The sequence below is a fragment of the Lithobates pipiens genome, unplaced genomic scaffold (assembly GCF_037356315.1).
Source record: "Lithobates pipiens isolate NorthernLeopardFrog02 unplaced genomic scaffold, aLitPip1_a1.2 Scaffold_16, whole genome shotgun sequence".
NCBI classification, from domain to species: domain Eukaryota; kingdom Metazoa; phylum Chordata; class Amphibia; order Anura; family Ranidae; genus Lithobates; species Lithobates pipiens.
In genome coordinates, this window is record NW_027507748.1 from 429,719,443 (window position 1) to 429,838,514 (window position 119,072).

The following is a 119,072-nucleotide window of genomic DNA, read 5'->3' on the forward strand; positions in this document are numbered from 1 at the left end:
CTGCCTTTTTTAAAACTTTTTTTTTTGCATTGATACATGTACCCTAGGGCAGGACCCAGGTCCCCAAACACTTTTTATGACAATACCATGCATATAAGCCTTTAAAATTATCACTTTTGATTTCTCCCATAGATTTTTATAGGGTGTTGTTAGCTGTTCGGCGAACTGGCAAACGGCCAATATTCGAGTCAAACTCACGTTCGACTTGAACATAAAGCCCATCCCTTTTCTGGAATAGCTTGAATACTTCTGGCCAACTCCTGTGTGTAATGTCTGGCTTCCAGTAAGCTTGTGAGTGTTTTGCCCGTTCTCAAGAATAATATTGTATGTAACGTTTTCCAAAATCAGTAGAGCATACATATGTACAGGGCAGAGTGTGTAAAACCTATATACAGTTTTGCTCATAAGTTTACATACCCTGGCAGAATTTATGATTTATTGGCCATTTTTCAGAGAATATGAATAACACAAAAGCATTTCTTTCACTTATGGTTAGTGATTGGCTGAAGTCATTTATTATCATTCAACAGTTTTTACTCTTTTTAAATCATAAGAAAGGAAGAAAATCCTAAAGTTCTGCTTTAAATACATTTGTGAGAACAAGATCTAAAGCTTAGGAACCTCTGTTGTGCATTGATATTAGAAGGCTGGAAGGCTAAAATGATTCCACTGCAATAGAAAGTAGAAGGAAAAGATCTAGCATTCAATCCTTCTGTTATGAATGTCGAAGATATATTTTCCACAATGCTTATAGCTACAGAGGTAAAGGGGGCCTAAATTGCCTAACCCACCCTGCACCTATGCATGATTTGGTTGGTTGTCTGCCATATACACTGAGATCATTTCTCTTTGTCTTTTATCCCAGTCACCGCCCCATAGAAGTCTGTGTGATGCTACTACAACATTGTGTAAAAAAACAAACAATGGATCCACAGTAGTTGAGATGAGGCAAGTATGCATCTGTTCTAGGAGGAGGGTGGATTAACTTAGAACAGGGGGCAAAAAGAATAAGTATACTTTATCCTTTAAAATATTTTTATTTGCATATTTAGACCATGTAAAAACTTTAATGTACATAGCCTGGGCACAAGTTCACTCTAAAATGAATAAAAACCATGCAGCAATGTGCATGTTAGTAAAATAAAGCTTTTCTGGTCCATAACTGGATATCAAGTAAACACAGGAGACTTTCATTAAACTACCACTGTTCACACTGAGTAAATCAGGCCTTCTGTGCAGTTTGTTTAATAGACCCTATATTGTACTGTAGACCTTATTGGGCAAGTCTCAAAGATGAAGTTTTGATAGTCAAAGGCTTTAATTTTTCAGAAAGACTTGTTTGGAGTAGTAATACATACAGTTATGCAGTTGCTCAAAATCCATCTAATTGTTTAATATAAGCCAAAAACATGTCCCCAGCTGCTCCAACTGTAAGATTATAATAAACATTTGTTTGAGCAAAGTTAAACAGAAAATATATATACATGAAATAAAATCTACCTCCTGCTGTAGAAAGTAAATGCACCTAGGTAAAGATATTAAATATCTCCTTGTTTTATCAAAATGCCTGGACAAGAAAAAAATCCTTATAACTGTACAAGTATTGTGGCTTGGCTGTAAAATGTTGTCAGAATAAATCATCCACTACGCATTACTCATGAAGTTGACAAGTTTTAGCGTTAGATTAAAAAATTGCAGTTCTTCACTTGTATCTAGCTGCTTCAACTTTTCTCTTTTGAAGTGTCCACAGCGCAAGGCATTTAACTCCATGCCATGATGATTTTGCTGAAGTTTACAAAAGCACCTTTGTTTGGTTTGCTGTTGGAGGAAAATACAAATAGGTTTAGATGGTGTTCTCTACCAATGACATCATACTTTCTATAAGGCTAACTGTCCGAGAGTAGAAATGCAGGTCCAGATCTGAATTGCGCTTCGCTATTTATTGATGCCTGTTCTATTGTGTGCTAAGTGTAAATAGTAGGAAAAAGTAGGGTAAGTGTTTTTTTTTTTCACCACTAAAAATTCTTATACGTATTAACCACTTGCCGACCGCCCATAGCACATTTACTGCTATATGGTGGCCACACTGCACAGGGTTGCATAAAACCTACGTGATTCTGCACTTCCGGGTTTCAGCCGCATGTGCGTGACGCCAACAGCTCTCTCCCACTGTGATTTTACACAGCAGGAGCTGATCAGCAAGTCGCCCGGACCCGATGCCGGCACCCACTAATTGTTCACTAAAGGACATCATTGGTTTCAGGAGAGAGCACCACGACAGTGTCCAGAGTCACCTCCAATGCCACAGCAGGAGGTAGCTTCACAAAAGACTGCATAGTGCTGATAGACCGCTGGCTACAACCTCTCTAATCTCTTTAAAAGGACAGTGCCGCCCTAACTTGGGTCATAATTTGGCTGAACACCCTTTACTGACTGCTCCAACACAGGACTCTGGGGCCCAACATACAATATCACCCTGGCTAGCAAGAGGGATTTTGGAGAGACTCAAGGACCTTTTTGCTTTTAATAACACATTTAGTTAAGACCACCAAATTTAAAGCTCAGGTACAGAAGTACTGTGTCCTCTCATTTGTTGCATTGTACAGATTTGTGTATTTCCTTAATTTGTTGTTGCTGTATGTTATTGTTGTGCTTGTTGGGTGTATAGCCCAAATAAATCCTCCTTTTACAGCCTTGATTTGTGGGAGGGTGTGGTGTTGCCAGAAGCATCGTTGTCATCTGGAATCAGAGAACCTATGCATGAGTGCTTCTCCTTTGGGGGTAATCGCTACATTTTATTGACTGACATTTCTCAGCTGTGTGCTGACTTGGAACTGCATATGGCTGAATCAGTGCTTGGAAACTCGGGTAAGAGTGAGAATACCAATCTGTATCAGCCATTTTCATCCAGGGTTTCATGTAACCTTAGAGTTACTCTAGAAGTTGCTAGGACTTCCTGGGCTGGGGCTAACTTATGTCTTATTTGATGGTACCTGAATAGTTTAGGGTCAGCATCACTTGGCAGCACCAACAGTAAAGAGCCAATGGTCTTTTGAGCCTCCTGTAAGAGTGCCATTCTGATCACCACTGTAAGGGGAACATTCTCCACACTAGCCACCAATGTAAGGGGCCAATTGACCACCAATTAATTGGTTTTAGGTGGGTTTCCCTGATATCTGAAAATTATTTCAATGGTTCTTATGGGATAAAAAGTTTGAAAAAGCTTGATCTATACAGTGGTTATGAAAGCCTGCTATCAATAAAATTTCTGGAAGTAATGTTTATTCATGGTTTAGAATTAGAATCAATTACTGTCCAACAAGTATACCAATAGATTGCTTGGTCTGTGCTTATTAGCAGTGTCCCCTACTCTGTACCAATAACCTGCACTGGACTGTGTCTGCAAACTACAGATAGGTGTATGAGAGTCCTTTATTGGTTGGCAACCAACGGCAGACCCTGTCCAAAATAGTAAAATGGCCAGATGCAGAATTTTTTTTTTTTTTTTACAGTCCCCTAGAAACTAGATGCAACCAGGACTTTTCCTGCTGTCTGTGCCACCTGCCCCTTTCTGCTCTCTCCCCCCCCCCCCCCCTCTATTGGCTGCATATATTTTGCAAATAGCATGCACACTTTGTGTGTCGGTGGTTTAGGTGACCGTTTCACTGTGAAGTGAATTGCAATATAGAAAATGTAATGCATGCAGACTTGGACAGTCTGGGAATAATCCTACATGGGTCATAATCATGGATTTCTGAAGTTGCATGAATCTATGCAGATTCAGTCATCACTAATTATGTATATTAAAATAATTTGTCACAGATTATAATAATTAGCATAGCACTTTGGAGCCTAATGTACAGTTGTAAAGTATAGAATAAAGCTGAAGTTTAGTATGGGATACAACACCATTAGTTCTCTGTGATGGGTACAGGTGCCTGCTTTTTCTAAAAGTCTCCACTCTGTGCTCCCTCATAGTCACTAGCTAAGATCCTTGGCAGACTCGGCCACACAGAAAAGTTTTATCATCCGCCCACCCCCTCTGCTCTCTCTACCCCACCATTCACAGAACTCCTCTTACTACAATCCCATAATGCAACACATTCTGTGAATGGGCACAGGAGCAGTTGAATGGCCAGGAGGTGACTTGTAATTCATAGAATGCAAGGCATTGTGGGATTGAAGTAAGAGGAGTTCTGTGAAAAGTGGAGAGAGCAAAAGGAGACAGATTGCTCAACTTTTCTGTGTAGACGAGTCTTTAGTTGGCTCTTACAGTGCCGGAAGGTAGCTACTGAGGACAATATCTGGCAACTGTGGAAGAGCGTTTTTTTTTTATTTTTTTTTAGCAAACACATGTACCTTCAGTAATGGGATACACACCATCACACAACTTATTTGTTTAATACTAAACTTCAGATTTAACGTCCATTGTCTTGAGAAAAATAAAAAGGAGGGCAATTGATGGCTGCTTTTTGAATGTGCTTTTGCCTATTTTGCTGAACCACAGGCTTATTATTTTCTGAGTCACAGACCCGAAGGCAGTATGGGGATCTGGAAAGTAAAGGAGTAATGTCAAATCTCATCTGCACCCCCTTCTGGATGGTAACGCAATACAAAAGGGTCATGACAGCCAGATCATTAGCATTTTTACAAGCAGAAACCATTAGTGGCAGCCAACATGTTTATTTGCTTGTAGGTTTTGATTAAGAAATGTGAACATATTTAAGCTTCTCTTACCACAAGAAGTATCGAGTTCCTTGGAACACACCATCATGCTTCCCAAGATCTCCTCCTTCCAGTTCCACTCCAAGGTACACTTCTTCTCTGCCAGGCAGGGGACCCTTGTACTGCACTGTTCCCTTACTTATTTTGCCACCTGGATGCGAGAATTTCACTAAATCACCAAGTTTCAGATCTGCAGCACTTTTCGGAGCAAATGGGCGTCTTGGCAAAACAGACAAATGTTGCCTAAATATCAATTAACACTAGGTCAGATAAAGAACACTGAAGTATACAGTGATAAATGTAATATTATGTTATCAGAAGTGCTCCAATTTAGCTGAATATGTAATCCTAATTCACACGAGAAACATCAAACATTTAGTTGGCCATTCCCAAAATAAGTTGTGGAAAATGCAAATACATTTAAATATAGTAAGGGGTTTTGTATATATTTATATGGTCTGGAGTAAAAAATATAAGTTGTTTGTAGTCAGAAAAATGACATATTCAATTTTAAAAATGTTTTTGCCTCCGTTCGAGGTTTCACAGAGAGACATTGAGGTTCACTTTGCAAGAGCGTGAATATAATAAAATAAATGCAGTTACATAGGTTGAAAAAAGACACAAGGCCATCTAGTTCAACCAAAAAAAATTACAATCCCATGGACGCAGTCCTATACCCAAAGTTGATGCAGAGGAAGGCGAAAAACCCCAGCAAAGCATAATTCAATTTGCTATAGCAGGGAAAAAATGTGGCTGCCCCATTATGTGAAATAAACACTTCTAACCTATTGAGAACACAAAAGTAAGGTACTACACCCAAAACCAAGTAAATGAATAACTCAAAACCACTATATAGATAAATATATAAATCCAACGCATCAAAACTTCCAAAAAAGTCCATAGAGTTAGTGAATAAATAGTCCCAACAATGTGAACAATGATAATATAACTTGTGACTCTTCTTTATTCCTCCTATTCAGGTGCATGTGCCACCAAGTGTGGTAAGAATGCAAACCCAACGCATTAAATTGACTTCTTGTTGAATTCCAGCAACACATAAATGAATAAAACTCCCGGGAGCTCTCAGTTGGGAATCTTTTTTTTCACTAAGTCTATGGGCTTCCCTGCCATTTAGGGGGCATGCGCCCACCGCGTCACTTGGGAGCCGGTGTGCGTGCCCAGCGGCCACGATGTCCACCGGCACCCGCGATTGCCGGTAACATAGCCTAAACATGGATCTGTGTGTGTAAACACACAGATCCACATCCTGTCAGGGGAGAGGAGACCAATTGTTTGTTCCCAGTACAGAAGAACACTGATCGGTCTCCTCCTCTTGTGAGTCCCCTCCCCCTACAGTTAGAATCACTCCCTAGGTAGCACATTTAACCCCTTGATCGTCCCCTAGTGTTATACCCTTCCCTACATTTATACAGTAATATGCATATTTATAGCACTGATCACTGTATAAATGTGAATTTAAATTAAATTGACTTCTTATAATTGTTTAATTATTTTTATTAAGATATTTTTCACATAAAAGCATTCCATGACATTTCACGACAAAATCTTATTAAACATGCTTATCATACATATAAATAAAACAAGACACATAGTCACCACAATCGGCACAGTTCTTGGCTCAATCTCATAGTACCAAAAATATAAAATACAATTTTCTAAAAATATAATATAAGAGGAAAAAAATATATACAAATCCCCTTTTTTCCCTTTTACTTTTCTTCTCTATAAATAATCCTTTACTTTAGTGACCCCTGCTCACTTATTATTTATTCCCAAACATATTCCTCCCTTACTATAATCCTATTATTCAGTCCCAAACCTATATTATTTTGAAGAGGAGAAAGTCGCAACTCTCTACCAACATTCTTTTATTCCTTAATGAGAGAAAAAAAAAAGTGACAACCATCCAGACTTTATAGTGTTAAATACCACATGTCCTTTTCATTAGTTTTTGTGACCCTCTTACCAATCTTAATTATCATTAATCCCGTGTTATAGCCCAACTGTATGTGTATATGTGCTATATCTTCTCAAAACTATTTTGTAAAAAAAACTATCTATATATATATATATATATATATATATATATATATATATATATACATACACATACATACACACACACACACACACACACACACACACACACACACACACATTTTCCCTCCCCATTTCAAAAAATTAAAAAAGGAGGGAGTAAATAAATTATAAACGGAGGGGGGAGGGAGAGACAAGGAACATTATAATTCCTAATGGCCATCCATATAGTTCACATAAACCAAAGTTTGCTTAAATCCTAGCCAACAGAAATTGCGTTTAGCAAGTAGTATTGCGTCATCAGGAATGGCGCAATGCTACTTGCGAAACGCATAGAGGCTGCTGTGAAAATTATTGCGTCACTTCCTGCAGAGTGGGACGCTCGCCAACACAGAAGATCATAGGGGAACACATGCCGATACTTTCTACCCTATACACACCGCTGGATAAGCTTGGTGCCGGCTTGTGGGCACATAAAATTGTGAGTTTGACAGCTTTTATACCTTTTTAATAATAAACAGTAAAGACATACTGCATAATGATCACTGTTTATTTTTATGAGAACTGATAGAACAGGATAAATCAATTATACTGACACGCTGTTTGGGAAAAGTGCAAACTGATGCTCTTTTTGGAGTGGTTATCCCATTGATGAACCAATCTACAAGGTGGTGGTGTTGTCACACATTGGTGAAATCAGTGGCACGGAGAAACAGATTAGGGATGAACACACAGGAATTAGTTGATTTTCACTGAAGCAATTCACTGGGACTATTTATTTTAATTTTTTTTCCACATATATTTTTTTCGCTTTATTTGTGAATTCACTTTGCTGTTTTATTTTAGCACTGTATATCTGATATACACGTATTCATTTACTCATTTTATATATATATATATATATATATATATATATATATATAAAAAATATAATTAGGGGTGCTGAAAATAATCGATGCATCGGGATTCGGGATCGATACATACGGACCCGATAATCGATTGCGGGTGACGTCATAGAAACTTGCCCCACCCCTCCCAGGAAAGCACTCCAAGCATAGTTTTATAATGACTTTTTTTAATAAATGGCGACTTACAGTTATTGATGTGCCCCGCTGTATATGCTTTTAAAAAAAATGTGTCACTTGATTCCCGAAATTCACAGTAAATACATCCCGATAATGTGCCATGCCGAGCCCGGCCTGCCTCTCGCCTCCCTCCTCTCTCCTCTCACGTCTCTCGAGTCCTAACGTCAGCGGGGAATTATTAGTCCCGCCCGCCTCTCTTCTGATATGATAACTATAGTCAGTGGGCGGGGCTGAGAATTCCCCGCTGACGTCAGGACTCGAGAGACGTGAGAGGAGAGAGGCGGGAGGCAAGAGGCGGGCCGGTGTTGTGCAGAGAATGGTTTCCACGTCGAAGTATGTTCCCCCTGGCTCTCGGCTCATATCGGAACTCCGCCTGTCCAGCCCTCTGCACTGCGGCTCCTCCCACTCTACCTTTGAATGCAAATCACATTTCCACCATCCCCTGTACAATATTATTAGTCTATTCTATACACACATACATTATATATATATATATATATATATATATATATTACTCCATCCACACATAGTATAATATATATATATATATATATATATATATATATATATATTATACTATTATACTATGTGTGGATGGAGTAATACATGCGGTATAGTGACACATTTTTTTTAAAAAGCACATACCTTTTTTAATAAATACAGCGGGGCACATCATGCAATGTAACAGTAAGTAGAGTACAAATGGGTTTGTACTCTACTTACACCTCACGCTGGCTGCATTTGACGGGCACAGGTGGTTGCATTTGACGGGCACAGGTGGCTGCGTTTGAAGGGCACAGGTGGCTGCGTTTGAAGGGCACAGGTGGCTGCGTTTGACGGGCACAAGTGGCTGCGTTTGATGTGGGAGGTTCAGTATTTTCCAGTTTGTTTAACCACTTCAATACAGGGCACTTAAACACCTTCCTGCCCAGACCAATTTTGAGCTTTCAGCGCTGTCGCACTTTGAATGACAATTGCGCGGTCATGCTACACTGTACCCAAATGAAATTTTTATCATTTTTTTCCCACAAATAGAGCTTTCTTTTGGTGGTATTTGATCACCTCTACGGTTTTTATTTTTTGCGCTACAAATAAAAAAATACCGAAAATTTTGAAAAAAAAATGTTTTTTTTTGTTTCAGTTTCAAAACTTTGTAAATAAGTACGTTTTCTCCTTCACTGATGGGCACTGATGGGGCTAGACTGATGGGCACTGATAAGGTGGCACTGATGGGCACCAATGTGGCACCAATGAAGTGGCACTGATAGGCGGCACTGATGGGCGACACGGATGGGCGACACGGATGGGCGACACGGATGGGCGACACGGACGGACACTGATAGGTGGCACAAATTGGCACTGATAGCTGGCACGGATGGGCGGCATGGATGGGCATGGATAGGCGGCACAGGTGGGCATGGATAGGCGGCACAGGTGGGCATAGATAGGTGGCACAGGTGGGCATGGATAGGCGGCACAGGTGGGCACGGATAGGCGGCACAGGTGGGCACTCAGGCGGCACAGGTGGGCACTCAGGAGGCACAGGTGGGCACTCATAGGCGGCACAGGTGGGCACTCATAGGCGGCATCGGTGTTATTGTAATGGATGCCAATCAGTGCCAAACAATAATGCATGCCAATCAGTGATGCCCATTGTGGCCACTGATTGGCATCCATTATGGGCACTGATTGGCACCCATTGTGCTGACTGGCACCCTGGTGGTCTAGGGAGGATTATGGATTTTTATTACCTTTTCCCTGGTGGTCTAGTGGTGTCCCTGGTGGTCCAGTGTGGGCATCCTCGGGGGGGCTGTGCTGATAATCGATCAGCACAGACCCCCCCTGTCAGAGGAGCAGCCGATCGGCTCTCCTCTACTCGCGTCTGACAGACGTGAGTGAGGGAAAGCCGATCACCGGCTCTTCCCATTTACACTGTGATCAGCCGTGATTGGACACGGCTGATCACATGGTAAAGAGTCTCCCTCGGAGACTCTTTACCGAGATCGTAGTTGCACCCCGCAACAACGACACCCCGCAACAACGATCGCCGCGATGCGCGCCCCCGGGGGCGCGCAGCGGCTCATAATCCTAATCACGTCATATGACGTCCGGTTAGGATTATGAAACCACTTTGCCGCCGTCAATTTGTAATAGGGCGGGCGGCAAGTGGTTAAAAAGACACTAGGCGGCCCAAGCGGAAGTGGGAGCTCGTCGGTAATCGTGATGCATCGCGGAATCGAATCGTTGACCAGATAATCGTAATCGAATCGTGAGCCCAGTGAAGATGCACACCCCTAATATATATATATATATGGAGTGCAGAATATATTTTAGGTTTTTTTTTGTGTACCATTTGGTGTTTAAAATTCAGGCACATATTAACTTATCACTGGATAGGATATATAGAGGGTATTTTGTAAGAATCCTTCACAGTAATAGTTAAGATATATATTTTTCCCCCAGTCCTCTTCCAGGTCAGCCCTTGAGAGATGGAGCTCCTCCTCACACACAGGAAACACATTGCCATTGATTTTTTTTCCTCTTTAAGAGGCGGTCCCTCAGGTCCATGGTCAGTCTTTGTTTCCTCCGTCCGGAGGATACATGTTGCCACAGGACCTGAGGGACTCCATCTCTCAAGTGCTGAGCTGGGCTGGGGTCTCAGGCTGGAGCAGAGAGGATTTTGTGGGAGCCTCTGGGCTGAGGGGTTGAGGTACTTGCCAGGATTTTTGGTGGAGGAGTCCTTCTTTGTGCAGCGGCGGAGGTGTGGAAAGATGCGGCGTCCCCTTGGCAAACTACGCTGGGGGGGACTGTACTCATGCCGGAGGCTAGCTTGACCCGGAAGATATGGTGCATCTTTTCCCGACTTCATTGACACGTGCTGGGGACCTGGTTCGACCCCTTAAAGGCCGTGCTGGTGCTATCTCACGTGGACACGGCTGCAGACAGTATCGGATGCCACAGTGTTCCAGGATGGAGGAGGATGAGATGCCATCGACCCAGGCTCCGGGAGGCAAAAGCACCAGCAGGATGCAGGTAGACACCAGTGGGTGACCTTTCTATCCATTGAAATGGGAAAGCAGCTAGCTGGTGGTCGTTCACTAGCAAGCTGGGGCTTACCAGGGGTGTTACTAGTGTCACTGGGTGTGCACTTTAGTAATGTGTGCAGTGTGTGTTTTTTTTTTTTCTCATCACCATGGGTCTTCCTGTGTTTTTATCTTTTGGCAGGTGAAACCACCTAAAGAGCCAAAGCCGCTCCCAGAAAGTGGTGTGCAAAGTGTTCTACCAAAATGCCTTTGGAATACACAGAACCGCTATGCCAAATTTGCATTGACAGACTGGTTAAAACAGATGCAGTTTATGTGAAAATTTTTGGATCCGTGAGGGATGATATGGCTACCACCTTTAGGGATCTCAAAAAATTTATCGCAGAGGTTAAACCTCCAGCAGTTCCTTCTGGAAGTTCCTATCCCATAGCCTCACCTAGATCAGAAGTCATCTTTGGGTCACAGGGAACGATCGGGCAACAGCACTGTTAACGTTATAGCCACAGACAGCTTGGATTCAGAGCAAGATGATGGGAGAGAAGAAAGAAAGGGACCCAAGTACAAATTGTCTCTAGAACAGGGATCTCAAACTGGTGGCCCTCCAGCTTTTGCAAAACTACAAGTCCCATAAGGCATTGCAAGGCTGCCAATTACAAGCTTGACTCCCACAGACAGAGGCATGATGGAACTTGTAGTTTCACAACAGCTGGAGGGCCACCAGTTTGAGACCCCTGCTCTAGAAGATGTGGAGGATTAGCTTGGGGCCATATACAAGACTTTGAAAATTGAAGATGAAAAAGAACTGCCTTCCAAACATAACCTGATGTACCAAGGTCTAAGGAAGAGGAAATCCAAAGTGTTCACAGTTCATCTGGTGATGTCAGACACTGTGAAGAGTGAATGGGCAGACCCAGAAAAGAAACCCTTTTTTGCGGCCTGTCACCAGACCATTCAGTGACGATCCACAGGAGGTGTGGAACAAAAATCCTAAATTGGATGCGCCACTTTCCAAGGTTTCTAAAAAAAATCTTCATTAGCCTTCAAATATATGGGACACCTTAAAGATAGCATGGATAAGAGGGGTGACATCATCTTAAGGAGCTTGAGAAACAAGTGTGGCCAACCTAAAGGCAGCGTCTGCCACCACTTGCGTGGCAAGAAACCTTGAATTCTAGCTCTCCCAACTGCAAGACCATATTAAAAATGGAACGCCTAGGGAGGAGATTCTGAAGAATCTGCCAGTTCTCTCCAAGGCAGTCGGGTACATTGCAAATGCATCCGCAGAGTCCATCAAGCTGGCAGCAAGGTCAGGAGGACTAGCTGTGGCAGTCAGACATGCGATTTGGATGAAAACCTGGTCAGGGGATCCAAAATGAGGTTATGCAATCTCCCATTTACTGGGTATTTTCTGTTCAGATCAGGCCTAGACAAAGCCTTAGAAAGAACGGCGGACAGGAAGAAAACCTTTCCTACGTAAAAACGAAAGCCTCCACAAAAGTTTTCTTTCGTGGACGTCGAACGTCCACAAGAAGAGAAGGAAGATTACCCTAAGAAAAACTGGACGGGTCACAAAGGGGAACAAGAGTAATGCCCTCTTTTGGCTCTTCTAACCAAACTACCAAACAATGACAAGAGAGTGCCAGTAGGTGGAAGACTGGCTACCTTCCTACCTCAATGGCAGAAGACAGCAGCCAATCAATTTATTTTAGACACCATCGTAAGGGGCTACTCCCTAGAATTCAATTGTCATCCTCCAGAGAGATTTGCTTTAAGGAAGCTTCCCATGGATCCAGAAAAAGCCAAGGCTCTTTCACTGTTGCTGGGGGAGATGGTGGACCAGAAGGTCCTTACTCCAGTCCCAGAGAAGGAAAAAAAAGGGTTTTTACCCGTGTTCATGATCAAAAAACTTTCCAGGAAGCTTTGATTGATACAAAATCTAAAGCCCTTGAACCAATCGATACAATACAAAAAATCTTGCATGGAATCCATATTCTCGGTCAAAAACATCCTGCAACCAGAAATGTTCATGGTGACCATGGATCTCAGGGATGCAATTCTCCACATTCCCATCTGAGAAGAGTCCCAAAGATACCCAAGTTTAGCGGTGGTAATAAAGGGAAAGGGAATACCACTTCCAGAGCAGAGCTCTTCCTTTTCGGGTTATCCCCGTCACCAAGGATCTTCACCAAAGTATTAGTGGAAGCTCTGGCCCCTCTAAGGGTGAAAAAGATGACCGTTGTACCATACCTAGATGACCTACTGTTCGCAGCTCCATCAGAAGCACAGCTGGTAAAAGACCTTGCAGAAGCTCAACTATGGCTGAAGTCTCTGGGCTGGATTTTAAACATAGAAAAGTCCAACCTGTGTCCCACTCAGACCATCCGGTTCCTGGGATATCTGCTCAATTTCATAGAACAGAAGACTTCCCTACCAGAGGAGAAGATCCAAGGCCTCATCAAGAGGGTGACTTCTGTACAGAACAACCTCCCGATATCCATGCAGGGCAGCAACCTGGTCAAGATTATAGACCTTTGTTCAGCATTACAGGCTGGATCTGATTTCCAGCCAGGACCAGGCTTTTGGAACAAAAGTCCTCCAAGCCATTGTCCCACTCTAAATCTGGCGAGTTCTTGGTTATCCTCTCAAGGGCTGACCTGGAAGATGACTAGGGGGAAAAGCAGAGTTAATTTCTTACCGGTATCTCTGTTTCCAGTAGTCTTCCAGGGCAGCACGACCCCACCCTAAAATGTCTAACCTTTTGGGGTTGTGTTGTGTATTTTGTCGTTTCAGATTCTGGTTGATTCTTGTGGATGACTGACCAGGGACCCGAGGGACCGCCTCTTAAGGGGGAAAAAATGAATGGCAATGGGTTTCCTGTGTGTGAGGAGGAGCTCCATCTCTCAAGGGCTTCCCTGAAAGATTACTGGAAACAGAGTTACCGTTAAGAAACTAACTCTGCTTTTTCACTGCTTTAGGAGTGGTAGAACACAAATTTGATTAGGAGTTAGCGCAGTCAACACTTTCCTTTTATTTCTTTACATTGAACATCCCACTTTAGGGTGGCATGCACCTTTTGACTGCAGAACAAAATTATTGACACAATGTTGGTTATTGTGCGCCGGTGGCTCATATATTTTTTACATAGCATTTTAATTATATAACAAATATATAAAAAAAAATACAAAAGATTTTTATTTATACAGGAGACATAATCAATTACAAATGAAATCATGATAACAGTTCATATATATCACCAAAATAATTTAACCCCAGAAGTGGAAAATCACGGTGGGACAATTAATCACAGATGGCATCTCTCTCAGCTAGTTTTGCGGACAATACTTTGTCAGGAAGGTATCTGTAATTTAATTAGCAAATTGATCAGAGAACAATTTAATTGCCCGAAGGCATGAATGAACTATAAACAGTATGATTGAACAAAATATTTATGTAGATAGAGGGGGGAGGAGCAAGGCTGCTTACCCATGTCCCAGCAAGCACAAGGCGCCACCACCACAGGGGGTCCCCCGTGGCAACTCAGAGGAACTACAAAATAGTGGACCAATGAAAAATTGTGAATGAAGTGGTGGAGAGGAATATGGGACTGGGAGCGGAGGTGATAATTGTGTAAAGAGTGAAATGAATTGTGGTGAAAAAGTAGACAATGTAAACATAAAGAAAGGTGTGAATGAAACCATCAAATAATGAATCATCAAAAAATGAATGCAAAAAAGGAGTGAAAGTGGAGTGAGAAGGATATTGAGAGTGTAGTGAATGTGGGCACCTGGTGCCAGCCGGGACATGTGTAAGCAGCCTTGTCCCCCCCCCCCCCCACCTCTCTATCAACAAATATTTTGTTCAATCATCCTGTTTATCGCTTATGCCTTTGGGCAATTACATTGTTCTCTGATCAATTTGCTAATTAAATTAGTGATACCTTCCTGACGAAGTGGCTATTGTCCACGAAACTAGTTGAGAGAGATGCCATCTGTGATCAATTGGCTAGAATCAAAAGGCGGAAAAGGTAGAGGATGGGAACTATATGTGCCCTGCTAAGCCCCACGGCAGTAATGATTTTTGAGCACTTAAAAAAGGTAACCAACATTTTTTTTTTCTATGTTTATGGGATATAGAAAATAGATATTTTCCAGGCTGCAAAGGTATAAAATACACTTAAGCCCCATACACACAGATTTCCTGCTGATTTTTTCCTTCAGATTTACCAAAACCATCTAATATGAGGTCAAACCTTAGGAGTTTCAATGTGTATGCAACCAGGCAGGCCCTTGCACTACATGGTTTTGGTAAATCCGAAGACAAAAATCAGCAGAAAATATTATAGTGTGATTTGGCGGTAAGGGGGTCTGTAGCACTGAAATCTGGTATTCATATGTGACGTAAAACCTGATTATCTGGATTGTATGAGTACATCATGATGCTTGAGTATGAGAAACTTAAAATAAAGGTCTGTCCATTGCGAATAGTGAACACTGAGGTTGTAAGAATATATCCCATAACAAATGGTTATTAGTAATGGGAGCATGAGATAATCATGTCAATTGAAATGTGGGTTGTCTATAGAATGTATTGGGAAGTTGGTGAGACTATTGGAATAGAGGGAGAGGAAAGATTGAAGGGGAAGAGTGGAGACCGTTCCTGGACATATGTGTACATCTGATCACCCCTTGAATTGGGGAACGCGCACTCCCAGACCTATGCTATAAGTCTAGCACACAGGTACAGGTCCACTCTTTCAGTGTCTGGTGGAGCACTGGAGAAGCTTAATTTCTATTGCAGCACTGGGAGTTGGGTTTCAAATCACTGGCATTTCTTCCTCTTCTTTTTTTTTTTTTTTTTTTTTTAAGACACACACAAACGGAATATTGTAAATTACTAGCATTAATATTCTTTTGGACCCACATCACTGGATTCCATTTGGTGCAATATTTATCACGCCTCTTTCTGAGAGAGGATTATATGTTATTTTACTTGTTATAGTAATAGTGAGTTTATTTATTTTCACATTTTTGGTATATCACATTTGCATGTATATACAGTTGTGCTCAAAAGTTTGCATACCCTGGCAGAAATATGACTGATCATACCAAAAAAGTATTTTATTTAAGGATAGCAATCACGACACCATTTATTATAACATCGTTTTTTGGATCCTTTATAAATTATAACAGAAATCACCCAAATGGCCCTGATAAAAAAAAAGTTTACATACCTTGGAATATTTGGTCTTGGTACAGACGCAGAAGGTGGCAAGCACAGGTTAAAATGGCAATTAAAGGTTTATTTCCCACAATTGTGGCTTTTTAAATCACAATTAGTGTCTGTGTATAACTAGCGAATGAGTTTGTTAGCTCTCACATGAATGAACTAAGCAGGCTAGACACTGAGCCATGAGGAAAAGAACAGTCAAAAGACCTGCGTTACAAGGTAATTAAACTTTACAAAGATGGAAAAGGATATAAAAATATATCAAATGCCTTGAATATGCCAGTCAGTACTGTTCAATCAATTAAGAAGTGGAAAATTAGGGGCTCTTTTGAGAACAAGCCAAGGTCAGGTAGATCAAGAAAGATTTCAGCCATAACTGCCAATGAAACTGTTCGGGATACAAAGAAAAACCCACAGGTAACCTCAGGAAAAATACAGAGGCTGCTGTGGAAAATGATGGTGTGGTTTTTAAGGAGCACAATATGATACTTGAACAAAAAAGGGTTGCATGGTCAAGTTTCCAGAAGAAATAATTTACTGTGCAAGTTCCACAAAAAAGCCTGGTTACAATATGCCCAGCAACACCTTGACATGCCTCATTGGCTTTTTTGTGGCCTTGGCACAGTACAGGCTTCTTTCTGGCAGCTCACCATGCAGCTCTTTTTTGTTCAAGTATCGTTGAATTGTGCGCCTTAAAAACAACCATGCCGTCTTTTTGGAGAGCAGCCTGTATTTCTCTTAAGGTTACCTGTGGGTTTTTCTTTGTATCCTGAGCAATTCTTCCACCAGTTGTGGCTGCAATTAAAAGAGCCCCTAATTTTCCACTTCTTAATAAGTGATTAAACAGTACTGGCTAGCATATTCAAGGCTTTGTATATCTTTTTTTTTATCCTTTTCCATATTTGTAAAGTTTCATTACCTTGTTACGCAGGTCTTTTGACTTTTCTTTTCTACCTCCTCATGGCTAACAAACTCATTGACTATTTATATACAGACACTAATTGTGATTTAAAAAGCCACAAATGTGGGAAATTAACCTTTTAATTGCCATTTTAACCTGTGTGTGCCACCTTCCATGTCTGTACCAAGGCCAAATATTCCAGGGTATGTAAACTTTTTATCTGGGCCATTTGGATATTTCTGTTGTCATTATTTAAAAAAGGATCCAAAAAACAACTGTGATAAAAAATGGCTTACGGTAATGTGATTGCTATCCTTAAACAAAAGTTTTTTTTTTTGGCATGATCAGTCATATTTTCAATAATAGCACCAAAATTTCACAATTTCTCCCAGGGTATGCAAACTTTTTTGCACGACTTTATACCAGCAGCCCAGCACATATTTCATTCCTGTGAGGAACACACAGGTGATTGCAGCAGCTGGCCTTTTAACAATTGTTTGCAATTCTATTACATTGCCAGTGCATGTTTTTTTTTTTCTGTATGCACACTGTGGGTTGATAAACTGTGTAACCCCTTAATAATTTGAGGTATGCAAAATTTTACCTAATCCACTACTGTGTATCACAAGATGGACAGCCTATGTTTGTGTTACCTCTTATTTACTGTTTTGCTGAATGGAGAATAGTCATTATTTCCATACTGCTGAGAATGGGAAATTACATTGTCTGGTAAGTGACTAGCAGAGCACAAGCCATCTTCTCTCAGCTCCTGTATTTCTTCATGTCCACCTCCTGTAAAATAACCCATGTTATAAATATTACCTTGTTCAAGGTCAAAGACACATATAACATATGTAGAGACACAAATTAGAAAAGTATTGTCTGAATACGAATGGTGGGCACTTTCTGTATATTAGTAATAACTTTTTATAAGCACAAGAGGTTCAGCATAGTTTTTCTGGTCACTGCACTTTAGGTGAATATACACATTTTAGTTCACATTGTGTCACGCGGTGTTCCTCTCATCCCATGGACTCTAATGTGTCAATGGTGTCTTCTCACCTGAAGCTGTAGATATGTAGCAATTTGATGTGAGTGTGCAATGTACAGGGATAGGGACAATTGTGGACACTCACTCAGGTTGAACTGGATGGACTGGTGTCTTTATTCAACCTTACTAACTATGTAGCACCCTGGGATTTAGTCAGGGAGCTCCTCACAAATTTACTTGCCAGGAGTCGTTATCTTGGTTGATTGATAGAGATCTATTGATTTCTCCCTAAGTTTGGCCTTGTTGCACTTTTCTCTTCTACCACTATGTGGCCGGGTACTTGTTGGTACTAGATACGAGAAGGGCAACCCAAGGTCAAGTTATGGGTATATGGGGTATCTCGGCCAAAGGGCAGGGGTTTTCTTGAATCTCTTGGCCTGCTGGGAGAACCTATATATTCGGGTGAGGTCATGAGATCTATGTTCTGTGCAACATGGACGACTAGGTGGACGTGTGTTGTATGCCCCAGGCTGCTATGCCAGACATTGGGCCTATCCCAGGGCCATCTGGCTCCTAGGCTGTCTGAGGGCCTGTCCAGGAGTAAAGAGCAGTGCAGGGTTGGGGTTTTGGCTTGCAATCCAACCAAAAGTTAAGGTTCTGTTGGCCAGAGAACCTGTCAGTTGTCAGAGGTAGAAGGGGAGCTGTCACCACAAAGGGACCAACAACCTTTACCAGGGATCACAGTGAGTAACTGACGCAAGTACCAGAACCACATTCTCACTGAACGTGCACGGTGGAGAATCAGGAAACTTCAGGCGGTGATCAAGTCAGGGACCTCACCTGTGGAGGAGCCGTTTGCAGAGCAGCCTTGTGTGTCAAGCCAGGGACCTCGCCGGTTAGCAGGGGTGAAGCTTGAGAATTATCTGGAGTACCAAGCTAGGGATCCAACAGGGACGTGTGGGTGATGCTTTAGGGAGATACCACTGCAAACCTTGGAGGAGCTCAAGGGATTCAGAGTCAATGAATCAGTTGGTCTAGTGAGAGACCAGGAGCTCAGTGTTGAAGAGCTACAAGAGGCAGGTGTAGTGGAGCTGAAAGGACTGTTACATTTGAGTTAGAAACTGTTAAAGACTTATCATAGGAGACAGCATTCCTGTATGTGCAGATGTGGTGCCTTGCTGGGGCCTTTCCTCCTATTGAAGTCTCAGCGTCTGCCAATTAAATCTATAAATACTTAAGGGTATGCTGGCCCTAACCCCTTTCCCCCAAAAATACCAAAAGGACTGTCAAAAGAAAGAAAACCTTTTACATCCAAGAAGTGTCTGGCACCCAATGACTTTCACCATCTTTGCAGCCACTATGCCTCACATCCCACTACATATTGAAGGATGTTGGCTATCTTTGGCCTTGGAGGTCCTCATTAGACTGGACCAGGCCAGAGACCTTGCTACATTTGCCGTCCAACGTGGGGCTAAGGCGTTGTCCTTGCAGCAGTCGCCCATAGCAACTGGCTTCAGTTCCATCAGGTTTTTTCTTGGCTCTGTGGGAAGGTGGCAAGTAACATTTACCCTTCTTATAGACTGTGTTGTCGTGCGTACTATCAATGTGGGAAAGAACCTAATTTCTCGGGGAGAGGATCAGCTTGGTCTTTTGAGACTTCCCGCCAGCGCTGTGAGGGTTAACATGGACTCCATTATGGTTTTGGCACCGCAGTAAGAAGACGACAGACGCCACAGTTCCCAAAGAACAGTTGCACCAATCCGTTGGCAGGGGGAGGAATTCCCACTCTGCAGAGGAGGATAAGGAAGTGCTGCCACGTGTCTGATTGTGGTTTATTGAAGGAGATGGCGCAGTTCGTGAGTGAAATGGTGGATTGGGGAAAGTACGCTTCTTCTTTGGCCCGAGCTGTGGAAAACCTGTCCTGACTGATATTGGGGTCCGGTACGCATTGAATTACCAGCTGTCCTTGTATACAGCTGGGAGATATGAGTCCCTAGGATTGATTTGTGAAAAGTGCACTGGCCTGACCATGCAGTTAAGGCCTTGGATCGTTTGTAGACGTTGTGGGGAGCATCTGTTCAAGGTTGTCCCTCCAACCCCACGGATCCTACAAGTGGATTGGAACAAGAATGTCACTGTCCCTTCAAAGAATGATGCCCCAAACCCGCCTGTCGTGCAGGAAGCCGTTACCCCGTCTCAGCGACTACCACAAGATCCAGTGCACTGACCGTTACTAAAGGCTGAGATCAAGCCCAATTACTCGCACTGATGTCTGAGCCACCTGAGAGGAAAATACCAGGGTTGGATAAGCCAGTGAGAAATGAATGGTGTGCTTGTGGGGGAAGTGATGCCGATGGCCGTGAAAGGGGATGTCGAGAGGGTGCCAGTCAAGGCAAAGGCCAAGCACAATTACCTGCCGATTTGGACATTCCATCTGATGGTCTGTCAGAACTCTTCTCTGACACTCTGTCCTGTTCAAATGGGGAGAAAATGATGACTAGTAGTGTGCAGGTTATGAAGCACCTGCCTGACACTACTGGAAGTGTATAGATTATGCTGTCAGCCAGTGCAGCACCGCTGATTAGCATTACTAGGTCCTGTGAGGAGGATCAAGGGAATTAATGGGTTCCCACAGCCCGGCCTATCACGTCCATGCCAAGTTTCAAATCGGATCGTAAGCCAGAGAGGAATGCTGGGTGTTCAGTCTCTACGACCCTGCATCAGCTGTCCAAAATACAGCGCATTATAATAAAGAAGGTAGCGTCTGAATACGGATACTTGTATCCATAGATACCAGCTCATTTGGAAGATGAGATCTTCGACAAAGAGGCTCAGTGGGTGGATGAGGCTGTGCAAAGTTTTCTATAAATTCCTCTCCACCTGGACTTTCCTAAGTTGTCACCTAAGATGGCTGCAAAATACCATTCTGTAGTAAATACCTGGGGCTACGGCCAGAAGATCAACTTGGATAGTGTGGTTATTCGCAGACTGGATAAAAGACATTCAACGTTTTGCAACAATGGTGAACGCCAAGGGAGAAAGCTTGATCCTACCCAATCCCAGTTATTACGATCTAAGATTACTATCAGTGGATTACAAATGTGCAGTTGTGGAGTCGAAGGATACTTTACTGAACCTCAGCTGTATCGCCGGGACTGTGCGGAACTGAATGTTGCCAGCAGATACAGTGAGTAATACCTTAAGCCATGTTGGCTAGAACTGAAGTTGTTGGGGTGATCCACCCTGAAGAGTGATCTGTGACTTTCAGCAGACTGTGTTTGCAAATGATCAGGAGAATCTTTGTCTTTGGCTGTCATGTTTACATACTGGTGATGTCTTTGCAAGGGGACCTGTGTCCCGAAGTGTGGTCTCTTGCATCATACTTTGGCTGCTTGTTGCCTTAGATGCAGCAATGCCCTTTGCCTGGAGTTGCCTTTTCGAAGAAGAAAATAAACTGTTGGGAATTGTAGTCCATTTGACGTAGAGTTAATGGATGGTAACCTGTCATGGACACTGAGCATGTAGCTAGTTAGAGTAGGCTGTGATAAGGATATGATTGCCTATTTCTTCAAATAATGGACTCCTACAACTACGTCAGACCTGTTACTGATTAATGTTTTATCGTTCTATACTGATTACGGAAGGGGGTGGTATTCTCAATGAGAATGGGTCCTGCTTTCCTGATGTTGATAATATAGATGTGTATAGGATGTTTTACATTTTCATGCTGCCCTCGGCTTAGTATCAGCTCAAATCACGGTGTATATATTGCACATGTTTTTATAGGATAGGATGCCTTTGCATTGTTTGATTTCTCTTTCAGGTGTTGCTGTCGGTGCATCTTCCTTGGCTAACAAGAGAAAGGGGTCTAGCCGTATCACAACACTAACCCTCTATATATTGTTACGACTGTACATATTAGATAGTAGGATTATTCCTTACTTGCTTTCAAAATGTACATAACTATATTTGATACTTGAATGTCATACGTGACTACATTTTATACATAGTTTCATAGTTAAATAAAGACACCAGTCCATCCAGTTCAACCTGAGTGAGTGTCTACAATTGCCCCTATCCCTGTACATTGCACACTCACATTGGTTCCTACCCTCAAGGAGCCCACAATCCAAGGTCCCCATTCGTATACTAAGGCCAATTTTGGACAGAAGCCAATTAACCTACCTGCATGTCTTTGGAGTGTGGGAGGAAACCGGAGTATACGGAGGAAACCCACGCAGGCACAGGGAGAGCATGCAAACTCCAGGCAGGTAGTGTCGTGGTTGGGATTTTAACCAGCGACCCTTTTTACTGCTAGGTGAGAGTGCTAACCACTACACCACTGTGCCACACTAGGCAGGGGGAGGATGTAGCACCCTGGGGTTTAGTCAGGGGGCGCCTCACAAATTTACTTGCCAGAAGTCGTTATCTTGGTTGATAGAGATCTATTGAGTTCTCCCTAAGTTTGGCCCTGTTACCTGTTTCACTTCTACCACTAGGTGGGGAGGGTACTTGGTGATACTAGATATGAGAAGGGCAACCCAAGATCAGGTTATGGGTATATGGGGTATCTCAGCCAACAGGCAGGGGTTTTCTTGAATCCCTTGGCCTGCTAGGAAAACCTATATATTCGGGTGAGGTCAGGTGATCTATGTTCTGTGCCACCTGGATGACTGTCTGGGTGGACATGTGTTGTACGCCCCAGGCTGCTAGACCGGAGATTGGGCCTATCCTGGGGGCATCTGACTGCTATATACAAGTATTATGGCGCTCATAAAAACACCCACCCGCCTATCACTATTTTTTAAGTAATGAAAAACACTTAATAAACACAATATTTAAAAAACAATATTTAAAAAAAATATTTAAAAGGCATAATAATAATGCTGCAAGTAATAATGCTGTAGGTGCAATCAGCACAAGAGGGGGAATGGAAAGGGACGGGGGGAATGGGAGTGAAAGGGGCGGAAGGAGAGGACCCCTTCCTTAACTAAGTCTAAAATCCGACAGGGAAGGGGTTAATCACTCTCAGGGGGGTAAAAGTACAGTCCAAACATGGCAGCCATCCAGTGGAAACTGAAACAGGTTCCCAATTAGTACTGTAAAGATAAGAGAGAGAGAGAGAGGCACCTCTGAGTGTAGACTGTAAAATTCTTATTTAATGCACAGGTGGTTAAAAACACTCACTCTTAAGTGGTACATTAACAGGCAATGTAAAGATTCCAAACCAGAGGGAGACCCTCGATGTGTCATCTGTATCCCTTGCGCTAGGGGAGTCCTGTCGGCGTGTGTCCGCTCCTGGGGGCTGTATTAGATGTGCACAGCCGGCCGATGTAGAGCGTTAGTCCGAGGCATGGAACGCACGAGGAACTCTGGGCGATGGAAGATGACATCACAGGGGATGCAACGCGTTTCCTGAGCTGGCAAGACCATGTATGACAGGATGGCTGCGCTCCTTTATCAAGCTGGGCACTTGGAAACTCCCATCGCCCGGAGTTCCTCGTGCGTTCCATGCCTCGGACTAACGCTCACTGCTCTACATCGGCCGGCTCTGCACATCTAATACAGCCCCCAGGAGCGGACACACACCCACAGGACTCCCCCAGCGCAAGGGATACAGATGACACATCGAGGGTCTCCCTCTGGTTTGGAATCTTTACATTGCCTGTTAATATACTACCTAATGTGAGTGTTTTAACCACCTGTGCATTAAATAAGAATTTTACAGTCTACACTCAGAGGCGCCTCTCTCTCTTATCTTTGCATCTGACTGCTAGGCTGTGTGAGGTCCTGTCCCTGCAGGGCAGGGTGTAGGGATTGTGGCTTGCAATCTGACCAAAAGTGATGGTTCTGTCGGCCAGAGAACCTGTCATTGGTCAGAGAAGAGGGGAGCTGTCGCTACAAAGGGACCAGCCGCCTTTACCAGGGACCACAGTGAGTAACTGAGACAAGTACCAGAACCACATTCTCACAGTTGAGAATTGGGAAACTTCAGGTGGTGATCATTTCAGGGACCAGATTCGCAGAGGAGTCGCTTTCAGAGCAGCCTTGTGAGTCAAGCCAGGGACCTCGCCAGTTAGCAGGAGTGAAGCTTGCGAAGTATCTGGAGTGCCAAGCTATGGACCCAGCAGGGATGTGTGGGTGACGCTTGAGGGGATACCACTGCAAACCTTGGAGGAGCTCAAGGAATTCAGAGTCAGTGAATTAGTGGGTCTAGTGAGAGATCGGAAGTTCAGTGTTGAAGAACTACAAAAGGCAGTTGTAGTGGAGCTGAAAGGACTGGCACGTTTCAGGTAGGAGCTGTTAGACTGTTAAAATAGGAGACGGAATTCTTACATGTACAGATGTGGCGCCTTGCTGGGGCCTTTCCCTTAGTGAGTAAGTGAGTTGGTCCTCCCCCTCCCGTCCTCCTGTGACGCTATTTGCATCACAAACTCAGGGACCTGGCGTATGCGCATTGTGGTTAACTACGCGTGCGATTTGCAGAGACGGACCCAGTGACATTGGCACCTGACGTAGGTCACGGTGTCTTTACGGACTTCTGGGTTGGGGGTTTATAAAGCGGTTGATCGCCTGTGTGGGATGGCATCCACACCCGGGACTTGCTATGCTATACACTTTAAGGGTAAGCTCACGTAACCTTAATAGTCTCCACTAATGTCCTAGCTATTTCTTAGCCATAGTAATTATTTTGATTGCTCTCAATAATCTGATCTTTTTGGTCGGCATGAGAAGACTTTTGTTACTGTTATTAATACAACCTCTATGATTGTCCATATATATATATATATATATATATATAATATATAATATATATAGTTCAGGTTTTTTTTTGCCATGTCACCAGGCACTATGTGAGATGCATTGCTCTCCTTTTGTGTATTAGCTCTCCACTGTTCATCACTTATCAACATCATAATTCGTTCCCGGGTGTTCTATATCTAATTGTACTGTTATTGGGTGGGTAATTTTCAGTGTACCAATCTCACATTTGGTGTCCTTTTGGGGTGAAGGTCCATCTCCTTTTCCACATTATTCACTATCCCTTCTTTTTCCTCACTGTATCCCTTCCCATCTCCCCCCCCCCCAATCTATCTTTCCTTCTTCCCCAATTCCCTATCCACCCCCATACCAACCCTCCTCCCCCTTTTCCTCTTTGCTAACCTTTCCCTCCCCTTCTCACTTTTTCCCCTTTCTTCTCCTTTTTTTGCCCTCAATTTTCTCTCACTTTTCCCTTTTTCCCCTCCCCATTGCCCACGTCTCTCCTTTTCCCCTTCCCTCCCTTGATTTCCCTTTATTACTTTCCCACTTCTTCTACCCTTCTACCCCTCCCTCTCCTTCTCCTTGCCCCTCCCCTCCCTCTCCTTCCCCCTCTCCTTCCCCCTCCCTCTCCTTCTCCTTCCCCCTCCTTCTCCCCCCTTCTCCCCCCTCTCTCCTTCCCCCTCCTTCTCCCCCCCTCTCTCCTTCCCCCTCCTTCCCCCTCTCTCCTTCCCCCTCCTTCCCCCTCTCTCCTTCCCCCTCCTTCCCCCTCCCCTTTTCCTTTTTTTTCCTCTCCCCCCCTTTTTCTTTTCTTGGTAATTCTTTAAATGTAACCCCCCATGATATTAATATTTATTTTATTTACAAAATTCTTCTAGTTTTCTCCTACACACACCCCCCGTGTCCGCCCCAGGGGGGACACCCATATTTGGGTGTCTCAGCTATGCCGCCTGTTACTGGTGAGGCGCACTGGTTTAACTCAATACTCCACATATCATCGACGATCATACAATTTTGTCGTGCCATAAAACTGTAAAATGGCTGGCAACTAACAAATGTTTTTAATGTTTCATTTTTTCTAAATAAAATTGTTGTAAATTTTTATCTAAATCTGTTCTATCTTTGGTATCAAGATAGTCCGCAATTCTACTGGTATTACATGGCAACACATTAGGAGCAATCCATGTCAATCCCGTTCTCTTTTTCTTTTCAATACTCCAATATTTTGTTACATTCAGCAGCATTACTGTCTCTTCGATTTTTTTGTTATTATATTTTTGTATTGTATCTCTTTTAGATGTTTGGGTTGACGCCTCCTGAGGAAGCGGCACTGGCCACGTTTATACCAACATCGTTTGTACCCCGTCATACCCCTGTGGGGGCTACTACCTTATACCTTGGTATATGTAACAATTATTTTGATGTTGTTCCTGTAATTTATGAATGCTTTAGAAATATTTTCTAATAAATATTATTTTTATTAATGCTTTTCTGCTTTACTGGGAACTGTAATAGTCCAATCTACTTTGGGTGATTAAGGGCAAATATGTCCGTTGGAGTAGCCCTTGCTCAATCCCCCTCTCCCTTGTCATACTTTAAGGGTGTCCTGGCCCTAACCCTCTTTACCCCCAAAAATGCAAAAAGGACCGTCAAAATAAATAAAACCTCTTTTACATCCAAGAAGTGTCTGGCGCCTAATAACTTTCATCATCTTTGCACCCACTATGCCTCACAACCCACTACATACTGAAGGATGTTCGCTATCTTTGACCTTGGAGGTCCTCGTTAAACTGGACAAGGCCGGAGACCTTGCTACAGATGATCTTACTATCACTGACTATGCTGACATCCATCCAGACTGAGAGGTTCCATACATCATTGTTAACCAGTTGCCGACCGCCGCACGCCGATGTACGTCGGTACAATGGCACGGGCAGGCATAAGGACATACATGTACGTCCCTTGCCTCCCGTGGGTCGGGGGCCCGATCGGGCCCCCGCCCGGTGCCTGCGGCGGTCGGTATTCGTTCGGGAGCGATCCCGGACGAGGGGACGGCCATTCATTCATGGCCACCCCCTCGCGATCGCTCCCGACGAATAGAAATCCCCGGTGACATCACTTCCTCTCCTGTAATGTAAACACAGGAGAGGAAGTGATGTATTCTCTCCTCCGTGTCGGTATTTTTCGTTCCGACACGGAGGAGAGCGGATCAGTAAGTTGCACCAACACTCACACACACAGTAGAACATGCCAGGCACACTCACACCCCCCCTTTACCCCCCGATCACCCCCCCAATTACCCCTGCCCCCCAGTCACAGTGACACCAATGTCATTTTTTTTTTTTTTTTTTTTGCATTGGTGTCATTTGTGACTGTAATAACTGTTAGGGCAGTTAGAGTTAGCCCCCTTTAGTTCTAATGTACCCCCCTAACCCCCCCCAATAAAGGTTTAACCCCGTGATCACCCCCCGTCGCCAGTGTCACTAAGGCTGGGTTCACATTGCAGCGGTTTATGAGAACGAATGTGATTCGCACCGCACTGCAGTGCAAATCACATCCGATCTCTGTGCGATTCGAGTTCAGCCATTCGCCGCACCCGCCGCACCCGCCGCACCCGCCGCAAATTCGCACGGGACCCTTTTTTTGGCCCGCAGCAGAATCGGATCGCATGGGTGTTCACACCATGCGATCCGAGTTTGCAGATCGCACTGCGATATGCGAACTGATCTGGGGGTGTCAGTAACATTTCACTGACACTCCCAGCAGTTCGCATAGGGCAGTGTGAACTGCCGCCGGGAGGCATGCGATGCGGGAACCCGCCGCGGATTCGCGGCGTTTCCGCATCGCTCCAGTGTGAACCCAGCCTAATAAGCGATCATTTTTCTGATCGCCGTATTAGTGTCACAGGTGACGCTAGTTAGGCAGGTAGGTATTTAGGTTCGCCGCAGCTTTTTATAGCGCCAGGGACCCCCATATACTACCGCATAAAGCCCCCTGATTGCCCCCTAGTTAACCCTTTCACCAGTGATCACCATATAACTGTTACAGGTGACGCTGGTTGGTTAGTTATTTTTTTATAGTTTCAGGGCACCCGCCATTTATTACCTAATAAAGGTTTAACCCCCTGATCACCCGGCGGGTGTCATTTGTGACTAATAACTGTTAGGGCAGTTAGGGTTAGCCCCCTTTAGTTCTAAGGTACCCCCCTAACCCCCCCAATAAAGGTTTAACCCCGTGATCACCCCCCGTCGCCAGTGTCACTAAGGCTGGGTTCACATTGCAGCGGTTTATGAGAACGGATGTGATTCGCACCGCACTGCAGTGCAAATCACATCCGATCTCTGTGCGATTCGAGTTCAGCCATTCGCCGCACCCGCCGCACCCGCCGCAAATTCGCACGGGACCCTTTTTTTGGCCCGCAGCAGAATCGGATCGCATGGGTGTTCACACCATGCGATCCGAGTTTGCAGATCGCACTGCGATATGCGAACTGATCTGGGGGTGTCAGTAACATTTCACTGACACTCCCAGCAGTTCGCATAGGGCAGTGTGAACTGCCGCCGGGAGGCATGCGATGCGGGAACCCGCCGCGCATTCGTGGCGTTCCCGCATCGCTCCAGTGTGAACCCAGCCTAATAAGCGATCGTTTTTCTGATCGCTGTATCAGTGTCACAGGTGACGCTAGTTAGGCAGGTAGGTATTTAGGTTCGCTGCAGCTTTTTATAGCGCCAGGGACCCCCATATACTACCGCATAAAGCCCCCTAATTGCCCCCTAGTTAACCCTTTCACCAGTGATCACCATATAACTGTTACAGGTGACGCTGGTTGGTTAGTTATTTTTTTATAGTTTCAGGGCACCCGCCATTTATTACCTAGTCTCACTAGTGTACCCCTAAATTTAGGGGTGTCTACTTTCCAAAATGGGGTCATTTGGGGGGGGTTTGTGCCATCTTGGCATTTTATGGCCTTCAAAACTGTAACGCCCTTAGAAAGCCTGAAGGCGGTGCTTGGTTTTCGGGGCCCCGTACGTACGCGGCTAGGCTCCCAAAAAGTCCCACATATGTGGTATCCCCATACTCAGGAGAAGCAGCAGAATTTATTTTGGGGTGTCATTTCACATATGCCCATGGCATGCGTGAGCAATATATCATTTAGTGACAACTTTGTTAAAAAAAAAAAAAAAAAAAAAAAGTTTGTAATTTTCCCGCAACTTGTGGCAAAATATAAAATATTCCATGAACTCAACATGCCTCTCAGCAAATAGCTTGGGGTGTCTACTTTCTAAAATGGGGTCATTTGTGGGGGTTTTGTGCCATCTTGGCATTTTATGGCCTTCAAAACTGTAATAGGTAGTGAGAAGTGAACTCAAAAATTTACGCCCTTAGAAAGCCTGAAGGCGGTGCTTGGTTTTCGGGGCCCCGTACGCGGCTAGGCTCCCAAAAAGTCCCACATATGTGGTATCCCCATACTCAGGAGAAGCAGCAGAATTTATTTTGGGGTGTCATTTCACATACGCCCATAGCATGTGTGAGCAATATATCATTTAGTGACAACTTTGTGTAAAAAAAAAAAAAAATTTTTTTTTTTGTCATTATTCAATCGCTTGAGGCAAAAAAATTAAATATTCAATGGGCTCAACATGCCTCTTATCAATTTCCTTAGGGGGTCTACTTTCCAAAATGGGGTCATTTGGGGGGGTTTTGTACTGCCCTGCCATTTTAGCACCTCAAGAAATGAGATAGGCAGTCGTAAACTAAAAGCTGCGTAAATTCCAGAAAACGTACCTTAGTTTGTAGATGTGACAACTTTTGCGCAAACCAATAAATATACAATTATTGACTTTTTTTTTACCAAAGACATGTGGCTGAATACATTTTGGCCTAAATGTATGACTAAAATTGAGTTTATTGGATTTTTCTAATAACAAAAAGTAGAAAATATCATTTTTTTTCAAAATTTGCGGTCTTTTTACGTTTATATCGCAAAAAATAAAAATCGCAGAGGCAATCAAATACCATCAAAAGAAAGCTCTATTTGTGGGAAGAAAAGGACGCAAATTTTGTTTGGGTACAACATTGCATGACCGCGCAATTACCAGTTAAAGCAGCGCAGTGCCAAAGTGTAAAAAGACCTCTGGTCATTTACCAGCAAAATGGTCCGGTCTGAAAGTGGTTAAATAGCGAAGTCGAATACTTCCCACTCAGGGGTCAAGTCCTGGGGAAAAAAGTGTGGGAACTCCCACCCAGGATCCACTCCCCCACAAAAAAAATAAAATGATACGCTCATATGCATATATATTTCACAGAAAATACAGTGCAACACGTATTGTAAAGTGGCAGTTTACAAAAACAAAATAAGTTAACTTGTCAAACTAACAGAATAATCACCACAATGGGTGATGATCTTTCCCTCACAGGGAATTTCTAACACAAATACACCCTGTTCCCTCCAACCGACATCAATGACTGGGCACTATTCCTCCCTATGACACCAATGATGGGGCACTATTCCTCCCTATGACACCAATGATGATGGGGCATGATTCCTCCCACTGACACCAATGATGGGGGACTATTCCTTCCACCAGAGAGCAGGTGTTCCCATCAGAGAGCCCCCCCATCAGAATGTCCCCAGAGTTGTGACTGAGCCATTACAAAGTAGAAAAACGTGTACCTGGATAAGTCCTTGTAGAAAGAGCATGCTGCAGGGGGGCAAAAGCTGTGTGGAAGAACTTGCTGATGAGGGCAGGGTGCACAGGTGATGTCATTGGTTGTTAGGACAATGGCGGTTCTATCAGCCACTGACAGTATTGCAGCAGGGATCTAGCTCTGCAGATTAGCAGGTACGGTCCTGTATAGTATAGCCCCGGCTGCTAGAGGAGGAGGACAGAGGAAGGGGAGGACGCCGTCCTTCACTATGCGGCGATGCTGGGCATCTCCGCTTAGTGAAGGATCTGCTCGGGCGGCTCTAGTCCTACAAAGGGAACGGCGTTCCTGCTGTGAAAAAAGTGCAGGGACATCGTTCCCGTGGGACTCAAGCCCTGCTCCCACTCCTGCTGCAGTTAGAGGGTGGGGTTATAAATTGCTTTTTGGGACATGCCTCCCAGTCTGCCTGCTTAAACAAGACACCCCACAATAGTGTTAGCAGGGAAATACTGACGGATAATTCACAAAATATGCTTATTTTATTGGATGCTAATATGTGTTAACACATGCACATTTACAAACTGGGAAATGTCAGCTCAGTGACTCACGTTTAGCCGTGTTTCGTTTACAGGCGTTTTTCCATTTTTGCCTATTTTTAAAAAACGCTTCTAAACACAGCATGTAAACGTGGCAAAGCGGACGTTTTAAATGTGGGTTACTATCTTCAAGTTAAATAGCTCAGGAGAGGTTGTAAAAACGTCCCGTGTACATGAAGTCTAACAGCAGGTCCCAGATTGCTGTGCGTCACATAAACACAAACCTTAGTTGATGGTGGAACGTGTGGCTGCAATCTGTTACGTGTATACATACTCATGTTGAGTGAGTGGTGTTCTTGAGGGGAATGGCCACACACGTCTGATGCCAACTTATTTGTTCTCGTGAGAGTGATCATTTAGATACTGTATGTACTGTATTTTGGTATTCCAATTTATAATAGCTGTCGAAATTAACTAGAGTGGGAAGCAATCATCTCACATCTATAAGAACAATACGTTTTATATACACAGATGAACAGCGAATTAAGTAAAAGTTTGTGTTAATGAATAATTTTTTTACAATCTCACCATTGGTGTTGGCATGCAAAGTTATACCCTGGCCATCTTGGTATCCCTGGACCAAAATATCTGTATTTTCACTGTACACTGAATATGGAGAGGTGTTGCGTGTAAAATGTTCTTCCAGATTCCCTAGAACAACAATACAATTATAAAATCGTTTATAACAAATTCCTCCTTGGCTTGCTTTGAATAAGTTGGTGTGGCACCTTTCAGAGTGGATATATCCTGATAATTTACTGTAAAGTTCCATGAATGACTGAGTTTAAATATTCAAATTTACACATGTATTATATTGTATGCAGAGGTTAACAATTCTTAGGTCAGTTCGGTAATGAGTTTACTCTACACAGTTAGAGTAAAAATAATTAGAACAGGCAGCAGGCTGAGACCCGAGCCCCATCTTTAATCATTGTTGCATGCAAAAGAAAATTGCTCTTTGTACTTACTTTCCCATGGTTCTTTTATGATCCCAGATCCTGAGGCTGCTTTGCATTTTGAAAATGTTCCATCAACTTTAAAAGCTTCATTCCTGTAAAGACTAAAAGTTGAAATGGTAGAGTCAAAATGGCACTTTGTTATCAAAGCTCAGTAAGGATGCATTCTTTGTGCTCACTGCAAGGCACATTTACATTTTAATCAATTCGTCCTATACATTTTGAAACATGATACGACAATGGTCACCACAAGCAGCCCAGAACATCAGACTGAAAATTATTAAACACTTTAGAAGTGTTCTTGAAATGATGAAAAGAAATCAATTTATACATTTTTTTTAATGTGAGTCAAATCAAAATAAATATGCAATTCATGCACATTTCTCTGTGTTTTTATCCTGAAATATGCTGCAAGTACAGAAATATAGCTGATGATCTGCCATAAATGCACTTTGCTATTAAATCCAGTTGAAATAGACAATACAAAGCATTTTTGAGGGCTGAGTGGTGTCAGCCCTGCCAAATGTCTTTTGCTAAACTACTCAACTGCTCTCCCGCTTAGATATCTACAGCATTAAGTGTAATTATTCTGTAGTCCAAGATGAAAACTAGGAGGGCTCTTTGAGATAACACAGTAAGTGTGCAAGGAGGCAAGCAAGACTGTTCAGAATTTCTGACGAGAGTAACTTTTTTTTTTTTTGCACTTATGTAACCGATATAACAAAATGCTTCCAACTGTATATATATCAGACCAAAAGGAGAAAATAATAGACATTCAGTATAAGGATGTACAATGTCTGAAGCTGAAATTGAAAGTTGAAGTGTAAGGTCTTGCTTCCTAATCTTGATTCTCATCATTGCCACTGCATGCATGGATTCCATGCGCATGTGTGGGTTTTCTGTGGTTCTGATTTCTTTCCAGAAATAGGCTGATAGTTAAATCGGTGTCCAGAATGTTTTGTTTTTGTATAGCCCCATACACACTATCAGATTTTCTGTTGATTTTTTTCCTTCAGATTTACCAAAACCAGGAGTTTCAATTTGTATGCAATTAGGCAGGCCCTTGCACTACATGGTTTTGGTAAATCCGAAGACAAAAATCAGCAGAAAGTCTGATAGTGTGTATGGGGCCTTTGACTAGCACCATAGACTGCTCTGTCAGGGGTAGGGCTGATGTGCATTGTCTATGTGCTATCTAAATTCTGCAGAATTTTACTGCTCCTTATAAATAAAATATGCAACACTGACTTCTGTGCCCCTTATTCTTAAATTTCTCAGTTCAAAAAGTCTGGGGCTGACCACATGTGCTTTTTTTCACAGGGTTCCCCTGCATGTACTATGCATCACAGCCTGGTAAAAAGGAACTAAACCCTTCTATCATTTACAGCGGTGGTCTCCAAACTGTGGTCCAGGGGCCAGTTGCCGCCCTTTGCATGATGTTATCTGGCCCTTGAGGCTCTATTTCAACCAATGATGACAAAAACAGGGCATAATTCCACCCCACTGACACCAATGAAGGAACACACTTCCCTCCAATGACACCAACAACTGTGACAAATAACACCAATGATGGATATGAATTCCTCCCACTGACACCAAAGATAGTGTTTTTTTTTTGTTGTTTTTTTTTCCACTGAGGTCAGGACTTTTCTACTCCCAGTGGCTACAGTCCGACCCCTACTCCCCCCCCCCCCCCCCCTAAATTCTGATGCACCTTAAACTGGCCCTTTGGAAAGTTTGGAGACCCCTGATCTAAAGCCAATGAAGCTGACGTCTTAGACTCTGGTCTGGTGCTGCACATGTGATCCGCTATTAAACCATCCATTTGAAGACTCGGAAATTCAGTTGAGAGCCGACATAAGCATTTTTTTTTTATCTTAGCCCCTGGAACATACAGTATTGCAGGCACATTATACACCTACACGCTTGCCTAGTTCATTTCCAGAGCATTCCAGTAGCCCTAAAACTCAAATGCTTATTCATTTCGACTGAAGCACTGATTGGTTAAGCTCTGACTTCTCCCTTTTCATGGCCTACACCCTCCTTTTGGCCACTAAATGTGACCAGTGGGCCAGAAAAGATGGGGGGGGGGCACAATTTTAACATGGTGCCTCTAATCAAAGGTTGCATGATTGTTTGCTCAAGTCTTTGGATCTGCTGTAGCACTTCATAAATTAAGCAGGTCTGAAATTACCTGGAGGTCTGGTAAAAGGTTTCGGGGACAATTCACCAAGGAGGTTACAAGTTTGGTTTAAGTCCTCACAATAATATAGATGGCTACTGCCAAAAAGTCCCATACTTTTAAAACCACAAAATTAATAGTAGACAATCAATATCCTGCTCGACTTTGCTATTTTATAGTAGTTTCATGTCAGAAACATTATGGCTGCAGTGGGCATAGTGAATTATTTTTTTGGGCTCACACACCATGCTTAAATATTAAACATACCTGTTCTCTTCTGAGCTCCAGCTGTCGCCCTGAAGTTTCTTATCAAAAGAGCTGGTCCATTTATTGTTTGGAACCCATTCACCTATATTAATAAAATGTATCCTTAATTACTATTAGCAATTGCTGATATGGTATGGTTTAATATACATTTTTGTAAATTGTAAAACTGCCTTGGTGATATTACAGTATTTACAATCTACCATGGCATTTTTGAACACAATAAAAGGAAAAAACTTGGCAACAATTACTAAAAACCATAGCGGGATATTCCAAATAGTATTTGTAGTACATGCATATAACCAGTTATCCATAAAACTAATTTTGAGAATAGGACAAATGAAGCTACAAATTTCTGTACCTGCCAGCGTGTCTGGGGAAAAAAGAAGCATAGCTTTGTGGAGCAAATTATACATAACATTTTTCTGCATTACAGCAGCCCCTGACTATGTAAGATGTGTATAAAAAAAGAGAAGTTTTAATAGTTCAGGATGCAAGGCTTGACATTTTCATACACAATAATAAGAGGTTATAGTATATGCAGAATTGTACAGAGTATTTTTTCGGTGATTGTGCAGAGCACTTCAGACCAAGCAAACCAGCGAAAAAAAATACAACACTGGCTAGAACAATTTTTGTCTAATAAGACAATATATTTTAGACATTGTTCTACAAATTAAATATAGATCCCTTATTCATGAAAGACCTATCCCACATCGCTAATAAAGCGGGACTTCATTACTTAAAGGGTAACTCCACTTTCATGGGGAAAAAAATAGCAAATAAAAAAATCCCTCAGAGCCCTGATTCTGCAGCAGCTGGCTGATAATGAAACCACTCCCATTAGACTCACTTTACACACGGGCACAGAGGAACAAACAGTGATTTCTTCAGAATAACAAAAGGTAGGAATCTGCAACAGAAATTTGTTAAAATCCTTGCAATTTACACAGGTCACCTAGAGGGGAATGTTTTTAGTGGAGTTACACTTTAAATGTGCCAATCCAATTTTATTTTCAGGACAGGAATATACATCGATTTGATTCTACTTACTCTTACAGTTTTGCTCATCTCTTGTGAGCAAACTATCCTGCTGCATTCTAAGATCCCATAAGTTCTCTTTAAGCCTGTAGTTTTCTTCACCTATAAGATGACTCTCAGCCCTCAGTCTTCTGCATTCACCTCTTAACTGGATAATTTCCTTCTGAAGGCCCTCTTGGTATTTCTCTGGTTGAGGTAATCTAGATGATGCCAGAGTGATCTTTAATGAAAAGAAAAAAGTATGTGTATATAAATAACATTAACCACTTTCAGACCGGACCATTTTGCTGGTAAATGACCAGAGGTCTTTTTACACTTTGGCACTGCGCTGCTTTAACTGGTAATTGCGCGGTCATGCAATGTTGTACCCAAACAAAATTTGCGTCCTTTTCTTCCCACAAATAGAGCTTTCTTTTGATGGTATTTGATTGCCTCTGCGATTTTTATTTTTTGCGATATAAACGTAAAAAGACCGCAAATTTTGAAAAAAAATGATATTTTCTACTTTTTGTTATTAGAAAAATCCAATAAACTAAATTTTAGTCATACATTTAGGCCAAAATGTATTCAGCCACATGTCTTTGGTAAAAAAAAAGTCAATAATTGTATATTTATTGGTTTGCGCAAAAGTTGTCACATCTACAAACTAAGGTACGTTTTCTGGAATTTACGCAGCTTTTAGTTTACGACTGCCTATCTCAGTTCTTGAGGTGCTAAAATGGCAGGGCAGTACAAAACCCCCCCAAATGACCCCATTTTGGAAAGTAGACCCCCTAAGGAAATTGATAAGAGGCATGTTGAGCCCATTGAATATTTTATTTTTTTGCCTCAAGCGATTGAATAATGACAAAAAAAAATTTTTTTTTTTTTTTTTACACAAAGTTTTGAAGGCCATAAAATGCCAAGATGGCACAAAATCCCCACAAATGACCCCATTTTAGAAAGTAGACACCCCAAGCTATTTGCTGAGAGGCATGTTGAGTCCATGGAATATTTTATATTTTGCCACAAGTTGCGGGAAAATTACAAACTTTTTTTTTTTTTTTTTTTCACAAAGTTGTCACCTAATGATATATTGCTCACGCATGCCATGGGCATATGTGAAATGACACCCCAAAATAAATTCTGCTGCTTCTCCTGAGTACGGGGATACCACATGTGTGGGATTTTTTGGGAGCCTAGCCGCGTACGGGGCCCCGAAAGCCAAGAACCGCCTTCAGGTTTTCTAAGGGCGTAAATATTTGACTTCACTCCTCACTACCTATTACAGTTTTGAAGGCCATAAAATGCCAAGATGGCACAAAACCCCCACAAATGACCCCATTTTAGAAAGTAGACACCCCAAGCTATTTGCTGAGAGGCATGTTGAGTCCATGGAATATTTTATATTTTGCCACAAGTTGCGGGAAAATTACAAACTTTTTTTTTTTTTTTTTTTTCACAAAGTTGTCACTAAATGATATATTGCTCACGCATGCCATGGGCATATGTGAAATGACACCCCAAAATAAATTCTGCTGCTTCTCCTGAGTAGGGGGATACCACATATGTGGGACTTTTTGGGAGCCTAGCCGCGTACGGGGCCCCGAAAACCAAGCACCGCCTTCAGGCTTTCTAAGGGCGTTACAGTTTTGAAGGCCATAAAATGCCAAGATGGCACAAACCCCCCCCAAATGACCCCATTTTGGAAAGTAGACACCCCTAAATTTAGGGGTACACTAGTGAGACTAGGTAATAAATGGCGGGTGCCCTGAAACTATAAAAAAATAACTAACCAACCAGCGTCACCTGTAACAGTTATATGGTGATCACTGGTGAAAGGGTTAACTAGGGGGCAATCAGGGGGCTTTATGCGGTAGTATATGGGGGTCCCTGGCGCTATGAAAAGCTGCGGCGAACCTAAATACCTACCTGCCTAACTAGCGTCACCTGTGACACTAATACAGCGATCAGAAAAATGATCGCTTATTAGGCTGGGTTCACACTGGAGCGATGCGGGAACGCCACGAATCCGCGGCGGGTTCCCGCATCGCATGCCTCCCGGCGGCAGTTCACACTGCCCTATGCGAACTGCTGGGAGTGTCAGTGAAATGTTAATGACACCCCCAGATCAGTTCGCATATCGCAGTGCGATCTGCAAACTCGGATCGCATGGTGTGAACACCCATGCGATCCGATTCTGCTGCGGACCAAAAAAAGGGTCCCGTGCGAATTTGCGGCGGGTGCGGCGGGTGCGACGCAAATTCAGCCATACTATCTGTATGGCTGAACTCGAATCGCACAGAGATCGGATGTGATTTGCACTGCAGTGCGGTGCGAATCACATCCGTTCTCATAAACCGCTGCAATGTGAACCCAGCCTTAGTGACACTGGCGACGGGGGGTGATCACGGGGTTAAACCTTTATTGGGGGGGTTAGGGGGGTACATTAGAACTAAAGGGGACTAACCCTAACTGCCCTAACAGTTATTACAGTCACAAATGACACCAATGCAAAAAAAAATAAATAATGCAATTGGTGTCACTGTGACTGGGGGGGCAGGGGTAATTGGGGGGGTGATCGGGGGGTGAAGGGGGGGTGTGAGTGTGCCTGGCATGTTCTACTGTGAAGTGTCGTGTTGGTGCAACTCACCGATCCTCTCTCCTCGGTGCCGGAACGAAAAATACCGACACGGAGGAGAGATTACATCACTTCCTCTCCTGTGTTTACATTACAGGAGAGGAAGTGATGTCACGGAGCATTTCCATTCGTCGGGAGCGATCGCGAGGGGGTGGCCATGAATGAATGGCCGTCCCCTCATCCCGGATCGCTCCCGAGCGAATACCGACCGCCACAGGCACCGGGGGGGCACGATCGGGCCCCCCACCCGCGGGAAGGCAGGGACGTACAGGTACGCCCATATGCCTGCCCGTGCCATTCTGTCGACGTACATCGTCGTGCGGCGGTCGGCAAGTGGTTAAATAAAATAAAATAAACACACCACAGAGGTGATAGAATCCAAATAAATAACATTGCTGCATGGTAACTGTACAGAAGTCACATTCCCAAATCAGAAATCTGATATGATGAGAGATTTAACACTAACAATATTCATCCCCTTGGTTTCGGTTGAAGAAGCCCCCTGGTAGGAATATTACTGAACTACAATTCTCATGACTGAACTGTAAGGCTGAGAACCTCATTGACAATTGAAGTAAGCAGTGAACATTCTGCTGAACAGTCTGCCAACCACTTATTACTTGTAATAACAATAAACTGGACAGCACACATGTTGGAAGTTGAGAAGCCGCTCATTTTCAAGCTGTCACTTCTGTGGCCATTGGCAATTCAGTCACTTCAAACTCATGCCAACCATTGCCTCCACTTGAAATAACTGGAGTAATTAAAAAGCCAAAGTGTTTCAGGATTACTGTATATTGTTTCTCCTATTCCTCTACATAGTCTAATTTCTTGTTTCAGAAACAGTATGAAGATCACTGTGGACATTAGTTCTCTGCTGAAGCAGTTTCAATTGCAAACCCATTCTTTGCAACCCTCAACCCTTTGTGTGATGTGATAGCTACTGTTTGCATGTTCTTCAAGCATTTGCGATGCCTCAGACAATCGGTGATAATCTATTAAACAACTGCAAAATCCTGCAGGTTTTTAGTACCCACTAATGCACCTGCTCCAGAAAGGGCTTTTCTGTTTGCTGTGGGCTGCTTGTGTTAGTAGTAGTCAACTAGTGCCGTGTTATTGGTCCAGCTTGGTTTAACCAGTTTAACCATGGATGAATAGTAATCTCTTTGGAATACAGGAACTAGCTGGAGAGAAATGTCAGATACAGTATCTCACAAAAGTGAGTACACCTCTCACATTTTTGTAAATATTTTATTATGTTTATATGTTTTCATGTGACAACACTGAAGAAATTACACTTTGCTGCAATGTAAAGTGGTGAGTATACAGCTTGTATAAACGTGTAAATTTCCTGTCCCCTCAAAATAACTCAACCCACAGCCATTAATGTCTAAACCATTGGCAACAAAAGTGAGTACACCCCTAAGTGAAAATGTCCAAATTGGGACTAAAGTGTCAATGTTTTGTGTGGCCACCATTTTCCAGCACTGTCTCAACCCTCTTGGGCATGGAGTTCACCAGAGCTTCACAGGTTGCCACCGGAGTGCCATGATGACATCCTAGAGCTGCTGGAAAAGACCTTGCACTTCACCTTCTGTTTGCAGATGCCCAACAGATGCTCACTAGGGTTTAGGTCTGGAGACATGCTTGGCTAGTCCATCACCTTTACCCTCAGCTTCTTTAGCAAGGCAGCGGTGGTCTTGGAGGTGTGTTTGGGATTGTTATGTTGGAATACTGCCCCGCTGCCCAGTCTCTGAAGGGAGAGGGATCATGCTCTGCTTCAGTATGTCACAGTGCATGTTGTCATTCATGGTACATCAATGAACTGTAGCTCCCCAGTGCTGGCAGCACGCATGCAGCCCCAGACCATGACACTCCCACCACCATGCTTGGCAAGACACACATGTCTTTGTACTCCTCACCTGGGTGCCGCCACACACGCTTGACACCATCTGAACCAAATAAGTTTATCTTGGTCTCATCAGACCACAGGACATGGTTCTAGTAATCCATGTCATTAGTCTTCTTGTCTTCAGCGAACTGTTTGCAGGCCTTTTTGTGCATCATCTTTAGAAGAGTCTACCTTCTGGGACGACAGTCATGCAGACCAGTTTGTTGCAGTGTATAGCGGTGTATAGTGTAAGCACTGACAGGCTGACTCCTCACCACCACTTCAATCTCTGCAGCAATGTTGGCAGCACTCATACGTCTATTTCCCAAAGACAACCTCTGGATAGAACGCTGAGCACGTGCACGCAACTTCTTTGGTCGACCATGGCGAGGCCTGTTTTGAGTGGAACCTGTCCTGTTAAACTGCTATATGGTCTTAGTTTCTTTTTTATTTTACATGCCTCTATTATGTTTTTTTTTCTGTATTTGCATGTAGACCAAGCTGCCCATTAAAAGTATCCGTTACAGGGGTTGAGACAAATTATACCACCTCTGGGGGTGCTTATAACTGTCAGCTTTATTTTATATGGCTTAAATGCTGCTGGAACGAAATAAAGTTGAAAACGTGGTTCTATTGGCGATATCAAAACCTAATAAAACTATGTTACAGGATGCTTGGATGAAAAATAAATACTGTCATTACTACCGAGGGAGACTGCATCCTATGTGTCATTTTCATTTTGACCATAGTCTTACTTTAATGGTTAGGTTTTAGGTCACGGTTGAGATGTGTAATTTTAAAGATTAAATTACTGGTTAACCAACTCCAGCCAAATACTTTTAGATACAGTGATTAAGGACTAGAAACTTGTCAAAATTCTAATTCTGTTTGTATTCCTGTTGGTGTAATTTTTCCTCTCCCCTGTTCTGTTCTATATCAATCACCCACACAACATGTGGAGTGAAATCTTCCCAATAAGACATTGACAGTAATAACAACCTGACCGAAATTTGAACGGCTTTCTGTCTCTAATATGCATTTTTTGTACAACAAAAAAAAAATTGGCATGGACTAGCCCAATGTCAGACTTTAGAGGCACAATGGAAGGTAGTAGATATCTTCAAGCAGGAAATTTGAAAAAAAACTTTAATGTCCCTGAGTTTAGAGCATTAAAATATGTGGTTCTACTTACAGGAAAATGAGGGATCAGAAACACAAGAAGACTCGGATGTATCTAGTGAAACCTCTAGTCTCCAGCTCCAGGTGGCCCAATACCAGGATGAGGTTAATTTATTGGGCAATGTGATAAAAAAAGAAATCCCCCAAATTTCCACCTTTTACATACTAACTCTAATATTTGGGTGTTTTTGACCCAAACCACACGAGATTGAGAAAACTGTCTTCCTCAGATCTACTAATGTGAATCTGACTCAAAGGATTGCACTGAACAATCTTAGCTAGAACCCTCATATAGTGATTAAACCCTCAGATAAGGGCGGTAATGTAGTAATCATGGATGAACTGCAATACAGAAATATGTGTTGGGATATCCTAAAGAATAGATCATAGTATAAACTTATATCTGAGGAGATCTTTATGAAATTCAACCAGGAATATAATATTATACAGTCTGCCGTTGCCAATGGTTTAATCACTAAGGATATTTTTGAAGAGATCCAAGTCCCATTTCCCAGTACCCCTACAGTCTACTCTCTTCCAAAAACGCATAAAATCAATACACCTGGGTAACCAATTATCTCAGGAGTGGGTTCAAAAACAGAATGAGCAAGTAGATTTGTGGACGAATACCTCCGCTCACATGTAGTCGCATTGCCCTCATATATAAAGGATACTTCAGACCTTCTAAAAAACCTGGATTGTCTCCTTGTAGCCATTAATATTGAGGTAATATCCATATTTCTTAGGGAAAGGGACCCAAAATCAAATGGACTGAACAAATTTGTTCTTCTTTCTTCTGTCTCATATCCTTACAAAATAAGTATTTTTCTTTTGACGAGTCCCACTTCCTCCAGGTACAGGGGGTGGCTACGGGCACAGGTTGTGCTCCCTCCTATGCCAACCTGTACCGGGGGGTGTTTGGATCGGGACCTTTTTTTCAATGAGTACTTTGATCTTCTTTCTGATATATTATGTTGGTTTGGATATATTGACGACGTATTCATGTTATGGGCAGGATCAAATGAAGCCCTTCATCGTTTTATGTCAGTGCTGGACACAAACAATTACAATCTCAAGTTCACCATGGCGTCCAATGAGAGCAGCATTGATTACTTTGGCATTACTTTGAGTATTGAGTCTGATGGTACAATCGGTACATCTCTATACCATAAGCCCACAGCAGGGAATGCTATGCTACATGCGTCCAGTGCATATTCGCACTTGTTAGTACATAGTATCCCCTCTAGCCAGTACTTATGTCTTAAGAGGAATTGCTCAAGTGAAGATACTTTTAGGCATGAAACTGACCTTCTTTATAATAGGCTACTGACTAGGGGTTACAGCAGATCCTGCCTTTAAAAAAAAAAGCACAAGGCAAGTCTAGGGATGCACTCCTGTTCTCAAAACCCAAGAAAAAGGACTCCAACACGGTTAGATTCATAACTACTTATTCAGACCAACATGAACACGTCAGATCACGCAGAAACATTGGCATTTACATTCATCCGACCCAGTGCTCAAAAAATACCTAGGGGTCAACCCGGAGATTACCTTTAGACATTCAGGATCAGTCAGGGATAGACTGATGCAGAGTCGATATACAAAATCGTTCAATAACCAATCAGATAGATGGGTTTTTTCAATGTGGGACTTGAGACATAGTCACCTGCTCATTGAGGGCTCTTCTGTTCTGCTTCCCAATGGATGGATTCATAGAATCTGCCATCAAATAACTTGCCAAACCAAAGGAATTCTATACATTATCCTTTGCCAATGTGGAGCATTCTACATTGGCAAAACTATCAGACTCCTGTGGAAAAGGATGAAAGACCACCATTATTATGCTACATGTGGTCTTCTTAACACGGCCATTGGCTATCATGTGGTTTTCAAAACATAGATACAATCCCCATGTATTCAAATTTGCCGCCCTATGTAGGATCTACGAAGACCCACGATGGGGAGACTTTGATCAAAGGGTTCTATAGAAAGAAACCCAATGGGTATATAACCTACACACTACATCGTTCCCTGGCCTAAATGACGTGTTGAGCTTCAGACCTTTTTTTATAAGGGGGATTCTATATGTCTACTCCCCGTCCACATATTCACTCTAAATGAATACGTTTTAGGATCTGTTTGACGATTGCTTAATCTTTTGAAATTTTTTGTCTTTTGTAGTCTGAATGCCGAGATATTGACTCATAATACAGGTATTAGCTCTCTTTTTTGAAAAAAAGTTAATATTTGACAATATGTGTAATATTTAGCTTATTAAGCTGTATGATATGTTTACAGTATATATCTTTGGACAGTGATTTATGTATTCATTGATTACACATTTATGATGGTATTTGAGCAATATAGCCTTTCTTTTTCATGGATTATCTCTGTGACATGTTTGGCGCACTTTCTTATCTTGTATATAGATGCCGCTTAATTTTATTGTAGCTTGTAGACCTTGTCCAATCCCCCCTCCTTTCCCCATTGCCCGAAATAGATAATAGTTGGCTTCGCTCTTTGGGCAGAGTTGTCGGTAGTTAGGTGCTTGTGCAGTTGCATGTTTGCGTATGCCGTGGATATGTGCTGACTTTTTACTGTGAATTGGCTGTATTTTGGGTCTGCTTTTGTGTCTGCCCATGCTCCTGACCTTTCCTGTTGCTCTTATGATTATGTATCTAGGCATGGATGGGCATGGACAAGGCATAGATGGGCACAGATCAGCACTGTGGGCACTTCACATGCAGACCACTCACACTGCTGCACTGGCTCCCTCCTCTCCTCACATGCTGTACCGATCATTGCGATGAGAGAGCTGAACCAGATATGTGACAATTTGCTGACAAGTGATCGCTCCGTCATTGGAAGGAGTGATCATGTGGTAAAGAGCTCAGTGATGCCCTGGTCCAGATCTGGGAGGTAATACCCCAGGACACCTTCCATCGTCTCATTGGGAGCATGCCCGAACATTGTCAGGCATGCATACAAGTACATGGGGGCCATACAAACTACTGAGTACCATTTTGAGTTGCAATAAAATTTCAGCAAAATGGACTAGTCTGCTGCATCATTTCTTCACTTTGATTTTCAGGGTATCTTTGAATTCAGTACTCTGTAGGCTGATCATTTTCAGTTCCATCAAACAATGTGCCATTCTTTCATTCCTAACACAATACCCAGTACAGAGATCTGATGTGTTTTCAAAGTGTTCCTTTAATTTTTTTGAGCAGTGTACTTCAACACTAGGATTTGCACCTGTGCATTTTTCTGTGTTTTTTCTTGATGTGTTGACCATTGCTTTTAAAAAGTTTTGCAGAAAGTAGACCTAAACCCTAAAGCTTAGTATACATGGGCCGAATGTCAGGCATCATTCAATAGAAACTGGCTGACATTTGGCCGTGTGCACTGCAGTTGGCATACTATAGTGGCTCGTGTGTACCGAAGAGGCATGACCAAAAAAGGTGTGCCGATCAACTCTCTCAGCCAATGGCTGAGAGCGCTTACCAGAGTGGTGTGGTGGAAGGCCGTCCCATTGTCAGAACACAATAGAACAGCAGGGGAGATTGATGTACCTATATTGCATAGTTAGTACAGCTGTCTCTCCTGTCCATTTGTTTTTCCCTCAGCCCTGCTGGGTTGAACGAAAAAAAAAACGACTAGTGTGTACTAGGATTCAAGCTCTATACACACAGGCCAGATGTTGGAAGAAATAAGCCAATTCAAATAAAAAACGTCCGGTTTCTGTCGGAGGCGCATGCTGGAAAACCAGCAGCCGACCAACTCCCGATCAGTGCTTTCAGTCAATGGAGGAGAGCACTATTCGGAGAGTTCTGTTGGGGGGATCGTACCCCTGTCAGAACACAAAAGCTCAGCAGGGGTGATCGCTATACTAACTTTGCATAGTTAGTACAGTGACTCTGTACCAGGCTTTAGTCAGTTGCATGCTGGTGGTAGTTGCATTTATTTTTTTCTGTGATCATTTTAATGGGCAAGCATGATGAATTGTTGAATGAATGAATTGACAGTTGATTCTTTTTCTGATTTTTGTGCTAGACATAAGTGACTGTTATTTTCACATTGTTCATGGATTAAAATATATTAGTTTGCGTGTTAAATGTTTGTTTTATTTGGGAAGCCTATTCATTTTGAAAACGCTGGTGATGCACCACATCACAATTTATAATGAAACTGCACCTTTTTTCCCCAAAGCACCACAAAGCACAGGGGGCTCACATTCGTTCATTGTAGTGTGTGTGTGTCTTGGGTGCCAATTACATTAAATGCCACTGTAGCACAAACCGTTGGCATGCATTGCAGTAATAGGCAGTGTGATCAAAGTAAGCTAATGGATAACTATAATAATCACTGCCTAATTGGTTTATAACATGCTTTCAAATTACATGCTTAAAGTGCTATTCTAAAGGGGGGTGTGATGCAGAAAGGGCTTAATTTTGGTTTGTATGTATATATTTATAAATGGTATAAGATCCCAGAGTGTCATATATTACCTTTTCTGTAAGAATCTTTATTTGTTCCTGAGAATCCTCTAACTTTTGGTGGTATTCCGCTTTGAGCTTGGCTAGATCCTTTCTTTGCAGGCAGATCTCCTCATCGGCTTTTGATAACTCCAATACTGCGCATTCATTGGCTTCTTGGAGGTCGTTAATCTGGTTTTTGAGGTTACCTATTGTACACATGCACCATTATATTTTAATTAGACAGTTTATTCAGTTGATCTTAATTACGTCTAAAAAAAAAAAAAAATTACCCTAATGAGTGCTCACTTTTTTTATTCCCTTATTTCTTCTTTATCAAAATGCAAAGAGTTAAGTATTTGTGACTACTCATATATGATGCTACTAAATTTAATCTTGAAATTATTTTGACAATTTGGTTTATCAGTCGTAAGGTCTCTGGTTTGTGACATCTTACATAAAGCAACATAAAATAAACTACATAGGCTTTACAGCTCTACTCTGATAAACTATATTTTAGTATAAGACAAGGGTGAGTGAAATCACCTCTCTGCCATCTATCTCTCTGATGGTCCAGTGGTATTTCCCTGAGGCGGTTTTTGTTTGTATCCTTTTTTACTAGGCCATAAAGAAGGTAACACTATTGCATCTGCACTCCCAAGTTTTTTGTTTATTATACAGACCATGTTGGGAGTACTGAATTTCATAACCTACTAGCGTATGGGTAATGCGTTATTGTAAAATTTTCAAACTAAAATGAACTGTAACAGTTCTCTGCCAAGCTAAAATTGCATTTACTGCACAGGCATACATTTTATTGCAAACATCCTAACTTCTTAGTAATATTTTGATCATTTCAGTAAAATCTATTACTGTTACTGATTAAAGCTTGACTCCATGTACTGTATGTCAAGCCAAAAACATGTTTTATAGTTTTAGAGTACAGAAAGGTTAAAGTGGTTGTAAAGTCAGTCGGTTTTTTATCTTAATGCATTTCTTTTCTATGCATTAAGATGAAAAGCCTTCTATGTGCAGTTGCCCCCCACCTTTGAGGGCACACGTCAGGAGGGAGGGGCCAGGAGCGTCAAAAAGGGACCCGGAAAGAGGAGGATTTTGGCTGCTCTGCACAAAACCACTGTGTAACATGTTTGTTTTATGTTAAAAATAACAGAGTTTAGTATCACTTTAAATCCCCAGTCGGGTGCTTACTTGATGGTATCTTCACGCAGGAAGTGAAGGAAAATCTGCAGCAGAGACACAGACAGAAATGAAAACCTGACAGTGGCTCTAGCCTTCCTCTATTTTATTTAAAAAATTCTTCTATCTTTGTTGTCGTTGATGAGTTCCCATCACTTCCTGTCTCTTCCAGCAGGACAGGAAGCAAGTGTAAAGCTCCATAACAGAGCCCTGGATAGCAGTAAAAACTCAACAGGTGTTCTAATACTGCCCTGATGTATCCAACATCCCCCCTCCATCCCAAAAACACAATAAGGCCTTTCATGCATAGCTCACAACTGTCCCATATTTAAAGGAACTATCCCGCTTTTGAGGCCAAATCCCCCTGTTTCTCATGCAAACTCATTAGTCTCTATTTTTGGTCTGATAGACAAGAAGCACCCGGTGCACGGAGCACAGTAAAGCTCCTCATGGACTTTTAAGAGACAGACCGAAGTGTTGATAAAAAAGTATATACCTTTGGTCTGATATGTACATCACTATATAAAATGTACCATTTTACTACCAAAAATGTTATGCTGTATTAAAATGTTTATCCAACCTCTACATTACTGCATTTGGTATTTTAAAAAGTCAATATAAGGGTCAAAAAAGCACTTGCAAGGTTTAGCCAGTCTTTTTTTTTGCATAAAAGGTGCTTGTGGTCTGTGTAATTGGGGCCGTACAGTGTGCCAAAATGTCACTCTTTATCATTTAAGAAAGTTGTGAGCTATGGCCTTCATGAAACTTTTCTTCTGGTTTTCAGAAGACACATATTAGTATTGTTTTACAGTACACGCAAGTAGGTGTTTTTTTTTCATAGTTGTACGCCTATCCTACTACCTGTAAACATATCTAGCTTTTATATTAATTACAGATCTCTGTATTACTTCTGCCACTTTGATGAATGTAGACATACATTTAAAATGTATTACTGCTCTATAACACATCATTTCAAAGGTCTCTAAATGTTCTGGCTGATGAATTGTTCCCTTCATTTTTAACCTCACCTAGCCTTTCTAATGGCACAAATAATTGCAAAATAAAGCAATCTTTTGTTTTATCAAAGAACAAATGTACTTTGTTCTGTCGCAGCTCACTTGCTAGTAAGGGCATCCAACCATTTCACGAGCAAAATGTTAAACTAATTTTAAAAGCATCATTTATTTGTTTGAGAATAACATTTATTCCTATTAAGTGCTAGGAATAACAATGACTCAGCATACAGACTTGATTGTCAATATGGACACTACAGCCATTTATATCTACACATAGATATGATGACAGTCTTCAAATCTGGCTGTCTTCAGTCAGATCCAGTTATGGATCTGGCCCATATATCTGGAACCTGTACATGACCACCATTAGTTGAAATAATTGCCTGAGCACGTTAAAAAGCGTGTCCTAATGAGTGTTATTCCTCTGTGTAATAAACAGTATCTCAGCTAATCAGCAATCCCTACTATTCCTCACTGTGATAACTTTCACCAGTCTCTATCCCAATCTTCCCCTAGTTGCCTGTATGCTTGTAGCAAGGTGTTAGGACTCAGTGTAATTCCTTCAGGGAATTTTCTGCTACAATGATTCATGTGCCACTTGGTGTCTTTATATGTCCATAATTTATCTGTGTAGGAACATTTATAAAGGGAGTGCAGCATAGGACTTGTGTCCACTGCTGTGGGCTTTAATTGGACACTTGCAGGATTTCAGCAGCCATTTTGTCGAGTCCTGCAGAGGAGTCCTGGATGGGAATGGCTGCCCATCCATGGAACAGGTTAGCTTTCCAACAAAATGACAGTCCTTTCCATTTTAAGGGAGTGAGACCAGGGGATATGCGAGGCACAGGCATATGTCACGCAAGAGCATCCTATTTGGGGGCAACTGGGAGGACTTCTAAGTTCACCAGAATAGAGGCTTAAAAGCACTGTGAGTACCCTTTCTATTCATTCAGAAGAGCCTTCTAGGGACAAACAGGACAGAGTTTCCACCTTTTTTCAGAGACTGACCGAGCACCTATGACACTGGAAGCAACTGAGTGCTAACAATTCTTAAAGATGTTAGTTTATTGAGACTTGCTTTAAAGCGGTATCACCACTGTTGTGGCATGAAATGCATGGGTTCCCTTTATCTTGTAATATTTCATAAGCCTCATACCTGCTGTCTCTAAGCACCTTGTTGTTGCAATGGGACTATGAGGAAATGTCTCTCGATGTACATTTTTGTCTGACAACAATGAAGCAGTGTACAAATTCACCCTCTCTTAACTGCCTGATAAGGAATATGGTCCTTAAGAACTGGCTCAACAATTTGCTGAAAGGGGTGGTAACATGCTGGTAATAGTCAAATCCCAGCCACTAGGGGGAGTTGCCTTAACCCTGATGCTAAATGCCCTTGTCCCTCCATGTGATATCCCAATGCAATCTGTATTGTCCGTCCTCTGTTCTAGTTTGAATCTATCATTTCTCCCGAGCCCGATGATATCGTTTCTGTCTGTCTATCCTGCCCCCAATCTTTGCTTCTCCTTGTCCCAACCGCTGTTGATTCTATACCTGCTTCTACTGTTATTGTTTCTTTCTCTGATATTCTTAGACAATGTATACTGCTTCTTCCCTGCTTCCCTGCCTCCCTGTCAACATTTCTATTGTTATTCCTCTGTCCCAACTGTTATTGTTTCTTCCAGTGATAACCTGCCCCAACCACTATTTTTCTACCTGTGATAACCTGCTATACAAACTATTTTCCTCTTTATAATAACCTGACCCAATCTTTATTGTTCCTCCCTTGCCTCACTTTATATTGTTTATCCCCTGCCCTAGCTGCCCCTATTCCACCCTGTAATAACCTGTCTAAAATTAATTTGGTTTCTCCCCAACTGCTTTGTTCCTCCTTGTGATAACCTGCCCAAAATGCCACCTCTGATGACCTGGCCACAATGGCAATCATTTCTCCCCAGCTCTAAATTCAATAGTTCCTCCTGTTATAAGGAGCCAAAATCTGTTGTTTCTCTCCTTCCCCAGACTCTGTTGTTCATCTTGTGATAACCTGCCCTAAAAATCCCTAGTGTTTCTCCTCTTCCCCAGATTCCAATTTTCCTACCCATGATAAGCAGCCCCAGTTGTATCTGACTGTACTGCTTTGCTCCTTCTTGCTCTTTCTATAGCACCAACTGTGACTCTAGTGATCTGCCATGTTTATGTGCCAGGTGACGGTATGGTCACCAGCTTGAATTGAGCCAACAGGTACTTAACCTACAGGTACCTATCTCAGCCTGTACATATACGCAGACTACTTTAGTCCAACAATGATCTAAGTGCAGTAACCAGTAAAAATATTATTGTAGTGGAGTTTAACTATATGCTGCTTTGCATGTTGTCATTGTTCATTACTGAATGATCTCAAATATGATCAGAGATTTAAAGTATGAACAGGTTTAGATTACATCCAAGACGTGTAGAAGTTACACAAGGTGACAGATACCACTAGCATCATAGTTACAGGAATTTTTGGTAACCCATGCTGAAAATATTTGGACTGTCTGCCACTGATCACCCATTTCGTTACTTAGATGTACTCTGCGCCAATGGTCTAACACTTGTTATTAGGCTAGACTGTCCATTGGTGTTGCCAGTCTCACCCACGTTTCAAAATCTCATGTTGGAGCCTAGAGCCTAGGATGTCAGTAAGCACCCAACAAGGGTTCCAAACCTTCCTCACTCTAAATCAAACAAAAAAATGGTTTTAATTTTCACGGGTATGGCCCTTAAGCTACAGGTGATGATGCAATAAGACATAAAGATTCTATTACAATATACCGTTTTCAAAAATGCAACACAAACTATAAGTTACTGATTTGTCTCTGAAGAACTGTTGGAGAACTTGGGTCAAATGAATCAAAAACATCCTGTGCTTTTCTTTCTTTGTTAAATGTTGTAGACTACAGAGAAAAGAAAAGAAGTGGGTGTTAGGAAGGTGCAAAAACTTACATAGTTTTATGTAGCATATGCTTATTTGGATGCAATTTAATCAAAGATACATTAGACTGTTTTTATTACTTTTCTACATTACATTTAGAAATTCTGTATAAACTATTTGTAGAGAAACTGGACACTGTTGCCATCTCAAAAACAAATACGGCCCTGAAAAAAGGGTTTATTACTAACCTGTCACCTTATGCATCCAACTCTTTTGGTGCATCTGATGCCTTTTAACAGACTCTACTAAAGAAGAAGTTTCAGAACAGAGCATTTGTATGTGAGTAGGTAATGTTGGATGTTGTGACAATGGGTCAGTGGCTCATTTCCGTTATGTCTAAGTCTGTCACATCACTCCTGGCATTCCAATGATCATATACAGGTGTTATGTATTTACTACTAATGCCTCACTCAGGACCCCTGGGTGAACTAACCACGATTTGGAACAGTAGAATTCAAAAAGTAGCACTTTGAATGTTTGTGTATGCTCATTATATGGTTAACCACTTAAGCCCCGGACCATTTTGCAGCTAAAGGACCAAGCCCCCTTTTGCGATTCGGCACTGCATCGCTTTAACTGACAATTGCGCAGTCGTGCGACGTAGCTCCCAAACAAAATTGGTGTGCTTTTTTTTCCATAAATAGAGCTCTCTTTTGGTGGTATTTGATAACCTCTGCGTTTTTAATTTTTTGGGCTATAAACAAAAATAGAGCGACAATTTTGAAAAAAATTCAATATTTTTTTACTTTTTGCTATAATAAATATCCCCAAAAATATATAAAAAAAAAATTTTTTTTCCTCAGTTTAGGCCGATACGTATTCTTCTACATATTTTTGGTAAAAAAAATGCAATAAGCGTTTATTGATTGGTTTGCACAAAAGTTATAGCGTCTACAAAATAGGGGATAGTTTTATGGCATTTTTATTATTTTTATTATTATTTTTTTACTAGTAATGGCGGCGACCAGTGGTTTTTATTGTGACTGCGACATTATGGCGGACATGTCGGACATTTTGACACATTTTTGGGACCATTGGCATTAATACAGCGATCAGTGCGATTAAAAATTTACTGATTATTGTAAAAATGTCACAGGCAGTGAAGGGGTTATCCACTAGGGGGCAGTGTGGGGGTTTAGTGTGTGTGTGTTTTTTTATTTACTGTAGGGGGGCATGGTTTGGCGTGTGACATCACTGATCTTGTTTCCCTATGACAGGGAACAGACGATCAGTGACAGGCTCACTAGAATGCACGAGGAGAGGTTTGTTTACACTTACCTTTCCTCGTTCTTCAGCTCTGTGACCTGATCGCCACCGGTGTCCCGTGGCCACGGTCATGCAGCTCAAGACCGGGTCGCGGGTGCGCATTGTATAAATGCCATAATGTCGCAGTCCCGGTAAAAATCGCAGATCACTGTCATTACTAGTAAAAAAAAAATGTAATAATAAAAATGCCATAAAACTATCCCCTATTATGTAGACACTATAACTTTTGCCAAATCAATCAAAAATATAAGCTTATTGCGATTTTTTTTTTTCTCAAAAAATATGTAGAAAAATACATATCAGCCTAGTCTGAGGAAAAACATTTTTTTATATATTTTTGGAGTATATTTATTATAGCAAAAAGTAAAAAATATTCTTTTTTTTTTTTTTCAAAATTGTCCCTCTTTTTTTGTTTATAGTGCAAAAAATAAAAATTGCAGAGGTGATCAAATACCACCAAAAGAAAGCTCTATTTGTGGTAAAGAAGGACGTCAATTTTGTTTGGGCGTTAATGTCGCATGACCCAGCAACTGCCAGTTAAAGCGATGCAGTGCCGAATCACAAAAAACAATTTGATCAGAAGGAGGGTAAAATCTTCCAGGGCCAAAGTGGTTAATAAGAGACTTCGGTTCCCTGATATTTTCACCCTGCTCCTCCTCTCCTGCGTTGCCCTCTTTAAGTATCATGTGCATGCGCAGATGTGCCAAAGTTCTCTGCCAGGTCTTTGGTACCCTGCAGAGACCAGTGCACATCTGGGCGCATGTGGTGGGGTCCTGAGAATGTGTACACAAAGTTGGTATCTGGGACCTTGATACCTGCAACATCTACATGCATGTTTTAAAACCACTACACATGAGTGTGGATGTGCCGCAAGTCTATACCGGGTCCTAAAGACCTGCAGCACATCTACACTCATGCAGAGCTCTGCAACACACATGCACCCATCAGTAAAACTGGCTCCTGGGATGTGTGGATATCCAAGGAGGCAGTAGGCATCATCCCCCCTAGCAAGGAAGAATGAAGTCGGGAAACCTGAATCCAGTTATGGAAGGGGGGGGGGGCTGAAGTTTCATTGTTGGCTGAAGGTCTGCTTTAATTGCAGTAGAGAAAAGAATCAGGCTTTTGCCCTGTCAGACTGAGCTGTTCTTTGTGGCAGAGCTGTGTAAATCTTTGGACTGGATGGATAAAAATTAAGAGACTTTAACAGGTAAAACGGCTCCCATATATATTTTTCATTTAGATTGTAAGCTCTAACGAGCAGGACCCTCTGATTCCTCTTGTACCAAATTATAATGTAACTGTAATGTCTACCCTTGTTTTGCAAAGCGCTGCGCATACTGTTGGCGCTATATAAAGCCTCTATAATAATAATAATCTGTGTATTTAGCGGCTTGCTTGGAATTCAGTTTTAACCAGTACGTTGTTCAGTGTTTGCAAATGCTCACACAGTTTGTATTGCTTTGGAATATTGGCAAGCTGTACTTGAGCAGGATTACATGTTTTGCCTGTTATATCTAAATCATGGTTTTGTCCACATTAGCAAAGGCCAAGCTACAACGGGGAAAAATGGGAAGATAAGGAATGTTCAGAAGCAATTATGACCCTATTTCAGGTGCATTGTTCTAGTTCTGAAATTGATTGGCAGAAACATTTCTCTCTAAACTGTATATTTGTGAGCTGAGGACACTTGTGTATTGCATGAACATTCAGCTCAATACACGTTATCTGCACCGAGTGCCAGGAAGCAATCTGTGTGTATAAAGAAATTGCTCTAGTATATACGGGGCTTAAAGTCTGATAATGGCTGTTAAAACCTCAGTATGATAATGTAAATACTACCATTTAAGAAGGCTTTTACTGATCTAAATGTAAATGTGAATTTATATGAAAAAAAAAAAATGTGAATTCTAAAAGAGAAACTATTTTATTGTCTACCTCAACTTGTTTTCGCAGCCTATTATTTTCAGACAGAAAATGCTGCTTTTCATCCAAAAGTCGTAGATTTTCACTTTGTATTTTCCTAATTTCCTTGCTCAGGTCACTTATTTTGGCCTCTCGTTCCATGAGTATTGATTTCAGGAGGGGCATAGAGATATTCAGAGCCTCACTGGATTCTGCAGCCTAAAATCCAGCAAAAAGAAAAAAAAAAAATATATATATATATATATGAGTTAACCAGTACTGTGTTATGTCCAGCACATGTGCATTCATTTTACATTTATTATCACTTGTGCAGTAAACTTTTCAAAAACTCCATAATATGTTTGTGTTCCCATTCACACAATACACCTAAAAATATTTTTTATTAAAATATTTCTACTTTTCCAGGTTTTTATTTGCAAGCCACTCTATATAATTGGAAAATGAGAGGAAATTTAGTCTGTCCCCATTGTCAAAGTAGAGACAGACTGAGCTTCCTCTCAGTAGAAAGGAATGCAGCACCAAAGTCTTGAAATATTTAACCCTTTGTTAACCTCCCTGGCGGTATTCCCGAGTGTGGCTCAGGGGTTAAATTTTAGTACCATTAGCGGTAACCCCGAGCCACATTCGGGATCACATTGCAGGATCCTGGTGCAGGTTACTTACCTTATCCCCAGGATTCTACGATGTGTCCCCGATGTGTCCGAGGGCTCTGTCCTCCGCCCGATGTCCTGTGTGCCGGGCTCGGTTCCCTGCGAGCGTCGCAACGCATGGGGGCGAAGCCTGGTGGCAAATTCAAAAAGTGCAAAATTCATAACACATACAGTACACTGTAATCTTACAGATTACATTACTGTATGAAATCATTTCACCTTCCTTTTGTCCCTAGTGGTTTGTCCAGTGCCTTGCATGCAGTTTTGTATTATATATACAGTTCTTTCTGCCTGGAAACCGGAGATTACCCATAGCAACTAAAAAGTGTCCCTTTACGTCAAAAGTGGTTTTAGACCAGCTAGAAAACAGCGATAGTAAATTAGAACACTTGCAGAATTGAGCAATAGTGAATCGTGGGGAAATTAATTTTATTATTATTTTATTATTTTTTATAATTATAGTTATGTATTATTTTATAATTTATGATTTTGTGTTTCAAACTTTATCATACCCGGGATATCTACTAGACTCTTGTTTGGACAGATTTAAGTGTGTTATTGCTAAGAATTACAGGTCTACAATATAAACCACCAAATTTCTATGCAAAACAGTTGTACCGCTTTGAGACGCAAAAAACTGACATAATCATACCACCAGAGAGGCTACAACAGACGGTTGAAATTTAGTTTACAATTAATAATGAAATTTGCCAGCCTAGAACAGACAGGGTTAATGATAGTAAACATAACTCCCCCAGCCCTCTTCTTAACATTACATACTAGGAGACAACTTCAGTTTTGGAGTTTTCAGAAGAGAACAGTTCAAATTGTAAGCAGCAATTGGTATATATGTTATGATGTGTGAAAATCATATAACAATTCTAAAGTTGTGTTATCCCAATTTAGCTGCAAAAGTAGAAATACACTTCAAGGCACTGAACAGATACAATTCACAAGAGTATAGCATTGAGTTCTATTGTGCTACTCAGCTGCCAAGTGCTTACTTAAGGAAAAAGCACTTAACCGTTCTAATCTATATTATCTACAGCATTATTATCATCTAATAGATCAACAAATGGTAATCATTGCAACATATGTTTCAGACTAAAAGCATTGTTAGTTTAACATAAAAGAACAGAAATAAAAGTGTACAGCAACCTAATATTAACATTCACTCTTTTTTTTTCTTTTAAAATAGTTATTTTTAAACAAGTTTGGTAACACTCCAAGTGCCTGTTTTCAAGCGTCTCTCAGGATCTTTTCTAAGCATGGGTTTATGTCCAATAAGCCTGTTACCGCGCAATTGTCAGTTAAAGCGACGCAGTGCCGAATCGTAACAATTGTTGGAATGTCTCTACTAACTTTGCACATCTAGACTCTGCAATATTTCTCCACGCTTTGGAGAACTGCTCAAGTTCAGTTAAATTTGATGGTGACCGTTTTGTGGACTGCAGTCTTTAAGTCATTCCACAGATTTTTTATGTGATTTAAGTCTGGACTCTGACTAAGTCATGCAAGCACATTCATCCTCTTTTCCTTCAACCAAAGTGTGGTCATTTTTTCTGTGTGCTTTGGGTCATTGTCATATTGAAAGGTAAACCTTCTTCCCATTGACAACTTTCTGGCAGAGGGCAGCAGATTTTCCTCAAGAATCTGAACATCCATTTCTTCTTTTCTATCCTGACAAGTGCTCCAGTCCTTGCTGCAGAAAAACACCCCCATAACAGGATATGACCACCTCCATGCTTTACTGTAGGAATGGTGTTATTTGGATGATGAGCTGTATTGCATTTCCGCCAGATATATCGTTAGATGTTGAGGTCAAATAGTTAAGTCTCATCTGACCACCTTAAACATGCCTTGAAGATTCTGAGGCCACATGGAAAAAGGTGTTATGGTCAGATGAGACTAAAATTGAATTATTTGGCCTCAACGTCAAACGATATGTCTGGTGAATATCCAATACAACTCACCATCCAAACAACATTACCACCTCCATGCTTTACTGTATAATCTCTTGCTATGGGGGTGTTTCTCTGCAACAGTAACTGTAGCACTTATCAGGATAGAAGGAAAAATACCATCAAATTCTTCAAGCAGGATTCCACCCTAAAGTGGAACCTCCGCTGATCGGATCCCTCCCCCCCTCCGGTGTCACAATTGACACCTTTCAGGGGGGAGGGGGGTGGAGATACCTGTCAAAGACAGGTATTTACACCCACTTCCGGGCATAGACTCCCGTGGGAGTCTACGCCATTTCCTGCCCTGCCGCGCTGTCTGCTGGGACACACACGGGTCCCAGTGACAGCGCAGAGATTTCCTATTGCGCGACGCAACTCGCGCATGCGCAGTAGGGAACCGGGAAGTGAAGCCGATTCGCTTCACTTCCTGATTCCCTCACCTATAATGGTGGCGGCAGAAGCCGAGGGCCGAGCGATCGATCAGCCTCGGCTGCCGGCATCGTTGGAACCCGGGACAGGTGAGTGTCCATTTATTAAAAGTCAGCATCTGTAGTATTTATAGCTGCTGGCTTTTAATATTTTTTTTTTGGTGGAATCCCTCTTTAAGGAAAATCTGCAGCCTTCTGCCAGAAAGTTGTCAATGGGAAGAGATTTACCTTCCAACATGACAATGACCCAAAGCAAACCGCAAAAATGACCACATGGTTTAGGAGAAAGAGGGTCAATAGCTTAGTCAGAGCTCAGACTTAAACCCCATTAAAAATCTGTGGAATGACTAGAAGGTGGGCAAACTTACATAATCTGCAGGGAATCGAGTAATTCTTTTCTCCGCTGTATATATGTGATTAAAAAAAATATGTAAAAATTCCGGTGAATACACCATGAATTGTAGACGCTACAACTTGCGCAAACCAACAAATATATGCTTATTGCATTCCATTAAACCATTCCATTGTAGCTCTGGCTGTATGTTTAGGGTCACTGTCCTGCTGGAAGGTGAACCACTGCCCCAGTCTCAAGACTTTTTCAGACTAACAGGTTTTCTGTATTTGGCTCCATCCATCACCCCAAAATCCCAATAAAGTACATTTATGTTTTTTTTGTTGTAACATGACAAATTGTGGAAAATTTCAAGGGGTATGAATACTTTTTCAAGGCACTGTATCAGTTAAGTGTTGAGACAAGCTATAACAATTGATTGCTCAGTTCTCTGGCTTTTTTGAGAGTAAAGTGACTAGTAGTCTCAGTTCTACTCTTCCAGCACTCACTGAAGCACAGGGTTGGGGCAAAAGGCAGGTACAGCTGGCTCTGGACTCAGCTGTATGCCGAAAGGCAGAGCCATGTGTCAATCAGGCAATATTGTCAGGATCCTTCCTGAGCCTGACAGTTTTGCTCCAGTGAAGAAAACAAGTCAAAACCTTCCTAAAAGGCTCTATAAACACAAAATATAATAAATAGATGCATACCAAATCATTAAAATCTCTGTAGGGTTAATTTACTTTTAACAGACATTGTCAACATTTTAAATCTGCAGCTTTGATTAAAACATTATCTGGTGACCCTGCCATTGAAGAATTATTGGGGCATTTATCGGGTGACAAAGCTCTGTTCCTGTCCAGTTGTGCTCCTGTGTTGTCACCCAGTCAAACGGGTTTCCAATGAGGACTGGAAGTGGCCAATTCAGCATACATTGGGACCAAATGTATGCTGAATTGGCCACTTGCAGTCCTCATTGGAAGCCCGTTTGACTGGGTGACAGCAAGGCTTGGAGTTGATTTACTAAAGGCAAACAGGTCTTTAGTACAGCTAAAGGGAATTTGCAGCAGAGCTTAGTGAATGTAGTGAAATTTCACTTTGCAAAGAATATCTAATCACATGCAAGGAACATCTTAAAAGGTAGCATGTTTTGCTTGTGCATGATTGGATGTTGGAAATCAGCAGAGCTTTACTAAGTTCTGAGGCTATTCCCTTGCACAATGCATCTTCCATTGCAAAGCCTAGTTGTCTTTAGTCAATCAAACTCATTATGCAAGGATGACATACTGTTGTCACCTTTTAGGACATATATCCTGATAAAAGCCATTCAGCCATCCCGGTGTATGTAAAAAATTGGAAGTGGCTTCAAAAAAGGCTGCAGGCATGAAATATTTTTAACAATATTTTTTTTTATAAAAGTTGAGAAAAATGTAAATTGTCGCTTATAATAACTAAGCAATTGTTAAAAATGTGTGCGCATATTTAATACATATTTTTTTTCTTGTTGGTTTGAGCAAAACTTAAAGGGCGTTACCTGAAAATGATTAGGTTTGGTTTCTTCAGAACCTTCAAGATCTGGGTCTGTGGCCTTTGTCCACTGATGGTAGGCTTCCATTTCTTGCAAATAATTCTGTAACTGTTCCCCTTCTGACCTGCTATGTTCTGGCATTGTAGCAGCTTCTAAAGCACAGTGAGATAATGATGGGGAAGCAGTGAAGGATGTGCCCTTGTATTCCTCTGAGGTCTCTTTTTGTAATTGTTGCCTGGATTTAAAGTTTATTTCATCTCCTACAACATCATCAATTTCTGAACTCTCAAGTACATTTTCTTTGCTTGGCCACATTTGATACTTAATAGAATGTGAAGGAGATACCAGAGCATCTTGGGATTTGCTCGATTTTACTGCCATCCATCCGGGGTTTTGAACTGATGTCTGAGACAATATGCTGTCAACTGAGCCTCCTAATCTATTCTTTGATTCGTTGAGTCCTTTATGTTTCCAGGTGTTTATAGGAAGATCCATGATGTCATTATAGTTTTCATCCTCTAATCTGATAAATCTTTCAGGTTGGTTATTTACTCTGTGCGACCCATGCTGGTCTCCACTAAAACTAATATCATCCATACTTCCGAAAGATAAACTTTTATTTGGTTCCATTTCTGTCCTTACTTTTAATGGGTAATAAACGTGGCATGGAACAGTCAAGCAGAAAATTCTTTCCTTTTAATACTGCAAAACCAAATGAATACAGTGTGTGAATATTGAAAATGCATATTAAAATGTTGCTATTTAAATATTACTGCTAATGATGGAAGTAGCTTAACAGAATTGGTAAACAACCATTGGTTCCAGTGTAGTTTAAAACTGGCAACATACCATTTTCTATCATATAAAACATACATTTTAATATTTTTTTTATACCCAGCTGGTCTGTGCATGTGTTAAAGGAGAATTATGGGATTAAAAAAAAATAAAAAATTTGGTACTCACCTTCATGTTGCAGCATTGGCGTGATGCTACAGCTGTCTTAAGCCAACTCTGATTGTTTAAAGGACACTTGATTGCTCAGTTCTCTGGCTTTTTCAAAAGGAGAGCAGTGGCAACTAGTCACTGCTCTCCGTTCTACTCTTCCAACGCTCACTGAAGCACAGGGTTGGGGGAGAAGACAGGCAGAGCTGGCTCTGGCTTTCAGATGTGTGCCGAAAGGCAGAGCCATATGTCAATCAGGCAATATTGTCAGGATCCTTCCTGAGCCTGACACAGTTTTTCTCTATTAGCTGATAGCGGGCTACAGCCCACTATTGATTGACTATGGATCAAGGTGTACAAAAGTTATACACTCCTGTGATGTACAAGAGACGTATGGCCATGATTCTCTTTTAAAAAGAAATCCGGTAAACCAAAACTATTTTACTATTTGGGTTTCACTGTATCATTAAAACATATACCCCTGTAAAGCCATCAAAAATCATAATTCATAAAGAGAGCTGGTCATTTTAGCAGTATGGAAATTTTCATTGTTGATTGTTGATGCGCAATACATACATGTCTTTTGTTTAACCTTTGAATAAAGTGGGAAATGTTAGTAGCTCTGCCAGGCATCTATAGTTGCATGTATTTCTGTTTTGGGAATTTTTGTGTTGTCTAACAAGAGGTAAATATATTAATTCTTTGATGATATGAGTTGGTAATGTAAAGAAAGAGGGGCCATTTTACTGTTTTCGATACACACATGAAAGCTGTGACTGTAATTTATCTTATTAATGCGTGATAGTGTACAAAAAAAAATATATCTAATTATGGGTGTACATAGTGATGTTTGCTCATTGCATATGCCATTTTTCCTTCTTGCTTAAAAGTGCTACATGATGCATTGCCAATCCTCTTCTCTTACAAGCCTGTCAGTCGTGGTGTGTACTCTGCCATCTCTAATGAGGTGAAATACCCATACTGCTCATTTAAAATGGAGATCAAAGGGCCTTAGACTAGCCAAGGTTGCAGAAACAGTGGTATTTATTCACAAAAAGTGAGTAGCTGTGGCTGAGATTTGGTTATGCGTACATGTAGCCTACCAATTCACGTAAAATGCAAATTGTATTTATTATGGCAATCTCTATACACCTTGATATTTATTGCCTATGCCATGGTGGAGATGAAACTCTGTACTAGAGACCCTTATCCATACCTCCCAAAATTGAGATGGGAATGAGGGACACCCACTAGTAAACGTATGTAGGATTAGGACACGCCCCCATCACACCCCGCTAAAGGAGACTTAACCAAAAATAAAAGGGTTAATTAAATCCACAAGGGCTTTTTTTTACCACTTATATTCCTTTAGATTGGCTTTTTAAATCGACAAATGCAGCAATTTAGAATTTGGATGGGAGGTTTAGCTCTAGGAAACACTTTTTGAAAGATAAAAAGTGCATTTTCTATACAACTATATACAGTGCATTGCAAAAGTATTCACCCCCTTGCCATTTTCCGTGTTTTGTTGCCACGCAACTTGGAATTAACAAGGATTTGCATCGTTTAATTTACAGAACATGCCCACAACTTTGAAGATTTTTTTTGTTTATTTTTTTATTGTGAAGCAAACCAATAGAACAAAATAACAGAAAATGTAAATGTGCATAACTATTCACCCCCCTAAAGCCAATACTTTGTAACTCCACCTTTTGAGGCTATTACAGCTCCAAGTTGCTTTGTATAAGTCTCCCACTAGGATTTTTGCCCATTCCTTCTTGCAAGACTGCTCCAGCTCCTTTATGTTGGATGGTTTGCGCTTGTGAACAGCAATCTTTAAGTCTGACCACAGATTTTCTATTGGATTGAGGTCTGGGCTTTGACTAGGCCATTCCAGCACATTTACATGTTTCCCCTTAAACCACTTGTTGCTTTAGCAGTGTGTTTGGGGTCATTGTCCTGCTGGATAGTGAACCTCCGTCCTAGCCTCAAATCACACACAGAGTGGTACAAGTTTTGCTCAAGAATATCCCTGTATTTAGCACCATCCATCGTTCCCTCAACTCTGACCAGTTTCCAAGTCCCGACTGCTGAAAAACATCCCCACACCATGATGCTGCCATCACCATGTTACACTGTGGGCATGGTGTTCTTTGGGTGATGTGATGTGTTGGGTTTGCACCAGACATAGCTTTGATGGCAAAAAAGTAAAATTTTTGTCTCATAAGACCAGAGCACCTTTCGCCATACATTTTGGGAGTCTCCCACATGCCTTTTCGCAAACTAAAAACGTGCCATTTTGTTTTTTGCTGAATGTAATGGCTTTCTTCTGGCCACTCTGCCATAAAGCCCAACTCTATGGAGCATACGGCTTATTTTCGTCCTATGTACAGATACTCCAGTCTCTGCTGTGGAACTCTGCAGCTCTTCCAGGGTTACCTTAGGTCTCTGTGCTGCCTCTCTGATTAATGCCCTCCTTGCCCAGTCCGTGAGTTTTGGTGTGTGGCCGTCTCTTGGCAGGTTTGCTGTTGCGCCATGTTCTTTCCATCTGGTTATGATAGATTTGATGGTGGTCCTAGGGATCATCAAAAATTTGGCTATTTTTTTGTAATATCCTGACTTGTACTTCTCAACAACATTATCCCTTACTTATTTGAAGAGTTCCTTGTTACAGCCTCTGGGGCCTTTCAAAAAGGTGTGTATATGTAATAGCAGATCATGTGACATTTAGATTGCACACAAGTGGACATCATTTCACTAATTATGTGACTTCTGAAGGTAATTGGTTGCACCAGAGCTTTTCATGGGCTTCATAACAAAGGGGGGAATGCATATGCACATGCCAATTATCATTTTCTTATTTCTGAAAAATAGTTTTATGTATATATTGTTCTAATTTTACTTCACCAACTTAGACTATTATGTTCTGATTAGGGATGAGCTCAGGTGTGTTCACATGGAACACCTGCAGAGCCCGCCAGGAAGTCGGCGCAGAGCTGCGCTAATCACAGGCAGTGACCTTTGACAGTGACATTGCTCGATCTCTGCAGCCGCACATCGGGGCAATGTCTCACTGCCTGTGATTAGCGCAGCTCTGCGCTGACTTCCTGGCGGGCTCTGCACGTGTTCCATGCAAACACGCCATGAGCTCATCCCTAGTTCTGATCCATCACATATAAGTCAGATTAAAAAAAAATTGAACTAAAGGTTGTAGTAACAAAATAGGTAAAAAGCCAAGGGGGGTGAATACTTTTGCAAGGCTCTGTAGATCAGACCAAAATGATGGACAAATGAGGGGGAAAGAGGGACAGTCCTTTGAAATCAGAGACAGTTGAGAGGTATGCTTAGCAACCAAATCACTTGGGGACAGTGTCCTATTGCAGAGCACATTATAACACTATATGGGTTTCTTCACTATTTCTGAAAGAGCGAGGGTCTCAGGAATAACCCTCTTGGATGTCAGGAGCTCATGGAACTTGCAGAACCCACCATACAGGATGTTACCATGGTTCTAAAGCCTTAAAATTATAATCAATACCCCAGTTTTTAAGCACTTTCAGCAGCTGATTGAATGCAGCTTCTTTATCTTTTATTCCTTGCCTATGTTCTAGTTTATGCCGATGACGGCTGCCCTGGGTTTCCCGTTTCAGGGTGACTCCTTTCTCTTGCAGATATGTTGGTGAATCATTCTGGCACTCAACACTTTTAAAATCCCAAGTCTCTTTCACAAATGGTTTTCTAAATGTATATTGAGGATGTGGTGTTGACAAATACAGTTGGATTCATTTATATATGAGTCCTTTCTCTTGTAGCATCCTTTGGAGCTGCCCTTGCATCCAAGGTTTAGAGTTGTGACCACTTTTAACTTTCCTATGAAGACCAGAAGTTTGGGGAACAGAACCAAGAGAGCAGGAACCAAGAAACTTAAAAGCTGTAAATATGCAAGTTTACTGGGCAATGTTTATTTTATTGTGCTCAATGTATGTAGTTAAAAAATGCTGAGGGTTCAATATGCAATACCACTTTAATGTTCATAGGTACATACATAGACGTGTCTCTATAATTGCCTAATCTTGCAGCAGTGGTTCTAAAAGGGTACAGTTGAGAGTACAATAATTTCTCTGCCTCTGTGATGGTGGTGTGAGGGTAGATTTATGAGATTAGAGCAAAGAAAATAGGATGAAGTGTGTTTGTTCCAGAATTCGTCCAACGGCCCCTACGTCTTTAAATACTCCTGATGAAAAGTGCCAGTTAAAACAAACACGTTAATAATATATACAGTACTTACATAAAATGTAGAGTCATGTGATTTATTGAAAATGCCCGCTCCATAATGTATATAGCAAAAGCAATTTCTCCAACAGCGATCATTCTCATAAGACCCCTGACAGGAAACAGTTGGTGATTTGCTGAGCCATTAATTCACTATGTCCTAGCCTCTGCTGTGTCAAGAAAGGTGTTGTATTCCGCCAAAAAACACTTTAGTGATCGATCTCTTGAAGCTGATGTTTTATGGTGCCATTAATGAAATGTAACCAGTAGGCTGTTATCCCCTCTAATCATACTGGAAAGCACTGCGTTAAACTTGATGAACCATAATTAAGCATGCCCTAGCTCCCCTGGAATAAAACAAACAGCATAAAGTTTCATGTGCTTCACAGGCTAGCCAAAAACGTAGACAGCGACAGTTAAAGCCTTTAAATTGTGTCAGCATAATAATCAGCAATCTAAACTAGCAGAAGATACGTGTTTGCTGACAAAGAGATCTCCTAAAGGGCATGCATAGTACTTTTATAATGAACAGGACAAGTTTTACCACTTTGTAAAAAGTACATTTTTAAATGCAGTCGGTAAATATATGCAGTGTGTACAATCCGTTTCTATTGGCTATGTAGATACAAATGTGTAATTCATGAAAGCAGCTATAGTTGATTATCACATAGTGATTGTACATAAAGCCAAGGCTCCCATGGACGACTCAAAAACTCAGTCATGGGGCGGCCCTTTAAGTGCCACCCAGCTCAACAAAAGTTTATAAAACCTAAATGAGCCAGGTCGAAAATTATCTTCCAGCAGTTGCTTCCTACCAGATGCAAATACTGTTCAGCAGCACCAGAAGCCATGGGTGCCAACTGCCTGAATACAATAGTGTGTAAATGAAGAAATCTGTTACGGGCTAAACTGCCAAAATTTAAGTTGTCCATGCCCAGCCTTAGGCCGGTCATACATGGAAGAAATGGCTTTCCTGCAACCACGGTTTGCAGAAAATAAATTTGCTTGATTCCCCCATCAACACAAAGTGCTGATATGGGAAACCCTCCTGCCGGGCCATTGTCTTCTCCCGACAGGTGGGGGAGAGCAGGGAAAGCCAGTGATTAATGCTAGCTGCTATAGCAGCCACTAGCGTTAATTGCAGGAAAACCCGGCATGCTGGTTATACCCAAGCTCATCAATAAATCAACTTGATACATTCCTGCTAAACCGGCCAAGAATCGAATTGTGTGTGTGGCCTGCTTAATAGCCCATACACACGGTACAAAAATCAGATGGGAAAACTCGTACGACAAGCTGTCTGCTGATTTTCAGATCATTAGTACTGTGCTTTTGACAGCCGATTTCACTTTTTCGTAAGATAAAAGCTGGATGTGCAGACTATAACATTTTTGTCGAATGTGAACTCAACATCTGATTTTCATTTCATTAGTACGGTTTTTGTATGAAAAAAATCTTAAGAGCAAGACTATGCGTGCTCAAACGAGAATATATACAAAACTATTCAACACATTACATAGTTACATAGTAGGTGAGGTTGAAAAAAAGACATACGTCCTTCAAGTCTAACCTATGTTTGTGATTATATGTCAGTAGTACCTTGTATATCCCTGTATGTTGTGGTTGTTCAGGTGCTTATCTAATAGTTTTTTGAAACTATTGATGCTCCCTGCTGAGACCACCGCCTATGAAAGGAAATTCCACATCCTTGTCGCTCTTACATTAAAGAACCCTCTGCGTAGTTTAACCACTTAAGCCCCGGACCATTTTGCAGCTAAAGGACCAGGTTCCTCTTTGCGATTCGGCGCTGCGTCGCTTTAACTGACAATCGTGCGACGTGGCTCCCAAACAAAATTGGCTTCCTTTTTTTTCCACAAATAGAGCTTTCTTTTGGTGGTATTTGATTACCTCTGTGGTTTTTATTTTTTGCGCTATAAACTAAAAAAAGAGTAAATTTTGAACAAACGCTTTTTTTTTTACTTTTGAAAAAAATGCAATATATTTTACTTTTTGCTATAATAAATATCCCCAAAAAACATTTTTTTGCCACAGTCACGGAGCTCTGGACCGGGTCGCGAGTGCGCTGCTGGCGGCGCATGTGCCGTGCCATTTTACCGACGTATATGGGTGTGAGGCGGTCCTTAAGGTTACACCTCTTTACGTCACTTCTGAGGTTGTATTCTGTCATATGAAAATTTTCGTATAGTGAGCAACCTCTTCACTTTCGACATACGACTAGCATGTCACAAAAAACGGACATTTGGTCACCTGAAAATCAAAGCGTGTGTACGAGGCTTCCGAGTCGTGCATAGTGACTTTTGTTGTCTACTGTCTTCGTGCAAGACCGATCTTTTTTTTGTCAATGGAGATGGAGCAGTTGTTCAGACTCACCTGCTATGATTGTACGCCTAGACAGTTGCACTGTGTCCAGGTCTGTGCACCCGTCCACATTTCCTTGCGTACCTATCAAAATCTGAGATACAGACGAGTCCGTACATCCGCTCCATTTCCATTGATAAAAACAGGCTGCCTGCTTGGAACAGATTAAAAAAAGGCTTTTCACACTGTATGGGGCAATGGGCCCATGTGTATGAGCCCTAACAAACTTGCAAAGAGATAGAAGAAAACAAACGTCACTATACAGCACTATGGATTGTGCAGTGCTGAAGTGTGGTTGTGTTTACAACCACTGTAAAGGGCCGTTTACACCAGCCCTCACAAGTTCTGCTTTGTATAACACATGCCGTGTATAATGTGAAGGGCAGTGTACTGTGTTGTTACAATGCATCACACTCCTTACTTTTTTTATCAACCTAATTGAAAATGGCACAATTAAAAAACAAATCATTTTACTTTATGCACTGCAGCATGTTGTGACTTGCTGCATTTTGTGCAACACACATGAATGCACATGCATGGGGTGAGCAAGGCACGTAAGAAACAATTGTTTTCTATGTGCCATTGCGTTGAGTCTGCATATATCAGTGCAGGTTAACCCACCGAATGAACTCGAGCCCTTGGTGCTTGGGGTGTCATTCAATATGAATCTCATTTCATACTCATTGAAATACACCCTCTGCCATTATGTGCTAATTTAAAGTCTTGATTATTTAAGTCACAGAATTATGGCAATGTTGAAAGTAGTAGGTGAGCACCAAGAGTCTAATGAGATCTAAAGAAAGCACAAGGAGTATTAATAGGTTGGAGTAAGACAGAATTAGAAGAATAGAAGAATGATGGTCCCATGCAGTGAAGTACAAGTTCAATCTGAAAAATCCAAGGAGGAGGATGAATAGAGCTTATAAATATCACAGCACCCACTAACATTTAAATCTTTTTTCATAAACAGCAGGCTATGGCAATTTGTATTCATTGCTAGTGGAGCTTTATCTCAAGAGCTAATGGATATGTTTTAAGTGAATAGTAGGTATTTTGAGCCATAAACACCAGAAGTGGGGAAATGGTGACATAATTAACACTTACTGCTGGGATAAGTGCCATTACCATTCTTTTCTTTCTGAAAAAATATATATATAGTGTAAGGAATGAGAATGGAAATGCATTAAGGCATTGTATATTACACGTTGTAAAACACTATAAGACATGTATTTTGGATCTTTTTTGTATTGTGTTGTTCGTAGACTGGCTAAAGAGGTATGAGCATACAATGTACTAATATACAATACATGTCCAATGCAATGTATAGTATGCCTGTGCTTTTCCTTCTGAGTGAAATTAAAGTGGAACTGGAGGTTATCGGAAAGAAAATTATAAAAAAAATCTCTATAGATGAGATACAAACAGAAGTAACACTTTCCATTAGATTTGGAAAAGTTATGCTCATGGTCAGGTTTAAGCTGATGTCTTTATCTCCCTTTGGAGATTTCCCTAGGTGGTCACCAGAACGGAAAATCTGAGGAAATCACCTCAATGGAGGTAAATATGGGGTTCTAACCCTTCCACTATCTGAAATAAAATAATAAAAAAAAAAAACCCTCACTAGGATGCCTGTATAAAGACATTTTGTTTTAGCCCCTTAATGTCGGCCGTACGTAAATACAGTGCCTTGAGAAAGTATTCGGCCCCCTTGAACTTTTCAACCTTTTGCCACATTTCAGGCTTCAAACATAAAGATATAAATTTTTTTGTGAAGAATCACCAACAAGTGGAACACAATTGTGAAGTGGAACGAAATCTATTGGATATTTTAAACTTTTTTAGCAAATAAAAAACTGAAAAGTGGTGCGTGCAAAATTATTCGGCCCCTTTACTTTCAGTGCAGCAAACTCACTCCAGAAGTTCAGCGAGGATCTCTGAATGATCCAATGTTGTCCTAAATGACTGATGGTGATAAATAGAATCCACCTGTGTGTAATCAAGTCTCTGTATAAATGCACCTGCTCTGTGATAGTCTCAGGGTTCTGTTGAAAGCTCAGAGAGCATCATGAAGACCAAGGAACACACCAGGCAGGTCCGTAATACTGTTGTGGAGAAGTTTAAAGCCGGATTTGGATACAAAAAGATTTCCCAAGCTTTAAACATCCCAAGGAGCACTGTGCAAGCGATCATTTTGAAATGGAAGGAGTATCAGATCACTGCAAATCTACCGAGACCTGGCTGTCCCTCTAAACTTTCAGCTCAGACAAGGAGAAGACTGATCAGAGATGCAGCCAAGAGGCCAATGATCACTCTGGATCAACTGCAGAGAACTACAGCTGAGGTGGGAGAGTCTGTCCATAGGACAACAATCAGTCGTACAATGCACAAATTTGGCCTTTATGGAAGAGTGGCAAGAAGAAAGCCATTTCTCAAAGATATCCATAAAAAGTCTCGTCTAAATTTTGCCACAAGCCACCTGGGAGACACACCAAACATGTGGAAGAAGGTGCTCTGGTCAGATGAAACCAAAATCAAACTTTTTGCCCACAATGCAAAACGATATGTTTGGCGTAAAAGCAACACAGCACATCACCCACAGCACACCATCACCACTGTCAAACATGCTGGTGGCAGCATCATGGTTTGGGCCTGCTTTTCTCCAGCAAGGACGGGGAAGATAGTTAAAATTGAGGGGAAGATGGATGCAGCCAAATACATGACCATTCTGGATGAAAACCTGTTGGAGTCTGCAAAAGACCTGAAACTGGGACGGAGATTTATCTTCCAACAAGACAATGATCTCAAACACACAGCAAAATCTACAAAGGAATGGTTCACAAATAAATGTATCCAGGTGTTAGAATGGCCAAGTCAAAGTCCAGACCTGAATCCAATCGAGAATCTGTGGAAAGAGCTGAAAACTACTGTTGACAAACGCTCTCCATCCAACCTCACTGAGCTCGAGCTGTTTTGCAAGGAAGAATGGGCAAGAATTTTAATCTCTCGATGTGCAAAACTGATAGAGACATACCCCAAGCGACTTGCAGCTGTAATCGCAGCAAAAGGTGGCTCTACAAAGTATTAACGCAAGGGGCCGAATAATTTTGCACGCCCCACTTTTCATTTTTTATTAGTTGAAAAAGTTTCAAAAATCCAATAGATTTCGTTCCACTTCACAATTGTGTCCCACTTGTTGGAAATTTTATATCTATATGTTTGAAGCCTGAAATGTGGCAAAAGGTTGAAAAGTTCAAGGGGGCCGAATACTTTCGCAAGGCACTGTATGTGGCAGCACAGCAGTGGGTTTTAATGTCACATTGACACATATATGCATACAGCTGAATTCCCTTGTCTGTGTTGATAGCATGCTCATGGTTTATGATTTAGAACCAGTGGGAGCTAATTACAGCTAACCAGAGTGATCATATGACCAGGAAGCCCGTGTAGCACCTCCAGAATTACAATCTTTTAGGATTCCTTCACCTAGATGCAGAGGATCATAAAACATGCAAGAACCATTTGTTTCCTGAGCAACGTGCAGGCAGCCTGTGTTAATCAGGTACGGGCTCTTCCACACATCTGAGCTTGCCAGGCGTGCAATGACGGGTATGTGACCTCAAACACACAGAGGTTGATTTTCTAATTCTGAAGAGTGCAAAATCTGGAGTATAGAAACCAATCAGATTTCAGGTTTTATTGTCAAAGCTTAATTGGAAAAGTTTAAGTTAGAAGCTGATTGGCTATTGTGCACAGATGTACCAGCTTTAGTAAATCAACCACACACTGCCTATCCCTGTTCCAGTGAATCCATACTGATGTACTTGGGGGAGAAAAGGAGAGTGGTAGCTGCTGGAAGAAGAGGGAATCTGGTAAAAAAAAAAAAAAGCCTTTTTTCTCTACACTAAACCTTTATTGAGTATTTAACCACTTGCTTACTGGGCACTTAAACACCCTTCCTGCCCAGACCAATTTTCAGCTTTCGGTGCTCTCACACTTTGAATGACAATTACTCAGTCATGCAACACTGTACCCAAATGAATTTTGTGTCCTTTTTTTCCCACAAATAGAGCTTTCTTTTGGTGGTATTTGATCACCTCTGGGGTTTTTATTTTTTGCGCTATAAATGAAAAAAGACCGAAAATTTTGAAAAAAAACGCATATTTCTTTGTTTCTGTGACAGAATTATGCAAATTATTAATTTTTCTTCATAAATTTTGGCCACAATTTATACTGCTACATATCTTTGGTAAAAATAACCCAAATTAGTGGATATTATTTGGTCTTTGTGAAAGTTAGAGAGTCTACAAGCTGTGGTGCGAATCGCACAAAATTGATCACATCTGATGTACTGGTGGCCTATCTCGCTTCTTGTGACCCGAACAAGTCAGGAAAGTACAAATACCCCCCAAATGACCCCTTTTTGGAAAGTAGACATTCCAAGGTATTTAGTAAGAGGCATGGTGAGCTTTTTGATGTTGTCATTTTTTTCCCACAATTCTTTGCAAAATGAAGATTTTTCATTTTCTTTATTTTTCTCCACAAAATTGTCATTGTAATAGGTTATTTCTCTCACGTGGCATGTGTATACCACAAATGACACCCCCCAAAAAATTCTGCTACTCCTCCTGAGTATTACAATACCACATGTGTGGGACTTTTTCGCAGCCTGGCCACATAGAGAGGCCCAACATGCAGGGAGCGCCATCACGTGTTCTAGGAGCATAAATTACACATCTAACTTGTTGACTACTTATTACACTTTTGAAATACCAGGACAATGACACGTGACACTGATGACAGATGGCACTGATACGTGGCAATGATGACACTTATACGTGGCACTGATGACACGTGGCACTGATGACAGATGACACTAATATGTGGCACTGATGACACGTGGCACTAATACGTGGCACTGATGACACGTGGCACTAATACGTGGCACTGATGACACGTGGCACTAATATGTGGCACTGATGACACGTGGCACTAATACGTGGCACTGATGACATGTGGCACTAATACGTGGCACTAATACGTGCCACCGGTGACAGATGGCACTAATACGTGGCACCAATGACACGTGACACTGATGACAGATGGCACTGATAAGTGGCATTGATGACACGTGACACTGACAACAGATGGCACGTGACACTGACAGGTGGCACTGATGACAAATGGCACTGATACGTGGCACTGATGACAGATGGCACTAATACGTGGCACTGATGACAGATGGCACTATGTGGCACTAATAACACGTGGCACTGATGACAGATGCCACTTATACGTGGCACTGATGACAGATGGCACTGGGGACAAATGGCACTGACAACAGGTGGCACTGGGGACAGATAGCACTGCGGGCAGGTGGCACTGGGGTGGGGTGGATTGCACTGGGGTGGATGGCACTGGGGCGGATGGCACTGGGGCAGGATGGCACTGGGGCGGATGGCACTGGGGCGGATGGCACTGGGGCAGGATGGCACTGGGGCAGGATGGCACTGGGGCAGGATGGCACTGGGGGGGGGGGGCATGGCACTGGGGGAGGATGGCTCTGGGGGAGGATGGCACTTTTTATTAAACTTTTTTTTTACTTTTTTTTTTTTTTTTTTTCTTTTTTACACTGACGGCTGCTGCAGCCGTTCTTCTCTCCCCTCTCACACGCTGTCTGTGTGAGGAGGGAGAGCGGCGCTGAGAGATGATCTCATATGTTTACATATGAGATCATCTCCCATTGGACACGCCGATCACGCTGTAAACGGCCGCTGTGATTGGCCGTTTACAGCGATCTGTGTTTGCCTGTCCCCGGGGGACACGGCAAACACAGAACTTCCGCGATGCGCGCCCGCGGCGGCGCGCATTGCGGAAGTAAACACCAGGCCGTCCAGGGACGGCCAGGCACGGGAAGCCGCCCGCCCTAAGGCCGGCATTCGGCTATAGGGCGGGCAGGAAGCGGTTAAAGTGTTTCTAAAGTCTAAAAATTTTTTATCTTAAAGCGGAAGTAAAGACCGAGGGGAAGAAGGAAGCCCTGTCAACGCTGTGCATCGCAGGGAGGCCTCATTCTAAGGTAAGTATCTCATAATGTGCTAGTATGCGATGCAAAAATGTGCAGTTTACTACCGCTTTTATGAATTCTCTGCATTAAAGTAAAAAACGCTGCACTACCTGTTTCCCCTACCCTACCCTAAACACTTACTGGAACACCCTCATGCTCCAGTGCTGGTCCATCTGCAGCAGGGTTGCCAACCTATCAGATTGAAATTTACTGACACAACACCCAAAATGTACTGGCACAGCCAAGTTTTTACTGGCATGTCAATGAGTTAAACATTTTTAAGTTTTAAGTGCAAATGTCAGTATTTAGGCTACAAACAAGTACAATATGCAATTAGAAATATGATTTAAGGAAGATAATAAAGCAAAAACATATTTATTTTATTTTTGATATAGTAAGTAGCTCAGGGACAGGGCTCAGGAAAGAAATTAGAATGGGCGGCACACACACACATGAAATTGACTCACAGTGACACTGACAGCAGTGTGCAGCAGCACAGATGATGATGACACCTCACCGACACAACACGTCCCCTCCTGAGTCACAGTGACAATCTCTCTCCACAACAGGTGGTCCCTTCAGTCCACTCCAGTCCAAACAGCACTGACAGCCCTGCTGCCAGTTTGCTCCCGACCTGCACACGAGGCTCCGGCAGCTCCGCTCGGCTCCCTCGCACCATGACATCACATGACACTGCCTCCGCCAGATCCCCCCCGTGCCACCCAAACACACTGTAGCAGGCACCCGGATGGTCTTGGCCAGCTCCAGAGCGAACTCTGCATGCACAGTTCCGAGTCGAGCATCACAGCCATATTTTTTACTGGCAACCTTTTCCTTGCACTGGCATTTTCTGGCAGGATGAAATGCCTGTTTTTTTATTGGCTGCCAGTAAAAATATTGACAGTTGGCAACACTGATCTGCAGCCCTGCCATCTTCTCTTCGGCTGGATTCACACCTGTGCATTTTTAGTGCTTTTTGCATTTTGCAGATTTGCACTACAGAACGTGTTCCATAGGAAACCCTGTTAAATGAACTGTAGTGCAAATCTGAAAAATGCAAAAAGCACTAAAACTGCATAGGTGTGAATCCAGCCTTCCAGGTCCCACAGGAGACACTGGGAGCAGCGGGAACCATAGGCCGTCAGTCAAATCCTGTGAAGGGGCATGGCGGAGCTGTGCTGTGTGTGTCTAGGAACTGCATAGGTGTGAATCCAGCCTTCCAGGTCCCACAGGAGACACTGGGAGCAGCGGGAACCATAGGCCGTCAGTCAAATCCTGTGAAGGGGCATGGCGGAGCTGTGCTGTGTGTGTCTAGGAATGCACACAGCTTGGCTTGGGAACATGCATGCACAGGTACCTCCTTAGCAGCTGGCTTGCTGAGGGGGCACTCAATATATCTCCTACCACTTCCATCAGCTCATTACCGACAGTTATAACCTTTTGTACCACCTGCCCCACCCTATTAGATTGTAAGCTCTTCTGAGCAGGGCCCTCTTAATCCCCTTGTATTTTATTGTATTGTAAATTTATTGTCTCCTTTTTATATTGTAAAGCGCTGCGTAAATTGCTGGCGCTATATAAATCCTGAATAATAATAATAATAAGAAGAAGAAGAAGCAGCACAGGAGGTAAGCAATTGCTGTAAAGTTACATATTTAGAGGTCAGCATGAAATGTGTGACAGGGTCACTTTAAAAAGCAAATCCAGTCAAGTGAAAGCAGATCAAAAATAATTAATATGAGAAAAAATAAAATATTGATGAAAGTCCACAAGTTCTTTTTTTTTTACAGCACTACTGTTCTTTCACACTGGCTTTACAAAATGACAAATGCAGCCATTTGGATTAGGCTACAATCATACGGCAATGGGGTGCAGATAATTTGCTGGTGGCTAAATACTGCCTCTGGATGCAGTAACACTCCTAGCTGCATACAAACTGGCCAATTAGCTGCAGCCGCTGCGTGCGTGTGTGTATGTGGCCAAAACTCTGCTGAAATGCCAACCCTGGATGCACATTAGGGTCGATCAGAGACTCTATTTTTTAATTAATTGCTCAGACGGGTGGTTACATGTGAACAGCAGTGGCACTGACCAATGATTTGTTCTGAGTAAAAAGGCAGCTTTGTGCACACATGGTAAATAGTACATTTTTGTATAAAGATATATGCATTAGCGCAAAAAATAAATAAAATAGGGACAGCTGAGGAGGAAAGAGAAAAAAGAACTGGGACAGTCCCTAAAATGATGGACATTTTGGAGCTTTGAAAACCTAATCTTTTTTTAAAACAAATCTTATAAAATGACATTTAAAATTTGCATTGCAAATACATTTCTGTATACGTGTATATACAGAGTATAAGTGCGGTATATGATAATAGGCTAAATTGGAATTGTTCCTGTAAGAATCATAAAATTGCATTCTCCTGATAGAAAGCAGATAAACATTTAACATACCTGTATGGCCAATTGTCTGATTCTGATGATGAGGTCCTAATACATATATTCAGCATACATTGAAGTTGATTCTAATGCAGCTGATCATTCATTTCTGCTGTATACAGTTTGTATCTTGCCAACTAATACCTTAGCTGCAGTTAAAGCCAAGCTGACCCCAGCTTAGCTGCTCCGCCCCGAATTAACTGAAAGCGTGGTACATGTACAAAAGAAAAGGCAGCACTTTGTGTTTATAGTAGAATGCAGACTAATCAGTTGAGGAAAAGTAGCCGCAATCCAAACAGACAAGAGTCAGGTAGCAACCTGAGGCCTGAGCAAACACCCTCAGGCACAAAGCATTGTCATTGATTCTCTGTTTACGGATCAGAGTTTGGCTACTTTTCAGACCATCAAACACATGGGTGCCTGTAACAGTTTATTGTATGTCCTACATTTACTTCCTGCCTTTGCTGGTATCTTATAGCTATTACTAATAATCAATGAAGTAGCTATGAATATAAAAAAAAAATATCTATATATATATATATATATATATATATATATATATATATATATATATATATATATTATTAGCAAAAGTGCAGAATGGATAACAATTGGTGGAATTCTGTGATACCAAGAGCTGTGATCAGTCCTTGCATTTTGCTTATCCTATTCTAAAGCCCTTTTCTCGCTTCTTTGTTTTGAAAACGTATACATTTACACATGGGTTTTAGTATGTTTCAGCTGATACAGCATGTTTTTTCATTAGATGTGTCAAGTATTGCACTTTAACACTTCCCAATATTGGTATGTTCTCCCTGTGCCTGTGTGGGTTTCCTCTGGGTACTCCGGTTTCCTCCCACACACATGCTGGTAGGTTATTTGGATCCAATCTAAATTGGCCAAATGTGAGTTGGGACCTGAGATTGTAAGCTCCTTGAGGGAAAAAAAATGTCAAAAAAGTCGGCGCTACACACTGGGAAGAGCAGCTAGCAAGTAGAGGTAGTATACTCTCCCTGAAACTTTAAAAAAATTATATAAATTGCAGCATTGTAAATACCATAAAATATACATGAATGAAACCAAATAATATGTGACAAATTGTCATTTGAATAATCAAAACAGTGATCACATTATGCATGTATCCACTGGATATGAAATTCATCAGACCAGCAAAATATAATATTTAAATACATAGTCCAAAATAGAATTCAACGATACAAGATATTTAAGCTACACATTGATTTGGCGTCTAACAAGGCGGTGGGTGCGCATTGCATGTGGGTGGAGGTTGGTGTTTTTTAAGCACTTTTTTTTACAAAGTGCCACTTTATTCACATGGCTGGCGTGGAGTGGATGTTCTCTAGCAGTATCACGTTATATGTTCTCCTGAGTTCCAGGACTAAAGCAGGCCATGCAGGTATTAAAATTAGTTCCGAGTATGGCCCTGTCAGCAACATCTGGATGGATTTTTCAACTATTTCTGTGCACCTGGGCAGAACACACTCAGCTGAACACTACCTGCATCCAGTCAGATGCAGACATTGTTTGCGTAATAAAAAAAAAAAGATGTTATACTTACCTTCTGGGTGCTAAGGGGGCACCTGTGCAGGCACACTTCCAAACCAGGCTGTGTGCATTCATAGACCGTGCACCAGCAAGCCACACCCCTTACCCCCACTCTCTCCTCACATGTGCACTCTTCGTGTGTGCTGCCTGTACTGTATTGTTGACTATACTCGGCTCTCTGTATCTCAGCGACATGTGGAAACAAGAGCTGAGACTAGGAAGACCACCTTTACAAGTAAGGACTGTTTTACAAGTGAAAGGAGTGTGTGTGGAGGGGGTGAAGTGCATACAGGTGTGTGGAGGGGCTGAGTGCATGCAGGTATGTGGAGGGGCTGAGTGCGTACAGGTGTGGGAGGGTATGAATGTGTATAGGTGCAAAGGGAGTTGAGTGCATACAGGTGTATGGAGGGGCTGAGTGCATACAGGTGTATGGAGGGGCTGAGTGCATACAGGTGTATGGAGGGGCTGAGTGCATACAGGTGTATGGTGGGGCTGAGTGCATACAGGTGTATGGTGGGGCTGAGTGCATACAGGTGTATGGTGGGGCTGAGTGCATACAGGTGTATGGTGGGGCTGAGTGCGTACAGATGTATGGAGGGGCTGAGTGCGTACAGGTGTGTGGAGGGGCTGAGTGCGTACAGGTGTGTGGAGGGGCTGAGTGAGTACAGGTGTGTGGAGGGGCTGAGTGCGTACAGGTGTGTGGAGGGGCTGAGTGCGTACAGGTGTGTGGAGGGGCTGAGTGCGTACAGGTGTATGGAGGGGCTGAGTGCGTACAGGTGTGTGGAGGGGCTGAGTGCATACAGGTGTGTGGAGGGGCGTAGTGCGTACAGGTGTGTGGAGGGGCTGAGTGCGTAGAGGTGTGTGGGGGAAGCTGAGTACGTAGAGGTGTGTGGGGGAAGCTGAGTACGTAAAGGTGTGTGGGGGAGGCTGAGTGCGTAGAGGTGTGTGGGGGAGGCTGAGTGCGTAGAGGTGTGTGGGGGAGGCTGAATGCGTAAAGGTGTGTGGGGGAGGCTGAGTGCGTAGAGGTGTGTGGGGGAGGCTGAGTGCGTAGAGGTGTGTGGGGGAGGCTGAGTGCGTATAGGTGTGTGGGGGGAGGTTGAGTCTGTACAGGTGTGTGGGGGGAGGCTGAGTGCATACAGGTGGGGGGGAGGCACTGAGTGCGTACAGGTGTGAGGAGGGGCTGAGTGCATACAGATGTGAGGAGACTAAGTGCGTACAGGTGTGAGGAGGGGCTGAGTGAATACAGGTGTGTGGAGGAGCTGAGTGCGTACAGGTGTGTGGAGGGGCTGAGTGCGTAGAGGTGTGTGGAGGGGCTGAGTGCGTAGAGGTGTGTGGGGGAGGCTGAGTGCGTAGAGGTGTGTGGAGGGGCTGAGTGCGTAGAGGTGTGTGGGGGAGGCTGAGTGCGTAGAGGTGTGTGGGGGAGGCTGAGTGCGTAGAGGTGTGTGGGGGAGGCTGAGTGCGTAGAGGTGTGTGGGGGAGGCTGAGTGCGTAGAGGTGTGTGGGGGAGGCTGAGTGCGTAGAGGTGTGTGGGGGAGGCTGAGTGCGTAGAGGTGTGTGGGGGAGGCTGAGTGCGTAGAGGTGTGTGGGGGAGGCTGAGTGCGTAGAGGTGTGTGGGGGAGGCTGAGTGCGTAGAGGTGTGTGGGGGAGGCTGAGTCTGTACAGGTGTGTGGGGGAGGCTGAGTTTGTAGAGGTGTGTGGGGGAGGTTGAGTGCATACAGGTGTGAGGAGGGGCTAAGTGCGTACAGGTGTGAGGAGGGGCTGAGTGCGTATAGGTGCAAAGGGAGCTGAGTGCATACAGGTGTGTGGAGGGGTTGAGTGCGTGCAGGTATGTGGAGGGGCTGAGTGCGTACGGGTGTGGGAGGGCATGAATGCGTATAGGTGCAAATGGAGTTGAGTGCATACAAGTGTGTGGAGGGGCTGAGTGCATACAGGTGTATGGAGGGGCTGAGTGCGTACAGGTGTGTGGAGGGGCTGAGTGCATAGAGGTGTGTAGAGGGGCTGAGTGCGTAGAGGTGTGTGGGGGAGGCTGAGTGCGTACAGGTGTGTGGGGGAGGCTGAGTCCGTACAGGTGTGTGGGGGGAGGCTGAGTTCGTAGAGGTGTGTGGGGGAGGCTGAGTTCGTAGAGGTGTGTGGGGGAGGCTGAGTTTGTAGAGGTGTGTGGGGGAGGCGCTGAGTGCATACAGGTGTGGGGGAGGCGCTGAGTGCGTACAGGTGTGTGGAGGGGCTGAGTGCGTACAGGTGTGTGGAGGGGCTGAGTGCATGCAGGTATGTGGAGGGGCTGAGTGCGTACAGGTGTGTGGAGGGGCTGAGTGCGTACAGGTGTGGGAGGGCATGAATGCGTATAGGTGTAAAGGGAGTTGAGTGCGTAGAGGTGTGTGGGGGAGGCTGAGTGCGTAGAGGTGTGTGGGGGAGGCTGAGTGCGTAGAGGTGTGTGGGGGAGGCTGAGTGCGTAGAGGTGTGTGGGGGAGGCTGAGTTCGTAGAGGTGTGTGGGGGAGGCTGAGTGCGTAGAGGTGTGTGGGGGAGGCTGAGTGCGTAGAGGTGTGTGGGGGAGGCTGAGTGCGTAGAGGTGTGTGGGGGAGGCTGAGTGCGTAGAGGTGTGTGGGGGAGGCTGAGTGCGTAGAGGTGTGTGGGGGAGGCTGAGTGCGTAGAGGTGTGTGGGGGAGGCTGAGTGTGTAGAGGTGTGTGGGGGAGGCTGAGTGCGTAGAGGTGTGTGGGGGAGGCTGAGTGCGTAGAGGTGTGTGGGGGAGGCTGAGTGCGTAGAGGTGTGTGGGGGAGGCTGAGTGCGTAGAGGTGTGTGGGGGAGGCTGAGTGCGTAGAGGTGTGTGGGGGAGGCTGAGTGCGTAGAGGTGTGTGGGGGAGGCTGAGTGCGTAGAGGTGTGTGGGGGAGGCTGAGTGCGTAGAGGTGTGTGGGGGAGGCTGAGTGCGTAGAGGTGTGTGGGGGAGGCTGAGTGCGTAGAGGTGTGTGGGGGAGGCTGAGTGCGTAGAGGTGTGTGGGGGAGGCTGAGTGCGTAGAGGTGTGTGGGGGAGGCTGAGTGCGTAGAGGTGTGTGGGGGAGGCTGAGTGCGTAGAGGTGTGTGGGGGAGGCTGAGTGCGTAGAGGTGTGTGGGGGAGGCTGAGTGCGTAGAGGTGTGTGGGGGAGGCTGAGTGCGTAGAGGTGTGTGGGGGAGGCTGAGTGCGTAGAGGTGTGTGGGGGAGGCTGAGTGCGTAGAGGTGTGTGGGGGAGGCTGAGTGCGTAGAGGTGTGTGGGGGAGGCTGAGTACGTAGAGGTGTGTGGGGGAGGCTGAGTACGTAGAGGTGTGTGGGGGAGGCTGAGTACGTACAGGTGTGTGGGGGAGGCTGAGTGCGTACAGGTGTGTGGAGGGTCTGAGTCTGTACAGGTGGCGAAGGATAGATGGGGGACCTGAAAAGGTAGTGCAGTTTGTGTTTATGTGGGGTCCTGCCCAAAAGAATCCATCTTATCATAGTGGCAGGTTTCATATTTTTTGGCCAAAAAATAACTCCATAATGTCAAACCTTGAAAGCACTGGTGACTTGGGATACACTTTTCATGTTTATATATTAAGTTGTAAGCGTGTTAAAATAAAAGTGAGTGCATTGAAGGCCTCATCAAGATGGTCAGTGGGCAGATTCAGTGGGCCGGCCATCGGGTAGGCCCTGGGGAATGTTGGCCTAAAGCTGTGTAAGGGGCCCCAAGATTTCTGATGGCTGCCCTGGTCACATGGCTGAAATAAAGGTCCATTTCCTGGGAATTAGGAATGAGTTTGGGTTTGGGTTGACTATGAGTTTGACCTGAACTTGAGCAGTTTGATGAGCAAGCAAACTAAATGGTCAGTTTGGCCCATCTGATATCATTCATTTTATGGTGGTATTACTTGGCTACTAAATGATAGCTTCTGGCTGCCCATTGGCCACCTTTCCAATTGTAAGCAAGCCAGCAGACTTAGGGAGGGCAGATATCTGAGGGCTCCTTTACTTCAAGGAACTTTCAGATTCCAATAAATACCCCCACATCAACTGAGCCAGAAATGTGGGGATATGGCCCTTATCAACATCCACATGTGCCCAGCTACCCATGCCCTCTATAGCATGTATATAATACGATCTGGCTCTTCAATTAAGTTCATGTGCTATGTTCTGGGTTTGCAAATTTTATTAAATGTTTGGTGAATATCCAGCAAACTGAACTTGGTTTTCTCATCACTGCTGGGAATTGAGTCTAAAGTGTAACCTAAAACCTCTATTGCAAACAGTATGCAATGCATAGTACTCAGCAAATAATTACCTTGTATGTTTACAGTATATATTTCATGTATCTTTACAGATTTCATCACATTTAAAGGCTGCCCACGCTATCCAGTAAAAGCTAAAGGGGTTAGAACAAACAAGTCATATATCACAGCTTGTCAAACTAAATAATAAAAAGTTGATCTGTACTCTGCTAAAGTTTTCTAAGTTCATTGCTAAGTTTGAAAATTTCGAAATCATTTCACTGCCTGCCAATTTTTTGCATCCAGGATAAGTTCTTGAATTTGGAGCAATAAAATATGGAAAAAAATGAAGTTCCAGCTGACCTTCCTATTTTCATTAACACTTGGTACACCTTTGTTATAATTAAACAAATGGACCAATCAGACATTGCTTACAAGTTAAGTACCTTCCATTAAATATGAGCATTCGTTCTGTAGTCCTAAAATGGCTCAGGTAGCAGGTGTTAGTGTTTAATAACCCACTGCTAACTATACTGCACACCGTCTTATTCAATTTCTCCTTGATATTAATGCATTTCATTAATGACTTAGCATTTTAAATTGAGTTCAATAAAAACTACTCTTGCGGGATGGCACAGCTGTCGTTTATTTTGATTTCAGGGTATATATTGTTATCATCATTTATATATACATATATATGTATATGTATATGAGACATTGGCCTTTTTTTTTCTATTAAGTGCCATCTGTCATTGTTTAATTATCAATTTCAATGGATGACTCTGAGAATAGGTTTTAATTAAATTGGTGCAACGCTTACAGACAATTGCTTAATAGATTTTTGAATACTTATAAGCAATATATTTCGCTGTTTTCAGGGTTATGGGTATAAGAAGCTTGGGTGCATTAAGCGTTTCATGGGCTTATGTTTCACAAATCTGGCAGATTAAACATGAGTAAGGGTGAGATGTGTCCTGCATAATTTATTAAAAACTCTTGTTCGTTGGTAGCCCTGACATTTGTGACCATGTATAATTATTATAGAGAGAGCAGTCAGTGGAAAAAATGAGTTTTCAGCACTTCAGTCTTGGAGTTCACACTAGGACTTTGCCATCATTGTAAATTCCAGATAAATAAATATGAAAGTCTGTGTTATTACCAGTAAATTAAATATATATTGCAGCTTTACTAATTCAAAGGCAGGTTGTGAATTCATTTTCAGCATTAATTATTCAATCAATATATGGTTTATTTTCTATTTAATTATACCATAAATTTTAACTTGTCCTGTTCTTATTGTCTTCTAATGTAGAGTCATTACATTTTCATTTTCATTCAGAGCCTATTATTATATTTCTGATAAATTAGATCTCTGTTCTGAATTGGGCTTTGCTATTCCGTATTCTACAAATAAATACATTATCAGTAAGTCCTGATCGGTGCATCTATTTTCTTTTTTGGTAAAGCAACAGCTTTAAATGTTTTCTTGTTGTGTTTTCTGTATTCAGCATCTGGGGGCAGTTAGGACACAGAAAGCATGCTTTTCATTATACAAAGTATATTGAATTTCAACAAGAACTTGGATGAGCTCAGTTACATCTTCAACGTTGTTCTAAAAGCATACTATGCATTAAGATGAACAACCCTCTAGGTGTAGCCCCCTATACTCAGCTGGGTCCCTTCCTCCATCCAGCGATGTGCATGAGAGCAGCCGCTCTCCTGGGTCTTTCTCTCCTCATTGGCTCAACCAGCAGTGGAAGCCAATGGCTCCTGCTGCTGTCAATCACAGTCAGTGAGCCAATGAGAAGAGAGTGGAGCTGAGCTGGGTGGAGGGGGGGGGCATTCAGCAGGGGGAGGAGCCAGGACCGCCAGCAGAGGACCCAAAAAGAAGAGGATCGGGGCTGCTCTGTGCAAAACCTATGCACAGTGAGGGTAAGCATAAAATATTTGTTATTTAAAAAAAAAAAATGCCAGCCTTTAGAATAGTTTTAAAGCTAATCTAAACCCAAAATGGATGAGGTTTAGTTTGCTAAAGTACTGTTTACCAATACAATTTTAAATACAGTTTTTTTTTTTTTGTTTCATTCTATTTTTCACATACAGCTGATCTCCATCTGCCTCTTTTCAGCCATGCTATTAAAATAACAAGTTTGGGGCCTGTGTGGCCGTGCTTTAGGCTTGTGTTGAAGGCATCAGTTTGAGAAGCTTCTGTGATCGTTTCAAATTCATTGACAAATGCATTGGATTACACTTTGGCTAGTGTTTCAGGCAGGTTTTGTATTTCCAAAGACTTAAGTGAATAAAAAAACTGTTGACACAGACCCTAAAGTTAGTTGAGATTTTAGTAAATAGATTTTAGGTCTTTTTCAAAAACAAGTCCCAAGTTCACATTATCACAACTGTAGTGCAACCTAGTGTTTACCACCAGTGTTAATTTTGGCAGCAAATTTCAATTTCCTTTTAGTCTTAGTCTTAGGACTAAAATGGCATTTTAGTTTTAATCCCATTTTAGTCTTCTGCAATTGTTTTAGTTTTAGTCGTATTTAGTCGACTAAATCTCCAGTACATATTAAAACTCATTTTAGTCATCTGAAATCAAATGGGTGTCGTTAAAATGTAATGCATTAGTTAAAGCGGGAGTCCACCGGGACTCCGCGTTTTTTTTTTTTTAAAAGCCAGCAGCTACAAATACTGCAGCTGCTGACTTTTAAAATAGTGACACTTACCTGTCCAGCGTGCCCGCGATGTCGGCACCCGAAGCCGATCTCTAGATCGACACTCGAGTGCTGCCGCCGCCATCTTGGGTACGGGAATCAGGAAATGGAGCCTTTCGGCTTCATTTCCCGGTTCCCTACTGCGCATGCGCGAGCCGCGCTGCGCAATGAGGATGGTCCCCGCTGCCTCTGGGATCTGTGTGTTTCCCAGCAGGCAGCGGGGCACTTGCGGGAAGGGGCGGGCACTTGCGGAAAGGGGCGTAAGTTACGCCCCTTTCCGCAGAGAGCTATCCCGGAAGTGGGTGCAGTTACCTGGATTATCCAGGTAACTGCACCCCCCTCCCCCCTGAAAGGTGCCGATTGTGGCACCGGAGGGGGGGAGGGTTCCGATGAGCGGAAGGTCCACTTTAGGGTGGACCTCCGCTTTAACATTTCTCTACAATTTCCAAACTCATTATATACTACTGGAGTGAAAAATCTCATATGTTATTATTTGAGCTATTGAGTTATGAACATGCACTAAAGGCCCGTGTTAATTTTGAAGTCAAATTTCAATTTAGCTTTAGTCATATTTTAGTCATTTCAATTGTTTTACTTTTAGTTGTATTTTAGTTGACTAAAATAGTATTCATTTAGTTGACTAAAATGTTTTTGTCGACAAAATTAACACTGTTTACCACAATTATATAAAAAAAAAAATATCAGGATAAGCATGAAATCCTCCTTACTGAATCATGTGATAGGTACCAATAGGCATTCCATGACTGCCGTTCCAACAAGAGTCTTTCAGCAGAATTTACTGAAGATGTCTGTGGGCATCTTAAACATTTAGGGTGCAAAGTATATTGTCAGGCTTGATATTCTCAAGGAGTTGAATAATACAATAAAAATCTAGACACGGAAACAACACATAAATAATTGCGTTTGCACCCAAATCCAAGAACCATATATGTAAAATGTATATCTAACTATTTCATTGATTTATTTTAATTTCTGTGACCAGACCTTGTATTTCTCCAGGTGTTTCTATTTTCGATCATGAGTGTCTATTTAAAGAATAGTATTATATTATACATGCACATTTTTTATTTGCAGTAGAGCAGATAGGAGCTCACATCGACAGTTAGAGAACTAAGTATACAGTATAGTGCATATGTTAAACTAGACAGCACTGCTTAAAACTTAGTGCAGAGCAGTAAAAATATTAGGACAATAGCAGTGCCCCTTGGCAACTCTGGGCAGCTTTGGAGCCCCCATATCTATCTAAATGATCGCCACTGTATTTATATACTGTACATTGATTACTATTTAAAGAACTTAAAATAGCTAATCAGAGCGATACCATGGGGAAGTAGAAAAAAACTGTGGAATACCTCTTTGAAAAGGATACATTTAAAATGGCTTGTAGTTTACTGGAATATTCATCAGATTGATTTGCAGATAAAGTGAGTGTATTGTTGAAGAAGTGATTGGATTAAACCACGGATTTCATTTTTTGTCATATAAATGATTAGTATTATGTAACGTGTGAAATATTTTTTCCATAAGATTTATATTATTAATTCTAGTTTTCACATGTACTAGGGGTAAAAAAAGTTTGTAAACAGTTTGTAAAAAAATAAAATAAATAAAAATAAAGCGAGTGTATTGTATACAGTATTTATATACTCTGGTTAAGAATATATATTGCAAGGTAACAGCCAAACCTCAAGACTGCTCAGGAAACACTCTCTGATTGGGTTTGGATGCAAAAAAATGACATAATCACATAAAATATAACTAAGGGCAAGTCTTTTTATTTAGTTTTGAATAAAGTGGAGAGGGATCAGCATCCTGTCACTTTTTATTGCTGCCTGTGACCTTGTTAAGGAGAGTCATTCTCTCCATTTGTCCTGTTTACCATGATCATTAAAAGTGAAAGTAGAAGAAAATCCCAAATTTTGGGTTGTCCTCAGAAAAGTAATACAGTGGAAATCTTCCAATGGGGACACTAGTTCTGGCGACCTGGGTGTCCCACAAGGAATTCCCTTAATTTGCAGGTATTTCTTCTGATTTGCCTTTTGGCTGTCAGGCAGGAAGTGAAGGGAAATCTCTGCAATAGGACACAGATGGTGAATAAAAATCTGTCAGGGGTTATAACCCTCCCTTGCTTTAACCAAAAAAAAAAAAAAAAAAAGTTTTGTAGTGAAATGGGCAAAATATTTAAAAAGTCTTGCTTTAGATAAAAATATCTTTTTTTTTTTATTGTATTTATGAGCATATTTAATCAAATAATTGTATCCTATTTATCAAAGTGCAGTGCAATATAGGTTCACTATATTTACCCGACAAAGAAAATGGCAAGACTGCAGCAGAATGCAGCATCCATAACTAATGGATTAGTCCAGTTTGTGCATCGCCGTTTTACAAATTTCAGCCACTACACTACAATCCTGTTCCCTCAATTACAATTGAAGTAGATTTTTCATCATTTGCATTTCTCTGTCCATGAGCAACTGATGATATCTGATTTCTAAGTATGTACAAAGTTTTACATTTTCTACTTAGAAATTTATTCACACTCCAATCCTTGAAACCTGGAGAGAGAGCTATAAGAAAATAAGGAAATGTTATAGCTACTGCACACTTAGGCCCCTTTCACACAGACGGCTGTTCTGCCACTGCTAAAAGCATGTTTTGTTATTTTGAAATTCAGAGAATCCTGGCACAGAGTTCACTTGCAGTTGTACATTGTGATTAGCTGCGTTTATGCGCGTTTACATGAGGCTGCATTTGGAACATTCTTGCCATTTCTGATGTGTTTTCTGTTTTTCTTTCTTTGTTGCCGCTGCTATCTGCAGGAGGAATAGTACACTGCGATTACCTGCAGTTATGTGCAGGTAATCATTCCTGGACACAGTCAACTTTATTTTCTTCTATCTGCACAAAACCCCATGTGAAAAACCATTGCTAAATGCAGTGTGTGAATGGGGCCATAGGAAAGCATTGTGTGACTTCACGAATAAAAGCACAATTCTATCCGCCTGTGTGAAAGGGGCCTTAGACCAGAACTCCTGGATTTTCAAAAAATCCCCCATTAGTACACCCCCCCCCCCCCTCCCCACACACAAAATTAACAGTTACTACATTTCTGAAATTTCTTACCATTTGGGAGATTGAATTTTCAGGAAGTCAGCTCTGTGATTCAAAAAATTCATCATCTTTTCTGGCAGGTAGGAGGTGTTAGAACAGTGATTGCATCATGTCTTCTTCTCTCTCTCTAACTGTAATCAGCCTACATTTCCCATGAATACTTGGGATGGGAGTGAATCGGGGAGGTACACTAGGCTTGTATATGTAAATGTGAACTTGCCCACTTCAACATAAATCATACCTCTCATTCTGCAACCAGCAAGACATATGTAACACACATGTTAGGTATGATAGGTTATAGCCTTATAAATGCAAAGCATTTTAATATAAATGCCAATGAGTGCAACATGTCGGTGTCCACCAGTGCCGACTGACAGGGACCACCAGAGCCAAATGTCAGGGACCACCGCCAGTGCCGAATGTCAGGGACCACCACCAGTGCTGAATGTCAGGGACCGCAAGTTGAACTGGATGGACCACTGGATTGTGGTTGAACTGGATAGACTTGTGTCTTTTTTTCAACCTGACTAACTATGTAACTATGTATATAAGTGCAGTATGTCCATCCCACCAGTGCAGCTTGTCAGGGACCACCAGTGCAGAGTGGGGATTATTATTAGAAGATCGCTTGTATGATATAGGGATCTCCCACGGTGTCAGGTACTGTATATGAGAACACTGAGCGCTCAAGTCCCGCCTCCCTCCGGTATTATGATTGACAGCGCACTGTAACAATACCAGAGGGAGGCGGGACATCAGTGCTCGGTGTTCTGATATACTATACCTGACAAAGCGGGACATCCCTGCTGTGTCATACAACTGATTTCTAATAATAATCCCCGCTCTGCACGGAGATATTAGGTGGGGGGGGGGCGCCGGCAGTGCGGTGAGGAGGGCGGTGCCAAAGGGACAATGGAGGGCAGATTGCTGGTAGGGAGGAGGAGGAAGGGAGGAGAAAGGAAGAAAGAGGAAATCTCCTCCATGGGCAGCACAGACCGGGGGCTGTGAGACCCCTTCCGCCCACTACAACATGCTCTTTCAGAGACCTACAAGGGGGTGTGTCAGACCACTGGCTGAGCTCAGGAGAGAGATAGAAGCCAGCAGTCTTACAAACGGGATGTCAGCGGGCATTAACGGTTTTTCAGCAAGTTCAGCAGTCTATTACAGAGGACCTACAGAGCTCAGAAAAACATGGTGAAGGTAGGAGATCAGCAACAAGGACATGGGGAAAAAAATTGCCTGGAGTTCTGCTTTAAGAGACAGGAGCTTTCCTATTGTTAGGAATAGGTGTGTGTGTGTGTGTGTGTGTGTGTGTGTGTGTGTGTGTGGTGATAGGTGGTGCTGCCTTTCCACCTAGAGAGTGACCACTGGTGGTGACTAGCAGTGATATCTTAATTGGACTTCTGGGTGGTGTGGGCTAGGATAATAAATCCCAATAGTTGTCGACTAAGAAGTTGTCTAAACCTTTTAAGTGAATCCACCGAAAATGAATAGTGATGTCAGCAAAAATAAAACAATATTAGTGTACAAATTCATACAATAGAGTATTGGTACTTGTGTTAACCGATACCTCCTCACTTATGTATAAAGTGCTCAGTACTTAATATATTATAAGTGTTGCATAATAGAGATTTATATATGCATATGAGATCCGCTTGGCTAGAGTTATATGGAGTACATCAAGAAAAAATTCTTATATGCTATAATGTGAATAAAAGTGCAGAAAAAGTCTCTTGGAAAAACACAGTCCTAGTTAATAATGCAAGCCTTTAGATTCAGTTTATAGTACTAGTTGCTCAAAAACCAATCCAAAGTGACTTTTGCTAAATCCTGTGCCAGCAGTATAAAGTGACGGTGGTGCTCCCCTTGAGTTCCCCACTCACCAGATATCCAAATCTCTGCAGGGGTAAACCGCATAAAAGTGGGGGCCTTTATCTAGGGCCGTCTTCCTCTTTAATAGATCCAACCTTTAAGATGTCACGATTTGATGTTCCTACTGGTGATGGCCGATGTTGGGACGGTGTGCCAGTTTCTGGATGTATACTTCTCTCCTGACGTTTTAGGCTCTCTGTATATCTTTTTGTTTCTATTTTGTACTGTTCTTTCATATCTTGCTTGCAGGGTTCCTATTTTCCATATTTTGTCTGCTTTATTGTATTCTTTTAATTTAATTTCTGTATTTCATTTCCTGGCAGAATTTATGATTTCTTGGCCATTTTTCAGAGATGAAAGATTCAAGGGTCTGGTGTTTATGGTTCATGGATCTAACCTTTTGCCTTTGCTTGAGTTTCTATGGCCCAAACTGTCACCCAGTTGTGGGAGCCTCTACAGTTTAGTCAGTCTGAGTTGTATGTTTGTAACAGGGATAATCGAGGGCTTGAAACCCGATACAAGTCTTTTCTTCGATGTCTGTGCACATACAGTATCTTGTAAAAGTGAGTACACCCCCTCACATTTTTGTAAATATTTTATTATAGCTTTTCATGTGTCAACACTGAAGAAATTACACTTTGCTAAACTGTAAAGTAGTGAGTGTACAGCTTGAATAAGGCTACATGCCCAGGGACGTTTTAAAAAACGAGCTACAAAGCTAGTACCGACGCCAGGAAAAAAAGCGGTGTTAAAAACACGTTTTTTTTTGTGCTTTGCATTGGCGTCAATACCTGTTTAGCCACGTTAGCTTTCAGCTGCGTTTCTCTGTCTCTTTTCAAAATCAATGGTTCCCTATGGGAGCCCATTGATTCGAATAGAAGTCTCACCAGAAGACTTGCGGTGCGACTTAAAGAGAATCTCACCGCTCCAGGAACACATACACACACACAGATAATGAACTCCTCTCTCAGCCCGGGGGCCATAGGTGCAGGCAATTGCCAATAGCAATAAACGAAAGTAAACTCTGGTCTGGTGGTTCTGGCCAGCTCAGTGGATTGCTTTAAGAAGGGCCTGGATTATTTCCTAAGTGTACATAATATAACTGGGTACTAGTAGGTAAAGTTGATCCGGGGAAAATCCAATTGCCTCTCGGGGGATCAGGAAGAAATTTTTTCCCCTGCTTTAGCAAATTGGATCATGCTCTGCTGGGTTTTTTTTGCCTTCCTCTGGATCAACTGTGGGTATAGAATTGGGTATATGGGATTGTATGATATTATTATATTATTATTATTTTATTTTTTTGTGGTTGAACTGTATGGTCTTTTTTAAACCTGACCAACTATGTAACTATGTAACTCTGGACTGCCGCACTCTTGAGAGAAATCGGCTTTCTTTATTTTACAAAAATCACATCAAAAAGTAAAGAACACAGCAGACAAAAGAGCTGACGTTTTGCACTAGCAGTAGTGCTTATAAACCCCGAAAGCCGAGTATGCATGTCTGCATACGCTTGGCAGAAATGGGTTAAATATATGCCAATATAAGTCATTGCACACGGCAGACCCAGCATTACACCAGGAGATCACGGTGAGTCAACATCAGAAAAATAACAGAGGGAGAAGACCCAGCAAAAGAGCAGAAGATAGAGAATAAGAACCGGAGAGGGGAGAAGACCCAGCAAAAGGGCAGAAGATAGCACAGAGATAGAAGAGCCAAAGCTGCTTTAATAAAATACTTTAAAACCTGTGTAGTGCGTTAATTTTTTACATTTTTATTTAGGTGAATAGGGGTACAATGCACCTCATACTCGTTCACCTAGGGTGGGGGGGGGTACTTGTTAAAGGAGACTTCCAGATTACGATAAGTCCCTGTCTGCAGACCCCGATAACCACCGTGCAAGAGTTCTCTGGAAGAGTACCTTGTCCTCATGGGGACAAGGTGCTTTGGGGTGGGGGCCACAGGAGGGCATGTTGAGGGCATGTGGCCTGGTATGGTTCAGGAGGGGGTCACTCACTCGTCCCCCCTTTCCTGACCTGCCGGGCTGCATGCTCAGATAAGGGGCTGGTATGGATCTTGGGGGGAACCTCACGCAAAATTTTGTTGGGGTTCCTCTTCAAGTTTGTCAGCACACAAGTCGCACTGCAAGTCGGATCATCTTGAGCCGACTTCTGGTAAGACTTCTATTCAAATCAATGGGTTCCCATAGGGAACCACTGATTTTGAATAGAGACAGAGCAATGCGGGGCGGTGCATAACGCTGTGTATACAGTGTTAAGCCTCGTTAAATTGTGTTTAACACCTTTTACCGGCATCTGGCATTTTTACAGCTCTACTGCTGGAGCCTTAGCACACACTGGTCCTGGGGTTTTTTTTTTGATTTTTTTTAAACGCCTATGCCACTTACAGCTCAAACGCTATGGAGGGCATGAGCTTGCCACTGGAATCCTCTTCCACTCCTCCATGGTTACATCATGGAGCTGGTGGATGTTGGAGACCTTGCACTCCTCCACCTTCCATTTGAGGGTGCCCCACAGATGCTCAATAGGGTTTAGTTCTGGGGACATGCTTGGCCAGTCCAAAACCTTTACCTTCAGATGCTTTAGCAAAGCAATGGTCGTCTTGGAGGTGTGTTTGGGGTCGTTATCATTTTGGAATACTGCCCTGCAGCCCAGTCTCCAAAGGAAGAGTATCACCCTCTGCTTCAGCATGTCACAGTACATGTTGTCATTCATAGTTCCCTCGATAAACTGTAGCTCACCAGTGCCAGCAGCACTCATGCAGCCCCAGACCATGACACTCCCAGCACCATGCTTGACAGTAGGCAAGACACACTTGTCTTTGTACACCTCACCTGGTTGCGGCCACACACATTTGACACCATCTGAACCAAATACGTTTATCTTTGTTTCATCAGACCACAGGTCATCGTTCCAGTAATCCATGTCCTTAATCTGCTTGTCTTTAGCAAATTGTTTTCTTTCTTGTGCATCATCTTTAGAAGATCATTCCCCCTGAGACAACAGCCATGCAGACCAATTTGACGCAGTATGAGGCGTATGGTCTTAGCACTGACAGGCTGACCCCCCCATCCCTTCAACCTCTGCAGAAATGCTGGCAGCACTCATGCGCCTATTTCCCAGCGACAACCTCTGGATATGACGCTGAGCACGTGAACTTCTTTGGTTGACCATGGCAAAGCCTGTTCTGAGTGGAACCTGTCCTATTAAAACACTATGGTCTTGGCCACCATGCTGCAGTTCAGTTTCAGGGTCTTCAGAGGAAACATGCTGCAGTTGGTGCTTGAAACAAGAAGCAATGGTAAACGTGTCCACCGTAGTTCTTTTATTACTAAAAATACTGTATTTATTGGCATATAACATGCACTTTTTCACCCTGAAAATCGTGTGCAAATAGCGCGTGTATGTTATACACCGATACTTACATTTTAGCTGCCAGGGAGGGGGCGAGATGAACGCTTTTAGATTACATACAGTGTGAATCTCCCGTTTACTTGGTGGCCTCTGTAATAGGAAGTCCTGTCTTTTGGGCCACCATTGGACCACTGTTCTGTCTATCATAGGAGATTCTCACTGTATGTAATCTGTCGGCACTCTTCCCACCCTCCTCCCTGACCTCTCTAGGGTGCAGATGGGCATTGAAAAGGCTGCACTGATGGCAATGTTGAGGCTGCTGTACTGAAGGCAATGGTGAGGCTGCTGCATTGATGGCAAAGGGTGAGGCTGCTGCATTGATGGCAATGGTGAGGCTGCACTGATGAGGCTATAGATGGACATTGATCAGGCTGCATTGATGGCAATGGTGAAGGCTGCAGATGGGCACTGACCCTTATTTTGCTTCAAAGTTCCTTATTTAAAATGTAAATTTTTCTCCTGAAATTTCTCTCTTAAAATGAATGTGTGTATTGCACGTCGATAAATACGGTAGCTTCCTGCAGTAATGTATGTGTATTACTATATCATGATGTTACATTTCTGTCTTTTTAAAAGGGTACATATGCTTACCGATTATGATTTCGCCAATCCCCTTTGAAGCATACCAATTAGTCAAACCATCTTTTTTTTACTTGTATGCTTTGCATGTCACTTTGTGCCTTAAATGCGTTTCCATTTAAAAATGGGAAAATGCCCAATTTTTGTAAACTAATCAAATAAGTCTGTTAATTGAATGGCATGTCTCCTCCTATTTGTTTGGTTATAAGTGGTCTGGAGTGCAGGACCAATGGAAAGAGAGAGGGTTGCATGAGATTCAAGGGCACAGTTATATCTATATATATATGCTTTTGGACCCAGAAGCTCAGGAGGTCCAGCACAATTTGGAAACGCAATGATTTATGCAGGTGGCAATAGCATCTGATAAATATTTGGATAACATAAAGCCAGTGGCAAAATGTTTTTTATCTTAATGCAGAGAATACATTCAATTAAAACATTTTTAGCTTTAGAACCACTTAAAGGAAGGAAACAAGTCATTTTCACTGACTCTATATGTGATGGCCTTGAAGAAAGATACCTGTAAAGGTGTGCACAATTCATCAGTTTAGGGGAGACATGTGAAGATCAATAGAGAGATATCACTGGAATGCCCTTTTAGGGTATATCAGATATATGAATATCAATGAAATCTGCAGTCCAACTTTTATAGCTACTCAACATTTCAAGAGTTTACCAGTCTCATGACACTTAAGCCTGGTACACATTTTTCTATTTAATCCAGCAAGCTGAACAAAAAACTGACAAATCGCTGTACCAGCACAAGCAATGTTGGTGCCGCAATTTCCCTCCGGTGTGCCTTCATATTCTGACAGAGAGACGCCCTCTGCCCACCACTGGCTATAGTCACTTATTAGATGCTGGTTTTCCATCATGTACCTTCGACAAATATCGGTTGTTAAAATTTATTTCCAGAATTTGAAACCCAAAATCAAAATTCCTGGTCTTAGAATGCCATCTGATGGACAAGTACGATCACCATTTAAATAAATATTATGGTAAATTATAGACATGCCCTCCAATCAAATGTGGGTAAATATTCTAAACTATCCTTTTAGACTGGTCCTTGAATAAGGGAATTTTGGGCATAAGAGGGGAAGTTTTGAGAGAAAATGGACTGTCAGACACTCATTGACACTCACTGGTCATAACGGATCATCATACAAATGCTCATCTGATTATCATCTCGACTTTCCATCATGAATACAGACTCTTCATACCAGATTAGATTTATTTTGAGCCGCCATTGCAAATCCATAGGGTTTGGTCCTATAATCCACCAGCGCTATCTTTGCATGGTAAAGCATAAATAAATCTCTCCACTGTGAAATTTCATTGAATTTCTGAATCTGACTGTATTTGGGCCTTCTTGATTATGTGTGATAGACTTTTGGCATTAAATTATATTCAAAGGTTTCATCAAAACATAACGAATCAAAGTAATTAAGATGAGCTGTGTCAGTGTAACTTGCATAATGCAGGAAATTTGAGGACATAGGCCTGACTGAAGTGGACCATGTTGTCTACCAGCATATTCTAAATTGCTTGTATACCTAGATGCTGGTGACTATACCTTAATAAGGTGCTTGATGATAGCTAGCAGGTAATATGTCCTTGATCAGAGTAACACAAATGGTGCAAATACCAGTTTTCTTTTTCCATCGTAAGCATTGTCATCATTAGCTCTATATCAATCACGTATGGCTATCCCAAATCTGGGTAATTCCCTAGGCCGTGCAGTTTGTATAAAGCAATACAGTCTATCCAAAAACAAATGCCTGTGTGATTGATAGTTTTCTACATTACCACTTCCTTTCGCTATGCAGGGATACTGGCCGGTATTTCCTGTGTCTCCAATGGATAAGACAACTCCACCGCGTCCTCATCCGCCGGGGAATGATCAAAAGCAGGACGCTGCTTGATGTACCATGCAGAGTATTTCCGGATTTCGGCCACCCGCAGCAATATAATCAGGACAATAGCAGTTCAGTATGTACGAGCTAGGCACTGAAATTTCGCAGTTCTCCACTTCCCATGGTTGGGGGATTGCTCTGCTGGCGTCTCCGTGCCGTAGTTACGTCGATGCATTTCGCAACGTCATGTCACGTAGCTTCAACTTGGTCAGTTTTCTGGCTGTACTGAAAGTCTGCCTGTTCTCCAATGATCATACTTGTGTTGACATGCCTCTCTGCACAGCCATACAGTGGAAAGATCAGTGTACTGCTGTTTCTTTGCCCCCATCTCTCTAAGTCCCTTATGCAGCTGAGAACAGAGATTACATGATTACTTAATAAAAAAATGTATTTTTAGTGTGATATATAAAAAAAAATAATGAAAATAGTACCACTTAAATGCCCCATCAAACCTGTGTCAGCTGGATCAGCATGTGAAAACATTGGTGCAAGACAGACAGAATCAACTTGTCAGGTTCCAGTAGACTTCAACAAAATGGTGTCCGTCTGCACACAGACACTGACTCCCTGTTGCACAAATGTGAATGAGATGGGTAAACGATGGCTTCAGATCCTGTTCTCTACCTGTAGAGAACTTCTCAGACACATTTTGCCTTTTTCGGAGCTTAATCATACAACTCTCCAGCCCTTCCTGAACACACTGCCTTTTGCTACAGCAAAATAATTAGAATTTTGACTCGTCAGTCCAGAGCGCTTGCTGCCATTTTTCTGCACCCTAGTTCCTATGTTTTTGTGCATAGGACATGGAAACAAGGCTAATTGACTTAACAATGCATGTGCACATTCCGTTTGTACATGAAGGGCTGGAAAGTGGTACAATAATCATTGTTTGCAGGCAACAGTGAAACATGGTGAAGGTTTTCTGTAATTGTTCTGCAAATGGAGTTGGGGGTTTGGTCAGGATCAATGGTTTTCTCAATGCTGAGAAATATAGGCAGATATGGCCATACCATCAGGGAGGTGTGTGATCGGCCCCAATTTTATTCCACACATGCAGCCTTAGTCATTAAGAACTATCTTTAGCATAAAAAAGAACAAGGAGTCCTGAAAGTGATGGTATGGCAGAGCCTTGATCTCAACATCACTAAGTCTGTCTGGAATTACAAGAGACAGAAGGATTTGAAGTAGCCTACATCCACAGAAAATCTGAGGTTAGTTCCACAGGATGATTAGAACCTACCTGCCAATTTCCTCCAAAAATTGTGTGCGAGTGTACCTAGAGAGATTTATGCTGTTTTATGCTCATTTACTTTCCATTTTGTTAATTGATAAAATTCAACTATTGCTGAGGTTTTATTCCCAGATAAGCACTTGGCAGTCAGACACACAGCATTTCACAGTCAGTCAATTCAAAGATCAAGCTGTGAATGCCTTTTTGCAGTTTATTTGCTAAAAAAGAACTGGGATAGGGTGAGCCTTGGGATACAAAAAACTTCTAACAAAACAGTAACTGAGGACTCAGATGCGGATCTGCTCCTTCAGGGTGAGATTAATTTAATATGAAGGGTAACTAAATTTGAAACAGGGACTCCTTAACAATAGTATAGTCCTGGATGTACCGTATGGAGGTCTCCTGAATTTTGCAAGGAGAAAGAGACTCTAGATTCCATATGGCAGCTACTCCTTGTGCCTTGGATACTGTAATACCACCTGCTATACCAGACAGCTTCTGTACTTGTTGCCTGAGACCTAGATTCTCTGTAGAGCCCTCTGGATTAATTCAGGATGCTTAAGCCAGAGGCACCCTAAGCTCTAATTGGAACTGAGACCTCAAAATGATTTCTTCAGTGTTGCAAGTAGACTCCCAGGGATGCCGCAGCCATCAGGCTGAGTCTTACTCCCCCAGGAACAAGAAAGCTGTTCTAGGCCCCAGCCTATTTATACCCCTCCCAGTCCCCTGCTGGTCACTCACTCTCCTTATCAGGAATTGGCTTAAAAGGCATGAATATGCAAGCCAGGGTCAACTCTGCCACCCACTATATGCCAGAGTTCAGTGAAATGCAGGAGGAAGAAACTGAGCCTGTACCAGCAGAACCTAGATAAGACACAAATAAACTATTAGGCCAAAACCTAAATTTACTTAACATATACACACGCACATGTATTGCCTTCAATTTCTATTTGAAACTGAATAGGTTGTTTAGTTAGGGTTCACATAAACTTTAAGGGTCTTGCACCCTCCTCCTTGCACCCTCCTTTACCCAGAAAACACCTATTCAACTGAACTTCATCTACAGATGCATGCTTTGTCTTAAGTATTTGCTGCTTTGTGTTCATATAAGAGGAACAATTATGTAAATGAGAAACTCCATTTTAATAAACAATTCTGTCTGCTTGCAATATCATAAAAACATTGTTGAAGGACACATCTGAAAATGTCATTTTTAAGTACATATATTTTTCTAGAAAAAATATAGACTTTTTGCTTGGGTTTTGAAATGTTTATTAGGCTATTTTTCTTCTTCATCTTCAAACTTGAAAAGCATATTTTCTTTCAAAAAATGCGAAAATTTTGCATGTCAAATATAAACTTTTTAAACTTTAAAAACATGTCCTTATTGGAACAGAATTTCAATGAGTCAAATAACAGTAAAATGCAGATTTGGCCTTTTGGTAAAAAAAAAATCAAGCTTTCATCATGTATACTGGCACAAAGCTCCTGTGCAAATAAAAAGAATATATTTTAGGGAAATTACATTCAATTGCCATGACTTTAAATATAAACATCTTTGAATTTGCAGAAAAAGAATGACATTCAAGAAACTTTATAAGTGAAAGCTAGTTCACAAACACAACGGGGTAGAAAAGAAGAGACATTGCCAATAGCACCCAGATTTTATTCTCCATGCCTTATAAATTAAGATTATTGAATGAAAGCAAAAGATACTGATGCCAGCCACAGGACAAGGTCATAAACCATTAAGGGAGACAATGCCCAAGTGCATATGCATACGTATATAATTTAATATGTGCTACCTTTCCTGCTACTAGCCCTTCATATAGAGTATATAGCCAGGGCTGGTGCAAGGATCTTTGACACCCTAGGCGAAACCTAATTTTGCCGCCCCCCCACCCCCCCCCCAGCTGCGCCCCTGACTCCACTTTACCCTGCCCTTGCTACACATGTGACCTATCTGACCCCTACACTGACCCCCTGACACATAACTAATCCACCTGACTCCTACTTCCTGCACTACTCACATCACACTGACCGACCTACCTGGCACCTACACTAACCCACCCGACACCTACACTGGCACCTACACTGACAATTACACTGACCATCACACTCACACTGACACCTACACTGACCATCACACTGACACATACACTGACACTGGCCATCACACTGATCATCACACTGACACATACACTGACACTGGCCATCACACTGACCATCACACTGACACATACACTGACACTGACACATACACTGACACATACACTGACCATCACACTGACACAGACACATACACCGACCATCACACTGATACATACAATGACCATCACACTGACACATACGCTGACCATGACACTGACACATACACTGACACATACGCTTAACATCACACTCACACATACACTGGCCATCACACTGACACCTACACTGACCATCACACTGACACATACACTGACCATCACACTGACACCTACACTGACCATCACACTGACACATACACTGACACATACACTGACACATACACTGACCATCACACTGACACAGACACATACACCGACCATCACACTGATACATACAATGACCATCACACTGACACATACGCTGACCATGACACTGACACTTACACTGACACATACACTGACACATACGCTTAACATCACACTCACACATACGCTGACCATCACACTGACACATACGCTGACACATACACTGACCATCACACTCACACATACACTGGCCATCACACTGACACCTACACTGACCATCACACTGACACCTACACTGACCATCACACTGACACCTACACTGACCATCACACTGACACCTACACTGACCATCACACTGACACCTACACATACACTGACACCTACACTGACCATCACACTGACACAGACACATACACCGACCATCACACTGACACATACACCGACCATCACACTGATACATACACTGACCATCACACTGACACATACACTGACACAGACACATACACCGACCATCACACTGATACATACACTGACCATCACACTGACACATACGCTGACCATCACACTGACACATACACTGGCACTGGCCATCACACTGACACATACGCTTACCATCACACTCACACATACGCCGACCATCACACTGACACATACGCTGACACATACACTGACCATCACACTGACACATACACTGACACACGCTTACCATCACACTCACACATACGCATACCATCACACTCACACATACACTGACCCTCACACTGACACTGACACATACAGTTCAGACCAAAAGTTTGGACACACCTTCTCATTCAAAGAGTTTTCTTTATTTTCATGACTATGAAAATTGTAGATTCACACTGAAGGCATCAAAACTATGAATTAACACACGTCCAATTATATACTGAACAAAAAAGTGTGAAACAACTGAAAATATGTCTTATATTGTAGGTTCTTCAAAGTAGCCACCTTTTGCTTTGATTACTGCTCTGCACACTCTTGGCATTCTGTTGATGAGCAGGGCCAGATTAAGAACATCATGGGCCTGGTGCTGAGGATTTTGGTGGGGCCTTTTATAAACAATAAATAAATAAAAATGCAAACTATTTTTTGTGATAACAAATTAAATTAAAGAGAGAGAGGGAGGATGAGAGAGAGAGAGAAAGGGGGTGAAAGAGGGGTAAGGGAGGGAGGATGTGAGAGAAAGGGGGGGTGAGAGAGAGAGGATGGGAATGACATCAACGCAGCCTGGCCAAGGCAAGTGACCGAAGGCACAGAACCCAGAAGGAAGACCGGGTGAAGATGGAAGTGCCCGGGGCCCCGCCGGTTGATCACAGCACAGCACTGGAGGGCTCAGTCTGACAATTTAAGTGTACCCTAATGTGCTAATATGCTGTGCATACTTGTACATTATGGCATAACCTACCCCAGGGCCTCTAAAAAGTCGTAATGTTAGAAAAGTTTACTACCGCTTTAATATCACAAGCCTCTCATGGGGCCCCCTACTGACCCTGTGGCCCTTGGGCAGTGCCTAAGTGCATAGTTGTCAACATTTCAAAAATATTTTCAGGGACGCTTTTCTTTACAAGTGCTATATTTATAGTAGCTGACATCCCCCGTGTTCCTCTATACATCACAATAGTAATTACAAAATGAAATAAGTACTAATAATGGGGCGGAACAAATATGAGGACTGTGAGGTTTCCTTTAGTTGAACTGACAAAAGTGCCCATTCTAGAGCTGGTAACATTGAGGATATTCAGTATAATTTTAAAGAACAGTTTTTGTGGGTAAGAGGCATAGGGGAGGAGTATGGATGGTATACAAGTGGGAAGTATGTGCAGGTGAGGGAGAGGAATGTGGAGGGTCTAACAGTGGGCACTATGTACACGAGAGGAGTGCAGAGGGTATGGCAGAAGGCACTTTGTACAGGAGAGGAGTGTGAATGGTATGACAGTGGGCAGTATGCACAGCAGAGGAGTGTAGAGGGTATGACATTGGGCACTATGTATAAGAGAAGAGTTTGGAGGGTATGACAGTGAACAATATGTATAGGAGTGTGGAGGGCATGACAGTGGGCACTATGTACAGGAGAGAAGTGTGGAGAGTAGGACAGTAAGCAGTAATTACAGGAGAAGATTGTGGAGGGAGGGTATGACGTGGGCACTATGTATAGGAGAGGAGTATGGAGGGTATGACAGTGAGTAGTATGTACAGGAGAGGAGTGTGGAGAGTATGACAGTGGGCGCTATGTATAGGAGAGAAGTGTTGGAGGTATGACAGTGGGCACTATGTATAGGAGAGAAGTATGGAGGGTATGACAGTGAGTAGTATGTACAGGAGAGGAGTGCGGAGGGTATGACAGTGAGTAGTATGTACAGGAGAGGAGTGCGGAGGGTATGACAGTGGGTAGTATGTACAGGAGAGGAGTGCGGAGGGTATGACAGTGGGTGCTATGCATAGGAGAGAAGTGTTGGAGGTATGACAGTGGGCACTATGTATAGGAGAGGAGTATGGAGGGTATGACAGTGAGTAGTATGTATAGGAGAGTAGTATGGAGGGTATGACAGTGGGCAATATGTACAGGAGAGAAGTGTATGACAGTGGGCACTATTTACAAGAGACAATTCTCGAAGTCAATCTTTTTTTTTTTTTTTTTTTTTTTTTGGCAAATGGGCCTATCTTGAGAAAGGGGCCTGGAGCTGCAGCTCCAATAGCCCCTATGTTAATCCGGCCCTGTTGATGAGCTTCAAGAGGTAGTCACCTGAAATGGCTTTCCAACAGTCTTGAAGGAGTTCCCAGAGATGCTTAGCACTTGTTGGCCCTTTTGCCTTCACTCTGCTGTCCAGCACACCCCAAACCATCTCGATTGGGTTCAGGTCCGGTGACTGTGGAGGCCAGGTCCTCTGGCGCAGCACCCCATCACTCTCCTTCTTGGTCAAATAGCCCTTACACAGCCTGGAGGTGTGTTTGGGTTCATTGTCCTATTTGAAAAATAAATGATGGTCCAACTAAACGCAAACCGGATGGAATAGCATGCCGCTGCAAGATGCTGTGGTAGCCCTGCTGGTTCAGTATGCCTTCAATTTTGAATAAATCCCCAACAGTGTCACCAGCAAAGCACCCTAACACCATCACACCTCCTCCATGCTTCACGGTGGGAACCAGGCATGTAGAGTCCATCCGTTCACCTCTTCTGCGTCGCACAAAGACACGGTGGTTGGAACCAAAGATCTCAAACTTGTACTCATCAGACCAAAGCACAGATTTCCACTGGTCTAATGTCCATTCCTTGTGTTCTTTAGCCCAAATAAGTCTCTTCTGCTTGTTGCCTGTCCTCAGCAGTGGTTTCCTAGCAGCTATTTTACCATGAAGGCCTGATTCACACAGTCTCCTCTTAACAGTTGTTCTAGAGATGTGTCTGCTGCTAGAACTCTGTGTGGCATTGACCTGTTCTCTAATCTGAGCTGCTGTTAACCTGCGATTTCTGAGGCTGGTGACTCGGATGAACTTATCGTCCGCAGCAGAGGTGACTCTTGGTCTTCCTTTCCTGGGGCGGTCCTCATGTGAGCCAGTTTATTTGTAGTGCTTGATGATTTTTGCCACTGCACTTGGGGACACTTTCAAAGTTTTCCCAATTGTTCGGACTGACTAACCTTCATTTCTTAAAATAATGATGGCCACTCGTTTTTCTTTACTTAGCTGCTTTTTTCTTGCCATAATACAAATTCTAACAGTCTATTCAGTAGGACTATCAGCTGTGTACTGTATCCACATCCTGCACAACACAACTGATGGTCCCAACCCTATTTATAAGGCTTGAAATCCCACTTCTTAAACCTGACAGGGCATACCTGTGAAGAGAAAACCATTTCGGGTGACTACCTCTTGAAGCTCATCAACAGAATGCCAAGAGTGTGCGGAGCCGTAATCAAAGCAAAAGGGGACTACTTTGAAGAACTTAGAATATAAGACATATTTTCAGTTGTTTCACAATTTTTTGTTCAGTATATAATTCCACATGTGTTAATTCATAGTTTTGATGCCTTCAGTGTGAATCTACAATTTTCATAGTCATGAAAATAAAGAAAACTCTTTGAATGAGAAGGTGTGTCCAAACTTTTGGTCTGTACTGTACACTGATCATCACACTGACACATACACTGACACATACACTGACCATCACACTGACACCTACACTGACAATCACACTGACACATACACTGACACTGACCATCACACTGACACATACACTGACCATCACACTGACACCTACACTGACAATCACACTGACACATACACTGACACTGACCATCACACTGACACATACACTGACACTGACACATACACTGACCATCACACTGACACAGACACATACACTGACCATCACACTGATACATACACTGACCATCACACTGACACATACGCTGACCATCACACTGACACATACACTGACACTGACACATACACTGACACATACACTGACCATCACACTGACACAAACACTGACCATCACACTGATACATACACTGACACATACACTGACACATACACTGACCATCACACTGACACAAACACTGACCATCACACTGATACATACACTGACACATACACTTAACACAAAAAATCTCTATCGTATGTGGCGGTTAGTATTATTCTATTGAACAGGAGTACATATGTATATCCACACACGTGTGCATGAGCACACGCGTGCGTTTCCGCATAAGATGCGACACTTGCAGTCGCCTCTCTCCCTCCCTTTTTTTTTTTTTTTTTTTTTTTATTTATATAATTTTTTTTTTTTTTTTTTGGGGGGTGGAGCTTTCTGACCTGCCTGACCTGGGGTGGAGTTTTCTGACCTTTTCTACCTCATGGGCTTAGAGGCCTTTTTATATATATTTACTGGCAGCCTCCAGCGAGAGACCATTGCCCTCTTTGGCTCTGAAGAAAGGGGGTCACTCCCGAAACGCGTTAGCCATTTCCGTAGAGGTACTCATCAAATTCCTCGGACATCTGGTCTGGAGTCGCCAAACGTTTGGTGCGATGGATTTATTGTATTGATTTTGCCTGTGATCAATACTCGTTTGTGAGTAGCCATTTTGCTATTTGATTCAATTTTAAATAAAGCTGTTTTATGGTAATGCACTAGGTCAGTGCGCCTTCCCCTTCTTTGTATTCTCTCTTTTTAGTATTTGAACACCCAATGTTCTAAAGGAGGGCTGCAAGACGTAGTGACTACACCATTTTCAAACTGTCTATATCACATCTAAAGACCAAGAAACCAGAGCGCAGGAGAATTTGCTGTTTTTGTACATACACTGACCATCACATTGACACATACACTGACACATACGCTTACCATCACACTCACACATACGCTGACACATACGCTGACACATACACTGACCATCACACTGACACTCACACTGACACATACACTGACCATCACACTGACACAGACACATACACTGACCATCACACTGATACATACGCTGACCATCACACTGACACATACACCGACCATCACACTGACACATACACTGACACATACGCTTACCATCACACTGACACATACGCTGACCATCACACTCACACATACGCTGACACATGCACTGACACATACGCTGACACATACACTGACCATCACACTGACACATACACTGACACACTCTTACCATCACACTCACACATACGCTTACCATCACACTCACACATACACTGACACTGACACATACACTGACCATCACACTGACACATACATTGACACATACACTGATCATCACACTGACACATACACTGACCATCACACTGACACATACATTGACACATACACTGACCATCACACTGACACATACACTGACCATCACACTGACACATACACTGACCATCACACTGACACATACGCTGACCATCACACTGACACATACACTGACACATCACACTGACACATACGCTGACCATCACACTGACATATACGCTGACCATCACACTGACACATACAATGACACATACACTGACCATCACACTGACACATACACTGACCATCACACTGACACATCACACTGACACATACGCTGACCATCACACTGACATATACGCTGACCATCACACTGACACATACACTGACACATACACTGACCATCACACTGACACTGACACATACACTGACCATCACACTGACACATACACTGACACTGACGCATACACTGACACATACACTGACCATCACACTGACACATACAGTGACACATACACTGACACATACGCTGACCATCATACTGATCATCACACTGACACATACACTGACCATCACACTGACACATACGCTGACACATGCACTGACACATACGCTGACACATACACTGACCATCACACTGACACTCACACTGACACATACACTGACACATACACTGACCATCACACTGACACAGACACATACACTGACCATCACACTGATACATATGCTGACCATCACACTGACACATACACCGACCATCACACTGACACATACACTGACCATCACACTGACACCTACACTGACACATACGCTTACCATCACACTCACACATACGTTGACCATCACACTCACACATACGCTGACACATGCACTGACACATACGCTGACACATACACTGACCATCACACTGACACATACACTGACACACTCTTACCATCACACTCACACATACGCTTACCATCACACTCACACATACACTGACACTGACACATACACTGACCATCACACTGACACATACACTGACACATACGCTTACCATCACACTCACACATACGCTGACCATCACACTCACACATACGCTGACACATGCACTGACACATACGCTGACACATACACTGACCATCACACTGACACATACGCTGACACACTCTTACCATCACACTCACACATACGCTTACCATCACACTCACACATACACTGACACTGACACATACACTGACCATCACACTGACACATACATTGACACATACACTGACCATCACACTGACACATACACTGACCATCACACTGACACATACATTGACACATACACTGACCATCACACTGACACATACACTGACCATCACACTGACACATACATTGACACATACACTGACCATCACACTGACACATACACTGACACATCACACTGACACATACGCTGACCATCACACTGACATATACGCTGACCATCACACTGACACATACACTGACACATACACTGACCACCACACTGACACTGACACATACACTGACCATCACACTGACACATACACTGACACTGACACATACACTGACACTGACGCATACACTGACACATACACTGACCATCATACTGATCATCACACTGACACATACACTGATACATACACTGACCATTACACTGACACATACGCTGACCATCACACTGACACATACGCTGACCATCACACTGACACATACACTGACCATTAAACTGACACATACGCTGACCATCACACTGACACATACGCTGACCATCACACTGACACATACGCTGACCATCACACTGACACATACGCTGACCATCACACTGACACATACACTGACCATCACACTGACACATACGCTGACCATTACACTGACACATACGCTGACCATCACACTGACACATACGCTGACCATCACACTGACACATACACTGACACACTCTTACCATCACACTCACACATACGCTTACCATCACACTCACACATACACTGACACTGACACATACACTGACCATCACACTGACACATACACTGACACATACGCTTACCATCACACTCACACATACGCTGACCATCACACTCACACATACGCTGACACATGCACTGACACATACGCTGACACATACACTGACCATCACACTGACACATACGCTGACACACTCTTACCATCACACTCACACATACGCTTACCATCACACTCACACATACACTGACACTGACACATACACTGACCATCACACTGACACATACATTGACACATACACTGACCATCACACTGACACATACACTGACCATCACACTGACACATACATTGACACATACACTGACCATCACACTGACACATACACTGACCATCACACTGACACATACATTGACACATACACTGACCATCACACTGACACATACACTGACACATCACACTGACACATACGCTGACCATCACACTGACATATACGCTGACCATCACACTGACACATACACTGACACATACACTGACCACCACACTGACACTGACACATACACTGACCATCACACTGACACATACACTGACACTGACACATACACTGACACTGACGCATACACTGACACATACACTGACCATCATACTGATCATCACACTGACACATACACTGATACATACACTGACCATTACACTGACACATACGCTGACCATTACACTGACACATACGCTGACCATCACACTGACACATACGCTGACCATCACACTGACACATACACTGACCATTAAACTGACACATACGCTGACCATCACACTGACACATACGCTGACCATCACACTGACACATACGCTGACCATCACACTGACACATACGCTGACCATCACACTGACACATACACTGACCATCACACTGACACATACGCTGACCATTACACTGACACATACGCTGACCATCACACTGACACATACGTTGACCATCACACTGACACATACACTGACACACTCTTACCATCACACTCACACATACGCTTACCATCACACTCACACATACACTGACACTGACACATACACTGACCATCACACTGACACATACACTGACACATACGCTTACCATCACACTCACACATACGCTGACCATCACACTCACACATACGCTGACACATGCACTGACACATACGCTGACACATACACTGACCATCACACTGACACATACGCTGACACACTCTTACCATCACACTCACACATACGCTTACCATCACACTCACACATACACTGACACTGACACATACACTGACCATCACACTGACACATACATTGACACATACACTGACCATCACACTGACACATACACTGACCATCACACTGACACATACATTGACACATACACTGACCATCACACTGACACATACACTGACCATCACACTGACACATACATTGACACATACACTGACCATCACACTGACACATACACTGACACATCACACTGACACATACGCTGACCATCACACTGACATATACGCTGACCATCACACTGACACATACACTGACACATACACTGACCACCACACTGACACTGACACATACACTGACCATCACACTGACACATACACTGACACTGACACATACACTGACACTGACGCATACACTGACACATACACTGACCATCATACTGATCATCACACTGACACATACACTGATACATACACTGACCATTACACTGACACATACGCTGACCATTACACTGACACATACGCTGACCATCACACTGACACATACGCTGACCATCACACTGACACATACACTGACCATTAAACTGACACATACGCTGACCATCACACTGACACATACGCTGACCATCACACTGACACATACGCTGACCATCACACTGACACATACGCTGACCATCACACTGACACATACACTGACCATCACACTGACACATACGCTGACCATTACACTGACACATACGCTGACCATCACACTGACACATACGCTGACCATCACACTGACACATACACTGACCATCACACTGACACATACACTGAACATCACATTGACACATACGCTGACACATACGCTGACCATCACACTGACACATACACTGACCATCACACTGACACATACACTGACCATCACACTGACACATACGCTGACACATACACTGACACATACGCTGACCATCACACTGACACATACGCTGACCATCACACTGACACATACGCTGACACATACACTGACCATCACACTGACCATCACACTGACACATACGCTGACACATACACTGACCATCACACTGACACATACACTGACCATCACACTGACACATACACTGACCATCACACTGACACATACACTGACACATACGCTTACCATCACACTCACAGATACACTGTCACATACACATACACTGACACTGTCACTGACCATCACACTGACACATAGCTGACCATCACACTGACACATACACTGACCATCACACTGACACATACACTGACACATACACTGACACATACACTGACCTACCTGACTCCTAGTTCCTGCATTACTCACACACAAACTCCCTCCATACAGCTCAATGTAGATCAGGGAAGAACCACCTTCCTCCTTACCTCTGCTCTTTGATGCTTCAGCGACCATAATCAGGGCCTCTCCTCAGCACTGGGTGTGCAGAATTGTTCAGGAGTCCATGCCAGCGGCGTCCACCCGCTCCGCCTCCACGATGTCCCGCCGGGGCCAGGCCAGCGCTGTCCACCCACTCCACGATGTCCCCGCTGGGGCCAGGCCAGCGCCGTCCACCCACTCCATGATGTCCCCGCCGGGCGGGAGGTCAGCTGACAGACCTCTCAATGTTCCCATCTTCGCCGAGCCCCGCCCCTCTGCTGCACTCACAGATACACACAGCGCCGCTCCACAGGGACAGGCTGGAGCAAAGGAGTCCCGGAGCGACGCTGTGATCACAGCGGGGCGCTCAGCAGGAAACATGGGGGATTGGTAGCGCCGGCGGCACACCATGGGGAACGAGCGATCGGGAGAGGAGAGCTGAGCTCACACTGGAAAGAGGCCGTGGTTGCGCCCTAGTTGGTAGTGCTGCCTACTTCGCCTAGTGGTAGCGCCGGCCCTGTATATAGCCACTGTGAAGATCTATTTGTCCTTTCTTGTTTATGACCAGGTATCAGGTGTCAGGCTACCAGACAAAATGCTTACTTGGTGGAGGCAGCTAGCAGAAATATGAGGCAAGCCTACTGCTACTGTGCTATCTTCCAGCAGTGTTTAAGGCCGGGTTCACACTAGCTGTGGCTCACATCCAATCCGCATAAGTGTGAACCCAGTCTAAAGGTTTCAGCTTTCAAAAATCCTGAAATCCACATTAGGATGAGAAAAATTAAGAGTTTATATTCACCCAAAATCATGTTCGGTAAAATGCATTAACCGCTTGCCGACCCCCTCACACCGATATACTACGGCAGAAGGGGTCGTACAGGCAGAATCACGTACCTGTATGTTGCTCATTAAGAGGTGGCCAGCGGGCACGCGCGTGCACCCACGGCAAGTTCCGTGAGTTGGGTTCCGAGGTCTCGATCACCGCGGGGATACCCGCAAACACCTCATGGGGAGGAAGAATGGGGAGATGCTAATGTAAACAAGTATCTCCGGATTTGGATACAAAAATATTTCCCAAGCTTTAAACATCCCAAGGAGCACTGTGCAAGCGATCATTTTGAAATGGAAGGAGTATCAGACCACTGCAAATCTACCAAGACCTGGCCATCCCTCTAAACTTTCAGCTCAGACAAGGAGAAGACTGATCAGAGATGCAGCCAAGAGGCCCATGATCACTCTGGATGAACTGCAGAGAACTACAGCTGAGGTGGGAGAGTCTGTCCATAGGACAACAATCAGTCGTATACTGCACAAATCTGGCCTTTATGGAAGAGTGGCAAGAAGAAAGCCATTTATCAAAGATATCCATAAAAAGTCTTGTCTAAAGTTTGCCACAAGCCACCTGGAAGACCCACCAAACATGTGGAAGAAGGTGCTCTGGTCAGATGAAACCAAAATCAAACTTTTTTCCCACAATGCAAAACGATATGTTTGGCGTAAAAGCAACACAGCTCATCACCCTCAACACACCATCCCCACTGTCAAACATGGTGGTGGCAGCATCATGGTTTGGGCCTGCTTTTCTTCAGCAGGGACAGGGAAGATGGTTAAAATTGAGGGGAAGATGGATGCAGCCAAATGCAGGACCATTCTGGATGAAAACCTGTTGGAGTCTGCAAAAGACCTGAAACTGGGACGGAGATTTATCTTCCAACAAGACAATGATCCCAAACATACAGCAAAATCTACAAAGGAATGGTTCACAAATAAACGTATTCAGGTGTTAGAATGGCCAAGTCAAAGTCCAGACCTGAATCCAATCGAGAATTTGTGGAAAGAGCTGAAAACTGCTGTTCACAAACGCTCTCCATCCAACCTCACTGAGCTCGAGCTGTTTTGCAAGGAAGAATGGGCAAGAATTTCAGTCTCTCGATGTGCAAAACTGATAGAGACATACCCCAAGCGACTTGCAGCTGTAATCGCAGCAAAAGGTGGCTCTACAAAGTATTAACGCAAGGGGGCCGAATAATTTTGCACGCCCCAATTTTCATTTTTTTATTAGTTAAAAAAGTTTCAAAAATCCAATAGATTTCGTTCCACTTCACAATTGTGTCCCACTTGTTGGTGATTCTTCACAAAAAATAAAAATGTTGTATCTTTATGTTTGAAGCCTGAAATGTGGCAAAAGTTTGAAAAGTTCAAGGGGGCCGAATACTTTCGCAAGGCACTGTATTCTTTATTCTCTCTTTTGTCTTCTCTCCTCTCTTTTCCACAGCCCTTCTAAGTGTAATGGACAGCACGGTTCCCGCAGAAGAAGCGGTCCGTCAAAATCACACCGCTGGCTCTCCTCTTCCAGGTCCAGGCACCACGGTTCTCAGTCTAGTTCCAGACACCACAGTAAAGACACTACTCTCCACCCCTCATCTCACCCGCCCCTTGTCTCATCCCAGCAAGGTGACAGGAAAAATCATGTTGGTGTGGGGCTCTGGTCTCTGGTGGCATATCCCTCTGTGACGACACGTCACGTCACTTTCGGTACACACAGAGGGAGCCTGGAACGCAGGTGGAGTGTGCGCCATGAACCGGCCCCTCTATACACTGTGTGTTTTTTTGTGCTGATACTTAGTGCAGTGGCTTTTACGGTATGAAAACACACTAACCTTTGTTTTTAAAGTTTTATGTTTAATAAATTTTACGGAAATACTGCACTATGGGAGGATTATCTCTTTCTTTATGAGGATACATCTGGGCAAATCCTGTATATTCCCTGAAGTATATGATTGGTGTGGATTGTCTCGGGTATACTAACAGCTGAAGGAGCCAGACAAGGTGTCATTGCTGTGAAAACGGACCCGCTCTCAGGAATAGCTGTCATATATGCCTATTACCCCTGTAGGGGTACGGGAAGTCGGTGAGTGGGGACCCTGGAAGGGAAGCACAAGAGTCACCTATATTGTTTGAGCACAAAAAGTCACCAATTATCGCAACTGTTGCTGTGAATTTAATGCTTGGGGCACATTTTGGAATTTTTGATCACTTTGGAGCTTCACTCTATATATATATATATATATATATATATATATATATATACCATAATTGTTATGAACTTGATCTTAACGAACTGGACTATTTATATATAATTTCTGGATTATTATTATTATTCTGTGGACTTTCGGATATGGTTTGGTTCTTTATGGCTCACTAATTATTTACTCATGAATTTATTGATTAAGTGAGGGGTTATTTATTTATTATATTAATTTTCTTTTTTACCTCATATGGCTCACATTGCACTTTTGATTTGTTTCACATAGTATCTGATAATATGCGTGCACTGTAGGAATATTTTGGTACTTTTATTAATGTCAATGTAACATCTTTATTTACTTTTTGAAATTAGGCTCACTCTGACATGTCAGATGGGAGCTCGTCTTCTCCACTTTCGGCACGTCTGGATGGCCTCAATCCAGGACTTCTTGACCGTCAAAATGGTCTCCTCAGGTCACACCTAAGTTTTCAGCAGCACCACTGCCCCCCCCAGGCTCAGATTCATCCATACGTCTCTTCCTCATTCAAAAGAAAAAAAGAGAAGCAGATCCTATTAGCCTACATAAACTCTTTATTGGAGCAAGGTGCAGCTATTCCTGTTCCAGTTGGCTAGCAAGGCCAGGGCATGTATTCTCCTCTGTTCATAGTACAGAAAGAGAACGGCACGTGGAGACCGGTTATAGATTTGACCCATCTCAACCACTTCATCAGAAAAGAAAAATTCAAGATGGAGACTTTATACACAATCCAGCAGTCAGTCCAACCAGGGGATTGGTTAGTGTCGATCAATCTAAAAGACGCCTACTTCCATGTTCCGGTGGCAGCCGATTTCCAACAATACCTTCGTTTTGCAGTAGGGCAGCAGCACTTACAATTCACCTGTCTCCCCTTCGGTCTAACAACATCACCTTGTGTCTTCTCCAAAGTCTTGTTAGCTGTTGTGGCGCTGCTCCAAGTCAAGGGGGTTCATCTTCATCACTACCTAGACAACCTCCTTCTCCTGGCTCAAGACAAGGGTCAACTTCTAGAACACAGAAGCCTGGTCATCTCCACCCTTCAAGAATTTGGGTGGCTTCTGAATCTAGAGAATAGTTACCTGGTACCCTCACTGTCCCTCGTGTTTCTGGGAGCCCACTTCGACATGGTGAAAGGCACCATCTCGCTTTCAGAGGAGAAGATTGTAGTGGTCCGAGACAGAATTCGCTCAGCCCTTGCTTCGCCTCTTCTCTCTGCCCTCCAGTGCCTGAAGGTAGTTGGTACCATGGCGTCCACAATTCTCATGGTGAAGTGGGCACAGTGGTGGACTCGACCCTTCCAAAAAGGGTTCCTCCAACAATTGAGGTCCAACAACAAGAGTCAGCGCATCCACCTTACCCCTGCTATGAGAGTGTCACTCTTTTGGTGGTTCCAGCGGGAAAATCTTCGCAATTGCCACTCGATCGTCCCCATCACATGGGTCATGATAACTTCAGATGCCAGCAACAAGGGCATCAGAAGTATCACAAGGCAGGTGGAACTTTCCTTCTCTCGGGATTGTGTCCAACATCCTGGAACTACGGGCCACATTTCAATCGCTTCTTGCATTTCATCATTTAACGAGAAGATCCTCGGTGATGCTCAGGTTGGACAATACAACCGCTGTGGCCTACATAAGAAGGCAGGGTGGAACCCGCAGCTGGTCCCTGCTATGTGAAGTGAAGCCAATCATGAACTGGGCTCAGAAGAATTTGTCCAACATTTCAGTGGTCTACATAACCGGGATACAAAATGTTCAGGCAGACTTCCTTTCTTGTGTTCAGATGAACAACAATGAGTGGTCTCTCCACAAAGAAGTGCTTATGTGGCTCTTGTCCCTGGGAATGTCACCAGAAGTCAACCTGTTTGCATCCCCAGGCAACAAAAAGTTGGCCAAGTACTACTGGAGGTTCCGAGACCCTCAGCCCTATGGAATAGATGCTCTCATGGCCAATGGAAGTTCTGCAAGGCTTATGCGTTTCCCCTGGTGCCTGTGATACTCCAGTTTCTCTGGAGACTCAGAACAGAGAAGGTGGTGGTGATAACGATAATTCCTTTCTGGGCCAATAGGCCATGGTTTCCTCTCTTGACACCCCTCAGTTATCAGGACTCAGTTCCTCTGCCCTTCAGGCCAGACCTATTGTCTCAGGGCACAACCCTGTCCCTGTCCCTCTCACCTGCATCTCAGGGATTGGTTCTTGAGAGGGGAAGGTTTGAAATTTTAGGCTGCCCAGAAGAGTTCATCCCTACCCTCCTGAACACTAGAAGAATTAGCACCAACAGGGCCTATGAATGTATATGGACCAGGGTCACAGACCATATTTCTTCCAGGTCCAACCTATGTAGCGCTCCGGCAGTTCAGGACATCCTTAGTTTTCTGCAATCAGGTCTAGACCTATCCCTATCGGTTAGTTCACTTTAGGTTCAGATATTGGCCATCTCGGCATTCACAGGAGCCTCGTTGGCGAAAAGCTCCCTTGTTTGCCAGTTCTTCAAAGGTGCTATCAGGCTTACGCCTCAGAACAAGCCAAGGTTCCCCAAGTGGGACCTCCCTCTTGTTCTGGATTTCCTTTCTCAGCTCGGATCAGATCCCGACAAGCCGCTCTCAGTGAAGGATCCTACCCTCAAGACCACCTTCCTGGTGACTGTTACTTCAGCAAAAAAGAGTGTCTGAGTCAGAAATCTAGGTTCCAAGGAGCCTTTTCTAACTTTCTTTCCAGACAGAGCATTGTTAATTCCCTTGCTTGGGTCAAATCCTAAAGTGACCACAATTTTTCACAAAAATCAAGAAATTGTGCTTCCTACCTTTAGAGCAATGGAAAATCAAAATGTCCATCCCCTTGATGTGGGTCACACTCTGAAACAATACCTGAAAGTCATGGCTCCCTTTCGACAATCAGATTTTCTTTTCATCCTTCTCCACGGGAAAACAAAGGAATGCTTGCTTCGGTTAGATCCATTGCAGCATGGATCGTACAGACCATTCAAAGGGCTTATAAAGCAATGGGCTTGACTCTTCCAGAGGCAGTGATGGCTCATTCAACCCGGAGTATCTCGACCTCTTTGGCAGCTTCAGGCCATGTTGCTCCCAAAATAATCTGTAGAGTGGATTCCTAGTCTTCTACTACTGTGTTGAACCAGCTGCATTATCATCTGTCAATTTTGGTTTGCAAGTACTGTCGGTTGATGTTGTTAAATTAGTTTTTTTGCTCATAATTTTCCCACCCGGGTGTGTACGGCGAGTTATTTCCTACACGTTGCTGCCATGGAGTCTATCAGAAAAACAGAGAATTTCCTATCAGATACTTACCATAATTTTCCTTTCCTGATAGACTCCATGGCAGCAGGAGTCCCCTCCCAATGCTTGGAGTAGGCTAGCTACGGAATATGGCCTACGGAGCAAAGATTTATGGGAGAGGTGTCCTATATGGTAGTTATGGAGGCGGGGCTAACCTATGCGTTGCTGCTATGGAGTCTATCAGGAAAGGAAAATTACAGTAGGTAATTTTCCATTTTTTGCGCATGTAAATATTGGCTAAACAGCCCAATGAGCAAAACGGAGAGTTTATGCCTTGGTGAAATTGGGATTGCAGTGAGTCCAGATGCTCCTGACAGTCACGGCAGCACAGGAGGATCTTCTTCTAGAATATTTAAGCCCCATTTGTGAAAGAAAATAAGATTGAATGCTTATATGTGAAAAAATAGAATAAGCCAGTTAACTGAAAAATGAATTATCCAGGTGTAGCACCACCAGAGCTTCAGTTACAAGGACTGGGCTGTCAATGCTGCTGACACAGCACCGCACTGCAATTTCTTTCCATCTTGGAACTGTGAGGCGTGTAGTCCCAAGGATACAGCCTTTACTATGTGGGGAACTGTGTGGGGCTACAAGGTTCAGGAGAACGGGGCACTGCAGGGAGGAGGAAAAGGAAGTAGGAGCCTTGGTTTAGGGCAGTCTCAGGTGGAGAGTTAGAGGGTGCCATTGAGTTGGAGATGCTGTTAGAGCCTGTCACAGTGTTGGATTGGGACTGTGCTGCTGCATTCACATGGAGGCCATTGCCGTCAGAGGGATCAAGCAAGCTGGAGGAGAGGGCATCGCTGGTTTCTTGAGAGATTGCTGCCAGAGAGCCAAGAGTTGGCGCAAGCACCACAGGTTCCAGTCATCAGGGAACAGAAGGAGGCTTCATAACAGACTGCATAGTGATGCGAGGCCACTGGGCACCATCTCCTTACCCCCCTCTTAAAGGGACAGCACCAACCTAACCACTTAGTTTTGGGATTTAGGCCCTTTACCGTGTTGTACAAATATGCTGGAGCAATTCAACACAAAATTCTGGGCCTCAACATTTTACCACATTAGCCAGTGGGAGGGCTTTTGGAGAAAACTTGTTGCCTTGTTTGGTGTATAACCCCAAAAAATCCTCCTTTTTTCTGCCGGTGTGTCAAAAGTTATGACATTGCTGGAAGGGTAATTTTCCTCCAGAATCAAGGGACCAATTCATCAGCAGCTCCTTCCGGGGTAAGCACTAAACAGGTATTTTTTTATCATCTTTAAAAATGAAGCTTTGTTTTCTTGCTATTTTTAAGAGTTACTTAAAGGGGAGTTCCACCCAAAAGTGGAACTTCCACTTTAAGCACTCCTCGCCCTCTTACATGCCACATTTGGCATCTAATTTTTTTTGGGGGGGGGAGCGGATACCTAGCTTTGACAGGTACGCAGCTCCGAATTCTGCTCGGCCGCCTAGGCGACTCCTCCTCTATCCCTCCCTCCTTGCAATCTCCTGGGACACGTCACAGGTCCCAGAAGATTGCCTGGCCACGGAGAAGGTGCAGCGCACTTGAAATGAGAGGGAAAGGAGCGAGGAGCGAGGCTTTGGTCGGCCACATTGCTGGATTATGGGATAGGTGACTGGTTATTAAAAGTCAGCAGCTACACTTTTTGTAGCTGCTGACTTTTAATAAACGTAAAAACTGGTGAGACTCCGCTTTAAGTTGCGTTAAGCCTAATACACACTATCTGTGGGCTGAATGAAAAAAAAACTGAAGCGCTCAGGAGTTGATAGTGCAATAACAATCCGATGTTAGTACAGACATCTCCCCCCCACTATTGTGCTATTGTGTTCTGACAGAGGGACAGACCCCACCATAACACATTGCTCAGAAGTCAGACCAGCTGTCGTACACACATACCAAATTCCAGGCCAAATGGTTTCTATTGAATCGGCCAATACCACCCGATATTCGGCCCATGTGTATGGCCCTTAATAGCCCAAGATGCGAAACATATTTTACTTTAAATGTAACTGGGTAAAGCAAAGCTGCACTTGCCAATTCAAGAAAAAAGTAACCGGACCACTTTCAAGCAGGGAAGGTAAGGAATTGATACTTATCTTCCACTTACATCCCACCTTGTTCAATCCTTCCAGGCACAGAACAAATTGGTACTTCTGGGTAAGTATATGTACATGATTATTTTCTCTTGTCAAAGGTAAAAATATTTCAGTATCTATAATATTGGTAATATCTGTAACTTGAAAAAGTTGTAGCCTCTATGTATTTAAACTAGATGTAGCACACTGGTGTTTAGGCAGGGTTGCTAGTAAATTTAATTTGCCAGGCAGTAGTTGTCCTGGTTAATTGTTAGTAGATCCACTGATTCCTCTCTAGTTCTAGACTTGCTGCACCTTCTGTGTTCTGTCACCAGGTGGTGTTATGCTGGCGACATTAGATAGACAAAGGCTTAGCAAGGTCAGATTATGAATGGAAGGGGTGTCTCAGCCAATGGGCAGGGGTTCTTTAAGCCTCTTGGCCTGCTGGTAGAGCCTATTTATTTGGGTGGTGTCAGGTGATCGGGGTTCTGTGCCACTTGGACGGCTGTCTGGGTGGATATGTGTTATGTGGCCCCAGGCTGCTAGGCCAAAACCCTGAGGCCTATCCCAGGGACATCTGGCTGCTAGGCTGTCTGAGGGCCTATCCAGAAGCAGGAGGAGCAGCACAGGGCTGGGACTGCAGGATTCGAGTCCAACTGAGAGTGAAGGTTCAGCCGGATGGGAAACCAGTTGCGGTTGAAGGTAGAGAGGAAGCTGTCACCACTAAGGCACCATCCACCTTGTTACCAGAGATCACTGTGAGTAAGCTGGAGCCAGTACTAGAGCAGACTTATCACCAGCCGTGAAGAAGTGGGAAAACTTCAGTAAGTGCTGAGCCAGGGACCCAACGGGACAGCAAAGGTGACGCTTGAGGAGCATCAGCGAGTGCCAAGCCAGGGACCTAGCTGGTCAGCAGGGGTGATGCTTGGAGTATCTGTAAGTGCCAAGCAAGGGACCCAACAGAGAAGTGGGGGTGACGCTCGAGGAACATACTGAGTAATGGAAGTGAAAGCACTCAAGGGATCCAGTGGCTATTGGGTCTAAGAGTCTAATGAGAGACTGGGAGCTCAATGAGTAAAAGTCTACAGTGAGAGACTGTAGAGTGCGAGGAGAACTATCTGTGTTACCAATAGTTAAGTACAATAATGTTGGTGACTGTTACAAGACTTGTTGCCATAGGAGGCCGCGGTCCTACCAATACAGGATTGGTATCCGGCTGTAGGCCTTCTACTGTATAGCTGTCTACCTATAGAAGTCTCAGAGTCTGCCAATTATTATTTAATCTTCTTAAGGGTGTCCTGGCCCTAACCCTCTCTCCCACATTTCTTGTTTAAGAGACAATAAATCTCTTTACATTCAAAAAGTGTCTGGCCCCCATCGCTTCATCTTGCATTACACCCACCATGCTATGTAACTCACTCTACAAAGACCAATGTCAACTCCCCCTGACCCTGGAAGTCACCATTAGGTCTCTACAGGTTCGGGACCTTGCTACATAAATATTAATTCGATAGGGAGTACCATCGTCCAAAAAGGGAGCAATAAGGAAACTAGGAGATCAGTCTCCAACCGGTCACCCAAAGGAGAGAACAAGGACTATCTCTGTACTGGCCTGAATAGCATAAACTCAACATTTATAATAGGTAAATAGATAATTTTATTAATACATAAATAAAAGCACATTGTTGGGTACATTATAAAAATGCATAGTAACAATCCATGTGTATCATCAGCATTATGGTCCCCTAAATTGGGAGGATCACACTATGATGAATGTCCACAGATATCATTGTTCTCAACATGTTTTGTGGCCTTAACACCACTTCATCAGGAGAATATCTGCAATTTAATTAATAAAGTATTAAACAACAAATGTCATAACATTATAAAACATGAGAAATGTATTTAACAATGAAAAACAAAGGTGGGGGGAATAGAGCAGTGTTGCTTACCCGCAGTCCAGGTCCAACAAGAGCAATGGCACCACCGGGTTTCCCCCCATAGCGGCTACGGGGACATATATCTACATTATATAATCACATAGATAAGTAAAATATAGTAGTAGAAAGACAATTGGAGAGGAAGAGAGAAGGGGAGAGGAAGAAAAAGGAAGAAAAAGTAAGAGGAAGAAAAAGGGGATGAAAGAAGAAATGGAAAGAGAAGGGAGGGGGGAGGGGAAAGGAAAATTAGTGGAAAAAAAGAAAGAGGGA

At 42.8% G+C, this 119,072-nt stretch overlaps 1 protein-coding gene across 2 annotated transcripts; it reads right to left on the minus strand.

Moving 5' to 3' along the window:
- Positions 1-824: 824 nt before the first annotated feature.
- On the minus strand, positions 825-77,711 carry LOC143983179 (uncharacterized). Of its 2 annotated transcripts, none has more exons than XM_077482570.1 (12): positions 76,583-77,711; positions 58,917-59,612; positions 54,028-54,213; positions 50,701-50,788; positions 45,673-45,848; positions 35,487-35,694; positions 34,437-34,518; positions 32,000-32,091; positions 31,560-31,682; positions 17,693-17,831; positions 4,738-4,968; positions 825-1,818 (listed from the first exon to the last, which is right to left on the minus strand). In XM_077482570.1, exons 2-12 carry the CDS (start codon positions 59,538-59,540, stop codon positions 1,761-1,763), a joined length of 2,007 nt encoding a protein of 668 aa, XP_077338696.1. In that variant the 5' UTR covers positions 59,541-59,612; positions 76,583-77,711; the 3' UTR covers positions 825-1,760. The 2 variants fall into 2 exon arrangements, with proteins under 2 accessions (XP_077338696.1, XP_077338695.1); XM_077482569.1 differs by lacking the exon at positions 76,583-77,711 and adding an exon at positions 75,019-75,148.
- Positions 77,712-119,072: the final 41,361 nt, after the last annotated feature.

Excerpts from the sequence above, each read along its gene's own strand:
- LOC143983179 (XM_077482570.1), bottom strand. The coding sequence starts at position 59,540 with ATGGAACCAAATAAAAGTTTATCTTTCGGAAGTATGGATGATATTAGT. Across the intron at positions 54,214-58,916 it reads CCAAACCTAATCATTTTCAG|GCTGCAGAATCCAGTGAGGC; the intron begins GTAACGCCCTTT and ends GCTGGATTTTAG. Across the intron at positions 50,789-54,027 it reads GGCTGCGAAAACAAGTTGAG|TCTACAACATTTAACAAAGA; the intron begins GTAGACAATAAA and ends TTTTCTCTGTAG.